Raw genomic sequence first — 144,179 nt, forward strand, 5'->3', positions numbered from 1 at the left:
CCTTTGTGGACATGATGATAAATAAGCTCTCTCTTTTACTCAATGCAGACCATACAGCAATGGGATTTGCCTAGAATGTGTGCGCTAATAGGTTGAACATAATTGGACCCTTACATGTCATAGTAATAACTAATACTGTATACCAGTTATGTAATTGCTGTGACTGTCCCTTGAGTAAGAGAACCATTCCAGCTATCATTATGTATTTATGAAATATCATTAACAATTTCAAATAGTTAATAGTCCCCACTCCGCCTCTTAAATGAATTGTTTTGGTGAGCCTATCAGAAAAGCAAATGAATGAGACTAACACAGAATATTTAAAGACTATTCCTAGCTTTTCACAGCTAAATTAATTACCTTAAACTTCTAGTATTATTCTGGATTGAAGCATCAATTAAATAACAAGACATAAGAATGATTAGCAAGTAAAACATGTTTATAAATCTGTTTACTTCCTTCTGATAAAATATGTATCTAGAGACACGAGTAAATAGGCTAGGCAATTTTCAAGACATGTTGAATTTGTATTGTAAATGAATAGCTTTGGATAATTACTGACATAGTTCCAGATGCTTCAAGTAAACAAATGCTATCAGAATGATTCTCGCCAAGATTAGTTAAGTACTATAGTAGAAAGTGTCTAAGTTTAACGCAAACATCCACTTTCTCATAAGCTAATCAATGCTTGAAGTTTTCAATTAGTCTCAGCCCAGTAAGTGCACCTGGGAATTAACTTCAATTACAGTGGATCTCATGCTTTGAAGACACCTGGAGTGTTGCAGTAATCACCATGATTTACCTGTGCTTTGTACTACTTATAGATGCACATGCAGGCTCTCTTCATGTAGCAGACATGACCTCCTAAACAGGACATGTGCTTTACAGCTTTATAATGCTGGGTTTGTAGAGAAGGAAGCCTTGGCCTGATAGAGTAAAAGGTAGGGCTTTTTTTCAGCGGGAACATGGGGGAACGTAGTTCCAGCACCTCCAGCACTGAATGTATATGCCAAGGGTGCTGTGATGTGCTAGGAGATCTATTAATGTTGGCTGCTGGGGACTCCATTGTCGTTAGGGGGATCCATTTTTGCTGGGGAGCTCTATTGCTGCTGGTGTGGGGGGGTATCTATTGTTTCTGGGGGGTCAATTGTTGATGGGAGTGATCTACTGTTGAGGGAAGGGGCTATTGTTGCTTGCTGCTGGAGAGTCTATTAAAGCTGGATACCGGGAGATCTATTGTTGCTGGGGTGCATCTATTGTTGCTAGGGGTATTTTTTGTGGAGGATCTATTGTTGCTGGGGGAATCTATTGTTGCTGGGGAGATTTATTGTTGCTGTGAGGGTTCTATTGTTGCTGGCTGCAGGGAACCTATTTTACTGCCTATCATTACCAAAATTAATACCAACTACTTTGCATGAAAAAAATATACTTTTCTGTATTCTCTAGGTAAAGGGTGGAACCAAAAAAAGGTGCTCAGAGGTGGGTAGGGGGAGGATACATGGGGTGACTCATAAAAGGGCGTACCTGCACCTATTCTCAGAGAAGAAAAGCCCTTGTAATAGGTATGTTGAAGTCATACCTACATGAAGTAGGCTTTGTTTCTCAATGTGTTCAAAATGCAGAGGTTCACTTTGACAAAATACATTTGGAGTAGATGTTACACACAGTACACCATATCATATATATATATATATATATATATATCATTTGATTGCTTTTTTTTGCAACTGGTCAGAGATTGATGTTCAGGCCAATATCTAACACTCTAAAAAATGGTATGTCTAGTTGTTTGGTAAGATTCACCAGAAGGATAGTCACAATCAAAATCAGTAAACAGTGAATAAGTACAGATGTCCACCCCTTATTAATTCACTCAGGCCTCTGCTTTTTGAGTGTGTGTAATCCAGCAGGGACCTTGCTTTAAATGAGTTAGATGGGCGCAGGAAATTGTGAAGTAGGATTACCCAACCATCATATAGGATATTATATATGGATTCACCGCTGTATAATGTATTGCCCTAAAATGTAGTATTGTACTTCAATAACCCAAATGCAAGAAATGGCACCAAGTTCTATTGACTATTAAGACATGCCACAGAACCAAAGGCCTCAAAAGGCCATTCTTCTCACCCAGAATAGGATAGCATAAGCCATACTACCTCTTGCAGCATAAGAGTATTAACATTTTATTATTCTATGAAGCATGTAACATATGCCAAAATCAGCTCCTCTCCTTTACCTTACCAGTCCGCAGAAAGGATTAGTTCACTCAGTGGAGCAAATGAGCAGGGCATCTGTTCACTGTGAATTGCCTTGATTCACTGTGAATTTGGGGTTGGGTACATTGGTTTAATCATTTCAAGTTATATTTGTACCAACACCTACACATATAGAGGAGTTTCCAGTTTCTAATTGCCTTTAAATTCAGCAATACAGCATTGTGCTACATAAAGAGTTATTTCTAACAAGAATTGTATCACTGATTCATTTGCAGTTTATTTTCATCTTATTTTTTACCTTATCTTGCTCTTTTTGAATAAAATTTAGAGTAAATATATACACATTTCATTCAGGGTCCCTCCATGCCTCAATGTGTGTCCATGCTGGCCTATCTATTAAGAAGGTACAACAGTAGTTCTGCAATTGTTGACTGCTCTGGCAGTATGAAGATCTAGTCAGCTCTACTTGAAAAGAAGGGGATTGTGCACCATTATCAGTCATCAGCTGATTAATTTGGCTGCATGTGTACAAAAAAGACTGAAAAATATTGCTATTACATTTTTGCCAACATTTTGCCATCAAAAACATTTTTTATGCAATATTTTTTATTTACCTTAACCACTTCCCATCTGACTGCTATATTTAAATTGCTTTAAAATCACTTTATGTAAGTGCAGCCAGCCATTGTCTGCTTTAACCCCTTGGACCCCACACAAGTGCCATCATTTACTTTATTGGGTCCCAACAGGGGGTATAATTCCTGCCATGGCTGTGAAGCAAAGCATTGTAACTGCAGCATGTGTAAACCCCTAGTTGTTGCCTCTGTGGCTAAAGGGGGTAACAGTTAGGGAAGGGGGAAAACCACAACTTAACCACACAGTTTTAACCCCCCTCACATGTAAATGAGCCCTAACAGTGCAGCCAATCAGTATCTCTGATCACCACCACACCAGTCACAGTGTTGCCAGATCAATGTAGCTAGAAACAATGTTCCTAATTGCTGCAAATTGCTGCAACACATAACCATTGCAGCAAGCAACAGTTTTCCTGATCACCACCATGCCAATCCCAATGTCACCAGAGCAGTGTATGCCAGCAACAGTGTTTCTTATCACCACCACACGCAGTATCACCAGACCTGTGTATGTCAGCAGCAGTGTTCTTGATCGCCGCCACTTAAGTCTCAGTGTCACCAGACTAGTGTAAAGCAGCAACAGTGTTCCTGATTTGTACCACACTAGTGCCAGTGTCATCAGGCTAGTGTAAGTCAGCAACAGCATCCCTGATTGCTGGCACACTAGTCCCTAGTGTCGCCTGGCCTGTGCATGCCAGCAACAGTGTTCCCGATCACTGCTACACAAGTCCTAAGGATGCAAGACCAGAGCCACAAACAATGTTCCTGATTGATGCCACATCAGTGCCACTGTCACCAGACCAATGTAACCCAGCAACAGTGTTCCTGATTGCTTCCACACAGTCCCCAGTGTCGCCAGATCAGTGTATGCCAGCAAGAGTATTCCTAATCACTGCCACATCAGTCCTATTTTCCCAGACCAGTGTATACCAGCAACAGTGTTTCTGAATGCTGCTGCACAAGTCCTATTGCTGCAATAGACTGGTAAATGCCAGCAACAGTATTCCTGATTGCTGCCACACCAGTCCCAGTGTCACCAGAGCCAGTGCAGCCAAAACAGTGTTCCTGATTGCCACCACATCTGTCCCACTGTCACCAGACCAGTGGAGCCAACAACAGTGTTTCTGATCACCAGTGCAGTGTTGCCTCTGCCTGCCTCCTGTACTGACCCTGGCCTATTTATTAACCACAATTTTTCCTGCTGCCTGGACCCTTTGTTTGCCTGTTTGCTGACCATGTCTCTGCCTGCCACCTGAACTGAGCATCAGCACATCCCACTGTTGACTGACACATTGATGTTCCAGTGTGACATCAGTCCCAGCTAAGCTCTGCGGACAACTGCACTCGTAGAACCCCAATAACTCTTTTGTTCTTCCTTTCTTCAACCTCCTGTATTTCCTATCCAGTGACCAGTAAATGTAACATTCTTCAGGGCAGCGACGTATCAGTAGGCTTGGCTCATAGAAAAAGGGCCATGGACTGCTATAGGTGACTTTATACATAGCTACTGTTTATTCCCTGATGTACAGAGATGACCATTACAGAATGTTGTTTTTGATAATTGATTGTCCTGTACATGTTTAGTCCAAACATTGAAAAAGTCTCACACATGTGATATTACCATACTCAGGAGGAGTAGCAAAGTGTGTTTTGCGGTGAAATTCTAAGGATGCCTATGCTTTGTTTGAAAAATATCTTATTAAATTGACGAGTTGTATTAAAAAAATTGGATTTAATTTTTCTTTCCATTTTTTCCAAAAACTTGTGGCAAAAAATGAAGTCTCAGCATGCCTCTTAAAAAATAACTTTGGGTTTTTATGCTCTAAAATGTGGTCATATTGTGGGTGTTTTCACTGTCCTGGTGTTGCTACCTATCATAAAAAAGGTAGTCAGGAAATTAGATGTGTAATTTATGCCCCTCCTTGGATTTGGGCCCTTATGTGGCTATTCTGTGAAAAAGTCTCACACATGGGGTATCCCCATATTCAGGAGGAGCAGCAGAATGTCTTTAATTCTAAGTATGCTAGAAATATCATATTAATTGACAACTTTGTGTAAAAAATACATTTTCATTTTTTTTTGCTGCATTTTACAAAAACTTGTGGCAAAAACATTTTCAAAAGACTCACTTTGCCTTTCAGAAAAAAACCTAGGGGAGTTTGCTTTCCAAAACGTGGTCATTTTGTTGGTTTTTCTCCTGTCCTGGCACTTCAAATACTAATGATAGATACTCTGGAAAATTAGATATGTATTTTATTCTCCTTAATAGCCCTAGGCTGTGAAAAGTCTCACAAATGTGGTATTCCCATACTCAGAAGGAGTAGCAGAATGTGTTTTAGGTTTTAATTGTAAGTATACCTATGTTGTGTGAGAAATAACTAGTCAAATTTTGTGGAAAACAAAAACACATTTTTTTTCTAAATTTTTCAAATAAAATGTGAAAAAATTACAACTTCAAAAAAACTCACCATGCAAACCATGAAATACTTTGGACTGTCTTTCCAAAATGGGTCATTTTTGGAGTATTCGTACTGTCCTGGCATTTTAGGTCATTTAGAAATGCTGTCTATTTTCTCCACTGCAGGTGGCGCTCATCTGCAGTGGCAATGCAGGTGGAGCAGGAAGTTGAGAGGAACCTTGTTCCTCTATGATCTCCTCGGTTACAGAGAGGCAGCATTTAACTAGGTGCTGACCTCCCATGTGACTTTGGTGGCCATCTTGCCTCAGGCAGAGTCTATTTAACCACTTCAGCCCTGGAAGGTTTTACCCCCTTAATGACTGGGCCATATTTTGTGATACGGCACTGCTTTATTTTAACTGACAATTGCGCAGTTGTGCAATGCTATACCCAAATAAAATTGATGTTCTTTTCTTCCCCACAAATAGTGCTTTCTTTTTGTGGTATTTGATCACCTCTGCGGTTTTTATTTTTTGCGCTATAAACTAAAAAAGGTGACAATTTTGAAACAAAAAAAAAATATTTTTTTTTCTGCTATAAAACATATCCAATAAAAAATGTAAAAAATCTAATTTCTTCATAAATTTAGGCCATTATGTATTCTGCTACATACGTTTGATAAAAAAAAATCCATATAAACGTATATTGATTGGTTTGCGCAAAAGTTATCACGTCTACAAACTAACTATGGGATATTTTTTATGGCATTTTTCTTTCATTTTTTTTTTTTTTTACTAGTAATGGCTGCGATCAGTGATTTTTTTGCGGGACTGTGACATGGTGGCGGACCAATCAGACACCTAACTGACACTTTTTTTGGAACCAGTGATATTATTACAGTGATCAGTGCTAAAAATATGCACTGTTACTGTACCAATGACACTGTAAGGTAAGGGGTTAACATAACATCAGGGGCGATCAAAGGGTTAACTGTGTGCCTAGTTGGTGCTTGCTAACTGTGTGAGGGTTGCTTTGACTTGATGAAGACAGAGATCGGTCTTCCTGTGTAGCAGGAACACAAGATCCCCATCTTCTCCCCTGCCAGAACAGCGATCTGCCTTGTTTACATAGGCAGAGCGTCGTTCTGCTTCTCTGGGAAATGATTACGGGTGTCATGCGGACATCAGGTCCTCCGGACCTACTGATTGGCATTCCCTGTGTCTAATCAGCGCACGGTTGCGCCTCTGGAGGAGCGCATGTACCCCCCTAGTGTATATTGCACAAAATGACATACAGGTATATTGTTTTGCACAAGAGAGCCGACCTCCTGCAGTTAAAGTGCAGTAGGTGGTCAGCAAGAGGTTAAGACCCTGGCTCCTGGATTTGGAGCACATTTCACATGTGGATAGAGATATGTCACCCATCTGTCACGGATAGTGCTCAGTGGCTGGGAGAGGTTCTGAAACCTACTGCTAACTCATCGCTGTACATCCTGTGAGTGTGACTGGTTGGGTTGTCTTCCCACTGGACTAGTTGTATTTTACTGAACTCCAATTTCAATACTGATCTATTTCTACAACTGGACTGGGGTGTTTACTGCCATTGCACCACACGGCACCTCCCCACAAGTGCATCTTGATTGATCAGTTTTCAGATATGTGTGTATATATATATATATATATATATATATGCATATATACATATATATATATATATATATATATATATATATATATATATATATACACCATAGTTTTTAGACTCTATAACTTTCACACAGGCTAAATATAATATACACTGATTTGTTTTGTTTTTTTTCCACCAAAAACATGTTGCAGAATACCTTTTGGCAAATTTATGAAGAAATTTCTTTTTTTTCTTTATATTGAAAAAAAACTAAAAAAGCCCGGTAGTGTTAAATATCACCAAAAGAAAGCTCTGTTCTGTCTCAAGAAACAATACAAAAGTCAATTAGGTACAGTTTTGCATGACATATTTAAGTTTGCATCTGCTGAATATATAAAGTCATACTTACCAAGTCCAATAATGTTTCTATGGGTAGTTATAAAATCTAATTGCACCTCTGTTTTATGAGTAGACCAGGACATAAAAAAATAAAACAATAGAAAATAATATCATAATTTAAAATAATAGCTCAACATCCTAGTAAGAGGAAAATGTGTAAACTTGACCTTTCAGAGGGTCTGCTTCCAGTCATTTTTAACGAACTCAAGAGTTCAACTACCCTCTGGCAGTTAAGAGCAGAAAAAACAACAAATTTCATTTTACAAAGTTGTGATACTTCTTGTTGCTTTTTGTTGCCATAGGACCTTAACTTCTGGATGTAGCTTAAACTGACATACTTAAAATAAGTACGTATTTTAGCTTAGGGCCCAGCTATATCTATCTGTCGCAGTAATATACAGTAAAATGCATGGTTTTTCATGCTTTACTGTTACAGAAACATGCAAACCACAATGATGTACATTTCAGCATCCTAATGCACTATTATGGTAGCACACAGCACACCCACATGATTTGCATTGTGGTGCGCTATATTTTTTTTAAAAAAAGGATCAAAGACTTAGGGTTAATGTAGAACTATTGGCAAAACTTTTTTTTAGATTTGGATAGAGTAAGGGAAGGTTATTTTTCGCCACCAGTGTCCCATTTCAGAGATTTCCCTTCACTTCCTGCCCCATATCCAAACAGGAAGTGAGAAGAAATGTCTGCAAATTAAGGGAATTCCTTGGGGACCCCCCAGATCATCAAAACTAGTGTCCCCATTGAAAGATTTCACATCTATTACTTTAGCTGGGAATACCCAAAATTTGGGATTTTCTTTACTTTCACTATCAATGATAATAGTAAACAGGACAAATAGGGAAGGGGGATCTCCCTAACAGGGACACAGACGGCAATGAAAACTGACAGCATTCTAATTCCTCTCTACTCTATCCAAAACTAAAAGAAAAAAATAAAGCTGCTGTTTTGTTTTAAAAATAGATTGTATTACAGTTTATCCAGCCCTGAGATTTACATAGCTCTGCCACACAGCACAGCCCTGTCTGGCAGAGGAGGAGCCTTGATTTTTTTTTCTGTCACAGTTAGATAACAGATCTTGCCCTTCCTCCAGCCTGCGAATGGACAGTGAAATGTAAATCTCCTAATGAGTTTATCTTTCCATCATTCTGCTCTATCCTCCGTTAAACATGCTCCTTGCACTGTGGCACAACTGACTGGCTCCTTGAGCTGCTTTTCCCTTTCTAAATTTAAAGGGTAACTCCACTTTCGTGGGGAAAAAAAATTTGCAAACAAAGGAAAAACAATATAGCGTATACAAATCATAATGTAATTGAATGTTATTAAAATTACCTTTCCTTTTCAATCTGCAGCTGTTGTAATTTTCTGAAATTGCAATGCAATATAGCCGCCTGGAGCTGTTCTGTACACAGAATGTGTACTGACCACACCCCAGAAACATGTCCTGCTTATGTGATTGGCTCACCAATTTTGACAGAAGTCTGCTTAACCTTCCTGGTGGTCTGATTATGTCAGGATTTCTGTGAAAAAAGCGGTACATTGTTTTGCATAGAAATGTTGTTTTACATTTTAAAACTCACCTTCCCCTGCGATCCCTCACTGTCCTCCCCTGCCGTCCTTCCGCTGTCCTCCCCCGCTGTCCTCCCCTGCCGTCCTTCCGCTGTGTGCTCGGCCGATGCCGGCACCTGTCTTCCAGTTCCCTTCCCTGTGAGCATTGTGACACAGGGGGGAGAAACCGGCGGCAAATTCAAAAGTGTAAATACACAAATGACATGACACAAAGCTGTGATGCTAACAGATTACACTGTATCATGCCATTTCAGCACAGGATTGTGCCTGGTGACTTTTCCAGTGCCCTGCCTGTGCTTTTCCAGTGCTTTGTGCCTGGAAAACAGAAAACGACCATGGCGTCCAAAAAGCATTCTTTTTGAGCAAAAGAGCTTTTAGATGAACTGGAAAACAGCGACAGTGAAACAGAGTTACTTGAAGAACTGAGCGATAGCGATTTGTGGCAAAATTCTTCATCAGGTATGGAAAGTGACGACAGGGACGATTCTGATGTCTCTTTCTGGCACATAGCTTGTGGAATTTGGGAAGTATACCAAATGATTCTTCAGAATTTCCAATGGAGCTATAAGCCAGAAAGAGACATCAGAATCGTCGTCACTTTCCGTACCTGATGACGAAGAATTTTCCCACGAATCGCTATCAGTTCTTCAAGTAACTCTGTTTTGCTGTCGCTGTTTTCCAATTTGTCTAAAAGCACTATTGCGCAAAAAAAAAAAAGCTTTTTTTGGACGCCATGGTTGCTCAAAATTTTCCAGGCACAAAGCACTGGAAAAGCACAGGCAGGGCACTGGAAGAGTCACCAGGTGCAATCCTGTGCTGAAATGGCATGATACAGTGTAATCCATTAGGATCACAGCTTTGTATCATGTCATTTGTGTATTTACACTTTTGAATTTGCCGCCGGTTCCACCCCCCCCGCGTCGCAACGCTCGCAGGGAGGGAACTGGAAGGCAAGTGCCGGCAATCGGCCGTGCACAGAATGGGGAAAGACTGTAAGGAGGACGGCGGGGAGGATGGCAGGGGAGCACAAGGAAGGTGAGAAACATTGCAGGGTAATCCCGAGTGTGGCTCGGGGTTACCGCTTTTGGTACTGAAAGTTAACCCCAAGCCACACTTGGGAATACCGCCAGGGAGGTTAAGATACAAGTCAGATTTCTGGCATCCCCTGCAATAAAAAAGTGTCATTTTTGGTGATATACTCCCAATAGAAACACGTCTAAAGGGATGCAGGCCCATCAGCTTTTCTCATTAGAGCCCTGCAGCTGCTACAGCTGATAGATAATTATGAAACCACTCCCATTAGACCCACTTAGCACAGGGGCACAGAGGAACAAACAATGATTTAGACCATCAGAATAACAAAAGGAAGGAATCTGCAACAAAGTTTGTTAAAATCCTTGCAATGTACAGAGATCACCCAGAGAGGAATGTTTTTTTCTCAACAAAAGTAGAGTTATGCTTTAAGCTCTGCTGTACGGGGTCAGCAATAGGCTGACTCCAAAATAAATTGGGTAACTTAGTTTGCTTGTGTTTAGAAAAATACACTTAAGGGTGTATTATTGAATATAGCGCTCCATTAATATGTGCCTTTTAAATCTGCCTGGAGTTCAGCTTTACCTATCATATACATAAATTGCATGCTACTGTAGCGACTACCTTATTTTGCATTCCATGATATTTTTGTTCAGCTTTTCTAGCTGGTAGTATGAGAAGTGCTGAACACAAAATGACTCCTTGGTACTTATAAATTTCAGATGAGAACATCGCAGAGAAAGTACAGTCACCATTTGCATTCACAGCCTAATGACTCCTTGACTCTGCAGCTGGGCAGACTTCCAAAGGTGTAACAGGAACACTAGTTCAAAAGCAGTTGAAGTTGCTTAACTTCCTCCTATTCTGCTTAGTTAACTTTGTAACAGGGGCAGTGATTACATTAACTTCACTCAGCAAGTTACAGCATTGTGCTTTAATTCTGTTCACCTCATTATGGACCTTGATGGGAAGCAACTTTTGAAGTGGACAAGTCGCACAACTAGGTAACGAAATTCAAGCTACTTTTAATGAGAGAAAAGTACCATTAGATACACAGTAGAAAGCTAATCAGTGACTGTTCTGCTTCAGTGTCAGGCTCTCTGCTCATGTATTGAACTGAAGGTTCTATTCATCAGTTAAACACATTGAGAATAGTATTGCAATTGGTCGAACAAGTACAAAATATTTCACTGGTAGCAATATATATGCAAAATGTATTATCTTCTAACACAGTGTGTAAATTAAAAACATAAATTGCAGTAAAAAAAATGACATTAGTAGATATTAGATACACACTAGTTACTGCACTGTGTGCTGAATATATTAGGATATCCCTGTCAAAAAATAAAACAGCATATCATTTAGTATGTACATAGTAAAGGGGCCTCTTTACCATAATTGTATATCTGTTTTAATAGAGCTTTTTATTATACTAGCAAAAGTTTGCCTGCTTGCTTAACTGCAGAAAAGTTGAAGTTGTCTTGCAGTACTGTGAGGGCTCGTTCATTCTACACATTGCGTGTTATTGTGTGCTTAACGTGTGTGTGATGGAGTGTGGTGTGAATGTGCATACAGTGTGCTGCAAGCATTGTTAAAATGCATTGAAGTGCTATTATTTTTCTTTAAAAAAAAAAAAAAAAACTTCTATGTAATTATTATTTTTTTTTTCTATCTATTCAATTTTTATTAGAAGATTCAATTAAAATGCATTGAAATGCTATTATTTTTCTTTAAAAAAAAACTTCTATGTAATTATTATTTTTTTTTTTTTTATCTATTCAATTTTTATTAGAAAATTCAATTTGCCAGGTCAACAACATAAACACACTTCATTCTCTGTTTTCATCTAAATCCTAACAATGTTCTACAATAGAAAATTACACATACATAGCAAATGTATTCATACAAAAAGACAATATTAAGAAAAAAATTAGGCAAAAAAAAGGGTGTTGGGGAATTACATACTTCTATGCAATTCTATGGCTGGCCATACATGTTACATTTTTTTGTACAATTTTCCTTTACATTTACCTTAAACTATGTAGTGCAAGGACCTGTGTAATAGCATACAATTGAAAGGTGTTTAGTTTGGACCTCATATTATATAGTTTTTGGTAAATCTAAAGGAAATTGTACAAGAGGATTGAATGAGTATGGCCAGCCCATGTGCTGCCGTGAATCGTGATGCATTAAAGAGTGTTAGAACAAGCTATGAAAAAATGCAACTAGTCCCATTTTTTTTTAGCACACACTGAAGCCATCGGACATTAATTATATTGCCTTGTTCTTGTGCTGGGATTGTATTAGTCAATGCTGTCCAACACAACCCATTGCTGCTTGTGTGAACAAAATCTAATAGTACCTTCTTTCATTGTCTGAAATGGACAGCAAACTCGCTTAGAGGTTGATTAAAGGGTAACTCCACTTTTGTGGGAATAAAAATAGCAAATAAGGAAAAAACAAAATAGCGTATACAAATGCGACACAAGTCATATTGCAATTGAATGTTAATAAAGTCTTCCTTTCCTTTTCAATCTGCAGCTCTGTAATTTTCTGAAAATGCAATGCAATATGGCTAGCTGCAGTTGTTCTGTACACAGAATGTGTATTGACCACAACCCAGAAACATAAATTCCTGCTTGTGTGATTGGCTCACCGATTTTCCCAGAAGTCTGCCTAAGATACAAGTCAGATTTCTGGCATCCCCTGCAACAAAAATGACATTTTTTGGTGAGATACTCCCAATAGGAAATCATGTCTAAAGGGATGAAGGCGCTGCAGCTTTCCTCACTAGAGCCCTGCATGTGCAGCAATTGATTGATAAATATGAAACCACTCCCATTAGATTCACTTTCCCACATGGATACAGACAAAAACACACAGGGATTTCTTCAGAATAACAAAAGGTAGGACTCTGCAACAAAGTTTGTGAAAACCCTTTTAATGTACATAGATCACCCAGAGGGGAATTTTTTTTTTTTTTTTTTATCAACAAAAGTGGAGTTACGCTTTAACAGCACAGTCTTGCATTGCTTTGGTTCATTTATAGTGGACAGTATAGATTTATGTGGCATCCACCAATTCCACATTGTTGCTGAATTATTATTATTATTATTATTGTTATTATTATCCTTATGATGTCTTTAAATATTGTGCACTGCTATATAGGGGACACTAAAGTATTCATATCAGCCACAAAACACATTATTATTATTATTATTATTAGTGTTGTTATTATTATCATTATTATTATTATTAATAAAATATACCTATAGTTAAATAAATATATATATATATATATATATATATATATATATATATATATATACATATATATATATATATATATATATATATATATATATATATATATATATATATATATATATATATATATATATATATATATATATATACAGTGGGTACGGAAAGTATTCAGACCCCCTTAAAGTTTTCACTCTTTGTTATATTGCAGCCATTTGCTAAAATCATTTAGGTTCATTCTTCTTCCTCATGAATGTACACATAGCACCCCATACTGACAGAAAAACACAGAATTGTTGACATTGTTGCAGATTTATTAAAAAAGAAAAACTGAAATATCACATGGTCCTAAGTATTCAGACCCTTTGCTGTGACACTCATATATTTAACTCAGGTGCTTTCCATTTCTTCTGATCATCCTTGAGATGGTTCTACGCCTTCATTTGAGTCCAGCTGTGTTTGATTATACTGATTGGACTTGATTAGGAAAGCCACACACCTGTCTATATAAGACCTTCCAGATCACAATGCATGTCAGAGCAAATGAGAATCATGAGGTCAAAGGAACTGCCTGAAGAGCTCAGAGACAGAATTGTGGCAAGGCACAGATCTGGCCAAGGTTACAAAAAGATTTCTGCTGCACTTAAGGTTCCTACGAGCACAGTGGCCTCCATAATCCTCAAATGGAAGACGTTTGGGACGACCAGAACCCTTCCTAGAGCTGGCCGTCCGGCCAAACTGAGCTATCGGGGGAGAAGAGCCTTGGTGAGAGAGGTAAAGAAGAACCCAAAGATCACTGTGGCTGAGCTCCAGAGATGCAGTCAGGAGATGGGAGAAAGTTGTAGAAAGTCAACCATCACTGCAGCCCTCCACCAGTCGGGGCTTTATGGCAGAGTGGCCCGACGGAAGCCTCTCCTCAGTGTAAGACACATGAAAGCCCGCATGGAGTTTGCTAAAAAATACCTGAAGGACTCCAAGATGGTGAGAAATAAGATTCTCTGGTCTGATGAGACCAAAATAGAACTTTTTGGCCTTAATTCTAAGCAGTATGTGTGGAGAAAACCAGGCACTGCTCATCACCTGTCCAATACAGTCCCAACAGTGAAGCATGGTGGTGGCAGCATCATGCTGTGGGGGTGTTTTTCAGCTGCAGGGACAGGACGACTGGTTGCAATCGAGGGAAAGATGAATGCGGCCAAGTACAGGGATATCCTGGACAAAAACCTTCTCCAGAGTGCTCTGGACCTCAGACTGGGCCGAAGGTTTACCTTCCAACAAGACAATGACCCTAAGCGCACAGCTAAAATAACGAAGGAGTGGCTTCACAACAACTCCGTGACTGTTCTTGAATGGCCCAGCCAGAGCCCTGACTTAAACCCAATTGAGCATCTCTGGAGAGACCTAAAAATGGCTGTCCACCAACGTTTACCATCCAACCTGACAGAATTGGAGAGGATCTGCAAGGAGGAATGGCAGAGGATCCCCAAATCCAGGTGTGAAAGACTTGTTGCATCTTTCCCAAAAAGACTCCTGGCTGTATTAGATCAAAAGGGGGCTTCTACTAAATACTGAGCAAAGGGTCTGAATACTTAGGACCATGTGATATTTCAGTTTTTCTTTTTTAATAAATCTGCAACAATGTCAACAATTCTGTGTTTTTCTGTCAGTATGGGGTGCTATGTGTACATTCATGAGGAAGAAGAATGAACCTAAATGATTTTAGCAAATGGCTGCAATATAACAAAGAGTGAAAAATTTAAGGGGGTCTGAATACTTTCCGTACCCACTGTATATATATATATATATATATATATATATATATATATATATATATATATATATATATACATATATATATATATATATATATATATATACATATATATATATATATATATATATATATATATATATATATATATATATATATATATATATACATATATACATATATATATATATATATATACATATATATATATATGTATATATATACATATATATATATATATATATATATATATTTTTTTTTTTTTTTTTTTTTTTTTGGTCCCCTACTCCCTAGTGCTGTTGCCACTAAATAAAAGGTGGGAAAGTACCAATGAGGCATCAGCTTGTCAGATCTTGAGAGCTCTTGCTAAAAGAGATAAAATGTTTTCTGTAATCTAGCTGCTTTGTTAAAATGAAAGTGAACCTGTGCCCAGACTATACACACTAAAGTATTTATATATTCTGAACAGAAGGACTATACAAACACCTTTGTAATTATAGCCATTGTGGAAAAATCTGTAATCAAAAATCAGAACGAAGGCACTCAAATTATAGTTTTTTAACTTTATTAGTTTCTTTTGAGCGACAGCAAAAACAGGGACATGGTGCAAAACTGGAAAATACACAGTGCATCTAAGCAGTGGATGCTACATATGAGTGTTTAGGGAAGGTAGTGTTTAGGTGGAGGTTAGAGCTTTGTTGAGTTGAATAATGATACTATTAATATGAAAATGTGTCTTGGTTAGTATATTTAGTTTTCTGTAAGTTTTTTTTTTTTTCTAGCGAAAAAACAGTTTTCTGTTTCTATGCTGATGTAAGCTGTTTTTGTTTATATATATTTTTATTTATTTTGTTTATATGTACATATGTTTTTATTATGATTGTAAGATTTTTAATAAAAAAAATGGACATATTAATAGGAAGTAATAAGACACAGCAGTGCTGTTGTGCAGTGGATAGTGCGTATGATGAAAAAAATGATGAAATACTACAGTTACAGGGTCATGGTGCTGCAATAAGTCTATGCATGAGAATTGAAGGTGACAAAAATCAGCAGTGAATAGTAAATGTAAACAGGAAATTAGGAGAGATAATGGTAACAGTGACATGGTACCACTGAGCAGTGGATGTTATATTTAAAGAAAGTGATGAAAGACAGCAAAGATATGGAGATGGATCTGCTGAGCAATGGGTGTTATAAAGTATATGTACAGAAATAGATTTATTAAAGCATTGGAAGAGAGATTGTGCTAGTAAGTGGTCAGAGTTTTGTGTGTGGGGATAGAGTGTTATAAAGATCCTACCCTCCAAAGGCACCATCCCTTGAAAAACAAATATTGAAGTACAGAAATGTCTGGGATTTTGCATGTACCTCCTCGGGTATAATAAACACGAATTAATTAATTGTAAAAATATAACAATTTTATTTAATATATCACAACATCTTAAAAAGATATTTTTAAGATTTTGTGATATCTTAGAAAAAATTGTTAGATTTTTATAATTGATTGGTTAGTGTTTATTATACCCGAGGAGGTACATGCAAAATCCCAGACATTTCTGTACTTCTATATTTGTGCTTGTAAGTAGTGAGTGTTATAAATAAACAGGAGTGGTTTGGTGACAGGTCAGTACCAGTGATCTATAGAATCTCCTATGAATGGATCAAATGATGACAAAAATGTTGATTTTGTTAAAACAGAGTTCCACCCAAAAGGGGAAGCTCTGCTTATCTGCTTCTTCCCTCCTTCTGGTGCCATATTTGGTACCTTTCAGGGGGGAGGGAGGAACGGGTACCTGTTTATGACAGTTCCGCATCCCCACTTCCATGGAACTCCACCGAGGCAAAGTCTCTCGGAATTTTGGCCCCCCTTCTCCTTCCTCCGCCGCTGGGCCAGTTAGAAAGCACAGCGCGCTTCGCACATGTGCAGTAGGGAACCAGCTGTGAAGCTGAAAAGGCTTCACTGCCAGTTTCCCTTATCACAAATGACGACGGTGAAGGCCTGGCTCGCAGTCCCCACTCTAATTCATTCTAACTACATCGGTTGAGGCGCAGGCCAGTCAAGATTCTCCACCCCAAACTCGCTCATGTCTTTATGGACTTTGCTTTATGCACTGGTGCACAGTAATATTGGAACAAGAAAGGGCCATCCCCAAACTGTTCCCACAAAGTTGGGAGCATGAAATTGTCCAAAATGTCTTGGTATGCTGACGCCTTAAGAGTTCCCTTCACTGGAACTATGGAGCCAAGCACAACCCCTGAAAAACAACCCCACACCATAATCCCCCCTCCATCAAACGATTTGGACCAGTGCATAAAGCAAGGTTCATAAAGACATGGATAAGTGAGCTTGGAGTGGAGGAACTTGACTGGCCTGTACAGAGTCCTGACCTCAACCCAAAAGAACACCTTTTGGATGAATTAGAGCGAGACTACAAGCCAGGCCTTTTCGAGCAACATCAGTGCTTGACTTAAAAAATGCGCTTCTGGAAGAATGAGCAAAAATTTCCATAGACACACTCCTAAACCACGTGGACAGCCTTCCCAGAAGAGTTGAAGCTGTTATAGCTGCAAAGGGTGGGTCAACTCAATATTGAACTGTACGGACTAAGACTGGGATGCCAGTAAGTTCATGTGCGTGTAAAGGCAGGCGATCCAATACTTTCGACAATATAGTGTATGTCTATAACTAGAAGTAGGATGACAGACTTCATAAATATATAAAATACAGACTTTTTAGAAAAATGTGTTCTTTTGTTAAAATATTAATTCAAAGATTTAACATGTATTGCTTGAAAAAATTGAAAGTATATAGAGGCACTTAGAGGAGCAACATGATAAATGCCACTGTGGCTCAAACTTGTCCAACCAGTAAGGACAGCATTCTCTAAAAGAAGAAAGGATTATTCTACAATATAAAGAATGTGTACGAATGAGATTGTGTAAGTCAAATAAATGTGCCACTCACAATAACAAAAGCTTCTAGAGCACAGAAAAGTTGTTTCAAGTATTACTACAATCACACATTAAAAGCTACATTTACTGGCTACTAATAACAACTGAGTAAAGTATTTATTTTGTAAAGCTGTGTGAACCTTGAGTGTGAAAATTTCATACATAATAAATGATTACACAAAGATAAATTCTCGGCAACAGTTGAGCTACTTATGCTATCCCACAAGTTCATGTAATTTACCATTTTTCTAAGTCCCCTGTTATTTACTGCAACAAGAATCCATATTGTATCTCATAGAGGCACTGGGAAAATCTATCTTAGGCCTAGTATACACTATTCGTTTCTTTTTGGTTCAACCCAGCAGGCTGAAAGAAAAAAACCAGAAGAGCTCGGGAGGAGTTGCTGTAGTAACTATGCAATGTTAGTAGAGTGATCTCCCCACTGAACAATTACGTTCTGACAGGGGGACCCCCATCCCCCCCATTAGGCCTCGTCAGTCAGCGCTTTCAGCTATTGGCTGACAGTGCTGATTGGATGCCGATCGGCAGACCTTTTTCTGTCATGCCCCTTTAACAAAAGCCGACAGAATGTGAGTATACACCAAAAATACTGACTGGCAACTCAGATTGTTTTTGTATTTGTTTTTTACTGATGAATACCAAGTGCATGTCTACAAGCCTGTGTGTTCAGCCACATTGAAAAGGATGAGCTGCATTTGGATTAGTAAAAAAAAAATGTATGCCTAAAAACTGAGTGTTTTTTGGCAGCAGTGTACATGAACGTATCTCTGTTTCCTGTTATCCTTAATCAAATTCATGTAAATAAGCACTGCCTGAAGAAGGAAATAAACAAGAAAAAAGCTTTATCCAGTGTGGTCCGTAGAATCCCCTCTTCTCCACCTCTTTATGCCCCTCATGTATGTGATGGTCACCATTTTGGCTCATTAAATGTAGGTCCTGCTTCCTGAATTGCACTGCTACAAAATATTTCTGCTTTACTTTTTACAGTGCAAGTCTTTAACTCATCCAAGACATTAAAAAAACACACTCCATGTATGGCTGATATCTTATATTAGAGGTTTCTGAGAAAGACAGAATAATTGTGCTAAATCCTGACACATTGAGAACTCCTTCTAGTTGTTAAAGTAGTTGTAAAGGCTGAAGGTTTGTTACCTTTATGCATTCTATACATTAAGGAAAAAAATCTTCCATGTGCTGCTGACCCCACAACCCCCTCAAATACTTACCTGAGCCCCTCTTGATCCAATGATATACATGGGAGCCTTGGCTGTCCTGGGTCTCTCTCTACTGTCAATCACAGAGCCAGTGAGCCATCGAGGAGGGAGCAAGGGGGGGGCTGAGGTGGGGCTCTATGTGTCTTATGGACGCATACAGCAGGGCTTGGGATTGAGCATGCACTAGTGCCCCCATAGCAAGCGGCATGGTCAAGGGGGAGGACCATGTGCAGACCATTGCAAAGAGCAGGTAAGCATAACATGTTTGTTATTAAATAAAAAAAATAAAAAAACTTTATTATCACTTTATTGTACAGCTCTTTATATTTAACAAGAATAAAATATGTAATCCTAAAAAAAAAAAAATGAATGGACAGCTATTGAAAACCAAATTTTTAGAACACATAAAGGCAACCACGGGTTGCAGGAAAGAAAATAGCTTGATTCCCTCATCAACACAGTCAGTGTTGATGGAGGAATCCCTCCTGCAGAGCTATTGTTTTCTCTTTGTGGGGAGGGGGGGGGGGATGGGTATTCGTTCCTGCCAGGAGAAAACAGGGGTTGATTTACTAAAACTGGAGGGTGAAAACTCTGGTGCAGCTGTGCATGGTAGCCAATCAGCTTCTAACTTCAGCTCGTTCAAGTAACCACTTGCCAACTGCGCTATAGTTGAATGATGGCTACAGCACGGCCGACTAGTTCGCAGGCCGCGCGTTCTGTGATCGTAGTGTCCTCCGGAAACTTTTGATCACAGATTGAGGTAAACAGCTAATCAGCAGCTATTTAACACATGATCAGATGTGTCCAATTGATCATAGATGTAAACAAAGTCGGTTATCGGCACTCCTTTCCTCACGCTGACAGTGTGAAAAGAGGAGGAGAGAGCTGATAACTGGTTTGCGCAAAAGGGACATGTACACTGATAATCAGGGCACTGATTATTAGTGCAGTCCCAACAGTGCCCACCAGTCCTGCCAATCTGTGTCCACCTGTGTTGCCAATCAATGCTTACCAGTGCTGCCAATCAGTGCCCATCAGTGCCTCCTCATCAGTGTCCCCTATCAGTGCCGCCTACCAATGCCCATCAGTGCCACCTATCAGTGCCCATCAGTGCCACCTATCAGTGCCCACCAGTGCTGCCAATCAGTGCCCACCAGTGTTGCCAATCAGTGTCAATCAGTGCTGCCAATCAGTGCCCATCAATGCCTCCTCATCAATGTCACCTATCAGTGCCACCTATCAGTGCCCATCAGTGCTGCCTATAAATGCAGCCTCATCAATGCCAACCAGTGCTGCCTCATCAGTGTGCATCAGTGCAGCCATTTAGTGCCAATAAATGGCCATCAGCCATCATTGCAGCCTCATCAGTGTTTATTAGTGCCCATCAGTGCAGCCTCATCAGCACACATCAGTGAAGGAGAAAAATTACCTGTTTGCAAAATTTTATAACGAACTATGAAAACATTTTTTTTTTTAAATGTTCGGTCTTTATTTTTTTATTATGCAAAAAAAAAAGCCAGTGGTGATTAAAGAGTACCAAAAGAAAGCTCTATTTGTGTGAAAAAAAATTATAAAAATTGTGTTTGGGTACAGTGTTGCATGACCGCCCAATTGTCCTTCAAAGTGACACAGCGCTGAAAGATGAAAATTATCCTGGACAGGAAGGCAGTAAAAGTGCCCAGTAGGCAAGCAGTTATGCTTTGACAATAAAACCTGGAAGCTTGTTGGTTTCTGAGCAGAGCTGCACCAGATTTTGCACTTTCTGGTTTTAGTAACTCACCCCTACAGTGATTATTGCTAGCAGTTATAGACACTGGCAATAATCACATGTACAAATACAAATGCTGGTTGTACCCAAGTCGCTCAATGGATCAACTTGGGTGCAATCAAAGAGGGTTTGAATCCTGGCCGGTCCTTGCTTTACCAGCCGAGATTTGAAGCATGTGTTTGTTACCTGTAACAATTAAATTATTTAATCCATGTTTTATCTGTTAAAAAAAAAAAAAACATTTAAAAAACATTAAAAGCTTTTTGTTATCTGTCCAATAAGTGGAAAAGAAAACTCTTTTGATGTTCTCATGGAGTCCTCCTAGTTATTTTCTTACACTACAGGACAATTAGCATGGGCGGGGTTAGTTTAGCAATAACTTGTCAGGGCTAACACCAAGTAATTTAACATTTTTACAAGAGAAAATTAGAAGGTGAGTGCTTTTTTGGCAGATTAACAGTATTTTCCTTACTTGCAGCATCTTTTAAAGAAAAAAGCACAGGAAATGTGCATGTATTACAGAGGTGTACTGAGTGTGTGTGTTCTGTGTGTGTGTGTATGTATTTATAGTTTAAAGCTAAACTCCAGGCATAAGTCTAATTGCATACTTACATTGGTTCAGCTTGGACCAATATACATACAGTATGCTAATGTCTAATACCAGAGGGACTACTGTGGAAGTTGACAATCACGGTGATCACTGAGATCTTCTTTTACAAAAGGTTTTAGTAATATTCAGTCAGTCAAATAGAGCCAACAGTTAGATAGTAACAATGCATAATAATCAGATACAAAGCAAAGAGTCGTACATGTTTGAGGGCTCGGTGCCTCACAATATTTAGAATTATGAAATGAATAGCCAAGATGACTCTGGGTTCATGCCATAGTGTAGGAATTAGCATTACAGAAGCATCCGACCATATAGCTGAATGTGGCTTGTTAAAGACCCTCAAGTGTTAAACCAAGGGCTTGCTGTATAAACAAAATCAACAGAAAATAAAACTAAAATATGAAAAAAGGGGTGCAAACATCTTAACCATCCAAACAAAGACAATACCTGGTGGCCAGATAGACAAGTAAAATAGGCAGAAATAGTCATGCAGAAAGGACAGAAAGGTAAAGGGAGAGGGAAAAGGACAAAGATAAAGAGGGAGAAGGAGATAAAAGGAGAGCCCCATGGGGTTTTCAGTCGGAGGATCAATAGATCAATAGAAGGGTGTTATTAAATCGAGAGGGTTGGGCATGGGCAATCCAGGGTTGCCATACCCAAAGGAATTTTTCATGGGTGTCTGATAATGTCGTTCATACAGTTTTTGACAGCTTCACAATAGTTAGCTTAGTTGCAATAAAATATGCAGGGCCGGTTGTCGTTCCGGACGAAGTAGTTCTGCAATCTGTTTACAGGGAAGAGCTTAATTTGGGTGTCTTTTGAGGTCAGTGTGAAATAAAATGCATAGACCCTGACCCATAGTCTGCACACCTTTGGGCAACACCACCAGATGTGTGTCATTGTGCCTACCTGTGGACATCCTTGGAAGCAGAGCAGAGAATAAACTGGAATGAAATGAGCCAGCGATTAGTACCATCTGTATAATGTTTTATAGGCATTCTCCAATATAAGAAAATTTTTAATGCTTCTTAGAAAGTATCAAGGTCATGATCTTCCAATCCTCTGGGGATCACTGAGATCTTCTGGGTCCTGTGTGTACTAATCACAGGGGGTTGGTTGGTTGCTCAGCGCTGCCGCCATTCACAGAGCACATTTTTTCTCAGTGAACACAATGAATTCTATGGTTAAGGTGGAGATGATGGCTGGTCCTGTCATGATCTCCACCTCCTCCCATTAGAGAACATCTTGTAATCATTGAAAAAAAATGAATGTTGGCAGTGTCAAGTGAGCAACCCCCTCAGTCAGTGTGCAGTGGGGCAGGGGCTCAGCACAGGACCTGAAAGTTCTCTACCTTCACCGTAGAATTGGCAGCTACTGCAGTCTCAATACTACTACTTGTCAAATTCCACAGCGGCCACTCAGGTATGGGATATAGATACATTGGTTCCATTTGGACTAGTGTAATTATGCAAAAAAGATTGTACCTAGAGTGCTGCTTTAAGCTTTTTACATATAAAAATCACTTTAGAAAGGTACAGTTATCCTTTAACCAGGGCTTTTTTTCTCAGAGAATAGGTGCAGGAACTCCCTCTTTTGGACTTACCCCTTGTCTCCGCCCCTACCTACTTCTGTGAACCTTTCCTTGGTTCCACCCACTACCCACCTCCTAGTACCATCCCTTTTAGAAAATACAGAACAAAGTAACATTTGTGGTACTAAGTCATTTGTATGGAATTTGTTAATGATAACAAAAAAGCAGTAAAATAGATCCCATGCAGCGAACAAAAATAGATCTCCCTGCAACAATAGATCCAGCCAGAAACAATGGGCCCTCAGCAGCAACAACAGATCTCCCAGCAGCCAGCATCAATAGACTGCTGCCTAAACTGTATATCCCTCCCAGCAACAACTGACCCCTCAGCAACATAAGACCCACCCCAGCAACAATAGATCCCCCTGCAAAACTAGATCTCTTCCAGAGACAATAGATCCCCCAGCAGCCACATTAGATATTCCCAGCAGCAATAAATCCTCCTACAGGAATAGATCCCCTCGAGCAACAATAGGTTCCTCAGCAGCCAGCATCAATAGACAGTGTAGCACAACCCAGCACTCCTTGCCATTACATACATTCAGGGCTGAAGGTGCCGGAACTGCGTTCCCCCGCGTTCCCGCTGAAAAAAAGCCCTGCCTTTAACCAATGCTATTGAACCCTATTTGCATCTATACTGGCCCCCTAACATAAATTTATAGCAGATTCTGAAAATAAAGCAACCCTTTTGTGCTAAATATTGAGTACCCTTGCTTGGTAATTCAAACACGAGGACCTGTTTGTGACCACATCTGTTCCTCTTCATAGCATAGAGCAGTAGGCTTCAACCAAGAAAAAAGAGCTTTGTTCTCATGATACAATATAAGCATCCTTTGAAGCTGTGCTGTCAATCAATGTGATTTACTGGAAGGGGTAGAGAAGACAAATTTGTTCGTGTCATCAGTGCTTGGACTATATTGAAGTCTTTCTTAGCAGAAGAAACAAAGGTAAAACTCGTAATTGGCTCTATTTAGGGATTTCAATAGCTACTTGCTTTTAACCAATATTCTGCTTTTTCATTCTTCTTGAAGATAGATCAGGTTTTTTTCCCTTTGACCTGTTTAAATTTAATTCCAAATAAAACTGTGGGATTATATTTTCTAAGGCAAGAAATATGCATTAGAGCACCAGAGAATCAGTTTCTTTTCCAAATGTTACAGCTGGCCTGTGAACTTCTTGTTCTTTAAATAACGACACCTTCTCAAGAAACAATTTCTGGGTAAAAAAAGGGAATAACTGATTTTCTTTATCACGGTGTCAGGGAAAATGACATCAGCGGTTTGTGATGCCTGTTTAAAATGTAACACTCCTAAAAATGATCGCTAGTAAGAAAATGATATGCCTTTCATACAGAGCTGAACATGCTTAGTGATCTTGGCAACAAAAGGAAAGGCATTATGAAAGTATGAGGAAGTACAATAATACATTAATAAAGTAAATAAACTTCAATTCCTTCGCAGACTTTTCTCCAAAGTTAAAATACACAAAATAAAAATGATTTATTCATAGTTTTTATTAGATAGCTCCATGCAGTTTGAAAAATTGGTTCCTGCCTTAAGCAAATTTATTCAGTTTCTTTTCTTCTATGGATCAAGTATTTTCCTACGCAGTAAATTGATTTAATGAAAAAGCAAAGTGTCCATTGGTATAAAAAGACTCTCAATGCATTAACATATTGTTAAAAACTCCAAATTTTTAAATTCCAGTTTAAGTTAAAGGGGAACTATGGTTACAATAAAAAATGACATGTATGATGCAGTCTGTCAATAGTAATAAAAAGCAGTCTGTCTTTCTGAGGTCCCCATAATCAAGTTTTATTATCTGTTTATTCTGCCAGAAAGTCTGTTATATTCCAGATTTTTTGACAGGCCTAAAAAGGACAGTTAGAAAGTTGAGACGAACCATTACAGGGGTATGACAGGGGTTCATACAATAATCAGCTTTTATTTAGTTGAAACCTTTATCCTTAAAAGAAAAAAAAAACTGTCACTGTTTAAAAATATTAGCTGAAGTTAGGCATCAATCTGCTATTCAATCATGTAAAAGTCAATTTAAATCTAACATTACCTTCTCCACAGCTGGAAAATCTTGCTGTCCAAGGGTGGCTATACTCCACTTGCATCGATATAATGGAAGTGATTGAGACAGTTGTGATATCAGCCGGATAACCAGGAAAAAATTAGAAAAGAGGTCATAAAATACAGTCACTACATCTAAGTATCAGTAAACTACATTTTTCTATTTTGTTTTATTTTAGGGTCTAAAAATAATTTCAATAGATTAACCACGTAACCTTTGGAAGATTTACCCCCCTTCATAACCAGGCCCTTTTTTGTGATATGGCACTGCGTTATTTTAACTGACAATCGCATGGTTGTGTGACGCTGTACCTGAACAACATTTATGTCCTTTTTTCCCCCATAAATAGAGCTTTCTTTTGGTGGTATTTGATCACCTCTGAGGTTTTTATTTTTTTATGCTATAAACAAAAGAAGGCTGACAAATTTAAATATTTTTTATTTTTTGCTATAAAAACATATCAAATAAAAAAAATGAAAAAATCAAATTTATTGATAAATTTAGACCAATACATATTCTGCTACATATTTTTTTTGGTAAAAAAAAAAAAATCCCATTAAGCGTATATTGATTGGTTTGCACAAAAGTTATAGCATCTACAAACTATGGGATATTGTTATTTATTTATGTTTTTTACTAGTAATGGCGGCAATCAGTGACTTATAGCAGGACTGCTGTATTGCGGTGGACAGTCGGCACACTGACTGACACTTTTTGGGGACCAGTGACGCTAATACAGTGATCAGTGCTAAAAAATATGCACTGTAACTGTACTAATGACAATGGCTGGGAAGGTGTTAACATCAGGGGGATCAAAGATTTAAATGTGTGCTTTGCTACTGTGGGGTAAATGCTTGTACTAGGGGAAGGCATGGATTGGTGCCCCTGCTTATCATTTTGTACTGCCTGAACAGCAATCTAACTTGTTTACATAGGCAGACCGCCATTCTGCCTGTGTACAGAAGCATCGGTGGGTGCCGTCACACATAGATTCCACTGTATCATTTCTAATCACAACGGAAGCAGGCTGCCGCTGGCATGTGCCCCAGACCTGGAAGTGCAAGTTCACCTACTAGGTACGTGATTCTGCGCAGCAGAGCCGTCTTGCCGGCAAGCGGTTGGCAAGCAGTTAAAAAATTATATATTAGAGTTGATTATAAAAACGGGATCAAAGTAAAATGGGAGACAGATCATATAAGGTCAAACAAGTCAGAAACAAATGGAACTCATATTATCTAGTGATTCTAGACACAGCATCTATAAATTAAATATTAGTGAAAAGAACTTCAAATTGTAAAGTCAGACAGTCTTCTTACATTGTATTACCTGCTGTGGTCAAAAGTGCCTCAAGATTTGTGTACTTTTTACATAGAGAACAAAACTCCAAATGTTTACTATATATACGCTTTTTTGTGGGTAGCTGTAGTGAAGTTAGGCATTGACCACATGCCAATTTTAACACCTTCCTGCCCAGCATATAGCAGAATGACGGCCAACTGGTAGCTTTCCCATCCTGACTGGACATCATATGACGTCCTGTCAGAAAGTACCGCTCATGTGGCCTCGGGGCCACGCAGCTGCGCGATCTGTCACCAGCTGTATCCACAGGACACAGCCGATGTGTACTGGCTCACTGCCGGTACCATGTGACAACTGTGAACAGTCACAGAAGGTCACAAGACAGTTGTACACAATGCATGGCTTCCTTTCATGCCATCCATTTTGTGAAATTCTGTTGCTAGCTGTAATTGGTTGATTTGATCACATGGTACAGACAGGACTAACAAGGCCCATCAGTACCATGTGATTAGCTTTGACCAATCACAGCTGATCACCAAAAAACAAACTGAATGAATCAGTTTTATTAAGTAAAATGCTTGCTTATAGCAATGTAATTCACTGCTATAAGCAAACGTAATGAGTAAAAGCTTCCCCAGAGCAGTACAATGTTACTATGATAACATTATAATGCTCTAGTCACTGTGTGAAAAAAATAAACTTTTCAAATAAAAGAAAAAAAATGTAGTATTTTTTTTTAAAATTATTATTTATTTATTTTTTTCGTACTGTCACCAGTCAATGTCCTTGATCTCCGCCACACTAGTTATATGATGATGCTGAACTGCACTAGTGACATTATGTAAAAAAAAAAAAAAAAAAGTGAATTTTTTTTTTATTTTCCATAAAATTACAACTTCGGAAAAACCGCCTCTTACTAAATACCTTGGACTGTATAGTTTCCAAAAAGGGGTAATGTGAGGGATATTTGTACCGCCCTGGCATTTTAGGGCCTCAAGAAATTAGGCCATCAGTACTAGGGATGGGCTCTGTGTTTGAGTTGAACGTAAGTTGGAATCTAACATCAGCTGTTTGTATGTTCACTAATCACACATATAATTGGGGTGCTTGGCGGGAATTTTACCCGCCGATGAGAGCCCCATAATGCACTGTGATCTTGCAGTGCATTGATTGCTGATGATTGGTCCAAGCAGGCACCTGACCTGTATGCTTTGGCTAATCACAGCACAATGTCCCGTCAGAGCCATGATTGGCCAACGGCAGAGTGCCTTTGGCCAATTATGGCTCAGGGGCTAACTCCACGCCCCACACTATATAAGGCTGCTGCTTACACAGCAGCCGTGTATAGTGTGTTACAATAGAGATTAGGCAGGTAGTTAGTAGATAGTGTGTTCAGTCAGGTTAGTGCAGTCAGTGTATTGTACAGGCATACCCCACTTTTAAAATGTATGGATTTGTTGTAGCCCTGGGTCCCCTTTCAGTGCTCCCCAAGTTTGGTGTCCCTAGTTCGGGAACAGTGCCATGTCAGGCTGACCAAGATTTCTCATACATGCCAATGTTAAAGACTGGGAGTAGTGCCATATGAAGCTGACCAAGATTTCCTATAGACGCCAATTTTAAAGACCGGGAGCAGTGCCATGTCAAGCTGACCAAGATTCCCCATAGACGCCAATGTTAAGGAAGCAGTGCCATGTCAAGCTAAACAAGATTTCCCTTAGATGCCAATGAGCACTGAAAGCTAAAAATTGGTCTGGGCAGGAAGGGGGAAAGTGCTCTGTATTTAAGTGGTTAAGGGGAACCCTATGACAGAATTAAAAAAAAAAAAATGGTGTGGGGTCCCCAACAAAATCTATACCTGGCCCTTTGGGTCTAGTATGGATTTCAAGGGTAACTCCATGCCAAAATAAAAACAAACAAAAAAAAAACGGCATAGGGCCCCCCCAAAATCCAAACCAGGCCCTTTGCGTCTGGTATAGATATTAAAGGGAGCTCCACGCCAAAATTAAAAAGTAAAACGGCATAGGGTCCCCCCAAAATCCATTCGAGACCCTTATCCAGACATGCAGCCTGGCAGGCCAGGAAAGGGGGGGATGAGTTAGCGCCCCCTCTTCCTGAACCATACAAGGCCCCTTGCCCTCAACATGGGGAGGGGGCTTTGGGGTGACTCCCAAACACCTTGTCCCCATGTTGATGGGGACAAGGGCCTCTTCCCGATAACCCTGGGCTGTGGTTGTGGGAGTCTTGGGGCTTATCAGAATCTGGAAGCCCCCAGATCCCAGATCCAGGCCTCCCCTTATGTGAATTCGTATCGGGTATATAGTAACCCTACCCATTCACCAAAAAAGTGTCAAAAAGTAAGAACCACAGGAAACAGTCCTTTATTAAAAAAAAATAAAAAATAGTGTCCCTCGATGTAAATCCATCGTCAAGCACGACCAGCCAGAGCCAGAAAAAAATAATACGCTTCCGCTTCTTGGGAGGCGTCCCTTCCCTCCGCTTTGACAGCTTTTATATAGGCAAGGAGCGGGCCACCCGGCTACATCACTCGGTGGCGCCGCCCCTTCTGATGTCACATGACATCACGTGACATCACAACGGTGCCACCGGGTGATGTAGTTCACATCTGAACATGCATGTTCATGCATGTGTGGTTTTTCACGTTCCTGCACAGCTCGTTTTTGACAGCCCATTTATTTTAATAGCTGCCACACTCTTGGGAACATGCAAAAAGTAATACAGGCGTGATTTTCAAAATCGCACCACCCCAAACTGCATGGTATGCCTATCGTGTGGTTTGGTGGCTGTAATAGCGTGGGTCTCCTATAAATGTTTGGGGTGCTATTAACAATTAACCAATTGACCTCTGGACTATTTACCCCCCTTCATGACCAGGCCATGTTTTGTGATATGGCACTGTGTTATTTTAACTGACAATTGTGCGGTCATGCAACACTGTACACCAGCAAAATGTATATAATTATTTTCCCCACAAATATAGTTTTCTTGGGGTTATATTTGATCACCACTGGGTTTTTTAATTTTTTGCGCTTTAAAAAAAAGGTTGAAAATTTTAAAAAGCAAACAATCATTTTTACTTTCTGCTATAAAACATATCCAATAAAAAGAAATAATAAAATCAAATTTCTTGATAAATTTAGGCCAATATGTATTCTGCTACATGTTTTTGGTAAAAAAAATCCCAATAAGGGTATATTATATGGTTTACACAAATGTTAGCTAGGGCAATCAAAGGGTTAACTGTGTGCCTAGCCAGTGTTTTTGTGTACTGTATGTGCTGCTTTTACTAGGGGAAGTGATAGATTTTATTCTCTGCAAAGGAAAATCCATCCCTCCACCCCTGTCAGAATGGAGATCTGCCTTGTTTATATAATCTTTATTTAATTCAAAGTTTTTACAAAACAATGGCATAGAAAGAAAAGTACACATGGTAAATGTCCAATCAATATCCAGGTAAGCAAGTTAACGGGGTAGATTGCATATCAACAGATTTTGCCCCTGGGCTAAACAGAGTATATCACTTATCTAAGTCTAACCTGCAAACTGGTTCAGCATACCCAGAAATAGGACATCATTCTTATTCAGGGAGTCGTCAGCATATACAAAGGTGTAAAATGTTGGTCAAGCACCACTAAATTATAAATATTAACAAGAGGAAAGAAAAAGAGAAAAGAAGGAAAGTCAGGGAACAAATACCTCGAAGTGAAAACATTATAAAAGCAAAGTCAGTTATAGTCTAGAAGAGTCAAGCATGCTACCATTATATCTAACACTGCGTACGGGTCTCTAGTGTCAACTGGGACTAGAGTGGGGGCCTAAGAGGGTAGCTACCAATCTTGGGCAGGTATATTAAGGCATCAGGGATCTCTTCGGAGTAAAAAAATCCACCTCGACCAAATATCACGGAAACTGTCCAACTGGTCCTTAACAGTAAACCCCCAATGTTCAGCCTCCATGATGTGGTTCACTTCTCTCTTCCATTCAGCTAGTGTGGGACAAGCGACTTGTTTCCAATATCTTGGGATCAGGCATTTGGCAGCGTTCAATAAATAGGGAGTCACAATTTTTTTGTATCACTTGACCGAGGACCTAACATTAGGGTTGAGCGAACCCGAACTGTATTGTTCGGGTTCGTACAGGACTTTTGGGTTTTCGGTACCCGGACCCGAACCCGAACATTTCACTGTATGTTCGGGTACTGTCCGTTGTTCGCTAATGTTATTTGATGTTTTGGCACGGTTTTAATGGCGCGGTTTCAACAGGTGCAAGGCAGCCAATCAGCAAGCGTTTAACTAGTGTGCCCTAGAAGCCATCACAGCCATGCCTACTAATGGCATGGCTGTGATTGGTCAGTGCAGTATGTGACCCAGAGTCTATATAAGCTGGAGTCACATAGCGCCACACGTCACTCTGCTATAACTATACTAGGGAGAGGTTCCTGCTGCTTTTGCTGAGGGAGAGATAGGAGATTACTGTAGGGTCAGGCTGGAGTTTGCTTTGAGGGAAAGCATAGGAACAATCTTCTTTAATCAGACAGCAATCTACATTGATTGTATTGTGTGGGGGTGCAGTGCAAGATCTTTATGCCCTGACCTGAGCCCAGTGAGGAGGAGAAAGAAGAAAAAAAAAACTTTTATCAGTCTGTTAGGTGGGCGGCGTGCGGTGCTGCACATTTAATGCAAGCTCAGTGCATATGTGTCTGCTTAATCTGCATTTAAAAAAGAAAACAAGTGTTTTCCTTTATATTTAACTTTGACATACAGTGTTTAGACAGACACTGCTTTTCTAACCTGCTCTTCAAAGAGCACCAATGTAAGGGGAAAATAATTATTTTTCAGTATTTAATTTTTCATTCAAATGTTTTTTTTTTTTTATTCAATAATGGAATAGAATAACAACAGTATCCAACCTGTTAGACGTGCGGTGTGTAGCGGCCATTTCCTGCAAGCTCAGTGCATATGTGTCTGCTTAATCTGCATTTAAAAAGAAAAAACTTTTTTCCTTCATATTTTACTGTGACTTACAGCGTTTAGACACTGCATTTCAAATCTGCTATTCAACAAGCACCTATTAAGGGGACAATTTTTTATCAGATTTTCATTCATACGTTACAGTGCGATACACCCATTGCATACTGTTGTTGTATTCCGCTTTGCAATAAAAACCCATTTAGGGGAAAAAAAAAGTTAATTGCGGCTTAGTCTGCATATGGTACAGTGAGATACAACCATTGCATACTGTTGTATTGCGCATTGCAATAAAAACCCATTTAGGGGAAAAAAAAGTTAATTGCAGCCTAGGCTGCATATGTTACAGTCAGGGCCGCTGCCAGGATTTTTGTGTACATAGGCAAAGGTGCATTTTGGTGCCCCCCACCACCCGAACCCCAGACAGCAGCTCTGCCAGGAGGATGGGAACCTGTCTGAATGAGCCCCTTCATCAGAACCCACAGAATTCCCCTTTATACTGTAATGGGAAACTCTGATGTAAAGAGGCTCTGGGCACCCTGTTTTAAGGGGGAACACTGGCAACTCCGATAAAAGGGGTCTCTGATGACAAAGCCCCCCTTAAATCAGGGTTCCTCTTTGCACCAGAGTTTGGAGAGTTCCCCTTACAATATATCAGTGTCCCGAATACATAAACACGAAAACATTTTGCTATAAAAAAAATTAGGTGCACTGTTCCTTTAAATTATTTTCAATGCTATCAAAGTGTTTTCAAATTTCAAAAAAATTGCAGTAATACAAAATATCTTACATAAGCAAACAGAGCCAAAGAAAAAACATCCATCATATAAGTATGAACCACAATAAAGTGCAATGTGATTATCAAGAATAATATATGTGCAAAGTGCTAGTGCAATAAATAATATGCATAAAAAATACATTTCATCTAAAAAGTCTAACAAAATTGTGCTGTGATAAACGTGTGCAGATCCACTGCAAGCTGTCTGCACCAACTTCAGTGTAACATCATCAAGGCAAATCACATACCATGGACTTACCAAAAAATTTGACTTCATAAACTTTTGAGGTCGTATGTGCTTGTCATCTGCCGGATATTTGCAGCCACTTCATGCAAAAAGCAACAATGCAGGCATGATGGCTTTCTCCAAAAAGCGGCCTTTCACCACTCCATCCAGTCCAGTGCCAACCACAGGAAACTATAAAGCACTCTATAGTGCATTAGCAGGACAAACTGCTGCTTTATAAAAGCAATGTACTTACAGCAAACTTTACAAGGATAAAGAGACAAATTGTTTAGTTGGCTTGGTAATGCACTATGGCGTGCTTTATTCTTTGCATATACAGAGTTTCCTGTGGTTATTACTGGACTGGATGGAGTGGTAAAAGGCCGCTTTTGGGAGAAACCCATCATACCTGCATTGTTGCTTTTTGAGTGAAGTGGGTGCAAATATCCAGCAGATGACAAGCACACATGACCTCATGATTTTAAGAGGACACAATTTTTGGTAAGCAAATGGTGTGTGCTTTGTCTTGGTGATGTTACACTGAAGTTGGTGCAAATAGCTTGCATTGGATCTCACAAGTTTATCATGACACTATTTCATTGGACTTTTTGTATGAAACGTATTTACTGCACTAGCCCTTTGCAACGTACATATATTAATTATTCTCTATGTATCGATCACATTGCACTTTTAAATGAGCAATCTAATTGGATCCACCTGTCTGTTTTTCAGGGGGACCCAATTAGACCCTCTATTCTCTTGGAGCAGCGGGTGTAATCGCCAATCTAATCTGCTTTACTAAAAACAATCGGAAAAGGATCTGTTCCCCTCCATCTGGGTGAATTGGATCAAATTGCAGGTTGGTGTAAACGGTGAGCAAAGTCTGTTTACACCTGACTGCCCATAGAGCAGGGTGGGCTCTGTCCCTCTGTGCCCAGCGGGGATCCGCTCACAGATCCCCCACTGAGCAAAGCAGAGCCCCCACTGCCCCCATCACTCTTTCTCCCTTGTTCTATCTCACCTTATCTGTCCTCTTTTCCCCATGTGTTCACCCTATAGAGGGTCCCCATGTACATGCAGTAGGTTGTATAATAAAAGTACACAGTCAGGCATTACCAGACATTTAATCTATGCCCTACCTTCCCCCCCAAGGATCGTCATCTGTACCATAGCAGCTCCTGTGCCTGCTGGCAACGCCCCCTGGTCTCAGAGGAGGAGGGGCCAGGAGAGGAGATGGAAAAGTGTGGAGGCAGCTCTTAAGTTCACAGTGCCGGGGCTGTGCTGCCTGTTACTGTGTGCTGCTGTTCTGAGCAAGGAAATCATGCGAGCAGGGGCAGTGGAAGCATTAGCATTCCTTAAGAGAAGCCCCGGCTTTAGCACCCTCCCTCTCCTTGCGCCCCCAGGCGGCCGCCTTGGCTGCCTTATGCCTAGCGCCGGCCCTGGTTACAGTGAGATACACCCATTGCATACTGTTGTATTGCGCATTGTAATAAAAACCCATTTGGGGAAAAAAAAGTTAATTGCGGCCCTGTCTGCATATGTTACAGTGAGATACACTCATTGCATACTGTTGTATTGCACATTGCAATAAAAAACCCATTTAGGGGGAAAAAGTTAATTGCGGCCCTGTCTGCATATGTTAGAGTGAGATACACCCATTACATACTGTTGTATTGCGCATTGCAATAAAAACCCATTTAGGGGAAAAAAAGAGTTAATTGCGGCCTAGGCTGCATATGTTACTGTGAGATACACCCATTGCATACTGTTGTATTGCGCATTTCAATAAAAACCCATTTAGGGGGAAAAAAAGTTAATTGCGACCCTGTCTGCATATGTTACAGTGAGATACACCCATTGCATACTGTTGTATTGCGCATTGCAATAAAAACCCATTTAGGGGGAAAAAAAGTTAATTGCGGTCCTGTCTGCATATGTTACAGTGAGATACACCCATTGCATACTGTTGTATTGCGCATTAAAATAAAAAAACCCATTTAGGGGAAAAAAAGTTAATTGTGGCTCTGTCTGCATATGTTACAGTGAGATACACCCATTGCATACTGTTGTATTGCGCATTGCAATAAAAAACCCATTTAGAGGGAAAAAAAGTTAATTGCGGCCTAGGCTGCATATGTTACAGTGAGATACACCCATTGCATACTGTTATATTCCGCTTATCAATAAAAACCCATTCCGGGGAAGATCCAAAATTCGATAAATATGAGGAGAAGGTCAAATAAGGAATGTGGCCTGGGTCGTGGTGTTGCTGGTGGAGCTCCTGTTGCAAGGAGAGGAGGTGGTCGATCTGTGCCAGCTACAAGCACAGGTGAAACACGTTTCTCAGCTGCAAGCAGGCGACAAAACCTGCAGCAGTATTTGGCAGGGCCTAATATGCCTCTACAAATGTTGAGGCCAGAACAAGTACAGGCTATAGTAGATTGGGTTACTGACAGTGCCTCCAGTTCCTTCACATTGCCTCCCACCCAGTCTTCTGCTGAAAGGTCAGAGTTGGCACCTGCAGCCGATGTACATCAGTCTTTCACCTCACCGCCTTGCAAATCAGCCAAGCAGTCTGAGCCCCAAGTCATGCAGCAGTCTCTTCTTCTTTTTGATGACTCTGTTAGCATGGTATCCCAGGGCCATCCACCTAGCTCTGCCCCAGAAGTGGAAGAGATTGAGTGCACAACCACTTATGTCTCCAGATGAGTACATGGGAGGACCATCGCAGCACGTCTCGGATGATGACAGAACACAGGTCCCAACTGCTGCGGAATTCCGAATTGTGGAGACCGTCAAGGAGGGCAGGGGTGAAGACTGGGTGGAAAACGATGTAAAGGACAATGCAGTCCTCGACCCCACATGGAATAAACATCATGCAGGTGACCTGAGTAGTTTGGAGGAAGAGGTGGTGGTCGCACAGAGCCACCAGCACAGCAGAAGAGGGAGCAGGGTGCAAAAGCAGAGCGGCCATGCCCTAGACACTACGCCTGCTACTGCCCAACACAGCAAGGGACCGAGCACACCAAAGCCAGCTCACAGGAGTTCCCTAGCATGGCAGTTCTTCAGACAATGTGATGATGACAGGACACGAGTGGTTTGCACGCTGTGCAATCAGAGCCTGAAGCGAGGCATAAATGTTCTCAACCTGAGCACAACCTGCATGAGCAGACATCTAATTGCAAAGCACGAGCTGCAGTGGAGTGCACACCTCAAAAACCAAAAAAAGGTCTCTGGCTCCTCCTGCTTCCTCTTCTGCTGCTGCAGTCTCGGCCTCTTCATCCACCTCTGTAGTGACAGTGGCACCTGCCACCCCTCAAACAGAGGATCCACCAGCAACACCACCACATGAGTCACCAACAACCATCTCCACAACGTCCCGTGGAAACGTTCAGCTTTCTATCTCCCAAACACTGGAGCGGAAGAGGAAGTACCCCCCTACTACCCCCCCCCGCGACCTAACTACGGATACGTAGACCAGTAAGCACGGTCAGGGATGTTATATCTCCCTAACAGCACACTGGGTAAATGCAGTGGCGGCTGGGCCTGCGGCGGATAGCAGTTTGGCGCATGTCCTTCCACCACCGAGGATTGCAGGGCACTTCAGTTTGCCTCCTGTTCCTCCTACTCCACTTCCTCATCCTCTACCGCCTCCTCTTCCGGTCAGTGTAATACCTTCAACACCAACTTCAGCACAGCCAGGGGTAAACGACAGCAGGCAGTTTTAAAACGTGCCTGTTTGGATGAAAAACCACACACCGCGCAAGAGTTTTGGAGGGGCATTGAACAGCAGACCGATGAGTGGTTGCTGCCAGTGAGCCTCAAGCCCAGCCTGGTGGTGTGTGATAACGGGCAAAATCTAGTAGCAGCTCTGGGCCTAGCCGGTTTGACACACATCCCATGCCTGGCGCATGTGCTGAATTTGGTAATTTCCTTAGAAATTACCCCGATATGTCAGAGCTGCTGCAGAAAGTGGGGGCCGTCTGTGCGCACTTTCGGTGTTCTCACCCTGCTGCTGCTCGCCTGTCATCGCTGCAGCGTAACTTCGGCCTTCCCGCTCACCCCCTCATATGTGACGTACCCACAAGGTGGAACTCCACCTTGCACATGCCATCCAGACTGTGCGAGCAGCAGCAGGCCATAGTGGAGTTTCAGCTGCAGCACGCACGCGTGAGTCGCTCTGTGGAACAGCACCACTTCACCACCAATAACTGGGCCACCATGCGAGACCTGTGTGCCTTGTTGCGCTGTTTCGAGTACTCCACCAACATGGCCAGTGCCGATGACACCGTTCTCAGCTTAATTATCCCACTTCTATGCCTTCTTGAAAATACACTTCAGGCGATGATGAAAGAGGATTTGGCACAGGATGAGGAGGAGGATGAAGAGGTATCATTTCCAAGGCTTTCAGGGCAGTCATTCGCAAGTGGCTCAGAGGGTGGGTTCCTGCACCCACAAACGCCAGGGACACAATTGTCCAGCAGGGGCACAGTTCTGGAGGATGATGAGGATGAGGAGATGGAAGAGGATATGGAACCATGTTCACAGCAGGGTGGCACCCAGGCCAGCTCATGGCCATCACTGGTGCGTGGCTGGTGGAATATGGAGGACACAGAGGATACACCTCCCACAGAGGACTGCTTTTTATTGCCTCTGGGCAGCCTGGCACACATGAGCGATTACATGCTGCAGTGTTTCCGCAATGACCGCCGAGTTTCCCACATAGTAACTTCTGCTGATTACTGGGTGGCCACCCTGCTGGATCCCCGTTTCAAGGACAATGTACCATCCTTAATTCCCTCACTGGAGCGTGATCGGAAGATGCACGAGTACAAGCGCACACTGGTAGACGCGCTGCTTGTGGCATTCCCACCTGACAGCGGGGCCACAGTGGAAGCACAAGGCCAAGGCAAGGGAGGAGGAGGAAGAGGTCGTCAATGCTGCCAGGGCACTGCCAGCACCTCAGAAGGCAGGGTTAGCATGGCCGAAATGTGGAAAAGCTTTGTCAGCACGCCACAACAAGCAGCAGCACCAGCAGCTGATATGGAACGTCTTAGCAGGAGGCAGCATTTCACTAAAATGGTGGAACAGTATGTGTGCACACGCCTAGACGTACTGAATGACGGGTCTGCCCCCTTCAACTTCCAGGTCTCCAAGTTGGGCACCTTGGAGGTGCTGGCGTGCCCTGCAGCCAGTGTATTATCTGAACGGGTATTTACAGTAACATGGCTGGGGGCGTTCTCATAGACAAGCGCAGCCGCCTGTCCAGAGCCAATGTGGACAAGCTCACGTTCATTAAAATGAACCAGGAATGGATCCCACAGGACTTGTTCGTACCTTGTGTAGAATAGACATGTATACCGGCCTTACCCAGCCATTGTTGGATTTGATCTTTCTTACTCTTTTGGGGTGTACCCGAATTTAAAATAAAATGTAATTAAAAATCAAAACCAGTGTTGGCTACCTCGTCCTCCTCCTCCTCTGCCGCTGCTGCTTCCACCTACACCACCATATCCACCGCCATATCCACCGCCACCTCAACCTCCTACTCCATATGGGCCTCGTCCTCCTAGATCAAGATGATTATTTTTTATTTTTATGTTTTTTATGTTATTTTAAGTTATTTCCTTATCCACATTTGTTTGCAGAGCACTTGCCACGCTCTTAAGATGAGTTTGCTGCCATTTGCAGCCCTCTAGCCCTCTCCATGTTTGTTTTAGAGCCATTTTAGTGCTCAAAAGTTTGGGTCTCTATTGACTTCAATGGGGTTCGGGATCGGGGTAAAGTTCGGGTTAAGTCCGGTTCACGAACCCGGACATTTTTTTCAAGTTCGGCCGGACCCGCCGAACCCGGACATCCAAGTGTTCACTCAACTCTACCTAACATCATGGAGGAGAAACTGAAGCGGTGCATACTTAACTGGCCGTATGGATGTTTTCTGAATCTAAAGAATTATTGAGTCCCAAAAAGCCCTAATCCTTGAACAATCCCACCAGAGATGAAGGAATGTACTACGCTGGGTGCAGCCGCGCCAGCAGTTGGGGGTCATATCCTGTTCTATACCACCTGGTCAGAAACTTGTATGAGGATTCTTGAATGCGAGTACTGATGGAGGAAACGTGGGCCAGATGCACAATTTTCTGAATTTGTCAAGGAAAAAATTCAGTCCCCAACTCCCTCTCCCACTCTTTAATATAATATGGAGTCATCTGTGAATGCGCCCCAAGCACCAATTTGTACATGTGGGTTGGCAAATGCTTGGAGTCTAAGGGCCATAGACATCAGTTGTCTTTACCTCCACGATGACATCGGAAAGTCACCGTAGAGGGATTACAGGGTGTCTGCGGTCAATATTTGCCCATCAAGGGTGAATTTAGCACATGATGTTTTCCCATCTACCACCCAAGAACAAAAAAAACGGATATCCATCCTGGAGAAAACCACGGGAAGCCTCTGAGAGGAGTTAGAGGGGAAGTCCTGGCGGCATACCCACCATGAGTATTTAATCTGTCCCACACCGTGAGAATTGCCTAGTCAAGTGACAAGGTTTTTTTTTTGTCTTTTTTTTTTTTGTGTGATGATACTTAGTATATTACGACAGTACGCCTAATTGTGGTTTTACTGGGTGGACGGGAATATTGTTGTAGGATGTCATTGTTAAAGGAGAAGATTTGTACAAAGGATTTGCATAAATGACTTGTATAAATGGCTGGTATAAATTGTACAGATCGGAAATTGTTCGAACTTTATTTTTAGAATGGGAATATGTATAAACCGTATAATGATTATAAAACAATAAAAAGATGTTGGAAAGAGCTTTATAGTACAAAAAAACACCCTCAATCCTGTCCCGCCATCCCTTTTGTGCCTCCGCAACACGTCATATGCGAGTCTAGGTTGATTACCATGCCATACGAACTTCAAGAAGGATCTTTTTAAGCGTTTAAAAAAGGCTTGTGCTAGTTGGATTAGTATAGTATGCAGCAAATATATGATCCAGAATCTGCCTTGTTTACATAAGTGGAACTCCGTACTGAGTCAGGCGATCGATGGGTGCCAGTGGACATCTAGTGCCCGGCACCCGCATATCAGCTTCTGCTGTGATAAATCACAGCAGAAGTGGCCCGCTAACAGAGTGCACACACCCCTGTAGGTGGAAGTGCAGAATCACGTATATATACATGATTCTACACAGGAGAGCTGCCCTGTAGCAGCAAAATCTACTATGGGGCGGTCCAGAAATGGTTAATGGCACCTGCGCACCTCTAACAAGGAAACATGCATTCATGTGCGGTGTGAGAAATGCAGACGGAAACACACGTTTCTCAGATCGCAATTGGTGTGAACAGGCACTTACTGTAAAACATTACATCCTTTTAAAAAAGTTATATAAATATTGGAATGTGTTGTAACAAAGTCAAGATGCAGAAATACTAACATCTGTATATTTCCTCCAATTTACACTGGCTATTTGTCTAAACAGATTTGTCCTACTAACTGAGCCAAATTTATGAAAATTGTAATTATGTTGCCTGGGCTTGAATTTGTGACAAGAACAGAGATTATTGCAACCCCTCTGCCCAAAGGGACGTTGTCATTGTCACATCACCAACCCAGAAGCAGCAGAAAAGTTGGCACTACGAGGGATCATAAATCTGTGTACATTACAGATAACCTCTAAGCTGACAGGTTATTTGTAATAATAGTTACCCAGCACTCTGAAAATAGATGCCTATGCTATTCTGTAAAATAGTGTCCATTCATATCCAAGTGACAAATGCAGCTCTATGGGATAATGATAAGTTTAGTGCTTTAATAAAATGTGCCTTTTCCCAAAATGTATCAATCTCAGGAATGACCCATTGCAAAAGCCAGATGTATGTTGTGACAAAATCTGAGTTTTGCCTGTAAGGGAGAGGGTTAGTTTTCAAGAATGTCTCTCCAAGTTGCTCTGTAAAACCTGTGGCCAGTTGCCATAAAGTCTGTAACTACTAAATAATTAAAGACATGCTGAGATGTGTACAGATACTAATGTCATCAGTTCAACCCTCTGTCTTTCATGAGCTTGAGTACGGCCTTCTGCAAGTTAATTGGCTCAGGTTGATTGAGCCATTGTCATCTGTTAAGAATGCTGTTTGTGGTCGTTATTCCTTAGAAATGCTAATGAACTCACATTGGTGTGGTCATTCAACCCCTGACCTGTGTGTAGTAATTTGATGAGGAGGGGGATGGGCTCATGTGTGTATAAATTGAGTGTGTGTCTTTTTAATAAACAGTTTTGTTTTATCCCATCATGAAGTCTGGACTCATGTGTGGGGGAATGGGGAGCTATTTTCACTTCTTGATGGTATTGTCACTGGGATTTCAGGAGAAGCTGCACGGATCTCTATCATAGAGACTATAGGATCCGTTACACTGGTGGCAAGCGGTGGGATTTTTCTCCCGAATGGATATCCCGAACTGAAAGAGGTGGAAAATGGCGCATATATACGAACGGCTGAAACGAACGACGCTTAAGGAACTGCAGGAAGCTCGAGGCTTAGGGGCGAGCAACAAGCCAAAAGCCACGATAATAGCCGAACTACTGGAGAGCGACCGAACCAGCAACCTGCAAATGGCAAACACAGAGGAAACAGAGTTCCAAAGGGATGTAAGATGGAGACTAAGTATGTTGGGACCTAACCCCTCACAAGAAATTGTGGTGCAAATCATGGCACAAGCTACGGAAGCACACAGTGTCCGGGAAGCTCGGGAGGCCAAAGCCAGATCACTACAAGGGGATATGTTTTCGCTACCTGGATCTACAATAGGACGGCCGCGTAAGATCAACTATGCTGCATTTAAAAGCTTCACAGAGGGTGAGATGGATATTGATAATTATTTGCAGGACTTTGAGAGACAGTATGTATTAGAGGACCTGGAAAGAGCTAACTGGGCTACGATATTGAGCAGCAAGTTATCAGGCAGAGCAGCAGAAGCCTTTAGAGCAGTGCCTGATGAGGACATTCAGAATTATGAGAAAGTAAAAGAAATTTTGTTGGCTCGTTATGCTGTTACACCAGAGGCACACAGAAGAAAATTCCGGGCCCTCAGGAGACAGGGCAAAGAGTCATATACAGAGTGGGCATTCCGCATGCACCGCGCTGCCAGCAATTGGATGCAGGGATGCCAGGCGACTACATTAGCGGATGCCATACAGTTGCTATTGCTGGAACAATTCTTCGACTACGCTTTAACAAATGTCAGAAACTGGGTCAAAGACAGGAAACCTCAGACAGTGGAGGAGGCAGCCAGGCTGGCGGATGAATTCTATGAGAACAGGCGGGTCGACCTTCACAGAGGATCATCAGGATTATGTCCCCAGTACTATCCTCAAGCACCAGCACCACAACAATCAGGACTAATCCCTAACACCCCGGCAAATCGATATCATAGGCACAATGGAGTGCAGTGCCATTTGTGCAAGAAATTTGGGCACTATCAGAGAGACTGCACTCAAAAACGGAACCACGCTTCATGGATTCGAACAGGGCCACCTTCCCCAGCGCAAGCAGCAGTTCACTACTACCACACGCACAGGCAGACACCCAGATACCGGTCCCACAGTGGGGTACAGTGCCACAGGTGCAAGCAGTTTGGGCACTATCAACGAGACTGTACCCAGAGCAGGAACCAAGCTGCATGGATCCGACCAGGGTCACCCCCTTCAGCACAGACAATGGTCCACTACTATGCCACAGAGGTTTCCCCAGTTGTACCCAGGTTTGAACCCACTGAGGAGCAATTGGGTACCCTTCACGAGGCTAACCCAGTGCAAGCAGCTGAGGACAACAGGGCTCACCACAGACAGACGGTGAGACTAAATGGACAAGAAGCCAGGGGACTGAGAGACACTGGAGCCACCATAACCCTGGTACAACCGCACAGGGTTAAACCCTCACAGCACACTGGGCGTGCTGTGGCTGTAAGGGTGGCAGGGGGAGCCATCCACAAGCTACCCACCGCCAGGGTGCATATTGATTGGGGCTAAGTCAGTGGAAGTGGGCATCATGCCATATTTACCAGCTGAGGTCTTGTTGGGGAATGACTTTGGGTATTTAACCTCACAATTTATAACCCAGACTTCGGAAGGAGCTGTTTAAGCCAGGTTGGGAAGGATGGCATGGAGCCTCTGGTGGCATATCTGAGCAGAAAACTTCTACCCAGGGAGGTCAGTTATGCCACCATTGAAAAGTGTTTGGCCCTAGTTTGGGCGCTCAAGAAACTGCAGCCATATTTGTATGGACATTCTTTTACAGTAATGACGGACCATAACCCACTTATTTGGCCCAACTGAGTAGCCGGAGATAAGCCAGGACTGTTGAGATGGAGCTTGGCACTGCAGCCCTACAACACCATGCAATACCGGCCAGGAAAGCAGAACACCAATGCTGATGGGTTATCCCGGCAGACAGAACTAGAGAAATAGATTTTACTAACCGGACATCCCCAAGCCGACCCGTTAGGGTCTAGGCGGGTATGCCGTCCCATGGAACTAAGGGGGAGCTATGTGACAAAATCTGAGTTTTGCCTGTAAGGGAGAGGGTTAGTTTTCAAGAATGTCTCTCCAAGTTGCTCTGTGAGACCTGTGGCCAGTTGCCATAAAGTCTGTAACTACTAAATAATTAAAGACATGCTGAGATGTGTACAGATACTAATGTCATCAGTTCAACCCTCTGTCTTTCATGAGCTTGAGTACGGCCGTCTGCAAGTTAATTGGCTCAGGTTGATTGAGCTATTGTCATCTGTTAAGAATGCTGTTTGTGGTCGTTATTCCTTAGAAATGCTAATGAACTCACATTGGTGTGGTCATTCAACCCCTGACCTGTGTGTAGTAATTTGATGAGGAGGGGGATGGGCTCATGTGTGTATAAATTGAGTGTGTGTCTTTTTAATAAACAGTTTTGTTTTATCCCATCATGAAGTCTGGATTTCGGGAGAACCTGCACGGATCTCTCTCATAGAGACTATAGGATGTGTATGTGTACTAATGTTATTGATGCTCACTTGGTATTGCTTCCATTTATTACTGGTATATTGTACAAAATTATATTACTAGATTTATTTTATAGTATACTGTGCATAAGCTACACATGCCAAATGCAAACATGCTACATTTTTCAATATATGCTTATATGGCAAATAATATTTTTTAAAAGAGTAACCCATAACACCTAATCATCATTTCCTCAGTGGCCTATTTGCAATATAGAGAAGCCTGACTATACCTGCAGTGTGCATGCCCTTTCATATATATCAAAACAATTTAAAGTGTATTTCCACCTTTGCAGTGAAATTTGAAAAACCTCTATTATAGGTGTGTTCACATTTACACAGCATACCTAAAAATAATTTAAAAGAATACATTATTCTTACATTTCTAATTATTGCTTTGAAGCAAGTTGATACATAGGCATTTTGAAATTGCTAAGAATAGCTTGCAAGTTCAAATCAAGGGACAGATAGAGTGACAGATTTTCTTAAATGTAGTAACATGCAATGTGCCACCCAAGTCCTGAGATCCTCAACCCTTTGTTAACGCCGTGGTAAAGCCACCTGAGTGATTTTTACCTACAGGTAAGTCTATAATTAGTCTATAATTAGGTTTACCTGCAGGTACAGTAAATATCTCATAAACCTGCACCATCACTGGCACATGCACATTAAGCTCTCAATGGACGGTGCCATCTGTTTAGGGCTCTATACCACGGGCTGTGACTCCCGTGTCCATGCCCATGCCCATGCCCAGGCAGTTACATCACAAAGCTCAGTCTTTCAAACAACTGGAGCCCACAAACCCAGAAAAGACCAGGTAAAGATGGAAGCCCTGCCAACCGTAACAGGACGCCGTTGGAGGGCTTAATTTTAAGCTAAGGCAGTCATAATGTGCTAGTATACCATCCATACTAGCACATTGTGACATTATCACTCAAGGGCCATTTGTTTCACAGCTTACTACCGCTTTAAGACACACATTGTGCACAACTAGCTTACAACTGATTTATCATTACATAGAAGAGGAAAGCTAAGTACGTTTTTCAGCAAGTAAAAAGGTAGGCAGCACAATTTTAATAATTAAAAGTTACGCTATGTGAATGTAGACATGTAACAAATATAAAGTAGGTGCTGTCCCAATTTGGCTGCAAAAACCTGAATACGGTTTAAGTTTAAAGACTACATAATCCTATTTGTCATTTCAGTGCTTTACTTTTAGCTGGATTTGCAACAAATGGTTGACTGTTGGTTTCACTGTAGAAAAAGGTATTGCTATATCCACCACGTTCATTAGTTCAAAGTTTAAAAGTTTTGTTAGAGATGAATACAAGACAAACCTTGGCACTAGTAGCTTATAAAACATTTCATGTGTCTTATTTTTCTCACACCCAAAACATGTCTGTAGTTGTCAGATTTAAATGTATCCTGCATTTGTTCTGAGGTTACATTGTGCTTTTTTAGGATATGGATACAACGAAAATAAACGACTACAAAGAACATAGAAAATATAGCACTACTCCTGCAGGAGCCACTTGGTAGATTGGGTTCTCTGTTCTTTTGCCTCTACTCTGTGAACATCCTTGGCCCCTCTGACACACCTGGTTGAACAAAGGTTACTGCAAACCCTTATAGGAACTCCAGTATGCATATTGCACCCAGGCGCAATTCAGTATCAGAAAATAAACATCTCACTGGTTAATAGTAAATGAATAGGTCATCCACAGTTCACTAAACAATAGGATCACAAAGGCACATGTGTGGCAGCTTCCGAGATGGCCCTCTAACTTGGGAGCTCTGACACGCTCTGACCGAATAGAGGTCCCCTCGCCAGCATACACAGGCAGCCCTTCGCCTCTTCACCTGCCCGAACAATAGACACACCGGAGCACCTGCTCGCATGCCCGGAGATCAGCCCAAGCGGGAGGTAAATCATCAACTCAGCTTTGACACAGGCATCGGAGCCTTCCAAGATGGCAACCACGGCTCCTCCATGTGGAAACACAGGAGACATGGATGCCATAGCGGATCCTCTTTCAACATCCTAGGCCCCTTTCGGCCTTCCTGCAACTCCAGTGAGTTCCCACCCTTGCCACGCTGCCTCCCCGGCCTCCACCTAGTCCCTCCTGGGCAGGACCAGAATAATTCCTTAGCACCACTCTGAAAAATAGCCCTGCGAGCATTGCTGAGCTACAACAAGCCTCCCCACCATTCCTAAGCCACCTCCCTGACATGGTTCATATCCTCAGTAAATTTTCTAAACTGCTTACAACTGGCCTGGCTCAAAATGCAGCCCAAATAACATCTACGATTAAGGCAGACTTGCAAAGTCTGGGCTCATGTATAGATGCCATTGAACAGGCTGTGGACCATACTGTGGCGCGGGCTAACCAAAATACAGCAAGCATTCAATCATTACAAAACCAAATAGACACTGTACTCTACAAAATGTATGATTTAGAAAACAGGAGCAGACGCTATAATTTTCGTATCGGGGGATTACCCAAATCGATCTTGGATGTCCAAGGGACTGTCAAATCCTTTATCAAGGAAATCATTCCAGACATTTCTGATCATATGCTCGAGCTACACAGAGCCCATAGAGCCTTTCAACACTCCTGTCAGGATGGGCTTCCCAGATACATTGTGGTTAAACCACATTTTTATGCAGTGAAGGAGGAGATAATGAGAAGGTCCCCTGACTCTGAGAACCTTTCCATGTAAGGACACTCTGTCCAAATATTTGCAGAATTATCTCCCACTACAATTCAGTGGAGGAGATCCCTAAAACCTCTTCTGGCGGCCCTGTCCCAAAAGTCGGTAAAGTAGTGGTGGTCCTTCCCTTTCCGCTTACAATTTCAGTATCAGAATAAATCATATGTTTTTACAAACCTCCAGGACAGAGAACACCTACTCCTTCAACTAGGGTTCATCTCTAGAGAACCGTTGTCTCCTTCTTTGCCTAATCATTACAGCTCCTCCAAGAGGCCTCCTCCAGTCAGCCCCCTGACGTCGATTTGGAACAAACAAAAACCAAAGAGGCAACGAGACTCTAACCCCCCTTGATGGCTTTATACACCGATGGCCCCGCCGAAGGTCTTTTCAGGACCCCTGTTGATTGGAAGAACTTCTTATCCTGTTTGCGGTTCTTTAATGAATCCCCCCGAATCTGGACTTGCCCATCTGGCAATTTGTTCTCTAGGGGAATTTCCCTGCACTGTATGCTTAAACTAGTTTACTATGATACCTAGGGCTCTTACTACAATGTTACCTCATCAAGCTTGTCGTCCTCAGTTATGCAGCTGTGATGGGTAGTATTACTTGGTAATCTCACCTAGGCATTTATTTTCTAGGGGAGACATCTAGCACATGGCCATGTTTCCCAGGCATGTGCTAATTCCCTCCCCCATAGTGTTATTGTTTGGCTTCACTATATACCTATTGAACGTTTATTGGTTTCATTTTATGTATTCTAACGTTCACCATTTTTTGATTACCCAAGGTCCTCTTAATTCATTTAATTTTTTTAGGCCTTGGGGACCTTTCGTTTGGAGCGGCTTAACTTGCTCCTCCTCCTGCTGTAACTCAGAGGTACTGTAATCCTCTGGTGACATCAGGATAGCAAACTATACCACAGGTTGCCCAAACATTTTACCCCTCAATTTTTGGGGTCATATGCAGGACTAGGCTGGTCCAGTCCTGTACCCAGGGAACACAGAACAGTTCTAGTTCTATGCTCCATATTTTTCTTCTCTCTTTGGCTTACTTTCTAACCATTTTTTCTATTCCCCTTCCTTCAGATACCTATGCGGAAATCTCAACTACTCCTGAACGATTGGGTTCTAGTGCCTCTCCACAATAACAGTCTCAGGGAACTCTAAATGGCATTTGGGTATGTGCTCACTATACAATGACGTTTTCCTTACCTCCTGTCTATGACTAACTCTGCTCCCACAAATGTTACCCTCCGAGTGACTTCTTACAATACACAAGGCCTGAACTCTCTGATAAAGAGAGACAAGGCATTCCAGTATTACAATTCCCAGGGTATTGATGTCCTTCTGCTTCAGGAGACTCATTTTCCTGGGAACTATAATCCTTTGTTTCTTCACAATTCCTGATTCTATACCTTGCTAATGCAAACGTTAAGAAAAGGGGGGGTAGCCATTCTTTTTTCTAAAAAAGTTTCATTCACTCACTCAGACCATTAGGGATTGAGAGGGTCGATACATTTTAGTCAAAGGTCATATTAACAAAACTCTTTATACCATTATTTCTTACTATGCCCCTAACCAGGGTCAAGCCTCCTGCTTTTCATCAATGCTCAATTCACTTGCCCCATTTTGAGGGGCGAGTAGTAATGGGGGGAGATTATAACATAACTTTTGATCAACTCTTAGATAAATCAGCAGAAGGGATTTCTTGCCTCAAAAGGCCACTTAAACAGAGCCTACGCATTGCCTGGTCCCTTCATTCTTTAGGGCTGATAGAGATATGGAGGGAACTAAACCCCTCATCAAGAGACTACATACGCTTCTCAGCTCCTCACAGGACATATGCTAGAACCAATTACATCTTTATCCCAACTTCAGAGATACGTTCCGCATCTCAGGCCTCCATTTGTGATATCTCCTGGTCGGACCACTCTTTTGTACTCCTTAAACTAAGCAATACCACTTCCTCCTCGTGTCCCCACCCTTGACGCCTCAATTAGTCCCTATTGAGTGACCCAGTCAGATACACTTTACTGGAGAAAGAGCTCCGAGAGTTATTTCTCTTAAATTATGTAGATGATATCTCACTGTGTTCCTTATGGGGAGCACATAAGGCAATGATAAGAGGAAAGCTTATTCAAATAGTTTCCCAACTAAAACCGGAACACTGGGCTGATATAGTAAAACTTGAAAAATAATTTAAATCACTCAGCAAAATTCACAAGCGTAACCCTACAACCGACTCCTTAGCTAAACTTGACACTGCTAAACTGGCTCTAAATCTGGCCCTTACATCAGCTGCTTAAAAACACTTAAGATGGACGAGGGCCATTTTTACCTCAGAAGAGATAAAATAGGCCCGCTACTAGCATACAAATTATCCCCTAAATACTGGATTCTCTCCCTCCCTAAGATTAAATGTTTGACACATTCTCTCTCTCACAACCCTAAATTTATTATGGAGGCCTTCCACTCATTCCTCTCTAAACTCTATTCTCAGGAATACTATGCTCATAGAATGGTAGCCTTCCTGGAGGAGATATCCCTCTCTAAACTTAAAGATAACCAATGTTCTACCCTCAAACTTCCTTTTTCAGAGATCCAGGTCCTAAATATTATTAAAGCTCTACGAACTGGTTCAGCCCCGGGTCCTGATGGCTTCTACACCTGTTATTACAAGACGTTTGCCAGCACTCTCTCCCCTTATCTGGTCCGGTTCTTCAAATCACTAAGGAGCGGAAAACTCTTACTGCATCTAATCTTGCATATATCTCAGTGATTCCCAAGCCAGATAAAGATCCTAGTGAAGTCAGAAATTATAGACCAATCTCTTTGATCAATATTGACCTAAAAATTATTTCAAAAATTATATCGAACCGGCTGGCATCCTTTATTGGAACATATCTACTGTACATAAAGACCATGTAGATTTTATCACGGGTAGGCAGGGTCTGGACCAGATAAGAAGAGTGATTGATGTTATCTCTCGTATGAAATTGGGTTGGGATTGGGGTCCCCCCCAGAAAGGATTTTTACTGTCAATAGACCTTCAAAAGGCATTTGACTCTGTCTCCTGGTCTTATCTTTTTGCTATTCTTAAAAAATTGGGTTTTGGCCCTAACTTTATAAGACTCCTGGAAGCTTTCTCCTATTGTCCCTCTGCACAAGTTAGAATGCAGGGACACTATTTGGATCCTTTCCCTATATCTAAAGGTACGAGACAGGGTTGTCCCCTCTCCCCACTTAGTTTCACTGACGCTGATTTCCTGACATTCATGGAGTTCTCTGTGGACCATCCGTCCATAAGTGCACTCTATTTCCTGATGATATTCTCCTCTTCGTAACTTCACCTCTTATCTCTACTCCCAATATTTTCTGATTACTGCACAATTTTCGTCATGTTTCAGGCCTTCACTTCAATATGTATAAATCTGTGGCTCTCAATGTGTCGACCCCCATGACCTTAGTGGAAAACTTAAAGGATTATTTCTCCTTTCCCTAACTAGGTATCAACTTAGCCACTTAAATTGACAACCTCTACCAAATTCTCAGTCCTTGCACGGGCTGTCCTGGTTAGGTAGAGTGAATGCGGTCAAAATGACACTACTGTCCCTTCCTATACCCCTGATTAAGCCACACCTAGCTAAACTGCAATCCGCTATAGTTCACGGGACATTGTTTCTCTGAACATATTTTATACAGCTCCAGACTTAGAGGGGGGTGAGGACTACCTAATCTTTGGTGGTATTATCAAGTGGCTCAGCTGGCCAAAATTTCTATTATCTACTCCAGGGGACTAAAACCTGATTGGGTAGCTATGGAAAGACAGGCGGTTTCACAATTCACCTTAGATTTCCTTATTTGGAGCCCCCATAAATCATGCCATACAATATTCTCCCCCACTTTATCCCGCTCAGTTATCTTGTGTGATTCTTTACACAAGCCCTCCAAAATAGCGTCAGTATGGCAACCGCTTTCTCATATTTTCCATAATTCTAAATTAGCTCTCCAGGGAAAGATATTAAAGCCTTTCAATGGTGGTTAAACAAAGAATTATTGCGGGTTGGACAATTTTTTGACTCAAACGGGCCCCTCACATTTAGCCATTTTATTAGTAAATTGGAGATGCCCCTCAAGGAAAGATTTTGCTTTAATCAAATATCCCATTTCCTACATTCTATTTGGTATGGTAATCCTAACCCTTTATCAGTCACTCCTTATGAACAGTGGTGTTCTAAGGTCATGGACATCAGGGGAGGAATCTCCCTGATCTACTCGGCTTTAGCCGAGTGCTCTGAGAAAATATCATATGTTGGACTGGGAGCAGGACTTTGAGATAGATCGGGACATGAATACCTGGCACCAGTGCTTTTCACGTTCATTTAATGGGATTAACAATGTCTCTTTGATCTAAGCTAACCCTAAGGTCATGTCTCGCTGGTACCTGGTTCCCACTCGCCTAGCCAAATTATACCCAGAAGTTTCTCCTCTATGCTTCCATGGCTGCGGGCATATAGGCTCGCTGCTCCACACCCTCTGGCAATGCCCCAGAATAAGGGGGTTCTGGTATCAAATCTTTCATCTGATTGATAAAATTACTGGGATTTTTATGATCCAGTACCCAATAATTGCACTGCTAAATCAATGCATTCCTAAGATTCCCAAATGCTTCCAGGCCCTAATTTTCTACATACTACTGGGGGCTAAATAACCATTACTTGAGCTTAGAAGAACGCTTCAGTCTCTTTCCACCTGGCCAAGCGCAAAATTTCCTGAATCATGTCGCAGGAGAAGATTACTAGAATAATCCTGAATACTAGTAAAAAGTTTGAAATGACCTGGGAAACATGGGCTCAATAATTCGGAGTTTCTCTATAACCTCAACAATACCCTTTCCTCTTTCATTTGCAATTCTATAGTGATGGTTTCCTGCATGGGTTATCTCTGCATATTCCTCCTCACTTTCACTCTTTCCTTTCTTTCTGTAAACCTGGCTCTTTATTTTCTAATGAATTCTATACCTTCCCCTTCTTCGTAGTTTGGCTTAATTGGCCTCCACTCATGCTTTTCCAGTCTAATAGTTTGAGTTATATCCTTACCTGGAATGGGCTTCCAACTGGGCCTTTAGGTCCTCTCCCAGAAGGTTTGGGTTTATGGACTCCCCAGGAACAGGACCTTCCATAACTGAAAATTGGTGGTATGACCTCTTCTACGGTCACCATGTTTATATTCTAGGACTATATATTTGCACTTTATTTTTCTGTTTTAGCATGGATTCCTAATGTTATTCTCACCCCCTCGCAGATGTCCTTTCTATAGACTTCAGGCTTTTAACTGGGGAAAGCCACATTTTTGTTGATTCAGATTCTCTATGTGAAGCACTACCTTATCTTTAGAGACCCTGAGGGTTTGACTTTTATTAAACCTAGTCAACATGAACCCTGTTTATCCCAAGGTCATGTTGATATCATTATAAACTACCTCTCTTCTTAGAGGGGAGCCTATATCACCGAAGTTCTATTCATTCTGGGGTACCCTTCCGACAATTTCGTTTCTGCTCAGCTTAATTGCCCTTGTGGTATCATTTGTATATTTCTCAGATACTGTTATGTCTGTATATCTCTTTATTAATCTTTTTCAATAAAAACATTGAAACATAAACAATAGGATCACTAGGTTATAGCAGTTTAGAATAGAATTCTATGTGGATTCATTTTTCAGTACTCGATAATCTATAAATCAACAATAAACAATGGTATAGATAACAGTAATGACAATGGTGATCAACACTGCAATACCTTTTCAGCATTTAGAAGGCTATGTTTCTTAAAGTACACTCTGTATAAATTGTTATTCTAACACCCAGACTTTCCTACAGAGAAACCTCTTACTCTAGACAACAAATAAAGTTCTTACAGAACAGCTATCTGAGGACAGGCATTTAACCTAGTTCTTCAGCCAGCTAACATCGGGCCCTGTCTTTTTGGTGGTGCACATAAGCACAGTCCCAGTAAAGTCTTCATGCTGTGAAATAGGACTGCTAGTTAGATGGCCAGTCCCTATGTATTTAGTCTCTGCTAAGAAGGATACATAAATGCCAGCATTGCCCTCTCACCAGTCCCAGCAACTTTGGTCCCGTTGTTCAGATGTCAGCTCACTTCTGGACCTGCCAAAGCAACTCCAGTCCTCAGAACATAGGTTTACCAGTGCTCAGATTTCTTTCTCAGGCTGCAGGCTTGTAGCAGATGAGTGCGCACTCGAGAATAGCAATGTGTACACTCTGGTCCCCTCACAACAAGAGGAAGTTCCCTGTCTAAAGTTCAGGAGAAAAGCTGCTCCTTTCCCCACCTGTTTAAAGTGCATATCTGGGAGTTGAAGTCCATACTCAATTTACAAGACCCCCTTCCCAGACTACACTTCCCAGAGTTTAGTGCAGCCTGCATGAAAGTCTTTCAAGTCCTTTATGCCAGCCAGCTCCCTGTGCTAGAAAGATGCTGAATGGCACTTAAAGGCAGCATAAGAGTCTTGTATAGGCACACAAAACAGCTGCAGAAAAATGTCTTTATAGTAGCTTTTTCTCCATCCAAGCACCTGGCTACAAAAATATAACATAGAATAGAACATCAAAAATAACAACCTGGAACTTTCAGCCTTCAAAAAATTAAAGACAAAATATGTAAAGGTCAAATATTGTTTTAAGAACAGCCCTAAAATGTTTTAAACCTAAGATGTTAGGCCATCCTTAATTGTCAACAGCTACAGGTTTTTTTTTTAGTAAAAGAGCTAATCACCATGCAAGATATAAGGGTGCTAACAAAGGTCGACTATTTGCCTGGCTCCATCTGAATGTCACTTTTTAATAATTCCAATATTACTACCCTCTGCATGGCCATTAGAGGCAATACAAACCCAACACAACTTTAACCCTTCTCCACTTTATCTATACTTTAATAAAAAAAGTTTTGACTGTTGATCTTTAAATGAAATGCACCTGGATATTATAAATCATTTACAATATTGGGCATGTTGCAAAATAAAATGACCACTTAAATATTTTTCTATTTGCACAATATTTAAATAGTTTTAGGAAGCCAGTAGTGAAAGAATATGGGGGATGCCATTGGTGATATCTTATTCTAAAAATGCTCACATTTTGCTGTCTTACTGATTCTATTGTATCAATACTCCTAAGCCACTGACCAGCAACACCTTGTTCTAAATCAGGAACCATATTAGGAAAGTATTGCAGTCATTGGAACAGCAGGACAGCCATTGAACTAGCATTTTTAAAAGTAAATCAGTAGACAACCTTTATACTCTTAGTATTTATTTCCAATAAAGTTAAAATGCATATGTTTGTTTCAAGAAAACAGTGAGGTAGATCTACTAAAACAGAAGCACTCAGAATCTGGTACAGCTGTGCATGGTAGCCAATCAGCTTCTAACTTCAGCTTGTTCAGTTAAGCTTTGGCAATAAAACCTGGAAGCTGATTGGCTTTTATTCTGAGCTGCACCAGATTTTGCACTCTCAAGTTATAATAAATAAACCCCACTGCCCTGCAAGAAGAAAATAAGGAACATTGTCAACATTTTTGTTTACAGTTCTGAATGTATTTAGGTGTGTGGGAAGTGTGATATTAAACCATGCCTCTAGTAGTAACTAAGTTACTCACATAGACTCCACAATCTTAAGAGAAATGCATAGTAGTTGTTCTTGACTATCGGAAGTTACCTAAATTTGAAATATTCATTATAAAAAATATATATTATTTCCACAGATAGTGTGTTCTAAAAGCATTCAAGTATCCAGATATCACATAACAGGTTATAGACTTACTCCTGTGATTTCATCATTTTGCCACATTCCTTTATATAGCCACCTCCATCACCATCTGGAAGAAAACCAAAAGTTCCTCTCAACCACACTACACTGACTGAATGCATGTAGGGCATAAGAAGGCATGGCAGAGTAGAGCACAGTGCAATTGCATCTTGTGAACTCTACATGGCAAAATAAGGCTATCCCAGAGCTTAAAACACTGAATTCCTGGTGGCTCTCACTATTTGTATCAAAGCATGCATTAATGTAATACTATATTGGCTGTCCTGGTTGCCTCCTTTTGTGTACAGTTTAAAAAGTCGAATGTAATGCTATTGGCCCAGGGTCTATTTATTTTGTCTCTTGTGTGGTTGAAACATATAAATAAAAACATGATTTTGCATGTTTGCTATGTGCTTGTAAATATCAGTTTTACCTTCTGCATGTTTGACAGCTCATTTATTACTTTGAGCACAATTTTATGACCTTGTCCTGAGTAGCTAGAACACTTAGCTCTGATTGCACAAGCAATAGTATTGAGTTTTCCTGTATGAACAAATTTGATTAAATATACTACGCTACACTCACAAAATCATGTAACTTATTTTATTATACTGAAAAAAGTATGCATCAGTATAGTTTTATCTTAGAAGCAATCCCACATTTGGGTATTATGCTGTTCTTAGTAGCTAATAAAAGCAATTTAACAAAGATAATATTTTTTTCAAAAGTACTTGCCAATTGTTACTGTTTGTACAGTATATGGCTAAACAGCACTGCAAGTCAGGCTAGATTCAACCAAAACATTTAGTGACACTTCTACTGAAGTACCCAAAGAACAGTAACAGTGAGTGAGTAAATATAAACCAGGCACATCAATCTTTATCTGGCTTAAGTCTACCTTCACAAACAAAAAGCACCTGTTAAAAAATGTCTGTCATTATTAACTGATTGAAATACAGGAACTCCCTTTTAATTCAGAAGAGAATGATCCAATTTAATTGTGATCAAAGAACTATATGAGTCATGTTTTTTTCTTTCTCTATATTCTGGATGTGGTGCCATGTGAAACAAGCACTGGCAGTGCCCAGCAGTATACCGTCTGTGGTATGAACTTTTGTGAATTGTGTGCTTTATTTAATTCACAGATTGCGTGCATAAAATACAACTTAAGTTTGTCTTTACTTATGATTGAATACCTCAATTCAATATGACTCAATAACTGTAGTGCAAGTAAATATATATTTTAAAATGTCAACCTTGATGAAAAGTATATTAAACAGAAAGAGAAGATAGACAGATACAGCAACAGAATTTTTTTTTTTTTAAATGAGTACTCCATAATTTTAACTTTAAAGGGCATCCATGCGGAGAGACACGGCATCTTCCAACTTCATTTTGTTCATAGGTTCTCTTTAAATACAGGCAGTCCCCGGGTTACAAACAAGATAGGGTCTGCAGGTTTGTTCTTTAGTTGAATTTGTTTGTAAGTCGGAACAGGTACAATTTTTAAGTGTAGCTCCAGCCAAAAAATATTCTTTACGTTTTTTCGATAGCATAGGGAAGGGTTAACATCCCTGTAACATTTGTTTTGCTGTCTGTGCCCCTGTTCAGACGATTTCCCCTCACTTTCTGTCCCTATGACAATTACATTTTGAACATTTTAGAAACAAGGATTGGTGGTAAGGCTTCAGTTAAGACATCTTTTTCCCATGATAACTCTTCCAGGAGTGAATTTTCCTTCCTAGGGGTAGATTTGCCCTCTCTCATGGGGTCTCCCTTCGGGGGAGCCCCACTTAGTACTCGGTGGGGGCTGTTTCGGCAGTCCCCCTGAAGAACGGGGTCAGTCTGGTTCCGGCCAGACAGACCATGAGTACCTCAAATCCCTGTCAGGAGTCTTGCGCCCCGGGGGATCGAGGTTCGGGTCCTACCTCTTCGGAGGGAAGACCACTTTGTTCGCACACCCTGTGCACTTTTTGTGTTCCTCACGTTTGTGTGTGTGCACTTTTTTATGCACCGGGTGAAGTCTTTTGAGTGTGTTTCACACGCTACGGGCTTAAAAAAAAAAAAAACAGAGACTTCTTTATCCTAAAATGGTGACAGGGCATAATATAACTTATGTTTATGTAAGTATTTGTTTTGAGTGGACTTAACTATTTAAATGTTACCATTCCAGATAATCAAATGAAAACATGGAACCTGGAGCTGAGCATATTGCAGTATGGGTCGGCCAAGAAGAAAAAATAATTTATGGACTAACAAAACATACAACCAGCATGGATGTTGTGCAAGCTCTTCTTGAGGAACAACAAGCTGCAATGAGAAAAAGACATGTGCCATTGGGAAATTCTAAAGAGTATTTTATCATGGAAAAATGGAAGGAATTCCAATGCACAGTGCCACCTACCACAAAAATGTTAAAACTTTGGAAGGCATGGGGTGCAGAACAAGTTAACGTAAGCTTTTATCTAGTAAAATCAGAGCTCATGCAGCCTTGTTTATTACGGAATACTGCTGAATATCTAAAGCACATAAACTATCCGCGTCACAGTACAGCATCTGCTATTAAATCTTTTCCATCGCATAAACAGAAGAGCATTGTAAGGAAGGCATTTCGAAAATTAGCAGAGATGAAAAAGGGCACGGATTCTCAGGAAAAAAACAGCATAAAAAAACTTATACAACGAATTGCTTCTCAGGATCTCACAATTAAAAAACAAATAATCAGAATGCGAGAGCTGGATGAACAGATTGAGGAATGCATAACATACCTACACCAGGACAAAGAAGGCAAGGATGAACATGCAGATAACTGTAACCACTTGAAAGAAGGTGAATTTAAACAGCAGAGATGCAAATTTTTAGAAGACACAGATAGCAATGGAGAACTATTATCTATTACAGATGAAGCAAATTGTCCTTATATGCATACTGAGACATTATTTCATGAAATTAAAGAAAAACCCCACTCAATGCCCACATGTGAAGACTTGCTTTCTGATCAGGAAAACATAAAGGAACATTGGGAAATGGGTATGCTGCAATGTCTTAGGCAAGCAGTTGCTGAAAGCCTACAGCTGGAGGTAAAATTACATTCGCTCATTAGCTGTATGCAAAAGGAAATCCACTATCAAGATTCTGTTCTACTCAGACAGAAAAGAGAATATGATGTTTTAAAACAAGAGCTGAGATTATTAAATGAACCAAACAATTTAGTGACTTATGAATTTGCCCAGCCATACAGCATATCTTTAAGTGCTGGCAGTGAAGAGCTAAATAATATTACTGTAGCTTTGTCTATTACAAATATGCAAAGTGATACAGATTCTGATACAGGAATTAGTTCTATTCATAGCCTAAACTCTGATCCTGTTCCTTGACATACATGTGGCTACCTTCGAAAAATTAACATAATGTTCTGTTAAAAAAATCACACTTTAATCAAATATTAATTAACAGTAGATGTTAGTAGCAAGTAGACTGAAGAAGTATCTTTTTTTTTTTTTTTTTGAAAGTACAACATTTGATATTCACTTGATGTTCACTGTTGTTTTTTTCCTATCCACTCCTGTTGTTGTGATACTGTAGAAAATAAGAAACCCCTGAAAAAACACTAAAACAATGTGTACACACTGTGCTTGTCCTGTCATTTATTTATCTCCAGCTATTATTTATTTAGTAAAGCTGCCATACACTAGTATATTTTCAAAAGAGCATTCGTACAAACATTCATACAAAAATGTGTATGAAAATTATAATTACCTTTGTTCAAAAGTACTTTGTATATTTTGTTTGCCTTTTACATTTGATTTTGGAGCAAATTGACTTTCCCCAACAGTTAGAAATTAATTTGTTTGAGAAAAATATTCCATCCTGCTCCTTTTCCCATCCCTGTGGTCAAAAAAAAAAGTAGATTTGACCTCATAACGATTGGAAAATTGAATCTATGTTAGTCTTCCTTTTTAGCAGCCTGGGTGGCTCCAGATCACTTATGCTGACAATAAAATGATGGGAGCAATAGGGCAGATTTAATTTTTGAATAGGTAACATACGCTTAAGCTAACAGTATTTGCCAGGGCAGCAAACTAAGTTACTTATAGACATTAGATACCAGGTGGATGATATAATTTATATGAGAGACTGCCGGAACTATCAAAAATGCCTATACCTGGGGAAGACGTTTTGGAAAACCTTCCCTAAATATTACTCTTATTCTTGAGATAAGTGATGCCAGTAATTTCTAACAGAAGACACAACCCAGTTTTTTGGGAGCTGTCTGCTTACCTTCTTTTCCTTCTCCTCATAGTGTTTTGGGTTAAATCAATACTATGCCTTTATAAATGTTATATAATCACCCTTGAGCTAAGGGGTCCATATTCTATCGTGGTGGGGTGAGAGCAGGGAGTGTCATCGCCCCCCCCTTTTGACACAGTTTGCGCCCAACTGGGGTGTCAGATGATGTCAGATTACTTCTTCACCTCATTAACAATGCTTTACGGCTCCCAACGCCCATGAGAGTTAGATATGCTGTTAGTTTGGTGGGATTTAACATGTTGCCTAACATTGTTGCCTTATAATGTTCCTCATTCTTGGCTCTCTCTTTTCTATATCTTTTATTTGTATCATTTTGTATTATGTAAAATCTTCAATAAAAATATTGAAAGAAAAAAAAAACTGTGCTGCTGGCCAGTTTTACACCGCTTTATCATTTTCTGTCTCTTCATTAATGAGAGGTTGGTAGGCTAGTGGCAGGGCAGTCTCAGCAAACCACTGGCAAATTTATATCTGCTGGTAAAAAAAGGCCTATTACCAGTTGAGGAAAAAGCATGTGTTGGTACAAAAACTATCTGAAAAAAGTCCTATTTAAACCTATATTACCATTAATCATATTGGATTGCTGTTATTTGTAGGCCAAACTTTTTTAAGCAAATCTACAGCCAAATATGTGATGGCAGATGACAGATGCTGTCACTAACGCTGTCCATAAAATACTTGTTCTGTTCTAAAACACCACATATAGCTTTTAGGCATCCAGGCATATAATTCAAAAAACTTGTTTAGGATGTTTCCCTTGAAGCTGCATGCATAGAATGCACTCCCTTCTGTATGGTACTTTTATGTATTTATTTATTTATTTTGCATTAGTACAAGTCCTCCAAGCAGTGTCAAGCTTTCCATGCATTTTCTTTTTTACAATAGCTTGCCTATAAGACCTAAAAATGGCTAGTTTTTAAACAGGAGTTTGAACCTGCAGCAAATTTGGCCTAGGGAGATTTGCTTATCCCTAAATATAATCATTACATGTACTATTCACATACTGGCATGATAGTCTTCCTTCATCTTTAATGTGTAAAATATTTAAAATATGTGTAATAGACAAAAATGCTCTATGGTTATCAAGATGAAAATCATGATGAAAACACAAACGGAAAATGTTCACAGAGAAGCAAAACTTAGCAATGACATTTTAAATTACAGGGCAGAGATATAATGGTAAAGAAATGGTAACCGAAGAACCTACTTGAGAATACAGAATTCAGCACATTCCTAAGATGAGAGTTGAGATGCTTTTCCTCAAACTACTGCAAAATTATTTGCTGGAACTAGATTTCAAGTACAATAGTATACTAAGATACCAGATTCATTTTGCCCCAGTGCTTTTAGATTGTTTTTTATGTTTTGTTTTATTTTTATATATCACATATTAAAATTAAATGAGGACAATTAAAAGCTGTGTCGCAGTAAGCATTTATTTATAAACACAATATAATCATTAACATTTACAAGAAAAGGAAGAAAAAAAAAAGTTGCAAAAACGATGGATATTGTGACAAAATAACAAGCTGTAGGCAACAAAGGGCAGCTAGTAATTGGTGCATAACTAAAGCAGCTCGTCTTAATAACAATTACAAGCTTTGTTACATATGATACAGGGGAATGTCATTCATAAGTGACCTTGATAAAAGAAGATTCCTTTCTGATGTGTTGAATGCATTTAATTTAAAACATGATTAAAGGTTACATAGGTTTTTTCAATAAACGATTATTTTAATGTTTAAAACCTTTGTACATAGACCTTTGACTATGTAAATAAACATTTAAGAGCAAGAATTTTCTTTTGTATGCACAAATGTCTTATACATTGTGTGTTATTAATTCAATGCTTTCGTTTTGGACCAGTTTAATATGGAAAATGTAATGCATCGCAAATGTAGTGACTCCTAATAAAGAGGAGAAATGCCCATTGGATGGGTTACATTTGCTATTTTATAAATAACACATCCCTCTGCTTTTCAAGACTAGTGTCTTGGAATGTTGCAATGTTCAGTTAAAGTGGACTTGTAGACTATGGTAAAAAATGTTTTTATTTTAGCAAGCATAAAATGAGATTTAAAACAAACCCTCACTCACCTCTCTAGCTGCTTTTATTGTTAAGTAATCCATTCTCAAAGATCCTCAAAGATCACAACAAAGACCGGAAGATGAAAACATCTGCTGATATTTTACTTTAAGAGATTGATTGTTCTAATCTCTGTCAATGACACTCCTCCAATTTGGGGACCAGAATTGAGTCTAGTAAATGGTCAAGGTCGGACTGAGACAAGTTTGTGCCTGGATTGTAAACTTTTTGGTAAAATTCATTAAAGGTTTACAAGACTCTCTTTAGATTTTGGTATAATGTGCCTCCTGCTATTTTGATTTTAGGTAAGATATGAGAGCTAATTTGCCTGCTAGCATAGTCCCCGATTTGTCTCTTTGACAATAAAACCGTGCCTTAGCCCAACGCAAACATTTTTCTGCTCTGGAAGTGAGTACTAAGTTGAGAGCCGCCCGACCCGCGGATCGATTGTCTCTGTGGAGACTGATTTGGGGCCCCATTTATGTGATTTGCATAGTGACAAGAAGTCCCTCTCTAGCTTATCGTCTACAGCTCGGTTAGCCCGGCGGATCTGAGAAGCAATTTGGATGAGTTTTCCCCTAATTGTGCCATTCTGGGCTGAGCTTTCTGGGGGGAGATCTCTTGTTTATCATTGAGGTGAAAATACTGTTGAATGGCCTTCTCAATTTCAAGTGTTCTTATGGGGCCACTAAGGATAGAGTAATTAAATCTCCATTTGAAGTCTCCTCCTTGACCAGAGGGACGTTGGAAGGTCCAAAAGACTGAGGAGTGGTCAGACCAAGCCGAGTCTCTTATATAAGATTTAGAGGCCAGGGGTTCATGCATTGCGGAGGTAAGGATGTGATCGATCCTTGGGATCAGGATTGATGGGGATGGGGGAAAAGGGTGAAGTCACGTAGCGTAGGATTGATTTCTCTCCCAAAGCCCTGTTGGGAAACCAGTTTGACGATACATAAACTCTGTTTAGAGGGATGCATGAGGTGCTTCCTAAGAGGTCTTTTTTTGTCCAAACCTTGGTCAAAGGCAACATTTGAATCTCCTCCAAAGATTAGAACACCTTCCAGCAGGGGGAAAACATTTTAAAAATGGTTTAAAAGAATTGTGCCTGACCCCGATTCGGCACATAGTAAGAAATAAACAAGAAGATTTGACCCTGAATCGCCCCTCTGTAAGAATAAATCTCCCCCCTGGCTCTTTGTATTCAGCTAAAGAGAATTTCCAATTTCATTGGAATAAGATCACCACCCCTGTTTTTTCTTCTGCACTGGCCAAGAAAATGTAGGGGATTTAGTGTGAAAAATAAAGGGCAAAACTGTTTAGGGAAATTAGTCTCTTGAAGTAATAATACATCCATTTTGTGAGAATGAAAATGCTGTAAAACCTTCCTTCTTTTAATTGGTGAATTCAGGCCTAGAGTGTTGTGGGACACTACCCTTAAAGGGGACGTGGGTTGTTTGGTGTTAGCCATGGAGCATGGGGGATAGAAAACCAGGACAAAACAGATACTCACCATGATCTTGATCAATGCGTGCGCGGCAAGTCATGATACTTAGGCTAATCATAGGGTAAAAATAGTTAAAAGAGGCTTGTTCATCCAAGCTGGTCTCTATGGGAGAAAAAATAGAGTTAGGAACGTAAGAGAGAACTAGGAACATAAGTATTAAGAAAAAATAAATTCACAGCTTCCTAGGCCTTCTTTGGAAAAAACAAAAACTTCCTCTGGTATATAGGAGGTGATTCTTTTTTGGAAAGTCAGAGGATCCAAGTTTCCAATACAGGAGGAGGGGTATGAGTGCCCCCCAGCTGCTTAGATTCCTATAAAGAAGATGAACTTAGAGTAGGCTGTAAGCCTAAGTAGAGCTAAGGGAACCCCAACATTGTACATAATAGAATATATAAGCGAAAAACAACAGAGTAAAAAAAAAAATGGGGGGGGAGGAAAAAAGCAGGTATTAAAATGTAGCTAAATAGGTGTGGGACCAAAGCAGGTAGAAATATACTAGCCCGACTTTCCAGACTTAAAGATCATCCCCTTAATAGTGCAAGGGATGATGTTTAATGAGGACAGGGGCTATGTTCACTTATAGGATCATTGGAAGCCATTAAACATTGAGATAAAACAGGATTAACCAAAGGATGAACTAGAAATCGCCAGAAAATCAGACAGTAGTCATGAGAATGAGGGTTCAGAATCTATGAGAATGTGTCCGAAAAGAGTCAGTGAAAAAAAGGAGACTTCCAAATTGGAAGGGATTAGCAAAGCAACAGAGTTCTGAGGAATTCCCACCAGAGAGGGCGACTGTGCTTAGGTTTCTTGGTTTTAGATTTTTGCAACAGAGGGGACAATGGGCTGGAGATAAGTTGGCGCTTGGAGGTTCCCGAAGCTGAGCCATGAGATGGAGAGGAGGGTTCCTGCAAGATTAACTTTAATTTCAGCAGTAAATTCTCGCCCTCTTTAAATGTGGCAAAAGTGTAGGATTTCTGTTTATATTTGAATTTCAAGCTGAAGGGGAAGAGCCACCAATATTTTATTTTCTTCAGGTTAAGTGCTGTCAGCAATGGTGTGAAGGATCTCCATCTCTGGATTGTAGAAGGTGACAGGTCAGTGAAGATTTGGACAGGATGACCTTGGATGTATATATGAGGCAATTAATGGGCTCTCCTCATTACCTCTTCCTTGACTGCATAATAGTGTGGTTTAATAATCACATCCCGAGGTAGGCCATCCATGCGTGGGGGTTTAAGAGCTCTATGTGCATGATCCAGCCCCAGCCTGTGAGGTTGAACGTCTGGGATAAGTTCCTTGATAAATGATTGGACAGCATCAGTGACATCATGAATAATTCTGATTCTGAAATTATATCTCCTACTTCTATTTTCAAGATCATCGATTTTCAATAGGGCAGTGTCCAGTTGTGTCTGGAGATCTTGTATGCGGTCTGAATTTTGATTGGTTCTAGCTACAGTATGCTCAAATTTCTGCTCGATAGCTTCTATGTAGGACCCTACATTGTGTAGGTCCCCTTTGATGTTGATTGTAATTCTAGAGGCAGTATTAGTTAGGCCTTGTTCTTGTAGTTCAGCAAATTTAGTTAACATCACTGAGACAGGGACTTGGTTGCCAGGGGAGAATCCTGCTTATTGGAGTCATAGAGTCATAGTGTGGGACTGGAAAGCACCTGATTCCATAGGGGAGCATGTTAAATTGTCCAATATGAGCCCAATGAGTTACTCAGTGGAGACAGGGCCCTCACGGAAGATGCAGGGAGTACTCACGGAAGATGCAGGTGCCAGACTCGTCGTGGTAGACATCATCTGTAGAGGCTGTAGAAGAGCCTGTGCATGTGGCTGTATGTTGTCCGCCATTTTGGGCTGCTGTTGTCACCTATTTTGAGGGGTTCTTTCAGTCACGGGAGGCTTCAGCGTGTCGGGGCAGGACGGAGCTCCTGCATCAAGCAGCCATATCAGGAGCCGCCACGCATGCGCCTGCAGCAGCACAGTTTTAATGAGTATGACTGGGATGTAATGTACTAGAAACACAGGCAGGTGTTTTACTAAAAGGATAAAAAGACCACAGACAAAGCAGTAGCAAAATTAGCAAGCAGTAGTGCAGTTTTAATGGGCAACACTAGGCTGAAATGTACTATGTATGAGACAAAGAGCCAGGCATATTTTTAACCCGAGAGTTAAAAGACTACAGATGATAGAGCACTGTAAAATTGACCTGCAGTAGGACAGTTTTTTTCAAGCAACACTAGGTCCAGATGTACTAGAAACACCAGACACAGACTGGCACTTTACAACAAGAATTAACCATTAAGGACCATTAAGGACCAGGCCTATTTTTTATACATTTGCTGTTTACAAGTTAACCACTTTACCACTGGAGGATTTTGCTGTCTTACATCTGGGCCACTTTTTGCGATTCGGCTCTGCAACTTTAACTGACAATTGCGCGGTCGTGCGATGCCGTACCCAAACGAAATTTACGTCCTTTTTTTCCCACAAACAGAGCTTTCTTTTGGTGGTATTTGATCACCTGTGCAATTTTTACTTTTTGCGCTATAAACAAAAAAAGAGCATTTATTTTGAAAAAATAACAATATTTTTAACATTTTTTTATATGAAATTTCCCCCCAAAAAATGTAAAAATCAATTTTTTTTTACATTTTTGGTCAATTTGTTTTCTGCTACCTATGTTTGGTAAAAAAAATCACAATAAGCATATTTTGATTGGTTTGCGCAAAAGTTATTGCGTTTACTAAGAAAGGGAAATATTTCTGTCATTTTTGGTGTTTTTTTTAACGCGTAATGGCGGCGATCTGCAATTTTTTTTGCGGGACTGCGACATTGCGGCGGACAGATCGGACCCTTGACTGACATTTTTGACACTTTGGGGGTACCAGTGACGTTACTGCAGTAATCAGTGCTATATATATGCACTGTTACTGTAAAAATGACAGGGGTTAATTTTATTGGAGAGTGAGGGTTTAATGTATGCCTGGTGCTTAATAACGTGTGGGGGGGGGGGGGAGGTGACTGAGTGACACAAGGACAGATCGCATGTTCAGCTATGCTGAACACTGCAATCTGTCACTCCTTGTCACTTAGGAGATCCGCCCGCTCTGTTTACACAAGCGGGCGGATCTCCAAACTAGATTCCCCGACGATCGGGGAAGAGCAACGGCGATCGCCGCCGCTCCTCCCCTGGCCCGACTCCCGCTGTGACTGAAAACAGCGGGAGCCGCCCAGAAGGGGAGGAGTCCAGCGACTTAGTACTACGTCGCTGGACGATAACGAGCCACATTGCGGCAGTAGCAGCAATGTGAGCAGACGTAAAGTGGTTAAAATCAGTATTTTTTGCTAGAAAATTACTTAGAACCCCCAAACATTATAGATTTTTTTTTTATAGCAGAGACCCTAGAGCAGGGGTGGGGAACCTGTGGCCCACACAATCATTGCGTCCGCCCCCCCACCCCGTGCCGCTGAGCCTGTGTATGCCAGCGGAGCTGTCAGAAGTAGCCGATGGCTCCGTCCTGACAGTGTGAATCTCAGAGAAGAGTGGACCCGGGGCGCAGAGCAGTGCACCCAAAGCCCACCCATTTGTGTGACAATAGCGAATGAAAATTCGCTATTGTCACATGGATCCTCCTCCTGGCCAATCAGGAAGCAGGTCCGAGACCATGCCATTGGTCGAGGAGGAGGTGGGAGGACTCGAGGAGAAGCCGCCGCTGCAGGTAAGTGCACTGGCTTTCTGCATTGAAAGGGGGCACGCTGTGGTCAGTCTGCATTGAAAGGGGGCACGCAGTGGTCACTCTGCATTGAAAGGGGGCACGCAGTGGTCAGTCTGCATTGAAAGGGGGCACGCTGTGGTCAGTCTGCATTGAAAGGGGGCACGGTGTGGTCTCTCTGCATTGAAAGGGGGCATGCAGTGGTCAGTCTGCATTGAAAGGGGGCATGCTATGGTCAGTCTGCATTGAAAGGGGGCACGCAGTGGTCAGTCTGGATTGAAAGGGGGCACGCTGTGGTCAGTCTGCATTGAAAGGGGGCACGCAGTGGTCAGTCTGCATTGAAAGGGGGCACGCAGTTGTCAGTCTGCATTGAAAGGGGGCACGCTGTGGTCAGTCTGCATTGAAAGGGGGCACGCAGTGGTCAGTCTGCATTGAAAGGGGGCACGCTGTGGTCAGTCTGCATTTAAATGGGGCACGCAGTGGTCAGTCTGCATTGAAAGGGGGCACACAGTGGTCAGTCTGCATTGAAAGGGGGCACGCAGTGGTCAGTCTGCATTGAAAGGGGGCACTCTGTGGTCAGTCTGCATTGAAAGGGAGCACGCTGTGGTCAGTCTGCATTGATGGGGGCACGCTGTGGTCAGTCTGCCTTGAAAGGGGGCACGCAGTGGTCAGTCTGCATTGAAAGGGGGCATGCTGTGGTCAGTCTGCATTGAAAGGGGACACGCTGTGGTAACTCTGCATTGAAAGGGGGCATGCTGTGGTCTCTCGGCATTGAAAGGGGGCATGCTGTGGTAACTCTGCATTAAAAGGGGGCACACTATACCTTGATTACTGAAGGCCCCTTTCACACTTTTGTGACCTCAAAGTCAGGCAATTTTTTTTAGAGCGCTTTTTGCCGCAAAGCAATGCCTATTACATTTATGCATACATTTTGTATGGCCCCCGAATGATGTTACAAAAATCCAAAAGGATATAATGACATATACAGGTCCCTCTCAAAAAATTTGCATGTTGTGATAAAGTTCATTATTTTCTGTAATGTACTGATAAACATTAGACTTTCATATATTTTAGATTCATTACACACAACTGAAGTAGTGCAAGCCTTTTATTGTTTTAATATTGATGATTTTGGCATACAGCTCATTAAAAAAATTAGCATATCACGAAAAGGTTCTCTAAACGAGCTATTAACCTAATCATCTGAATCAACTAATTAACTCTAAACACCTGCAAAAGATTCCTGAGGCTTTTAAAAACTCCCAGCCTGGTTCATTACTCAAAACCGCAATCATGGGTAAGACTGCCGACCTGACTGCTGTCCAGAAGGCCATCATTGACACCCTCAAGCAAGAGGGTAAGACACAGAAAGAAATTTCTGAACGAATAGGCTGTTCCCAGAGTGCTGTATCAAGGCACCTCAGTGGGAAGTCTGTGGGAAGGAAAAAGTGTGGCAGAAAACGCTGCACAACGAGAAGAGGTGACCGGACCCTGAGGAAGATTGTGGAGAAGGACCGATTCCAGACCTTGGGGGACCTGCGGAAGCAGTGGACTGAGTCTGGAGTAGAAACATCTAGAGCCACCGTGTAAAGGCGTGTGTAGGAAATGGGCTACAGGTGCCGCATTCCCCAGGTCAAGCCACTTTTGAACCAGAAACAGCGGCAGAAGCGCCTGACCTGGGCTATAGAGAAGCAGCACTGGACTGTTGCTCAGTAGTCCAAAGTCCTTTTTTCGGATGAAAGCAAATTTTGCATGTCATTCGGAAATCAAGGTGCCAGAGTCTGGAGGAAGACTGGGGAGAGGGAAATGCCAAAATGCCTGAAGTCCAGTGTCAAGTACCCACAGTCAGTGATGGTCTGGGGTGCCATGTCAGCTGCTGGTGTTGGTCCACTGTGTTTTATCAAGGGCAGGGTCAATGCAGCTAGCTATCAGGAGATTTTGGAGCACTTCATGCTTCCATCTGCTGAAAAGCTTTATGGAGATGAAGATTTCATTTTTCAGCACGACCTGGCACCTGCTCACAGTGCCAAAACCACTGGTAAATGGTTTACTGACCATGGTATTACTGTGCTCAATTGGCCTGCCAACTCTCCTGACCTGAACCCCATAGAGAATCTGTGGGATGTTGTGAAGAGAAAGTTGAGAGACGCAAGACCCAACACTCTGGATGAGCTCAAGGCCGCTATCGAAGCATCCTGGGCCTCCATAACACCTCAGCAGTGCCACAGGCTGATTGCCTCCATGCCACGCCGCATTGAAGCAGTCATTTCTGCAAAAGGATTCCCGACCAAGTATTGAGTGCATAACTGAACATAATTATTTGAAGGTTGACTTTTTTTGTATTAAAAACACTTTTTTTTTATTGGTCGGATGAAATATGCTAATTTTTTGAGATAGGAATTTTGGTTTTTCATGAGCTGTATGCCAAAATCATCAATATTAAAACAATAAAAGGCTTGCACTACTTCAGTTGTGTGTAATGAATCCAAAATATATGAAAGTCTAATGTTTATCAGTACATTACAGAAAATAATGAACTTTATCACAATATGCTAATTTTTTGAGAGGGACCTGTATACACAATGGGTGGTCCTGAAGTGGTTAAGGGACTACAGATTAGTAAAATTGGCAGGCAGCAGGGCATTTTAAATAAGCAAGAGTAGATGGAAATGAGACAGAGAACAGATGGGTATTTTTAAAATAAAAGAATTAGAGCCGGTTCACACTGGGGCGACTTGTCAGGTGACCTGGTCGCCTGACAAGTCGCCTGACATAGATTAGCACAGGACCCGTTCTAATAGGAGCGACACAAGTTGCTCCGACTTAGAAAAAGGGTCCTGTACTACTTTGGGCGACCTGGAGCGACCTGCATTGACTTCAATGATATGAAGTCCGTGCATGCCGCTCCGAGGTTGCGGTAAGTCAGGTCGCGCCTATGTGAACTGGCTCTTAAGAGACTGCATTTGATAAAGTAGAATAAAATTGTCCAGCACCAGGAAAGTTTTAATCACACATAATAGGTACTAATTAGGTACTAATTGTACTATGAGAATGGGGTGGGGGGAGGGATGAATGTGAATACTATAATGTAGGGTGGTATAGATTTACTGTTTTTACACTATCCCCAAACTAAATTGATTAACTCTATACTTTTTGTGAGGCCATTACCATGCTTTTCCATGCACCCTGGTGGTGGGTCTTAGAAATTGGGTGAGCTGGAATATTTTCTCTAGATGAACAACAAGAAAATACTGTACTTTCACAAGCAAAGAAGGTGACTGCTTTCAGCTAGCAGTCAGAAGTCAAGAACAGTTTTTGAATTGACCCCAATATCTCCCTGTACAGTTTGTCAGCTTTCCATATCATCTCCCTACAGCAGCTTCAAATACTGTGGCTGTTGTGATCTCCCCACTTTTTTACTAAAGGGGGACTTGATTATCTAAAGCTAATTTCATGCCTTTCTAAGCCTGCTGTTCATGGTGCAAAGGTCAAATAGTGCATTATAGTGTAAAAAACAATTGCACACAAATTCACTAGGACTGCAAATCTCAGTCCTGCAGAATTTGCAGCAAACCGAAGAAAGTAGTCAATCCGAACCTCGTCCCTAATACAATTCAAATCGTAAACCTGCAATAGAATCATGCTTTTTATTTTCATATTCGATTTTGCATGTTGTTGTTGTGCATTTTCTTACAGGAAATCAGGCCATTTGTATTCCAACACTTAAGTATTCATAACTAGTAATGAGCAAAGTTCAGTTCCCCTGAACATTCACCTAAAACTTGACAAAGTCTACAAACCTTACTGAAGTCTATGGGAGTCAAATTATGCATTTTTCTCTGGCCTTTCTCAAAGCAAATGTGGAAGCTTTTGGTAATTAATCGTAGGTAGCATAGGTGACATATATAAAAAAGAAATTCCAATCTCCAGACTGCCTCTGTAAACAAATTGGCCAGGGGATCCTGGGTGATGCCCTTACCCACTACAAACTTGTAGGTAATGATGTCAGCCAGAATCCTTGGACAGTTTGTTGGCATTAAAGAAGTTGTAAGAGCAGAAGGTTTTTTTTTTTATCCTTATGCATTAAGATAAAAAAAAAAACCTTCTGTGTGCAACAGCCCCCCTAATACTTACCTTAGGTCACTCTTCATTCAGCAATGTCCACGAAAGCAGCAGCACCATTGGCTCCCTCTGCTGTCAATCAAAGTTGGTTAGCCAATGAGGAGAGAAGGGGAAGGGCCAAGCCATGGCTCTGTGTCTGAACTCGGTTTGGGTGTCCCATAGCACGCTGCTTGCTGTGGGGGCACTCAACAGGAGGGAGAGGCTAGGAGCATCGAAGAGGGACCCGAGAAGAGGTGGATTCAGGCTGCTCTGTGCAAAACCAACTGCACAGAGCAGGTAAGTATAACATGTTTGTTATTTTTATAGAAAAAAAACAAGACTTTACAAGCACTTTAAGCTGCTGGCCAGGGAGCTGTCATTTTCAGTGAGAGAGGATCATTGTCAGGGATCAGCAGGGCAAAGATCATTGTTATTGTCAATGGATCTACAGTACTGTATGATGTGATTGATGTTGCATCTACGGCATGGGACCTTTTTTTGTAAAATACTTTTCCTACTGTGTCTGTTTATTGACTGTAGTTTTTATTTGAATAAGTAACAACTGTTTTACGTGGTAGGGAGCCCCTTATCATAATGGGGGCTTCCAGATTATGATAAATCCTCCCCCCCCCGCAGACCCCTACATCTACTGAGCCAGGAATTCTTGCAGCTGACACGAACACGGACTGGAAGTGATATTATGCAGAAGCGAGGACCAGGAATTTTGTAACACAGCGCTTTTTAATTATTTTTAATGTAGGTGCATTTGTATTTTAATAAATTAAATTTCACCATAATACTGCACCATAAGAGACTCTTTTTGATATTCCCCTGACATATGAGCTTGGCATTTTGGCAGCATGAATACAGACCCTTCTTAAAGGTATAGCGTCCACAAGCATTGGAAGCCATAGGAGGTTCCAATAAAGAGCCCCCTAGAGGTTAGGAGGAGGAAGTGGAGGAGACCACCAACACTATCTAGGAGGATAATCATATATCTGCTATATGACACCTATATGGAGATGAGCAGCTAGAGAGCACAGAGCACAAGGGTGGCACTAGACCAGGGGTGTCCAAACATTGGCATTGTAAATCTCTGACATCCACAGACATGACTAGGCATGATGGGAATTGTAGTTCCTGAACAACTGGAGGGCCATAGTTTGGACTTCTGCACTAGACCTATGAAGTCACATAACACTCCCTGAGGAAAGTTGTGTTACACCTACTCACGGAACTGTATTTTCATCACTATGTTCCTCATATTCATGGGAATACCAGGATCACCTAAATCACCTAAAAATCCATGCAAAATTGAGAAAAAAACAGCGCAAGTTATTTCCCAAAAATCAATAACAGTCCTGTAGTCCTGAACCATATCAGCTTTCCCTCAAAAAACGGGGATGTACCTTGCCAAGAGGGTATGGTCTAAATTTAGAGAAAAAGGGCCTCTTTCCCACATCCCTGTCCTGGTGGTTGTAGAGGTCTGCAGACAGGGAACTTCTGTAAGCCCCCTTTAACAATAAATGAATAAGTGTTACCCATTTTCGATTGCAGACAAATTGTAAGCATTAAAAAAAAAAAAAAAAAAACACACAGTTTTTGACAAGTCCTTTAAAAAAAAAAAAAGTCATATGATATAAATCCACTATCAACTACATTGTCCATTAATGCAGATTCACGCAATCCACAAAGCTTGGCCCTAACTGATCCACACAAAAAAAAAAAAAATACCAGCTCACGCTTGTCCTGTTGTTTCAGTCCCACTGAATGGCAAGTCTGGTGGATGACAGCTGACATGACCACATATAGTCAATGACATCACTGGAACTGGGGACTGGGACTTTAAACATAACTAAAATCACTGCTCTCAGGGAAAACAAAATTGTAGTTATATATTTTGCTTTTTTCCATAATCCTATGGCAGTGTCCAGCCACCTGCCATTTTTTGACAATTCTTTGCCCATAACACTGTAATGGTCAGAACTGTTTTTTTTTTATCATGTGGCTTCCATTGAATTTGATGGGGTTTAGATTCACCTAAACTTTAGCCATATTCTCTAAATCCTGCTCAAATCAAACCCAAACATGTTTGGGTCATTACAAATTACTACCAACTGCCACAGTTGCTGGCCTGCCACCATTACCAGCTCCGGCAACCTCTGCTAGTCTACACCATCACCATCTCCTGCCACTGCTGTTGGCATGCCACCATTACCTGCTCCTTTCATGTTCCCTGGCCTACTAATTTTACCAGCTCCTGCCACCCCTAATGGGCTACCAATTCCACCATTACCAGCTCCTGCCACCTCTGCTAGTCTACCACCATCATCATCCCCTGCCACTGCTGTTGGCATGCCATCATTACTTGCTCCTTCCCTGTTTCCTGACCTACTACTTTTAATAGCTTCTGCCACCTCTTATGGGCTGCCAATTCCACCATTAATATCTCCTGCCACCTCTGCTGGCCTGCTGCTATTTACAGCTCCTGCCACCTCCGCTGGTCTGCTACTATTACCAGATCATGCCACCTCTCATGACCTGAATACAAAACTTATCAGGGGTCTCATATCACACAGGTGCCACGTCCTCCTATTTTAAAGGATTACACAAAATGAAAAAATGAAAAAATGAATAAATAGACCAAAGCAAACTTTTAAGGCACCCACTAACAAAAATATAATATCAAGTGAATTTTTTTAATGTATTCATTAAAAAGCAATGTATTGGTTAAAAAAAGGCACATATACACATAAAGAACACCAGCCTCATCTGAAAGAGGTAGCACTCCGAGCATTATAAAGTCATATTACTATACATACAGTACACAGTACAGTATAACAGTATAAAATAGAATTATATGACTACAGATGGAAAAATAGATTAAATATCCATAACTGGGGGTGTGACTAGCCCAATCTCAAAGCATTATCCAGATCTGATTTCTGCTGCTTCAGCAGATCAGATGAGAGGTACAGCCAGTAGAAAACATGTAAAAGTGCTGGAAAGTGGGATACTGCAACCACACCACTGTCCACTGGGTGGATGCCAGGGCCATCTAGTAAACAATGGGGAAGAGCCATGAGGGTATATAGGAATAAGGTTCTCTTAGATGTTACTAACATAGAGGCCAATCTGGTATTTCAGACAGGTAGGTGTATACAATTTCTCACAAAAGTGAGTACACCCTGACATTTTTGTAAATAATTTATTATGTCTTTTCATGTGACACCACTGAGGAAATTACACTTTGCTACAATGTAAAGCAGTGAGTATACAGCATGTATAACAGTGTAAATTTGCTGTGCCCTCAAAATAACTCAACACACAGCCATGAATGTCTAAACCGCTGGCATCAAAAAAGAGTACACCCCTAAGTGAACATGTCCAAATTGAGCCCAATTAGCCGTTTTCCCTCCACAGTGTCATGTGACTCGTTAGTGTTACAAGGTCTCAGGTGTCAATGAAATTTGGTGTTATCGCTCTCACTATCTCATACTAGTCACTGGAAGTTCAACATGGCACCTCATGACAAAGAACTGTCTGAGGATCTGAAAAAAAGCTCTACATAAAGATGGCCTAGGCTATAAGAAGTTTGCCAAGACCCTGAAAGTGCAAATAAATAAAGTGCATAAAATTGCATAAATAATCCAAAACATCCAACTAAGCAAGAACAGAGTCCTTCAAAAGTCTTTGTTTATGTAGTGCCAGAGCTGGTGGTGGTGACATTTTACGGTGGTTCCTATAACTGACACCAATGACCCTGCATTAAAGGCACTGCGTATTGCTCTGGCACTACATAAACAAAGACTTTTGAAGGACTCTGCACTTTATGAAAGGAGGGTAACACCATCCCTGCGCTACTGAAATTCTAAGAAAAATAATCTGTTTTTTTTGTGATGAATTTTAATTTATGTATAGTTGTCACTGAGGCTTTATCAACTGTGCAATGTGAAAATCACCTGCAAGACGCACACTGCTATGCGACCCAAAGTTGTCGCTAAATAAAGCAGATGTTTGTGACGCAGAGTAGCAAAGCCTTTTGTAGTGGACTTAAGCTTACAACAAGAACAGCCGTTAACTTGTCACTGAGGCTTTGGCAACTCTGCACGGTGAAATTCACCTGCAAAACGCACACTGCTATGCAACGCAAAGTTGTCGCTAAATACAGCAGATGTGTGTATTGCTGAAATGTATTTTGCACAATAGCTGACTAGCAAGAACGTATACCTGCTGTAGATATATCATCAGTGCAACGTGCTCACTAGACGGAACCCTGACACTTAAATGTATTCCTACAAAAATTAGATTATTGAATCTAAATATAGTGGTATATAGTACCCTAACTACACTGCATATCCCTTTCCTCACACTAAAAGAACAGCTCCATACAGCAGAAGATAATTTCTAACTGACACTGTCCCTTTAAATTTTTTTTTCTAACTCAAACAGCACAATCTCTGTATTTCTAACTGCACTGACAATCTTTCTGTAAGCTGACTGCTCTTCTGCTGATATGGAGCTTTACAAGCAATCGACAATGCAGCAACGTTATCTAACACAGCAGGAGAAACACAAATCCAAAGCCTCTGTATTACAGTGTTAGAGGTTAGGCGGGGCTATGTTATATACTGGGGGGCGTATTCATTCCTGATTGGCCTCTGGTCCCCGTAGTCACTCCAATCACGTTCCTAGCAGACTCCTGCCCCCTCATTGGCTTTTACTGATGTTTCTGGGTCAATCACGGGCTTTTAAAGCCCACTTCCTGTCCCATTGCATTCTGGGCGGTTCTGGTGACCGAATTCCAAACTTTTACCGCAAAAAGTTCGTAATTCGGCCGAATTTCGAACACCCAATGTTCGGGTCGAATCGATGGTCGACCCGAACCGTTCGATCATCCCTAGTGAGGAGTACAAAGACAAGTGTGTCTTGCCTACAGTCAAGCATGGTGGTGGGAGTGTCATGATGGTCTGGGGTTGCATGGGTGCTGCCGGCACTGGGTAGCTACAGTTCATTGAGGGAACCATGAATTCCATGTCCATGAATGCCAAGATGTACTGTACATACTAAAGCAGAGCATGATCCCCTCCCTTCAGAGACTGGGCAGAAGGGCATTATTCCAACATGATAATGACCCCGAACACACCTCCAAGACGACCACTGCCTTGCTAAAGAAGCTGAGGGTAAAGGTGATGGACTGGCCAAGCATGTCTCCAGACCTGAACCCTCTAGAGCATCTGTAGGGCATCCTCAAATGGAAGGTGGAGGAGTGCAAGGTCTCTAACATCCACCAGCTCTGTGAAGTTGTCATGGAGGAGTGGAAGAGGACTCCAGTGGCAACCTGTGAAGCTCTGGTGAACTCCATGCCCAAGAGGGTTAAGGCAGTCCTGGAAAATAATGGTGACCAACATATTGACACTTTGGGCCCATTTCAGACATTTCCACTTAGGAGTGTACTCACTTTTGTTGCCAGCCGTTTAGACATTAATGGCTGTGTGTTGGGTTATTTTGAGGGGACAGCAAATTTACACTGTTATGCAAGCTGCGCACTCACTACTTTACATTGTAGCAACGTGTCATTTCTTCAGTGTTGTCACATGAAAAGGTATAATAAAATATTTACAAAAATGTGAGGGGTATACTCACTTTTGTGAGATGCTGTATTTACCAACTGGCAAATGAGTAACAAGGAATAATACAGGAAGAGGATCATCATCTAGTTGATGTTGTATGGCCTCTGCTATAATCCTCTGGACCTCTGCCCAGAATGGATTAATGCGGGGACAGTCCCACCAAATACAGTGCCTTGCGAAAGTATTCGGCCCCCTTGAACTTTGCGACCTTTTGCCACATTTCAGGCTTCAAACATAAAGATATAAAACTGTAATTTTCTGTGAAGAATCAACAACAAGTGGGACACAATCATGAAGTAGAACAAAATTTATTGGATATTTCAAACTTTTTTAACAAATAAAAAATTGAAAAATTGGGCGTGCAAAATTATTCAGCCCCCTTAAGTTAATACTTTGTAGCTCCACCTTTTGCTGCGATTACAGCTGTAAGTCGCTTGGGGTATGTCTCTATCAGTTTTGCACATCGAGAGACTGAAATTTTTGCCCATTCCTCCTTGCAAAACAGCTCAAGCTCAGTGAGGTTGGATGGAGAGCATTTGTGAATAGCAGTTTTCAGGATATGTTTATGTTTATTTGCTTTATGTTTTGGATCATTGTCTTGTTGGTAGACAAATCTCTGTCCCAGTATCAGGTCTTTTGCAGACTCCATCAGGTTTTCTTCCAGAATGGTCCTGTATTTGGCTCCATCCATCTTCCCATCAATTTTAACCATCTTCCCTGTCCCTGCTGAAGAAAAGCAGGCCCAAACCATGATGCTGCCACCACCATGTTTGACAGTGGGGATGGTGTGTTCAGGGTGATGAGCTGTGTTGCTTTTACACCAAACATAACGTTTTGCATTGTTGCCAAAAAGTTTGATTTTGGTTTCATCTGACCAGAGCACCTTCTTCCATATGTTTGGTGTGTCTCCCAGGTGGCTTGTGGCAAACTTTAAACAACACTTTTTATGGATATCTTTAAGAAATGACTTTCTTCTTGCCACTCTTCCATAAAGGCCAGATTTGTGCAGTATACGACTGATTGTCGTCTTATAGACAGAGTCTCCCACCTCAGCTGTAGATCTCTGCAGTTCATCCAGAGTCTTCTCCTTGAATGAGCTGAAAGTTTAGAGGGACGGCCAGGTCTTCGTAGATTTGCAGTGGTCTGATACTCCTTCCATTTCAATATTATCGCTTGCACAGTGCTCTCTGGGATGTTTAAAGCTTGGGAAATCTTTTTGTATCCAAATCCGGCTTTAAACTTCTCCATAACAATATCTCGGACCTTCCTGGTGTGTTCCTTGTTCTTCATGATGCTCTCTGCGCTTTAAACGGACCTCTGAGACTATCACAGTGCAGGTGCATTTATACGGAGACTTGATTACACACAGGTGGATTCTATTTATCATCTTTAGTCATTTAGGTCAACATTGGATCATTCAGAGATCCTCACTGAACTTCTGGAGAGAGTTTGCTGCACTGAAAGTAAAGGGGCTGAATAGTTTTGCACGCCCAATTTTTCAGTTTTTTATTTGTTAACAAAGTTTGAAATATCCAATAAATTTTGTTCCACTTCATGATTGTGTCCCATTTGTTGTTGATTCTTCACAAAAAATTACAGTTTTATATCTTTATGTTTGAAGGATGAAATGTGGCAAAAGGTCGCAAAGTTCAAGGGGGCCAAATACTTTCGCAAGGCACTGTATGTAGGAATGTTCCTCTTTGTCCAGATCCCCTCCAACAATGTGAGGACACTGAAGGATAAAAGCGAGACAGTTTGTCTGGGACCCTATACCACCTTGTTAAGAATTTAAAACAATATTCCTGCGTCCTGGAGCAGACTGAGGATCTAAGGGTCAATATGGTAATTTTAGCAATTATATTCCCCAAAAGGCTTCCACCAAGCTCATTCTCTCACTCTCTAATCTAATATGAATATGCCTTAGCAGATAAATCAAGCAATACTTGATAACTGATAACTGATGAAGCTGAGATAACAATCTAGTCAGTCTCAATACAAAAAGCCTCAAAAAAGAAATCAGAGAATCCATGGGCCGTATCCTGCCTCTCAGAGTCTTAAAAATATGCCATAAATTGCAGGTACCTCCAAGAGTCTATTAGGCCTATTGCTTCATTCCTGCCTAAGCTCTACAAGAGATTTCAGTTCAGAGCCAGGCAAGAACTGAAAGCACCTAATCTCTGTGGAGCCCCCAGGGGCCAAAGAAGGCATGACATTCCACTGGTGCAAACCAGGGGAAACCTCCCAAAGGTGAAAGAGGGGAAGGGAACAAATGGCCAAAGTGGAATGCGACATTAGAGATGTGGAATCTGCCAGTCTTCTATGAATGTGGTCCAGCCACTGAGCATTCTGGAGAAGAGCATACAGACATATCAGAAGTATGCAGACTTGCAACCCTATTTTACCTCTTGGCCGTCATACAATTCTTGTACATAATAGGAATTTCCCAAAAATAAAAATCTTGGTTTTGGACCTTATCCATCCGAGCCCCAGAGGGGTTGATTGGAATAAACACCCTTCTCCAGATGGAGATCAGATGGATTCATAATTTAAAAGCTACTCGACCCCCAGGATTAAATGAGGCACTATGCTTTAAACCTTTCTTGGAAGGATTTTTATCAGGTGGGATGGAAAAATAATTTTGCAATGTGGTTTGTTACCATTTTTGCTTCTCTCATTCCTCTCTTTGGTCTAGAAAAAATATTATGAATATACAAACCCAATTCCAAAAAAGTTGGGACACTGAACAAATTGTGAGTAAAAAAGGAATGGACTCATTTACAAATCTCATAAACTTATATTTTATTCACAATATAATATAGATAACATATCAAATGTTGAAAGTGAGACATTTTGAAATGTCATGCCAAATATTGGCTCATTTTGGATTTCATGAGAGCTACACATTCCAAAAAAGTTGGGACAGGTAGCAATAAGAGGCCGGAAAAGTTAAATGTACATATAAGGAATCTTTCCACAGATTCTCGATTGGATTCAGGTCTGGACTTTGACTTGGCCATTCTAACACCTGGATATGTTTATTTGTGAACCATTCCATTGTAGATTTTGCTTTATGTTTTTGATCATTGTCTTGTTGGAAGACAAATCTCCATCCCAGTCTCAGGTCTTTTGCAGACTCCATCAGGTTTTCTTCCAGAATGGTCCTGTATTTGGCTCCATCCATCTTCCCATCAATTTTAACCAGTTCCCTGTCCCTGCTGAAGAAAAGCAGGCCCAAACCCTGATGCTGCCACCACCATGTTTGACAGTGGGGATGGTGTGTTCAGGGTAATGAGCTGTGTTGCTTTTATGCCAAACATAACGTTTTGCATTGTTGCCAAAAAGTTCAATTTGGTTAAATCGGACCAGAGCACCTTCTTCCACATGTTTGGTGTGTCTCCCAGGTGGCTTGTGGCAAACTTTAAACAACACTTTTTATGGATATCTTTAAGAAATGGCTTTCTTCTTGCCACTCTTCCATAAAGGCCAGATTTGTGCAGTATACGACTGATTGTTGTCCTATAAACAGAGTCTCCCACCTCAACTGTAGATCTCTGCAGTTCATCCAGAGTGATCATGGGCCTCTTGGCTGCATCAGTCTTCTCCTTGTATAAGCTGAAAGTTTAAAGGGATGGCCAGGTCTTCATAGATTTGCAGTGGTCTTATACTCCTTCCATTTCAATATTATCACTTTCACAGTGCTCCTTGGGAAATCTTTTTGTATCCAAATCCGGCTTTAAACTTCTCCACAACAGTATCTCGGACCTGCCTGGTGTGTTCCTTGTTCTTCATGATGCTCTCTGCACTTTAAACGGACCTCTGAGACTATCACAGTGCAGGTGCATTTATACGGAGACTTGATTACACACAGGTGGATTCTATTTATCATCATTAGTCATTTAGGTCAACATTGGATCATTCAGAGATCCTCACTGAACCTCTGGAGAGAGTTTGCTGCACTGAAAGTAAAGGGGCCGAATAATTTTGCACGCCCAATTTTTCCACTTCATGATTTTGTCCCACTTGTTGTTGATTCTTCACAAAAAATTACAGTTTTATATCTTTATGTTTGAAGCCTGAAATGTGGCAAAAGGTGACAAAGTTCAAGGGGGCCGAATTCTTTCGCAAGGCACTGTATATATACATAGTTTTTTTACATACATCTACACATATATTTTGCCTTACAGCCTTATTATGCATCTTTAAACATCCAATGTGGGGTCTTTTTTGCAGCACAGTGGGTCTACCATTGCAGGTAGGCAAGACTATTACTTCAACATATTTCTGATATATTTATATACTTTATACACATATGTTAGAATCTTCAGGGTTCATTCAACAGTTTGAATCTGTTTAAATTTCAGGACCTGTCTGCTAGGCCTCAGTGGTTCAGGAATGCCCGGGCTTGATATAGTATCCTCATTATTACTTTTGATTACAATCTACAGTTATAGATAATATAAACTATCTGTATGGCTGGACAGAACTGGCAGAATTTTTGAGACTATGTTTTTAATAATATGTGGAATTGCCTTCTCTTGCACCATTTGAATACTTATAAGTCTGATATGAGGCTAAGAATATTTATATACAATACAAATTTCTATACATTTTTTGACTTATGTATTTATATTGTAGAAAATTGATGCCTCCCACAAGGAGTTGTAAAACCTCTGAAATGCGTCGGATGGAGGATGTCAGTTTTGAGTACTAATTGTGTAATTTCAGTCGTGTATTCTATGTATACTTTGTTTGAAATGTTTTTTATGGATGTAATATAGATAAAATACATTTTATAAAATACACTTGTAATACAGCTGCAAGAAAAAGTATGTGAACCCTTTGGAATGAAATGGATTTCTGCACAAATTAGTCATAAAATGTGATCTGATCATCATCTAAGTCACAGCAATAGACAATCACAGTCTGCTTAAACTAATAACACACAAAGAATGAAATGTTGCCATGTTTTTATTGAACACACCATGTAAACATTCACAGTGCAGGTGGAAAAAGTATGTGAACCCCTAGACTAATGACATCTCCAAGAGCTAATTGGAGTGAGATGTCAGCCAACTGGAGTCCAATCAATGAGATGAGATTGGAGGTGTTGGTTACAGCTGCCCTTCCCTATAAAAAACACACACCGGTTCTGGGTTTGCTTTTCTCAAGAAGCATTGCCTAATGTGAATGATGCCTTGCACAAAAGAGCTCTCAGAAGACCTACCATAAAGAATTGTTGACTTGCATGAAGCTGGAAAGGGTTATAAAAGTATCTCCAAAAGCCTTGCTGTTCATCAGTCCATGGTAAGACAAATTGACTATAAATGGAGAAAGTTCAGCACTGCTGCTACTCTCCCTAGGAGTGGCCGTCCTGTAAATATGACTGCAAGAGCACAGCGCAGACTGCTCAATGAGGTGAAGAAGAATCCTAGAGTGTCAGCTAAAGACTTATAAAAGTCACTGGCAAATGCTAACATCCCTGTTAGCGAATCTACAATATGTAAAACACTAAGCAAGAATTGATTCCATGGGAAGATACCACAGAGGAAGCCACTGCTGTCCAAACAAAACATTGCTGCACGTTTACAGTTTGCACAAGAGCACCTGGATGTTCCACAGCAGTACTGGCAAAATAGTCTGTGGACAGATGAAACCAAAGTTGAGTTGTTTGGAAGAAACACACAACACTATGTGTGGCAAAAAAGAGGCACAGCACACCAACAAGAAAAACCTCATCCCAACTGTGAAGTATGGTGGTGGGGACATCATGGTTTGGGGCTGCTTTGCTGCGTCAGGGCCTGGATGGATTGCTATCATTGAAGGAAAAATGAATTCCCAAGTTTATCAAAACATTTTGCAGGAGAACTTAAGGCCATCTGTCTACCAGCTGAAGCTCAATAGAAGATGGGTGTTGCAACAGGACAATGACCCAAAGCATAGAAGTAAATCAACAACAGAATGGCTTAAACAGTAGAAAATGCGCCTTCTGAAGTGGCCCAGTCAGAGTCCTGACCTCAACCCGATTGAGATGCTGTGGCATGACCTCAAGAAAGGGATTCACACCAGACATCCCAAGAATATTGCTGAACTAAAAACAGTTCTGTAAAGAGGAATGGTCAAGAATTACTCTTGACCGTTGTGCACGTCTGATCTGCAACTACAGGAAACGTTTGGTTGAAGTTATTGCTGCCAAAGGAGGTTCAACCAGTTATTAAATCCAAGGGTTCACATACTTTTTCCACCTGCACTGTGAATGTTTACATGGTGTGTTCAAAAAAAAAAAACAAAACATGGCAACATTTCATTCTTTGTGTGTTATTAGTTTAAGCAGACTGTGATTGTCTATTGTTGTGACTTAAAGATGATCAGATCACATTTTATAACCAATTTGTGCAGAAATACATATCATTTCAAAGGGTTCACATACTTTTTCTTGCAGCTGTATATACTTAGTGCCTAAAAAGTCCCACTATAGGGTAATTTCCGATGTTCAGCCACGGAGCATGAGACAGATTCTGAACTGCCAGCCCTCTATCAAGGGGTACCCAAATTTTATCCAGGACATGTAGTTTCCAGTTGACAATGCTCATCAGTGCATTAGCCTGGTAAAAGGAAAAAAAAATCAGGCAGTCCTAGGCCTCTAGTATGTTTCATGCGACAAAGGAGTCGGATGAAAGACTTGAGTATTCTCACTGAGAGCATTTGAAAAGGTATAAAAACTTAGGGAGAATCATCATCTTCAAAATACTTTTCCAACCTAACCAAGTGATTAGAGTCTTATCCCAGGACTGGCGTTCCTCCTAAAAAGTACACTGTCCATAAAAGCGGTGGAAAATTAAGAGAATAGAGGTCCCCATTACCTAAATAGGTAATCTAATCCGACTGCCACTGGAAAGGAAATAACCTTTCCAGAGGCTTGCGATCTACACAAGTAATATTAACGGGCAGGGTAATGGATTTGCTTGTAAGATTCGAGAATTCCTGAAACTGCTCTAATACTTGCAAAAGGTTGGGCAAGGTCACACAAGGCTTGGTGGTAGAGAAAAGGTCATCATCTGCAATTTCAGAGTGTTTATGCTCTACATTGCCAATCCGTATCCCTGTAATATTACGTTAGTCAGGATAAAAGAAGACAAGTCCATCTGGCTCAACCAATAAAAAACCAAAAACAGTAAAGAACACCCAACCAAACAATCCCATATACACAGAGGAAGGGGAAAAAACCCAGCAAAGCATGATCCAATTTGTTACAACAGTGGAAAATAATTCCTTCCTGATCCCCCTAGAGGCAATCGGCTATTCCCTGGATCAACTTTACCTATAAATATTAGTACCCATTTATATCATGTACACCTCGGAAAGAATCCAGGCATTTTTTAAAGCAATCTAGTGAGCTGGCCAGAACCACCTCTGGAGGGAGTCTATTCCACATTTTCACAGCTTATACGGTGAAGAAACCTTTCCATATTTGGAGACGAAATCTCTTTTCCTCTAGACGTAAAGAGACGTAAAGACGTAAGTAAATAACTCAAAACCAAGTTCACTATATTGACCCCTTATGTATTTATACATGTTGATCATATCCCCCCTTAATTTCCTCTTCTCAAGAGAGAATAAATTCAGTTCCTCTAATCTTTCCTCATAGCTGAGGTCCTCCATGCCTCTTATCAGTTTGGTTGCCCTTCTCTGCACTTTCTCCAGTTCCCCGATATCCTTTTTAAGAACTGGTGCCCAAAACTGAACTGCATATTCCAGATGAGGTCTTACTAATGATATGTACAGGGGCAAAATTATATCTCTCTCTCTGGAGTCCATGGCTCTGGTAATACAAGAAAGGACTTTGCTTGCTTTGGAAACAGCAGCTTGGCATTGCATGCTATTATTAAGCTTATGATCTACCAAAACACCCAGATCCTTCTCCGCTATGGATTCCCCCAGTTCTACTCCACCTAATATGTATGATGCATGCATATTCTTAGCCCCCAAGTGCATAACTTTACATTTATCAACATTAAACCTCATTTGCCACATAGTTGCACAATGAAACAGTGCATTGAGGTCAGCTTGTAAGTTGGAGACATCCTGTAAAGAAGTTATTCCACTGAAAAGCTTAGTGTCATCTGCAAAGCCTGAAATGGTACTTTTAATCCCAGATCCTATATCATTTATAAAGATATTAAAAAGTAAGGGTCCCAACACTGAACCTTGGGGTACACCACTGATAACTTTAGACCATTCAGAGTAAGAATCATTAACCACTACTCTCTAAATTCTATCTTTTAGCCAATTTTCTACTGTGTAAAACGCTTTTGCAAAATCCAAGTAAACTACGTCCACAGCCACCCCTCTGTCCAATGTTTTACTTACCTCCTCATAAAAATAAATCAGGTTTGTTTGACAACTTCTGTCTTTCATGAATCCATGTCTGTTGCTTAAAATATTTTTTTTCAAGCAAGAACTCATCTATGTGGTCTTTTATTAAACTCTCCAATATCTTCCAGACTATAGAAGTTAAACTAACATATCTTGGCTGGTCCCTGCTTAACCGGTCGAAATTGAAACCATCAATGGCTGGCTTTAGTAGTTTTAGCACACCCACAAAGCTACAGTTTGCAAATACTATCAGTCTGCAGGATGTACATCTACCCTCCATCGTCTTTCCTAGTGTGTGCTTATTTCTGGGGGGGAAGGGGGGTCCTGAACCATTATTAAGCTACCTTGCAGTGTGAGAGACAGCCTTTCTGAGTGCTCTTACTGTATGGCATCTAGAGAAATTAGAGAAATTCCCCCAATTGGGGGGAATGTTTTCCCATGAATTAACAGCTCTTATTGTATTACTTTTTCCCTAGAGGTGAACATCTAGTTGGTAGCAGTCCAGAAAATAAAAGCCTAGAGGTGTCCACAACATCACTGATTTCAATTAATGTTTTTTTTTTTTTTAAGTCATAAGTACATATTAATATTCTTAGCAGTCAAAAGTCCATAATATATTTAAAAGTACATACTGTACAATACATTCAGGTAACTAAAATACGGTTTTCTTCCTCTGCTAATTCCATGGTTACTATGGAATTTGGACTTATCAAATTTCTGGCTTTTGTTGTGCCTCTATTTTCCCTTTTTAACTTTCTTTTAATAAGTTCCTTCTTTTGTCACTTTCATTTCTGATCTCGGAAGCTCTGCTGAACATTTAACTAATGAATGTTTTATAAATTACTTTATGTAGCTTGCTTTCATAAGAGACAAGACTTCTTTCTTTCCTAAACAGAGCAGCAGGGTCACATATTCTTTACTCTGTTGTTCAAAATTGGCTCAACAATCTAAAGAGAATCTAAGAATGAAAGAGCTGAAACATGAACAGACATTGAAAGAGATTTGTAGAGGCACAAGAGATCAGCAGGATAGAATGAAAACTTCATCACCATAGGGAGAAGACATGTACTGAACATTTCCTAGGTATTAACACATTTTGTTCCATCTGTTTTCTCATCTAATACCATGGAAGTTAATAGCTAAAGGAGCTGTAAAATGTGAAAATATAACAAATAGACATATAGAGATAAACAGACTTTTTTTTTTATTTTTCCAAACGAAAAAGGGCTAATCTAACATTTCCTTAACTCCCTTAACAATGTGACCAGGATTGGGAATCATTAGTGCAAATGATTATACACATGATGATGTAGATGACACGGATACAATGGGAGTCTGTTGTTATACCCTAGTAGATTTTGGAACAAAAATGTGCATGAAATTTTATTAGAACATTCCCAGCACATTTGAGGGCTTGACTTTACTGCATGAAAACCAGGTGCACTGTTAAAAATATATTCATTCAAGAAAAAATGTCCTTCTCCCCCCTTTGAATTTTCTCCTAAAACCAGTAAAAAATGAATGTGGATTTCACCCCAATAACGATTAGAAAAGGTTGAAAAAAGTTCTTAAAGAGGACATTTTCATTTGAACATCTATTAGTGTATACCCAGCTTAAATGTCTGATTAAAGGCTTACAGTGCCAAAAACTCTTGTGGCAGTTAATTGACTCATCCACTGGATTCTTTTATGCCTTTGGGACTCTGATATTCTTATCGCCACATCCTACTTAAAGGGCTGCAACCAGCCATTGCAGCCATTACTAGGAAGTCTCAATTTCTGTTGGATACAGAAGTTACACCTTAACTATAAAGGCGGGGAGTGGTCAGGAAACAGAAGGGAAGATTTAACTGGTAAAGTCTTCAACAAATATTCAGAGTCATTAGGTGACTCAGCCCACCAACATCTCTGAAATATTTATTTTGTGCCCAGTTCAGTTCATAGAAATATATATTTAGTTAGACAGACATTGTATAAACAGCCTCTACTTTCCTCCTATAGCAGGTTTGCATCTATGATCTCATCCTCAGAACTCAGTCCCAGTAAGGACTCTCGTGATAAAGGGTGCAGCCTATGCTCATCTTTGCTAGCATAATGCAGCATTTCCACTATGAGTAAAAGGTCAAGGCATTTTCAAGCAATAATCATTAAAAAATAAAATCTGTTGGTACAAGACTATAAAAAAGTTAAAAGGTGTTTTACTATAACTGGGCTTTAAAACTTGAAGACTGCTAGTTCTTCCCCAAAAAAAAAAAAATATTATTTAAGGTATCCCTTGTTAGAGGGTTATCATGGAGGCAATGATTTTACAAACATAGACAGATTTCGGCTCTAATGGTTCAGAAATGTGTACATGTATTACAAGTGTAAATTGTTAACCTAATTTAAAAAATCATAATTTTTGAGATAATGAAATCCTGCTTTGGAGTGAGAATTTCTTGGTCAACTTATTCTTACTTATATTGGAGAAAAAAATTATCTGATCCCCTGCAAATTTTGAATTGAAGAAAAGAATTGAAGCATCTATAATTTTTACTTTTAATCTTTTTTATTGAAGATTATCAAAAAGATTCAAACATATATGACAATAAAACAAAAAAGTCAATGAACAGGGAGAAGATAAACAAAAGGTGGTTTTAGAATAGTACAAATGGTTTCCTCTGGCCCAACTACCCTCCCATGGGATGAAAAGTTTTAATATAGAGAACATATCAGACATGGCTATAAGCACAAGTTTTTGCCCAGGCCCTACTGTCTGGGGCAGGGAGGAATTAGAGGAACCATGCACCAAGAATTGGTTGCAAAGCTCCTGTTTCTCTCTAAATTCGCCACAGCAGGACATGTGCTCTGAAAGTAAAGGATCCCTACATAATTCAAGCTCATGCCCTTCAACTCCTCTCTGTGGTAGCCCTGAGAGGGCCAGGTTTAAAATGGATGACCGCTGCAGGAGACAGGAGGTGGGCAATTCTGTCAACTCTGGGGAGGACACAAGGGAGCTCCCTGACTCCATTGAGGAGTTCCCTACCACCAATCAACCTGTGCTTGACACATTCATGTAAGATATGCTTATGTCCCTAAGGAGCTCATTACAAGCTGACATGATGGCATGTATGCACAGGTTTAATACTGAATTGAATGAAGTGGGAGATTTTGCCACTACCATTAATTAATTGGTTGACGCCTTAGAAAGCAAAGATAAGGAGATGAAATGGGGAAAGCAAAACTTGCTGACATAGAAGACAGATCAAGGAAGAATAATCTAAAAATTTGAGTGTACCAGAATCTGTCCATCAAACAGAATTAAGGTCAAATTCCATCGATATGTTTAAAGCAATCCTCCCAGATCTCTCTGACATTGATGTCACGATCAATAGAATCCATTGCCTCCCAAAACCTGATCATCTACCGTCCCATGTTCCTAGGAATCTAATAATGAGGCTTCACTTCTACCATGTTAAAGAAAGACTCATGATTGCCATGCGCAAAAAAGATCATATTCCTCAGCAATGCTTCAAATGTACGCAGATCTTTCTCAATTCACCCTACAAAAAAAGGAGAAACCTTAACACTATCACAAAAGCTCTCATGAATCACAACCTCAACTATAGAAGGGGTTACCCATCCAAGATCTCCATTACAAAAGATGGCTACACTTTTGTTATTGATTCCATAGTAAAAGGACCTTGCTAGGAGATTGGAAGATACTGGAAGAACCTTTTAACCCTTCCTCCTCTAATGTCAACACTAAAAGGGTTCAAACAGAATGGCAAGTGGTGACTGCCAGAAACTCCAGGAAACATAACTGACCCTGGTCAAAAATCATAATAAGCTACCAGACCCCCTGTGAAGTGAAGGACTTTCCACAGGCATAAGGTTACCTGCCAAATAGCCTGAGTGGCAAAGCGCTGCACCCGGGTTTTAAACCCCTCAATGTGCCTTGTTTTCACAACAGAACCTTGTTACCGGTTTAATATAATGGTTTATCATAATGCTTTAATTTCTTATTACTTTGTTTTTGTTCTCATTTTTGCGATACAGTTAAGCCTTCTGAATTCAACTTCACTTCATCCTGAGATTGTTTCACAGAACCTTAATCACCATTTAAAAGACATATGGGTAATCCCTAAACTGTCCACAAGAGGGAGCTTCTTCACCACAGTGAGTAATTATAACAATATCTGCTTCTACTACACATTTCACATACAACAATTTGGGAGTGACTTTACTGTCCATTAATACAAAGGGCCTAAACCACCCTGTGAAACGCAAATTCATGTGGCAAGAAGCACTACATTACAAATGTGACATGTTATGTGCGCAAGAAACGCACTTTAGCAGGCCATGCGCCTCTAAAGTGCACACATAGAAACTGCCCTTTTATCTAAGCAGACACAAAGAAGAGGGGGGGTTTGATTGCAATCAAAGATACTGTCTCATTCACCTTCCACAGAGAAACTCAAGACCCACAAGGCAGATTCTTGATTCTGATCTGTGATATTAACTGCACAATGTTTACATTGGTGAACCTCTACGCTCCCAATAAACATCAAATTTGCTTCTTTCATGGATTAATCCTTATGATTCGTAAACCCCAGCAAGGTTCTTTATTATTGTGTGGAGATTTCAACTTAGTACCCGATCCATCTATGGATTCCACCTTTACCACCAAACGCATCTCACCTTCACTTCACCAATCCATACCTAAACAAGACCTATACGACACACCTCACGGCCTGTATTCACGAATTGATCTATACCTAGTGGCTCCTACCAAGGATCAGCTCTGTAAACATCAACACAATCACATGGTCAGACCATGCATCGGTCAGAATGTCCACTGAGGACTCATCCACAGCTAAATCCATCCCTGTATAAAAAGTAACCCTCAGCTTTCCCAGCAACCTGAAATCAAGTCAGACTTAGAAAAGCTCTTACAAGAATTCTTTGTGGACAACGAAAACTCAGTCCAAGATCCATTCGTTCTGTGGAATGCCCATAAGGTATTTATAGGGGGAATTGTCAGGAAGGTCCTGCCAGAAGACAAGTTGGCCACCGCAGGCAAGTTCCTGCCCCTTGAATCTCCCAAAGAAGAGGTGCACCTAGCAAACGCCAAAGCGTTAGCGTGCGCTAATTGGAGCATTGGCGAACGCAGAAGCCCTGGATGCGAATGTGAGTGCGCATGCACACGCTAATGTGCGCGGCGCACCTCATGACAGTTTAGGCGCCAAAAGGGCTGTTTAAGCTGGATCTGCTCCCAGGATCAGTGCTGTCTCGCCTACAGCGTTCCGTGCCAGTCCTGCTTCCTGTTACCTGTGTTTGTTCCTGAAATCTTGACCCGGCTTGCCTCTGACTACTCCAGTTCTCTGCCTGCACCGACCCCAGCCTGTTCTTTGACCATTCTCCAGTCTTTCCACTTGTACCTGATCTGACCTCTCTGTGTATGACCCGGCTTGTCTGACTCTGCTTACCTTCCAGTATTCCCTGAGGCTTCCAAGTTGCTGCATTGTTCCAACTACTCCCAGGACACCTGCCTCCTTCTGGAACTCTACTCTACCAGCAGTCCTGCAGCCTGCACGTCCACCGGCACTTATGCGACTCTGCACTATGCGCCTCCTGTTTACTCTATCAGGGGCTCTGAGTCAGAGGTGTAAGTGAGGCCTTCCTCCGCACATTTAGGCTCTACCTACCAGGTACATGACAGGAATGCATATAAAACATGGTGCAAAGACAAGGAGGCAGCAGCAGAAACAAACCACTGATCTCACTAATGAAATATTCATTTTAGACACCCAAACTAAAATTAAACCAACACCTACAATATCCAAGAAGCTATTTGCCCTATACCACAAACTTTGTTCCATTTTTGTAGAAAAATTTGAATTTGAGAAAGCATCCAGAAGACTGGGTGATAATAGAGCAGGTAAGCTTTTGGCCCACCACCTGAGAGGATATAGATACAAAACTAAAATACCTTTTATCATACACCCCACCTCTAAAGCAAAACTGTATAATCCACAGGATATAGCGGACGCTTTTAGTCATTACTATAGCTCACTTTACAACCTTAACAAAGACCCTAACACTCCTCAACCAAATAAAAAATGAGGGTCCTTTCACACGGGCGGTCCGTATGTCTGTTTTTCATCCCATTTTTTTGGGGGTAAAAAACAGACATAATGCATGTCAATGGGATTGCAGATGTCAGCGGATGACCATCCGCTGACATCCGATTTGCGTCCTTTACTATCAGTTCAGTTTTTTGGAACGGAAGAGAACCCTATTTTTCTTCTGTTTAAAAAAAACGTAACGGACACAAAAACGGATGTCAGCGGTATCATCCGCTGACATCCGCAATCCCATTGACATGCATTATCTCCGTTTATCATCCGCAAACGGATGGGATGATAAATGGACATACGGACCAGATGACATAAGTGTCATCCGTGTCCGTAAAAAAAAAAAAAAAAAGTGCCGGAGCGGATCAAAAAACGGTCCGCTCCGTGTAAAAGGACCCTTATTAGACAAGTTTTTATAAAAGGTAACACCTCAACTAAATCAGACCCAATTGTAATCCTTAAATTCTTCTTTTACTATAGCAGAAATTCAACAAATTATAGCAACTTTACCTAGCAACAAATCCCCAGGGCTGGATGTCTTCTCAGACGAGTATTTCAAAGCATTCAAAAACATATTAACACCTTATATGATCAGAAAATACAATAAAGCGGCTGCCCTCCTGAAGCCTGGGAAAAAACCCACCACACCCCAAAACTTTAGACCCATATCCTAAACATCGATTTAACCACTTGCTGACTACCACCAGTACATATACTGCGGCAGGTTGGCTCTGTCCCATGAAACGGCATAACTGCACGTCGCTTTGCGGGACCGTGAGTGGGGGCGCACATGCACCCATTCACCACAGGGGAAGCTGATCTGCGGGTACAGGGGGTGCAATTGCTGCCAGGCACCTGCGATCGCTCCCCCTGGAGACAGAACAGCGGTCTCCCATTGTAAACACGGCAAACCACTGTTTTGTCAGCAAAGACAAGGAGGCACAGGAACACAGGCCTACTGCATATCATGCCCCTGCTTATTCACCCAAACCTGTCCAGGTTTACTTATGGTCGTCAAACCTCAGATGCTACTTGCCGGCTGATTATTATCATACACCTGGCAAACCTTCAACTAAATCCTTCTCTGCTACTGGCCTTAGTCGCAGAGAAGGCTTTTGACAGGACCCATTGGGATTATCTGGCCAAGGTCCTATCTGCCTTCGGTTTCTCTGAACCTATATACACTGCCTTAATGGCCCTATATACCAAACCTTCAGCAAGAGTGTACTCCTCAGGGTTACAATCTACCCCTTTCCCAATCACTAATGGCACACGCCAAGGTTGCCCTTTATCACTGTTAATTTTTAATCTACTAATGGAACTGATGGCCTGTTATATTCATTCTCACCCACAAATTACTGGCTTCCACACCCCACCCCAATGAGACACATACCATCAATCTATTTGTGGATGATATAATCCTAATGCTTACAGATGTGGGGAATTCTCTGGCTTTGGTGCATGCAGCTTTAACAATGTTTAACAGAATTTCTAATTTCAAGGTTAATGAAACCAAATCATATATTTTAGACCTTAGTATTCCTCCCGATTTGAAACAAGAACTTGCAGTTTCATTTCCTTATGTATGGAGCCAAGAGGGGATTAAAGATGTAGACATGCACAAAACCTCTTTTTACAGCTAAGTACAATCCATTCCTAGACACTATTCGTTCAAAGCTACATGATCAAAATGTGAATTGTCATAATCAGGCCGCTTAGCGGCTTTTAAGATGATACTTCTACCCCAACTGTTATATTTGATCAGGGCACTACCCATTGTGGTACCTAAAACCTTTTTAAAATCTGCTCAGTCCTTAGTAAACAAATATCTTTGGCAGGGCAAGAGGGCAAGATGCACATTTAGCAAGTTAATAACATCTAGAAGAGCTGGAGGGATTGGACATGTGGTGATTAAAGATAATTATCTAGCCTTGATTCTCACGAACCTAAAAGCTTGGTTCCCCCAACCCTCCAGCAATTTATGGGCACAACTGGAGAGATACCAAATGAAACATAATAACCTAAAAAATTACATAATGGCTAGTTGGTATATTCCAATTTCGACTAATTCTTTAACGCCTACTATAATCGCCTCATTACAAGCCTTGCGAGCTATGCTAGTCATGAATTTTAGCAAATCTAAAAAGTCAACAATCACCCTACTATTATGAGCCTACCCATTATCATTCCAGACCTACACGTAGCACATTGGTCACATAAAGGTCTAAAAGTAATAGATGACATTTAAGTGGGTCCTGCAATTAAAACCTTCAGAGCATTTCAAATTGAGTTTCACCTACCATCCCATGACATACACTATATAGCTAAATGAGAACCAAACATTTTCTCCAACACAGCCCACCCACGAAGATATACCTACCATGGCAAATAGTCCAATTCTACATCTCACCCAACTCCAACACTAAGCGTATCTCCTTATTTTCCAAATTACCTAATAAAGGAAAACATTTTTTCAAGTCTGACCCCATGAATGCATGGGAACATGACTTGGGAAGGTCATACTCCCAAGAGGAATGGCAAAAAGCCTTCTATTTGACCTACACAGCCACAAAAAACATCACCTTATGGGAAATCACTCAAAAGATTCTACTACGCTGGTATTTAACCCCTTATAAAATGTTTATATTTGCAACACAAACCTCACCCCTATGCTGGAGAGGATGTGGAGCATTGGGAACACTACAGCACTTAGTTTGGACTTGCCCTACAATGTCATTCCTTTGGATAGCCTTTTTCCGATTAATAAACCAAATAATATTACCAAACTCAGTGGGAACAGCGTTATTCTCCTTAGATTTAGATTTTCTGCCACAGAAACTCAAAACTCTAGTAATTCATATACTACTTGCAGCGCGATTGTCTCTGGTTAGACATTGGAGAGACCCTCAAACTCCATCCATAAAATAAATAATCCACACATGCTACTTATGAGCTGCTCTTTGCATCCTTCATTGGGAGATACCAGGATGCTAACACTTCTTGGAAACTATGGCTTGACTGGTACGCATCTCATGCATGATTTAAAATTCTGGTTAAATAAACATATGACAACCTTAATCTTTTTACTTTGACTGTATTGACTTAGTGCCGGTTCACACTGATGCGCTTGTACTGCGAATGCGTTGCGTTCTAAAAAGTCTCCAATCGCATGCACTTAAAAAATACATTGCATTCGTGACGGTCGTTCACATCTATGCGTTGCGATCTAGATGCGAATGTGATGCGATGAAAAAAAGGGTCTTGTGCGAGTTTACAGTGCTGCGTTGCGAATTTAGTCTCCATAGACATCAATGTAAATCGCTCTGAACTCGCATGTACAGTTCAGATATGTGCGAATATGTGTATAGTTTGTCCCGACAGCTACACCCCCCTATTTCCTGTCCCGAGCCTGCATGTGACATCCACAAACATCTTCATCAACAAACATGGCACCCAAACGTGTTGGGATCGACAATGAGGAGCTGATCAGGCTTGTCCGTTCCAGGCCATATATATGGAACAGCCGTACTGCAGAGTACAAAAACAACGCTATGAAGAAAAGAGGGTGGGAAGAAATTTGTGCAAGCCTGTATGAGGACTGGAGTGGATTAACAACTCAAGAGCGCAAAAAGAAAGGTATGTGTATATATTCTCCTATGGGGGGGCCATGTTTTAAATGGGGATCTATGTGGGGGGGCCAAGTTTTAAATGGGGATCTATGGGGGGGCCAAGTTTTAAATGGGGATCTATGTGGGGGGGCCATGTTTTAAGGGGATCTATGGGGGGGGCCAAGTTTTAAGGGGATCTTTGGGGGGGGCAAGTTTTAAATGGGGATCTATGTGGGGGGGCCAAGTTTTAAATGGGGATCTATGGGGGGGCCAAGTTTTAAATGGGGATCTATGGGGGGCCCTGTGGAAGACAATGCATGCTCAGTATGTAACCACAGACGAAAAGAAATGCATTACGCAATGTTGAACATTTGAACAATAGTTTATTTATTGAAACAAAGTACAGTAAAAATTAATTAATACTCTTTATTGTATGGAATCAAGCTGCCATGGCACTTGACCAGCAGGACTCATAAAGTAGTCAGTGAAATTCTCCCTGATGTTGGCCCCTCTGTAGTTTCCCCTGGTGTGGATCCACTCTGCGCCTTCCATATCATCCATCAGGGAGTCCTCGAAGAGGTATCCATCTCGCGATCTTACAAAGTTGTGGAGTACACAGGCAGCTTTGACGGCAATTATGGCGTTATCCGTGGTTAGAGTCAGTGGCGTGTGTAGAAAGCGCCACTTATTTGCCAGAATACCAAAACTGCACTCCACAACTCTGCGCGCTCTTGTGAGCCTGTAGTTAAACACTCTCTTTTCAACAGTCAGTGAGCGATTAGCATACGGGCGAAGCAGGTGTTCCGAAAGTGCAAAAGCCTCATCACCAACAAAAACAAATGGGAGGCTTTGCTGAGATGTTCCAGGCAGTGGTCTTTCATGTGGGAGGTCCAGGCTTTTTTCACGCAGCATTTTTCCAAAACTGGAGTGGGAAAAAATACTGGAGTCGAAACTGCTCCCATATGAACCAACATCTATGTAGATGAATGAGTAGTTTGCATCCGCCACTGCCAGCAAAACCAAAGAAAAATATTTTTTGTAATTGAAATATTTGGTGCCGCTACCAACTGGTCTCACAATCCTAATGTGCTTGCCATCTATAGCACCGACACAATTAGGGAAGTTGCAGCGTTGCCAAAAAAGATCAGCTACAGAGATCCACTCCTCTTTGGTTGGTTTTCTCATCACCACATCTCTTAGGACCTCCCAGATGGCAATACAGGTATCACGAACAATTGTGCTCACAGTAGATTTCCCCAATTTGAACTCGTAATGCAGGCTTGCAAAAGAATTACCAGTTCCAAGGTACCTGAAATAAAAAACAGAAAGTTATTATTAGTCATGTTTTTCTCTTACAGAATTACTAATACGAACAAGATGGCGTAGCCTCAAGGATACCCTGCAAAGGTACAAGAGACTAGAACGTGAGGCGAGAAGTGGATCCGGTGCCCCCCCTAAGCGTCCCTATGCCTTTGCCAGATGTCTGGATTTTCTGCTACCGGTTCTAGAAATGCGGAAGTAAGTTTATTGTCAAATTCTCTTTCACTATTAACCCATCCTTCCTTCCCCCTCCCTCTTCACCCCACCCCCAACCCCCTCACCTTCCAATCCCCACCTATCATTCAAATTATATATTGGAGCGGATGATGAAAAGTTGTTTCATGTTTGTCATTGCAGCACACAAGCAAGTTGGGAGGAGGTGGAGAATGTGCAGGAGGAAGGGGAGGAGGAGGAGCATGCAGCTCAAGTTGATGAGGAAGAAGGCGTCGCATTTGCATGTTCGAATAGTAGTTCAAATATTCCTAACGAGTCACAGAGTTTGGATGAGTCAGGATCCGCTCAAGAACCAGAACAGGAGTTTGAGGAAACTGATGTTTCCACACCTTCCACCAGGCCTCAAAGTCGAGGCTCTACATCCCACAGGAGGAGAGTCAGCAGGGCAACTGCTGAGGCGGAAGACGAGCAGACAAAGCACTTAGTGGACATTATGTCAGGCATCAGCCAGCAACTAGATGCACATAAATGTCCTCACACACTATTTGCTCATAGCTTGGTGCCTCTTCTCAAAGAGGTCCCGTCTGAAAGGTATTTCGACATGAGAATGGCGGTACAAAACTGCATACATTCGTTCTCTGTACCACGACAGTTACCGCAAGACACTCCATGGTCCCCTCATTTCACACCCAGTCATTCTGCCATTCCAACAAACCCTTATCCGTCAAGTTTTGACCAATATCGGAGCATCCATGAGACCCCTAGATCCCAAATCCCATATCCTATTCCTTCCCCAATTCCCTCTGTAATCCCCCCCCACACTAGAACACCGGATGTCTCCACTTCTTCCCATTTCCCCCCCTCCAGCAGACCACCACCACCACCATCACAATCTAGTGCATTTTCCCCAAAAATACCTCCACCCTATCCACAATATAGGCCCCCAAGTGGACCGTCACATAGAACTCCATCCCCGCTTGTGCTATGGCTATATCCCAACACCGTGGATCATACACCCTCAGGCTCTTCAACACCACTTGATCTGGAGAGTTCACCAAATTTTTTGGATCTATAGTACACTTGCCACTGTATTGCCACGTTGACCTAAGTTGTCTTTTTTGACCTAATTTTTCTGTATTTTGTTCCTTTGTTCTTGTTACATGCAACAAAAAAAAAAAAAAATAAAAACTTTTTTTGAAGTCAACTTTGCCATCATATCTGTCTGCATTCACTGTATTGCTAACTATGGAGAAAAAAAATACATGACTTTTCACAAAATATATCACACTTACCGTAATGTAACAAGCAATCTTTCAGCAGGCACAACACTGTTCCGGAAGGTGGTGTTCTGACGCTCCAAACGTGAAAAGAGCAGCCCAAGTAATTCGTCAAAACTAAAAAAAAAACACAACACACGTAAGTGGCAAGCAAAAGGGGGGCGTGGGGAGCTTCAGGAATGATTCGGGGGTAGATATAGGTGAAAACAGAGAGAGAGGAAAAAGAGAGATGGGGAAAAAAGAGATATAGAGGGAAGCAGCAAAAAGAGAGAAGAAGAAGGAGAGACTCCCTCTCACATACTAACCTATTAACAGACATCCGAGTATAGTTGAAAAACTTCTCTTCATGTTGCCGGAGATCATGATAGAGGACATTGAACTGACCTCTCTCTTCCCTGTTTGAAATTATGGGATGAACCCAATACCTTCGTCTTCTCATCATCATCATCCTCATCCTTCTCCTCCTCCTGTCCTTATTGATCAAGACTGCAGCAGTGGCAGTAGCAACTGCTGCCATGACCAAAGGCAAATGAAACATAGTGGCAATACACCAAAATACAGCACACTCTCCACAACGTAATCTCCAAACAAAACCACAGCTCACACTCCACGGTGTACTCTCCTCATAAAGACCAGGAAGTCCACCAGAAGTTAACACCCATTTCATTTGGATTGGCTGGAGCAAAAATCGCACCTGAGCTAATTAACATGATTATACGCAATGCGATTCGCATTGCAATCGCGCTGTACTATGGAAAAACGCAAGGTAAACTCTCACCGCAAATTCGCATTACAATCGCAAGCGCATCAGTGTGAACCGGCACTTAAGGTTCAGTTCTGTCTTATTTTGTTTGCTTCCTAGAAAAAAATACTTTTTTCTTTTCTCTTTTCTTGTAAATTTTATATTTAAGTTGTATGTTTTACTCAATATGTGCATTTTGTGATATAAAGTTGCACTACTCTCTCACTTTTATAACACACTGTTAACAATATATATATATGTAAACCTATGTTAATCTTTTACGCCTGTTGACGTAATGTCTGTTGTAAAATCTTCACTATAACTTCAATGAAAATTCATTGAAATAAAAAAAAAAAAAAAACAAGAGAGAATAGTCTTAAATGTTCATCTGGAGCCATCTAGTGCTGGAAAGAGGACCTTTTCAGGGTATAAACCATCTCAGATTCATTTCCTAGAGCCCTTTGTGGGGGTAGGTTATATCCATGAGGGGAACTTACTGTTCCCCTCCAGACCCATGAGGGAAAGTCATCTGGAGGAGAGTAGAGCAGGGAGGCCCATTCAAATTAACTGCCAAGGGGAACCATGTAAAAAAAAAAAAAAAAAGAAACAAGTAAAAAAAAAAAAAAAAACATGAGGAAGAGAGGGAAACAGGGGGAAGAAAGAGGAGAGAGGGATGGAAGAGAGAGGGAAAACAGGGAAGAAAGTCACCATAGAGGGAGATATTGGAGTCCCGTCCTTTGGATATGGTCAAAGGGTGGTGTTCATATATTTCATAGTTACATAGTTAGTCAGGTTGAAAAAAGACACAAGCCCATCTGGCTCAACCAATAAAAAACAAAAAACAGTAAAGAAAACCCAACCATACAATCCTATATACACAATCCTATACCTGCAGTTGATCCAGAGGATGGCGAAAAACTCCAGAAAAGCATGATCCTATTTGCTACAGCAGGGGGAAAAAATTCCTTCCTGATCCGAGAGGCAATTGGATATTCCCTGGATCAACTTTACCTATACATATTCGTACCCATTTATATTATGTTCACCTAAGAAATAATTCAGGCCCTTTTTTAAAGCAATCTAATGAGCTAGCCAGAACAACCTCTGAAGGGAGTCTGTTCCACATTTTCACAGCTCTTCACAGTGAAGAAACCTTTCCATATTTGGAGACAAAATCTCTTTTCCTCTAGACATAAAGAGTGCCCCCTTGTCCTCTGTGTTGACCTTAAAGTGAATAACTCAACACCAAGTTCACTATACGGACCCCTTATGTATTTATACATGTTGATCATATCCCCCTTAATCTCCTATTCTCAAGAGAGAATAAATTCAGTTCCTCTAACCTTTCCTCATAGCTGAGCTCCTCCATGTCTCTTATCAGTTTGGTTGCCCTTCTCTGCACTTTCTCTAGTTCCCCGATATGCTTTTTGAGAACTGGTGCCCAAAACTGAACTGCATATTCCAGATGAGGTCTTACTAATGATTTGTACAGGGGAAAATTATGTCACTCTCTCTTCGGCCAGGGCAGGTGCAACTGAAGTTTTCAGGGCACTAGATTTGGACATATTGACTTGTAAGCCAGATGCAGAGCCAAAGTCCTGTAGCAATTTAAAGATGTTAGGGATGAAAACCAAGGGGGAGGAGACAAATAGGAGAAGGTCTTCTGCGAACAGGGCACATTTATGTTCGATCTCTCCACAGATTACTCCCGAATATCAGGATGGGTTCTGATGGCTATCGCTAAGTTTCCAATTGCTATAGCAATTATTAAAGGCGAGAGAGGACATCCCTGATGCGTGCCTTTCGAAATGTTAAAGGGTTTGGAGTAACAACCTTGTGGGCGTACCTGAGCACTAGGGTTGGAGCAAAACTTCAAATAGGTTTGACCAGGCTACTGTATTAAAAGTCTTTTGTAGGTCAATAGACAACAGAAGACCCTCTTGTGGAGCTCCCCCATCCCAATGAGATCCCAGGATTGAGATGATATCAATGGCTCTCAGTATCTGATCTGGGCCCTGACTCCCTGGGATGAACCCTGCTTGGTCCTTATGGATATATTTAGCTATAAATGCTGACAATCTTTTTGATAAAATTTTAGTTAGGATCTTGATATCATTATTTATCAAAGAGATAGGACTTTAATTACTGATATCACTAGTGTCTTTCCCTGGTTTAGGGATAACCGTTACTAAAGCCAAGTTAGGAGTCCTATCCATGGGGTTACCTTTCCTAAGTGAGTAATAGAACCTGATCAGATATGAGGCTAGAGTGGTAGAGAAAGTTTTGTAATAGCAAACAGAGAAATCATCAGGACCTGGGGCTGAGCCTTTCTAAAGCAATTTGACCACCTCCAGGACCTTCCACTCCGAGATTGTCGATTTCACTGGAGCGATGTTGGAAGGACAATTTCTGGAGGGGGAGATCGTGGATAAAGTTAAAGGCATGAGAAGGGGAAATTGAATTGTCTGCTTCATATAATTTAGAGTAGAAGTCCTGAAAAGATTGCATGATGGTTACTGGATTTTGGGTGAGGGTTCCCGAGGCGGTATGAATTTTAGGGAATGAGAACAAACGCAGTTTAGGAGACAGTCTAGAGGCTAGTTTTAGACCTATTTTGTCCTTTTGAGAATAGAATCATGCACCAGACCACCTGAGACTTTTTTCAGCTTCGGTGGTGAGGGCCAAGTTTAGGGCAAGATCAATTTTATCCAGTTTAACTAGGGAGGCTTTGAAGGGGTGCCTTTTGTGGGATTTGTATAAATTAATATATTCCTTCTCCAGTTTGTCTAACTCAGCCCTCCGCTCCCGCTTGAGTTTGGAGGAAATCTGGATAATTTTCCCTCTGATTACAGCCTTATGGGCAGCCCACAAGATTTCTGAGGAAATGTCTTCAGTATCATTAGTGAGGAAAAAGTCCTAAATTTCTTTTTATAATAGAGTACACTGTATTGGATCACTGAGGAGCATCTCATTGGGTCGCCAACTGAAGGAGCCTGTCTGAAAAGATGGCCTTTTAAGTGTAAGAAGAACTAAAGCAGGGGTCTTCAAACTATGGCCCTCCAGTTGTTTAGGAACTACAATTCCCATCATGCCTAGTCATGTCTGCGACTGTCAGAGTTTTACAATGCCTCGTGAGATATGTAGTTTCACAACAGCTGGAGGGCCGAAGTTTGAAGATCCCTGAACTAAAGCATGGTCTGAGAGGACAGTGACTTTGATGAGAGATTTAGTTGCGAGTAGAGTGACTGAGGCGGGAACAAAGATGTTTGCAAGATTCTTGCATAGGTTTGATGTGGAGCTGAAAAATGGGTGTAGTCTTTAGCTTTCGTGTCAAGTTCTCTCCAGGTATCTACTAATACGATAGAGTGCAGGACTTTAGTAATTCGCAAGCTTTGTTCCAGGGGCGTTTAAGACCTTATTTCTCCCTGCCTGGTTTGTCAAGGTTTTGGTCCAGAGCAACATTAAAGTCACCTCCCAAAACCAAAGTACGGTATTGTTAGGAATGGTAGGTGCTAGATTGGAAAAAAATTAAACCTGACCGCTGTTGGGTGCATAATATGAAAGGAAGGTATAGACTTTACCATCAATGGTACTTGATAGGACAATGTATCTCCCGTTGGAGTCTTTCAAGACCCGAGTCAGGGATAAATTTAGGCGCTTAGAGAAGAAGATGGCTACTCCTCTCGTCTTGTCCTCGGCGTTTGCAAGGTACAATTGAGGATATTTTTGGTGGATGAATGAAGGACTGTAATTGCCAGGAAAATGTGTTTCCTGTAAAATGTCTATATTTTGCAAATGGTAAGTTTGGAACAACTTTGTCCTTTGACTGGGGAATTCAATTTTTGGACTTTGTGTGATGCTATTCAAAAAGGAGGAGTATCAGGGTCAAAGGAAGCCATGGATCAAAAGGGTAGGCATATGCTCTAGATGGTAGAGGAATGAATACAGGAAGTACAGGCCCATGCTCCGATGCAAAAACAGGAAAATCCGGAAGCTGAGAACTGGAGTTTTTCTTTGTGTGAGAGAACCTAGGTGACTTAAATGAAAAAGGAGGGAGAGAGTCAGGCATAGGACAGCCCTAGAGAGAGATAAAGGGAGAAGAGTGAATAACAGGCATGACAATAACAAAAAATGTAACCCACACCCAAACCCAGTTAGGTAGAAGGAGACTGGCCCCTCCCAATAAAACATAGAAATCAAAGAAATGTCCCCAGGGTTTGATGACAATAGTTTACCATGACAGGAGAAAAAATTAATCCTGCAGTGATAAACGGAGGAGAAGGAAACCCGCTTCGGCCTTACACCTGTACAAAGAATTGCATAACAAATCTTGGAAATATTCCCAACGTATACTTGAATAGCCAAAGGCAAATTGTTTCACATTGGGGTCCTAGTTGACCACAATGACCCCAACTTCAGTGGAGCAGTGTGGTCATCCCCTCTGGGTAGAAGAAAAGCTAGGTGAAGGGTCCCTGGGGAGTAGGCCCTCTGGGGGTAAGCCCTAATCACCTTTTGGTCTTAATACTGAAAATATAAAACACATAATGCATTAACAAATGGACCAGTTAGCAACTGTCCCGTCCTCCCTATCATAGCGAGGTGGGAGTCCTTTAAATTGACCAAAACTGGGAAATAAAAATATCTCCATGCGGAGCATGGGTCAACAGATGAAGGTTGGCGACCTTTCAGATATGGAGAAAAGTATGGCATTGACCTCACCGGATCATGATCTTCCTAATCAGGAAGGACGAGAGTCTTTTGATCTCTTTGATTGTTTTTTCTGCCATAGGGGAATGAGCGGGCTTGAAGGTGAGGGCATTTTAGATAAGCTTGAGTTCCAATTAGATGGAGTTGCCGGTGGATCCTGAGAGATCAGGCCCAGCTGAAGCAAAAGACATTCACCATCGGGAAATGAGGAGAAACTGTGGGTTTTCTGCTGGTAGATGAAGCAGAGAGGAAAGGGGAAGGACCACCAGTGTTTGATGTTCTTCTGCGAGCGCACAATCAGAAGGGGTTTGAGGGTTCGTCTCTTTTCAATAGTGGTAGGTGAGATATCTGCAAAGATTTGGACCCGGTGACCTTGGATGGTAAGATGTTCGATATTTCTGGAGAGCTTCATAACTTCCTCTTTGACACAATAAAAGTGGGGTTTGACCACGATATCTCTCGGAAGGCCATCGAGCGGGGGAGGTTGGATTGCTATGTAGGCTCTGTCTACTTCCAGCCGGTGGCTAGAAATGTCAGGCAGAAGATCCTTGATGAATGAGCACACTGCAGAATGGACATTATTAATTGTTTCAGGAAGACCCCTGATCCTGAAGTTGTAACGCCTAGACCTATTTTCCAGGTCATCTATTTTAGAGAGAGTGGAGTCTAGTTGGTCCTGCAGATCCTGAATCCTGGCTGTAATTTGGTTTGTTCTCGAAACTGTTTGCTCTGTCTTTTGTTCAATAGCTTCAATCCGCACCCCCAAATCTTGATGGTCAGCTTGGATTGCTGAGGTAATTTGGGAGACAGTCTAAGACAGGCCTCTAGATAGCAATTTAGAGAAAGTGGCTAGCAGAGTGTTGAGGCCTGTGGGGCTAGCGAGGCCGCTCTGTGGAAGCTCTCCAGCTAGACCTGGGCTGGCTGACAGATCTCCCAAAGGGGAGTGTAAGAGATCCTCCAGGGTCCTCTCTATCAGGGATTCTGTTGAGGCAGGGGAGTACAGCGCTGGTGTATTCACTGCTGGGCTGGCAGGTGGTGCTCCAGTCTGGGCCGCAAGGCTCCGATCCAAAATGTCCTCCTCCTCCTCTTTCATTGCATCCCCGCCATATTAAGCTGTGGCCGCCATCTTGGAGGCCCCGGGCGCCGGCGGTTCAGTGGCTAAAATGCGGGAGAGATCCCTCCTTGCTGATCCCCCGAACATCTGTGAGAGCCTTAGGGTCCCTGGAGCCTCCCCCAGTGTGTAGATCAGGGAAGTGCGCTGATTGGTGGCTGCTATGGGCGATGACAAGCTGGAGCAAACAGAGCTGTCTGCCTAAGTGTCCATGCAGAGCCTCGCGCATGCGCCTGGATCTATAATTTTTAACATAGGTGTATTTAAAATGATAGAGACAGAATATCAACCAAAAATTCAGAAGAAACACATGATACAAATATTATGAATTGAATTGCAATTTAGTGAATAGAAACATAGAAACATAGAATAAAATAAGTATTTGATCCCCAATAAAAACATGACTTAGTATCTGGTAAAGAAACCCTTCTGTGGATTGTTCTCTGCCAGAAGGATTGTGAGAAAGTGCTGTGGTCAGACGGGACCAAACTTAAGCTCTTTGGCATTAACTCAACTCGTGTTTGGAGGAAAAGAAATTCCGACTATGACCCTAAGAACACCATCCCTACAGTCAAGCAAAGATGTGGAAACATGATGCTTTGGGGCTGTTTCTCTGCTAAAAGGTACAGGCCGAATTTGCAGCAATGAAGGGCCAATGCACAGGGCCATGTATTGTAAAATCTTGGATGAGAACCTTCTTCCCTCAGCCAGAACACTGAGGATGCACATGGATGGGTCTTCCACATGATAATGACCCAAACCATACTGCTAAGGCAACAAAGAAGTGGCTCAAGAAGAAGCACGTTAAGGACCTGGAGTGGCCTAGTCAGCCTCCATAGCTTAATTCTATAGAAAATTTATGGAGGCAACAGCCAAGAAAACTTAAGGATTTAGAGAAGATCTGTAAATAAGAGTGGACCAAAATCCCTCCTGAGATGTGTGCAAACCTGGTAGCCATCTACAAGAAAAGTCTTACCTCTGTGATTACCAACAAGGGTTCCTCCACCAAGTACTAAGTCATGTTTTTCTTGGGGATCAAATCCTTATTTTACTCACTGAACTGCAACTTCATTTATAGCATATGTGTTTTTCCTGGATTTTTGGTTGATATTCTGTCTCTATCATTTAAAATACATTTTATATGTTCAATTATAGACCCTTCATTTCTTTGTGAGTGGGCAAACTTGCAAAATCTGCAGGGGCTAAAATAATTATTTTCCCCACTGTATATGTCTAAAGTTCATATAGTGATCTACAAAACATTAATAGTAACTTATGTTAGATGAATGGCACAGGCTTACAGATTACATTTTTCCTTTTAAAAATATCTCAAACAAACGTTCTACATTTACAGCCTTTTCCAAGTTCATTTGCACATGCACCTTTGTTATTATACAGCACTAATTGCTCCCATTGTTCCACTGAAAACCTAGGGGTCTCGTCCTCTCCAATAACTTCCTCCTAAACAGAGTTCTCAGATTTCTGAGTTAGGATACTGTGTGGCATATCTAGGACAGCAAATACAGGTCATTCATATAAATACTGCATATTTCTCTAGACTTTATAATAATAACATAGGCTGAAGTTCTTACCACTTGTTTCAAAAATGGAAATGCCCTCTGGGCACTACATTTTATAGGTTAAAGGTCATTAGAATGGTAATTTTATTTTTTTATAAATAAGTCATTGTAAACTCTCTATAGTGATTTTAAAAATGAAAACCCTATTAAAATGAAACTTGCTTCAAATTTGGATTTAGATCAATACAAACCAAAAATATAAATGACTATGCATATCTTTAAATAAAATGTGTTTATACAAATTTATCAAACAAAACCTCTACTTATCTAAGCCACTAACTAAATCAGGTCAGCTCCTAACTAACAGAGTACTTGCTAATGGATTTCCCAAAACAAACAGGCTGCACTTGTAATTTTTTAGTGTTCTATTAGCACTCAGCCTATTTTGCCCAGCAGAATGCTCCCACAGCGGGGAAACAAGACAAAGAAAGTAAGAGAGCCTCAAGTATGGGTCAGCTAACAAAAAGTCTTGCTGACATCTGAGACTAAAAATGATGTCTAGCTACATCAGAGGATGTAGGATTGGAGGCTTTATCCCTCACAAAGCTCTACAAAGCCTCTGGGTTCAAACACCTAGAACAGAACATATGAAGGGTCAAGGAAAACAAAAAGGCATTACCCTTGAGTCCCTCACCCTGTGTAAAGCTTCTGTCAATTTTTTTTTTTTAACTGTTTATACTTTTTTTGTGAATAAGTACTCATTCACATGGAAAAGGGGGGTTGGGGGAACATCTGGGAGCCTTCTAGGTTGTAAGATTCTGGTACCTCTGGTACCCTTATTTTCCACTTTTCTTTCAAATATGCGTCCCACCTTTCTAATTAAGTGGTACGCATACACCTTTAAGATGGATGACGTCATCGCCGAGTGCCGCAGAGCGGCTATTTCAACCGCCGGCGTTCTCTCTCACATCGTTCGTTCAACCTGCCGTGTGTCCACATGCTTACAAGCTTACCTTGCTACCGGAACCTCCAGCTATTCCCTTTTACTTGGAAACAGACCGGAACCTCGCTACCGATCCCTGTATCTCGCTACTGGATCACTCCCTTACTACTGGACCCTGCTACTACTAACTTTACTAGTGATAAGTACCCCACAGGGGAATCCTTCATAACCTTACTTACACTATCTACCTCTGCACATAAGGACTGTTACTATCTATGCATACTAATTCTATCATCTGCACTGTTACATAGATTGCTAGCTCTTGAGTCTACTACCATCTATCCTTGCACTGGGTTAGTCTATCCTGTATTTGTCATCTGCTGTCCTTACCACCTGTTACCATACTCGATTACTAACCTATCTGCATTCTACCTAAATACCATCTAATACTCTCCTGAACATTTCTATCAAGTGCTTACCATCTCTGTCACTGTTCACACCTGTCCCTTCAGCACATCATCTTCATACTGTTATATACATCCTATCACTCCAGGAACATCTTATTGAGTGTGTATATCTGTATGCTGAAGCTGACAAGCCCACAGTGATGAGTCTGGAGAGTTGGATCTGGTTATTCAACACATCTCTACCTGACTACTGAGTGGAGATTCTGCAGCTGCAAATCCAGCCTACTACAAAAACGCAGGAGCGTTACATAGGTTCTCATAAGCCACTCTCCAACAGACCCCCACAACCACTGGACCAGGTTTGGTATGGATTTTTGGGTGGAACACCCAACTATTTTTGTTGATTTTTGCATAGGGTTTTTTCCGTAAAATCCCTACCAGGCTAAAATGGTCTGATATAGATTTTGGAAGGGGACCTCGTGTCTTTTTTTGTTTGTTTGTTTGTTTTTTTTTGCATAAGGTCCCCTTTAAATTTATATCCAACCTGAAGGACGAAGTATGAATTAAAGAAGAACCCGTACCATTTTTTTCAATGTGTGGGGTCTCTAATTAACATTTATATCAGACCCTCCTCTAGAATAAGGGTCTTATATAGATGAACCCCTAACCACTTTGTTTACTAATTTCAATGTCAATTTGCCAGCAATTTAAACACACTTTTTTCTTTGTAAATGTATTTGTTGCTGTAGTAGGATGTATACATTGCGCAGAGGCAGGGCATCCTCAGGCATGTTTTACCTGCTAGTTGCTACCTGCCATTGCACATAAATGCCCAGCCATGAACTTCCTCGAGGCGATCACATTTGTGAATAAAGGCTGTACTCAGAGTGTAAGAAAAAAAAAGAAACATCTCTTCCTGAGCAGTGCAGTGTCACTTTGTGCTACCGTGTCTATTGATTAGAATCACTGGCTGCTGCACTGGTGACACTGTATGCCAGTGCAGCAGCTAGTGTCTTTGATTGTTAGCCACAGCAGTACAATGTCACCATAGTGACACTGCACTGTTCCGGTGACAGTATGTAAAAAAACAAAACAACAAATATATATGTATAAATATATATATATATATATATATATATATATATATATATATATATATATGTACTACCGTTCAAAAGTTTGGGGTCACTTAGAAATGTCCTTATTTTTTAAAGAAAAGCACTGTTTTTTTTGTTGAAGATAACATTAAATTAAACTGTTGTGCTGACTACAGAAGCTATAAAACTGGCCTTCCTTTGAGCTAGTTGAGTATCTGGAGCATCAGCATTTGTGGGTTCAATTATACTCTCAAAATGGCCAGAAAAAGAGAACTTTCTTCTGAAACTCAACAGTCTATTCTTGTTCTGAGAAATTAAGGCTATTCCATGGGAGAAATTGCCAAAGACACTGAAGATTTCCTACAATGGTGTGTACCACTCCCTTCAGGGAACAGACGAGCTCTAACTAAAATAGAAAGAGAAGTGGGAGGCCCCGGTGCACAACTAAGCAAGAGGACAAGTACATTAGAGTCTCTAGTTTGAGAAATAGACGCCTCACAGGTCCTCAACTGGCAACTTCATTAAATGGTTCCCACAAAATGCCAGTTTCATTGTCCACAGTGAAGAGGCGACTCCGAGATGCTGGCGAGATGAGATTCTAGGCAGAGTGGCAAAGAAAAAGCCATATCTGTGACTGGCCAATAAAAATAAAAGATTAAGATGGGAAAAAGAACACAGACATTGGACAGAGGAAGATTAGAAAAAGTGTTATGAACAGATGAATCTAAGTTTTAGGTGTTTGGCTCACATAGAAGAACATTTGCGAGATGCAGAACAAGTGAACAGATGCTGGAGGAGTGCCTGACACCAGCTGTCAAGCATGGTGGAGGTAATGTGATGGTGTGGTGGTGGTAAAGTGGGAGATTTGTACAAGAGCTGTTGTGGGAGCAGCTTGACCGTATGGTACGTAAAAAGTGCCCATTAAGCCAATCCAAGTTGTGGGAGGTGCTTCAGGAAGTGTGGGGTGAAATTTCTTCAGATTAACTCAACAAATTGACAGCTAGAATGCCAAAGGTCTACAAGGCTGTAATTGCTGCAAATGGAGAATTCTTTGATGAAAGCAAAGTTTGAAGGACAAAAATATTGTTTCAAATAGAAATCATTATATCTAACCTCATCAATGTCTTGACTATATTTTCTATTCATTTTGCAACTCATTTGATGAATAAAAAGTGTGAGTTTTCATGGAAAACATGAAATTGTCTGTGTGACCTAAAACTTTTGAACGGTAGTATATATATATATGAGTAATGTAATGAAGAAGGATGCACTAATTCTTGTGTGAAAAACTGAAAACAAACTAGTGCACTCAAAGTTAAATTATTCATAAACATGCTAATTAGTGAAAAAGTGAAAATAAGAGGTCATAATCAAATCTATTTAACCACATACTGCCCACCCACTGTCAAATGACGGCGGAGCGATGCAACTATTGTTCTGGGGTGCCATCATATGACGGCACACCAGAACGGCCTCTCTCGCGCGCGCGCGTGGGGGCGCACAGTGCGGCGATCGTGGCTGCACCATGTTGCTAGGAAATGGCGTGACCCCGATCTTGGTAAAGAGCCAATGACATGGCTCTTTACTCATGTGATCGGCTGTGTCCAATCACAGCCGGTCACATGTAAATGAGGAAGTGACGTTTATTGGCTCTTCTCGCTTCACACTGTCAGAGTGTGAGGTGAGGAGAGCCGATAAGCGGCTCCTCCTCACAGGGGAGACCAGGACAGGTAATAAGGGCACTGATCATCAGTGCCCTGATTACAGAAAAGAGAAATAGAGTTGCAATCAGTGCCCACCATCAGTGCCCATAGTGCTGCCAGTCTGTGCCCATGAGTGCCTGCTCATCTAGGCACTGATGGGCACTGACTGGCAGCACTATGGGCACTGATTGTGGGCACTGATGGTGCTGCCCATCAGTGTCCATCAGTGCCACCCGTCAGTCCCCATCAGTGCTGCCTCTCAGTGCCCATCAGTGCCACCTCTCAGTGCCCATCAGTGCCGCCTATCAGTGCCACCTATCAGTGCCTATCAGTACGGCATATTAGTACCTCCTCATCAGTGCCATCTCATCATTGCCCATCAGTGCAGCCTATCAGTGCCCATCAGTGCCGCCTCATCAGCGCACATCAGTGAAGGAGAAAAAAAAATGTAATTTAAAAATTTACTCACAGAAAAAAAGAAAAACATTTTTATTTTTTCAAAATTTTCTGTTTTTTTTGCAAGAAATAAAAAACCCAGTGGTGATTAAATACCACCAAAAGAAAGCTCTATTTGTGTGAAAAAATGATAAAAATGTCATATGGGTACAGTGTAGCAAGACCGCGCAATTTTCATTCAAAGTGTGACAGCGCTGAAAGCTGAAAATTGGCCTGGGCAGGAAGGGGGTTAAAGTGCACTGTATGGAAGTAGTTAAATGAAATCCATAAGTGGCAAATGGATTAAGACATTGTGAAAAAGTGAACACTTAAAAAGTGCTAACAAGGTGATATGCAAACAATTACATGCACAAAAGTCTCAGGTGATATTAATATAAATAAAGTCTTCAATATGGAGTTCCACAGACAATTCCTCCCCTCTGGGTGAATTCATAACTCTGCAAAGTTCAATGCTGCATGCAACACCAGGTGGCCAGAATCGGATAGTGAGTGGCTGCTTATTAAAAGGAGATTGTCAGAAAGCCTGTATAGATCCTGCCCTAGTACAGTAACAGTGCATATTTTTAGCACGGATTACTGTGGCATTGTCACTGGTCCCCCCCAAAGTGTCAAAAATATCAGTTAGGTGATTGATCTGTCCGCCGCAATGTCGCAATCCCGCTAAAAATCGCTGATCGCTGCCAATACTAGTAAAAAAAATTAAAATTACATAAATCTTTCTCCTAGATTGTAGATGTGATAACTTTTGAATTGTCTTGAATGTTTTATAGCAGAAAGTAAAAAAACCTATTCCCTGTTGGAATGCAGTGGCCAATACCTCTATTTAGCATGTTCCTAAGCACTCCCATTTTTCCTCCATGTTAGTTTTTCCTAGAATTCTATTGTATTTAATATCGCCTATCAAAGTGCACAGTTTAGGGAAGTTGGTTCTTTTGAAATTTAGTGTCCTTGTATTACCCTTGTGTTTCCTATTTCTGTGATTTATACTGAAACTAATTGACCTGTGGTCACTGTTTCCTAAGTTGCCCCGTATTTCTACATCCTGGATCAGGTCTGTATTATTCGTAATCAGTAGGTCTAGTAGCGCATTGTTTCTTGTTGGTGCGTTCACCATCTGAACCATGAAATTGTCCTGCAAAACCTTTAGAAAATGGCTCCCCCAATCCCCTGTTATAATGACATTTCCCATCCTTACTGCCATTCCAAGCTGTGATGGCAGGTCCACCTCCCCCTCCTCCCCCTGGTTAGGGGGCCTAGAGCATACGCCCAGTCTTACTTTCCCCTTAGTTTCCTCCCTTTGAAGCTCCACCCATAAGGATTCCACCTCCTCCCTAGCTTTATTATTGATATCATCCCTTATATTCCCTTGCACATCACTTTTGATATACAGGCATCCTCCTCCCCCTTTTTTACCCTCCCTATCTCTGTGATAAAAGGAATATCCCTGAATGGTTGCCAGCCAATCATGAGAGCTGTCAAACCAAGTGTCTGAAATTCCCACAAAATCGAAATCCTCTTCATACATTAGCAGCTCCAGTTCTCCAATCTTGTTAGCCAGACTTCTAGCATTGGTATACAAACTTTGTCATTTTGTCCGGACACATACTATATCTTTGTTAAATGCTATGAGGCTGCAATTTGGATTTGTCAAATTACTTACCTTGGGTTTTGGAATTCTGGTCACCCTACCATTAATGCCTACACTATTTCCCACTGAACCTTGCTCCTTGCTGGCTAGCTCTGAATCTAGACCCTCCCCCTCATCATCTAGTTTAAAACTCCCTCTAACTTTTCGGCCAACTTCTCTCCCAGCAGAGCTGCACCTTCCCCATTAAGGTGCAGTCCGTCCCTGCTAAAGAGTTGCTAACCGACTGAGAAGTCAACCCCGTTCTCCAGGAACCTGAGCCCCACCTTTCTACACCAGCTCCTCAGCCACTTGTTAACTTCTCTAATCTCCCACTGCCTCTCTGGTGTGGCTCTAGGTACCAGTAGCATTTCTGAGAATACTACCTTGGAGGTGCTACTCCTAAATTGAGCTCCTAAGTCCCTGAAATCATTTTTTAAGACTCTCCATCTTCCTCTAACTTTGTCAATGGTACCCACTTCATCTTCCTCCAACTTTTTTATTGGTACCCACGTGTACCATGACAGCTGGGTCCTCCCCAGCCCCACTCAATAATCTGTCCATTAATTGTGACAGTGTTGCAGTCAGCAGGTGGTGCTGTTGCATTTGTCAGGAAAGCGGAGCGAGTTCAGTGTGGTGTGTGAGGAGTTTGGGAGTTGCAGTCTGTGACCCCCCCACTTACTGAGACACAGACAGGCCCAGGGAGTGCAAGAGACCACCTTTGTCATTTCAGGTTTCACATACAGTTACATGACAATGAGTCTCGATGGGCACTACACCCACTGAAAGCAACAGGGGGTATAATTTCTGCCACGGCTGCCAAGAAAAGCACCACAGCCACACCCAGGTTAAACCTGGCTGCTGCCTCTGCTGCTAAAGGGGGCAGCAGTTGGGGGGTAGTAAGGCTGCAGTTCAACCTCAAGGTTTTACTACTGTTCAACCTCATGTGTGAATGAGCCCTTATAGTGAAGCCAATTACGGTTTTCTCCAATCACCACCACACCAATAACCATGTCCCCAGAGCAGTGTAGCTAAAAACAGTGTTCCAGACTGCTGCCACACCAGACCAGTGCAGCCAGCAACAGTTTTCCTGAACACTTCCACATCAGTCCCAGTGTCACCAGACAATTATATGCTAGCAGCAGTGTTCCTAATTGCTGCTACACAAGTACCAGTGTCACCAGACCAGTTTAGGCCAGCAACAGTCTTGCTTGATCGCTAGTCACACCAGTCCCAGTGTCACCAGACCAATGTCATCAAGCAAAAGAACTCCTGTTTGCTGCCACACCAGTGCCAGTGTTACCAGACCAGTGTTTGCTTGCAAAATTGCTCCTAATTGCTGCAACACAAGTACCAGTATCACCAGACCTGTGATTAAGCCAGCATCAGTGGTTGTGATTATTGCCACACCAGTGAAAGTGTTACCAGAATAGTATAAGCCAGCACTAATGTTCCTGAATGCTGCCACACTAGTCCCCAGTGTCTCCAGGCCAGTATAAGCCAGCAATAGTGTACCTTATTTTTGCCTCGCAAAGTCCCAGTGTTACCAGACCAGTCTAAGTCTGCAACAGTGTTCTTGATTGCTAGCCACATCAATCCCATTGTCATCAGATCAATGTCATCCAGCAACAGTGTTCCTGTTCACCTCCACACCAGCGCCAGGGTTAACAGACCATGAAAGCCATCAATGTTCCTGATTGCTGCCACACCAGTCTCAGTGTCACCAGATCCAGTGTAATCCGGTGCAAAAAATTAGTTAAAAAACTAGTAATTGGGGCTATAGCGGTGCTGTATGCCCCCGTCCCTGGAGACAAAGGATAGCAAGACAATATTATTATAAAAAATAACTTTATTTCAAATTACAAATATTAAAATGACAACTAACATATAAACATAAATGCAACCCCCAACACATATCAACCAGACCATAAGTGTGGGCCTCTGTAGGTCACCTTACTCACACCCAGCTCCACATATAGATAGAGCTTGCCTATAGTGGTGCAAGGTACGGGTTACCAATGCATTTCGCCTAAAATGGCTTCTTCAGGGCAAAATAGGTGCCAGAGACTCGCAGAGGTTCATGGGGCTGTTTGTAAAATCAACTCAAAATGTTGTCACACAGATGCAAGGGCCAGTGGGGCATCCAAAAACGGTTATAGATTGAATCATCCACAGATGGAGTCCAATTACCTCAGAAGGACTTAATGTATGTTGCCAGAATTATAGTAAATTTAAATCCATGACTGCCCAAAACAGCAAGGGGAAATATAGAGAGATGGCCGGGGTTAGTTAGGTCAAAATGAATTGATCCACAAATAAGGCAGAACCCCAATCCTTCTGAGGACAACAATGTCACTGGAAGGTCCCAGTTCAGACTATCATAGGGTAATGGGATTGCTAGTGTGGATAGGAATGTCCCATGTAACAAGTCATTCCAGCCAGTCCAATAACCAACGACACATAAGAGTTTTTAAAGCCTGTCTGGTCCGCTTGCACAGCAATCTCAAATCTTTTGGATGCCCCACTGGCCCTTGCATCTGTGTGACAACATTTTGAGTTGATTTTACAAACAGCCCCATGAACCTCTACGAGTCTCTGGCACCTATTTTGCCCTGAAGAAGCCATTTTAGGCGAAATGCATTGGTAACCCGTACCCTGCACCACTATAGGCAAGCTCTATCTATATGTGGATCTGGGTGTGAGTAAGGTGACCTACAGAGGCCCACACTTATGGTCTGGTTGATATGTGTTGGGGGTTGCATTTATGTTTATATGTTAGTTGTCATTTTAATATTTGTAATTTGAAATAAAGTTATTTTTTATAATAATATTGTCTTGCTATCCTTTGTCTCCAGGGACGGGGGCATACAGCACCGCTATAGCCCCAATTACTAGTTTTTTAACTAATTTTTTGCACTTTCAGTCCAGGGGTGATGGTGCTGTTGGTTGAGTGACTGAACGTTCATTTTTATAATTAGATCCAGTGTAATCCATCAACATTGTTCCTGATCACTGCCACACCAGTAGTGTTTCCTCTGCCTGTCGCCTGTACTGACCGTGACATATTTATTGACCACATTTTAGCCTGCTGCAAAGACCGATCCTTTGACTGTTTGCTGATCATTTCTCTGCCTGCCGCCTGAACTGACCTATCTGCACATCCCATTCCAGTGAGACACTAGTCGAGCTAAACCCTGCAGAAAACTGAACTCCTGTAACCACAGGAACTATTTTGTTTTTCCCTTCTTCAGCCTTTTTTTACTTCCTGGCCAGTAAACCAGGGCATTCCTGGGTGAAGTGACATACCAGTAGTATAGACTTGACTAGCTTGTAGGAACTGGGACTGCTATAGGAGACTCTACACTAAGCTACATTCCCTGACCACTCATACAGAGGTGACCATAGCAGAATGAGTTTCGGGGGGAAATTTTATGTAGGCTCATACTGTGTATGAAAAAATATCTTATAACATTGGTGTAAATTACAAATGTCTTTAAAAAATATATATTTTCATTTTCTTTTTGCTTTTCTAAAAACATTTTGCAAAAAAATGAAATCATCAAAAGACTCACTATGCCTCCTAAAAAGTACCTTGGGGTGTTTATTTTCCAAAATGTGGTCATTTTGTGGATGTTTGTCATGACTCTATCCACAGCAGACACTCATGAGGACCTGGCCTTCCTGACAGTATCCTTCATTTCCGAATGAATGTATGCCGGCACACACAAATGCGTGCTGATGCACAGGTGTGCACACGAATGCACGTTGACACAGTTGGACGGAACTGGCACCAAATGGCCTTTATAAGGGAGCCAGTTCCTCTATGTTATTGCTGGTTGATCTTTGGCTCTCCAGTGTGTTTGTTCCTGTGTTACCTTGCCTCTGTAGATGCCTCTTGATTTGACCTCAGCTTGTTAAACAGACTGTCTTATCTTGGCTACCCTCCTGACCACATTTGCTATTGTCCACATCCAGTACCTGACCCTGGCTTTGAAATGCTTTCTCTGACTCCTGCTACTTCCCACCTGTGCCATCTGTCTTCAGACACCACCTAGGTGTCTCATCTGAGTACCTGGACACCTCATCTGGCAACACTCCAGAGTATCTCTGCAAGCAATTCCAGCAGGCGACCCATGCTTCTTTGAGCCTGACTCCTTTTCCACCTTCAGGGGAGTCTGGAGATTAGCTGCAAGGGAAGCCCTCTGTCCATTGGCCTCCAGCACCAGGTATGTGATAGTGCTTCTACTGTCCTGGTGTTCCAGAACCTACAAAAATGTGAGATGTAGTCAGGAAATGAGATGCATAAGTTATTCCCCCTAGAGAGTCCAAAAGTGGTCCCTTTATTTTGGCTCTCCCTATGTGGGTATGGTTTGAAAAGATCTTACGCATGCGGTATCACCATACTCAGGAGGAGTAGAAAATGTTTTGGGGTGTAATTGTAAGTATCTTATTAATTGACAATTTTGTGTAAAAATACATTTTAATTTTCATTCTACGTTTTCCACAAACTTGTGGCAAGACTTACTATTTATTTTAGAAGATATTTTGGGGTGTTTACTTTCCAAAAAGTGGTCATTTATGGGTGTTTATACTGTTTCGGTGCTCCAGGGCCTCCAAAAATATGGTTTGTAGTCTGGAAAATCATTTGTAATTTATGCCCCTAGAACAGCTGAAGGTGCTCTTTGGATTTTGGGTCCCCTACGTGGCTAGGCTGTGAAAAAGTCTCAAATGTGGTATTCCCATACTCAAGAGAAGTAGTAGAATGTGTTTTGAGGTGTGTTAGAAATATCCTATTAATTGACAACTTTGTGTAAAAATACATTTTAATTTTCTTTCCTGCATTTTATAAAAATGTGTGACAAAAATTACATTTTCAAAAGACTCCCTATGCCTTTCAGAAAATACCATGGGGTGTTTGCTTTCCAAAATACAGTAATTTTGGCGGTGTTTCTCCTGTCCTGGAATTTCAGGGATGCAAGAAATATGACAAGTATGATAGGTGTAAGAGGCATGATACAAATTAGAAGTCTACTTTATGCTTGTTGAAAGCCCAAAGGTGCTCCCAGGATTTTGGGCACCTCTGGGTGTCTAGACTGTAAAAACATTTCACACATGTGGTATCCCCATACTTGAGAGGAGTAGCAGAATGTGTTTTGGGGTATAATTTTAAGGAAGCCAATTCTGTGTGAGAGAAATAACTTTTTTAAAAGACAACTTTGTGAAAAAAATTCTTCATTCTAAAAAACTATGGAAAAATTAAAACTTCAGTAATTCACCATGCCTCTTACTAAATTTCTGGGATTTCCTACTTTACAAAAAGGGGCAATTTTGGGGCTGTTTGTACTGTTTTGGCATTTTAGGTCCTCAAGAATTGAGTAAGGCAGGCAGTACATCAGGACTGATCAATTTTCAAATATACAGTATATACAGTTTGTAGACTCTATAACTTTCACACAGTTTAAATAATACAACCTTTTTTTTTGTTCTCCAAAAAAATGCAGCATAATGCATTTTGCTCAAATTTATGAAGAAGGTTTATTTATTTGCAAAGTTTTATAAATTAAACTACAAAACTGATTTTTTTTTTTAATCTTTGGTCTTTTCCCCTTTACATAGTAAAAAAAAAACAAAACAAAAAAAGCCAGTGGTGGTCAGATGCTGCCAAAAAAAGCTCTACTGGTATAAAAAAAATTATATAAAATTCCTTTGGATACATTGTTGCATGACTGAGTAACTGTCATTCAAAGTGTTGCAGCACTGAAAAATGCCAAGACTGGAAGGAGGTTTAACATTCTGGTCTTCAAATTTTTTTTTTTTTTTTGCCTTGGTAAATGTTATCCATTGCAGTGCCCATCCCCTTTGCCATTTGTTTGAAAATCTATTGCCTATTAGCCTAGAACATGCCAGCGCTATTTTTTGAAAATTTACTCCTGTTGACTTCAATGCTTCAGATTCGGCACCCAAATTTTAGTCATGTTCATCATACTCTGCTCAAATCGACCCCAGGTGTGTTTTACTTATCACTAATCTTATATAGGGGCCCTTCCACTTTGACAGAAATGTAGGCACCAAAACTAAGACTCTGTCAGACAGGATATATGACCTGCACCTCTTGGGTTTGCAGATGATGTTCCTGAAATATGGTCATTATTGCTGCTATCCTAATATTAAACATGTTTAGATTAATAATTTTGCTGTAATTCATACTAGAATATTTGTTGTATAGGGCTACACCATTTTGTTTATTATTATTATTGTTTAACACACATGAGAGTTTTATAAGGTGGGAACTAAGGTAACAGAAAATTGATGTTTGATTTTATTATAGCAGCGCACAGGTTTTATTTTATACTAAATATTTTTTGATTCCTGCTATGCTATCGTGCACATGAGCAATGTGTTTGGTTACACTTTTGTGAGGCGAGGCTTCTTGCTACCATATTCCCTGGGCTATATCTAGGAGTCCCCTATGGCATCTACCATAAAAAGGTTCAAACAGGAAAAACCCTGTGGAGGACTATGGCAATTCCCTTTCTGAAACTAAAAAGCATGATAACAGAAAATTGCACTCTTTTCCATCCTTATCATCTGCCTTTTTCAGAATACCTATAGGGTTTTATTGAACCGTTCTACCAGCCCATTTGTTAGAGGTGGGACACAGAGGTGAAACCTGTTCAAGTGCTATTTATAGTGAAAGGATTTCTTTCTTGTGAGTCACTCCATAGTGATACAATAAATATAACTGATAACTGATATAGTGATACAACTAATATAACGGGATACTAACATGTATAGATAAAGTTGATCCAGGGAATATCTGACTGCCTCTCAGGTGATCAGGAAGGATTTTTTTCCCCTGCTAGAGCAAATTGGATCATGCTGGGTTTTTTTTTTTTGCCTTCCTATGGGATAACTGTGGGGTATAGCATTGTGTATATGGGATAGTATAATTTTTTCCCCCTTTTAGTGGTTGAACTATATTAAGGTTGTCAGAATTACCTTTTGTTATTGTTTGGTGCAATAGTTGATAGAAGTAACTTGGGGGGGGGGGGGTATTTACTAAAGGCAAATAGACTGTGTACTTTGCAAGTGCAGGTGCTCCAAAGCCTAATAAAAGAGGTGAAGCTTCACTTTGTAAAGAATATCCATTCCCATGCAAGCAAATAAAAAAAAAAAAAACGCGTCTGCGTTTGTACAGTGCGCAGTCTATTTGCCTTAGTATCTGCACTCTAGGACTTACTTTCATTGTTTCTTTGGAGCGATGGAGACATTAAAGATTTTCTGGTGTAGTGATTTAAAATGTCTTGTCAAAATGTCATGGTAAATTATATTACTTGTGCCAGGAAATTCTGAACATATCTCTAAATTTCTCTATACCTGTATTACAGCTGTTGCTAGGATATCTTGTTTGGCCTGCTTTCTAAAGTACTTCAAAACTTGAGTAACAAACCCATTACAAGCATGAAGCATATACCTATATTTTAGAAAATAAATTGTTTTTATTTATACTTGGTACTGATCAGTAATGTGCCTATTTATTTCTCGAATGATAAGTTTGCTTTGCAAGCGTTCCATGGATATCCTATGTGTTCCATAGGCATGACATGCTCTTAATCCCCCACAAACTCATGCCGATAACCGGCAAGTGTGTTTACATTGTGATCAGCTGTGACTGGACACATCTGATCATGTGGTAAAGGGTGGCTATGATTGGCCCTTTACTCCAATCTATGATCAGCTGTGTCTGAAGGACACCGCGATCACAGGATGCGCCTATCAACAGCTGTAATACAGGTATAGAGAAATTCATACTGGCCAATTGGACCTTCTCACAGCTAAAGGGAATTAAAAAAAAAAAACTTATAGAGAGACGAATGCTCCCTTATGAAAGAGGCTGGATTGGAAGAATGCCGTGTTATGTGTGCAGTTACAGCTAGTTTTTTTATTAAAAATTGCTAATTTGATTAGGTATAAACTTCTCTCCGTTCCATTCTTCTTTCTTGCTTAGTGGGAGGAGGGTGTGTGTATGGGGGGGGCCTAGATTTCAGCTTCAATATTTATGCACTTCTTGTAGTTAGAGCAATTTGACCAGAGTCAAATAATTAATTTCAGATTGTTAGGAAAAAATAAGAATCAGAACATATTGGTGAAATGTGTTTATTTTCTCTCTTTTAGAAGAAGACAATTGATTTGATTGGCCTTTATGTAAATTTTATTGCTCGTATTACCCTATTTTTAGAGATGCCATTTTCTTGACTTTTACAAAACATGTAATTGTTTTGAAAGAATTATCTCTGAGTAATAGTTTGCTAGTTTATTTGGCTTGGCTTAGAAATGCAGTTATACTTTATTTCACCAAGTTCACAAATATTGGCCAAATATATGCAAATGATTTAAAATAAAATTTTCAGTTAATATATATGTACCCTTATTAATTTGAAAATTAAGCTCTCTTTGTAAACAATCTGATTTCATACCTCAATATTTTCACACCGTTTTGCACAACATTTGAAGCATGTACTAAATGAAATCAAAATCTGAAATGTGGTATTTGTGAAGCAATGCTTACATAAATTAGCCTAAATTAAGTACTATATTTAAACTGCGACTGTGAGCCATGTCAAAAAATCTCATGATTGATTATTCTGCTGGTTCTGTGCATATATACAGGGATATATTTAGAATTTTTACTCTATATACATTTATGTAGAATCAGTTTGCTTCAAAACTGATTTAACATGGTTACATTTTTATATATTTCTAACTAATTCTAGCCTAGCTGGCTCTTTGGTAAAGTTGTTTTTTTCTGTAACTCCAAAACACTTAACAAAATAAAAAGTTTAAATACTAAATAGCCATTTTTTTTGTATTGAGGTAACAGTATTATGTAGATGGATATAACTAGCTATGCCATAGCAGACAACAGAAGAAAAAAATAATCTTGGACCATTTTACTGTATATCCATTTTTGGCATATATTGCTGTTTTCTGTGTGTAGTATGTGGCCTTAGTAGAATTAATCGCCCTCCCTTCTGATTGAGATTTTGTATGCTAACTGCCAGCTACATAAACTCCAGACATGTATAAAGCAATTGAACACACCCTCAGGAAGGCCTTTAACACATATTCCATTTAGTACATAAGGTGTTAAGAATTTTTGACTGCTCATGGATAGGAATGAGCTCCGAGTTCGAGTCGAATGTAAGTTAGACTCGAACATTGGCTGTTCGCCCATTCATTGAATGATGAACAAATGTGCTTCTTCACAGGAAATTAGAGTGCACATGCAGTGCATTCTGTGATTGGCCAAAGCATGCGCCCTGACCTCCATGCTTTGTCCAATCAAATCATCTCTGCCATGATTGAACAAAGGTAGGCTGCCTTTAGCCAATCATGGCTCAGGGGCTAAGTACACGCCCCAACTGACATTCAGTGCTGCTGGAGGTTTTGTGATGGACAAAAGAGTGTGTCTATCCACAGACTCTGTTGACCAGCTGACTTTTACCAAAATTAATCAGTCCTGGATCAATAGCAGCTATCAAGCCCCTGATGCTGATGTAACTGATTGAATTTGCTAGGGGCCTGCCATCCCTTGAAGACTTCATATGATGCCTATCCTATTCCTCATCCTTGATTCTGCTAGCTTCCAACACTGTTTTGGTTTCGGTCACCACCAACACCCAAGGCCTAATTTTTCTGCCCTGTCCCTGTGCCCTGTGTCCAGCAAGAGTAACTGTGAGGGGTTACGGTGTTCAGGCACCACCAACACCAAAGGCCCAATTTCAGTTTCAGTTCCTGCCAATACTAACCGTCCAGGTCCCCATCACTCCAGCAGGTTTGCATAGCTGACACCCAACCTTGGCCAGGTCAGATGACAGCACAGCACCCCCACTAGATCACTGACAAGAACACATGCAACACTTGATATTTGCCAATTTCAAATTCGTATGGAATTTTTACCAGCAGGGCCCATTCCTGCACCGAGCAAGAGTAACTGTGAGGGGTTACAGTGTTCAGGCACCACCAACACACAAGGCCCAATTATTCTGCACCTGTATAACAAGTACATGCAATTTCAAATTTGTATGGAATTCTTACTAGCAGGGCCTGTTCCTGCACCCAGCAAGAGTAACTGTGAGGGGTTACGGTGTTCAGGCACCACCAAAAACCAAGGCCCAATTTTTCTGCACCTGTATGATAAGTACATGTAATTTTAAATTTGTATGGAATTTTTCCTAGCAGGGCCCGTTCCTGCGCTCAGCAAGAATAAAAGTACATGCAATTTGAAATTTTGTATGTATATTTGTATATGATGTTTTTTCCTTTAGAAATGTCCGTATTGCTGCAGCAGGCTACATACATTGTACAGATGCGCTACTTTACAGGCACATTAAGGGGACCCCCAGACACAATATTTAAAGGAATTTTTCATTTTTATAGTTTCACTTTAAGCCTAATTAAAATCAGTAAATCACTGCTCCTTTAAAAACGATTGTTTTTAATAAAAAAATTTGCATTGGTACATGTTCCTCAGGTCAGCACCCAGACCCCCATACACTTTTTGTTGGGAAATCACTTGCATTTAAGCCTTTAAAATTAGGACTTTTGATTTTTGACGTTCGAGTCCCTTAAACTTCAATGGAGTTAATTTGTTCAAACAAACTTTTCCCCAGTTTGTGGTTTTCTTGTGCGACCTGAACAGGGGGTGTTAGGCTCATCACTACTCATGGATTGCTGGGAGCATAAAGAGAGGATCGGTGGATCCAAGCTGTTCAGAATAGCACTACTATTTTGGGTAAGCTTATCTTAGTGAGTCAGGTGAAACTCTTCAAACACTTCCATCATCCATTCATGTGCATGCAAATTTTCCACTGAATTTTCACCACATTCACTAAGCTAAAGAAAAATTCCCTTACAAAATGATTTTGAAAAGTGAACAGCCCATTTGGATGAATGTACCTGGATTCAGATTGTTGGAGGTTCATCTAAAAAAAACTCGCAGGTTTGTAAGTTATCAATCTGAGCCCCTAAGAAGTCAACAGGAACCAACATTTTAGGATCAATTTTGACCATTTTTAAGGGGTTGCCAAACAAATAACATGGGCAGCTGAGCACTATTAGAGATGTACCGAACGGTTCCCGGCGAACTTCGAACGTTCGCGTTCGCCGCTGCGGTCGAACATATGCGATGTTCGGTCCGCCTCCTATACATCATCATTGAGGCAAACTTTGACCCTGAACATGACAGTCAGCAGACACATTCCAGGCCAATCAGCATACCTCCCTCCCACACCCTCCCACCTCCTATAAATAAGCAAGGGCAGCATCCATTTTAGATCATTTCTGTGTTACTGAGAGCAGGGAAAGTGCTGGTGCTGCTGCTGCTGCTGTTATAGCTGGGGACAGTTCCCGGTCTTGTTAGCCAGTGTTCTTGGTACACTCCTGCTGTAAGGACAGCACCCCAAAAAGCCCTTCCTAGGGCTGGTATTTGAGGTTTTTTTTGGATATATATATATATATATATATTGTCCCCAAAAGCCCTTTTGAGGGCTGGTATTTGTGTAATTTTTTTTGTTCTGTGATATATATATATATATATATATATATATATATTGTCCCCAAAAGCCCTTTTGAGGGCTGGTATTTGTGTAATTTTTTTTGTTCTGTGATATATATATATATATATATATATATATATTGTCCCCAAAAGCCCCTTTGAGGGCTGGTATTTGAGTATTTTTTAATATATATATATATATATATATATATATATATATATATATATATATATATATATATATATGTAGCATGTCCAGAACCAGATAAAAAGATCATATAGGTGTAAAAGGGGTTCCCACTATCCCTGCTCTACTGAAAAATTATCTTTTTTTTCTGGTTCTGGACATGTTACAGAGCTGAAACTTCACAGGTACACTTTTTAGACCCCCTAGACACTAAATCACACAAAAAAGTTCTTAAAAATTGTCATTTTTGATAGAGAGTCAATTATTGGAAAAAAAAAAACTTAACAAAAAAAATTTCTTTGGATTTATTGTTTGGGGGGGTCTAAAAGGTGTACCTGTGAAGTTTCAGCTCTGCAGCATGTCCAGAACCAGGAAAAAAGGATCATATAGGTGTAAAAGGGGTTCCCACCATCCCTGCTCTACTGAAAATTATCTTTTTTTCTGGTTCTGGACATGCTACAGAGCTGAAACTTCACAGGTACACTTTTTAGACCCCCTAGACACTAAATCACACAAAAAAGTTCTTAAAAATTGTCATTTTTGATAGAGAGACAATTATTGGAAAAAAAAAAAAAAAACTTAACAAAAAAAAAATTTCTTTGGATTTATTGTCTGGGGGGTCTAAAAAGTGTACCTGTGAAGTTTCAGCTCTGCAGCATGTCCAGAACCAGGAAAAAAAATCATATAGGTGTAAAAGGGGTTCCCACCATCCCTGCTCTACTGAAAAATTATCTTTTTTTCTGGTTCTGGACATGCTACAGAGCTGAAACTTCACAGGTACACTTTTTAGACCCCCTAGACACTAAATCACACAAAAAAGTTCTTAAAAATTGTCATTTTTGATAGAGAGCCAATTATTGGAAAAAAAAAAAACAACAAAAAAAAATTTATTTGGATTTATTGTCTGGGGGGTCTAAAAAGTGTACCTGTGAAGTTTCAGCTCTGTAGCATGTCCAGAACCAGAAAAAAAAATAGAATCAGGGTTAGGGTTAGGGTTAGGGCTAGGGTTAGGGTCAGGGCTAAGGTTAGGGTTATTTTTAGTACTTAGGGTTAGAGTTAGAGGGGTAGGGGTAGGGCTACTAACTCTAACCCTAAGTATCTCACTGTAACCCTAACCCTAGCCCCTAACACTAAACCTAACCCTAACCCTCTAACCATAACCCTAACCCTCTAACCTTAACCCTAACCCTCTAAGCCTAGCCATAAAAATAACCCTAACCCTAACCCTAACCCTAACCCTAGCCCTAGCCCTAGCCCTAACCCTAGCCCTAGCCCTAGCCCTAGCCCTAGCCCTAGCCCTAACCCTAACCCCAGCCCTAACCCTAATTCGTATTTTTTTCTGGTTCCGGACATGCTACAGAGCTGAAACTTCACAGGTACACTTTTTAGACCCCCCAGATGCTAAATCCAAAGAATTTTTTTATTTTTATTTTTTTTTAATTTTTCCAATAATTGGCTCTCTATCAAAAAATTACAATTTTTAAGAACTTTTTTTGTGTGATCCCTCTCCGGCATGCCACAGTCCAGGTGTTTGTCCCCTTGAAACAACTTTTCCATTACTATTGTGGCCAGAAAGAGTCCCTGTGGGTTTTAAAATTCGCCTGCCTATTAAAGTCTATGGCGGTTCGCAATGTTCGCCGGTTCGCGAACATTCGCCGATGTTCGCGTTCGCCGTTCGCGAACAGCGAATTTTATGTTCGCGACATCACTAAGCACTATTGGTAACGTATCAATAAAAAAATGTTGCTGTGCACTTTTAATAAGGCTTACATTTAAACATGAACAATGCACAATTTCTTTCAAACATGCTTTGAGGATCTACTACAGCATACCTGACAAAAAATATATTGGCATTTCCCAGCAAACTGAATTTCCCTGCCAACTTTGTTTTTCTTCAATGTCATTGGAGCCCCCAGAATATACAGCAGACCCTTAAAGTGTTACTAAACCCATGATCCTGCATTCACAATATCTGGTCTCCCACAGTACACAGAACATAGAAATACAATAGTTTTTGTAAATATGACCTGCTAAATACCTTTTCTCATCAGAAATCTAAAGCAGTCTTATGACTTGTGTCAGTGTCTGGTTAACCACTTAAGGACCAGAAGGTTTTACCCCCTTAATGACCAGGCCATTTTTTGCAATTTGGCACTGCATGCATTTAACTGGTAATTGTGCAGTCAGGAAATGCTGCACCCAAACAAAATTTATGTCCTTTTTTTTCCACAAATAGAGCTTTATTTTGGTGGTCCACTTGGATTTTTATTTTGTGTGATATAAACAAAAAAAAAAACAGAAAATGTTGAGAAAAAAAATAAAAATTTCTACTTACTAAATTTTTGTCATACATTTAGGCCAAAATGTATTTACTGTAGCTCCATGTCTTTAATAAAACCGTAGAAGGCGGCGGGAGGGGTGGGGGGATTAGCCGCTAGGATTTCTTTTACATGAATGCAGACCACCGGCTATAAAAAACGATACCAAGATGATGCCTAAACCTACAGGCATCATCCGGGTATGACCACTCAAAGTCAAGTGACGTACCAGTACATTGCTGGTCCTTGTTTGGCATATATTGTAAGGTTCTTTTTTTTTCATGCAGCCTTCCTTCATTTACATTGATCGATGTGGATGAAGAAATCTCTGCCATAAAGTGTGTGGTATGCCCACCATTAGACCTTCCAGCATCCACCCACTTCTAATGATGGGCATACATGCAATGTTCTTTTCTTTTCGTTCAGCCCGTGGGCTGAATAAAAAAAAAACAACAGCAGATTCCTCCATTCACATCGATCGATGTGGATGAAGAAATCTCTGCCAAGAAAAGTGTAAAAAAACATATATGGCGAAGCATAGGGGAGATCCGCCCTCTGTGTTCACCCCATCCCCTATGCTTCGCCATATATGCTTTTTTTTTAACTGCGGTGGTGAAATCACCTCCTACAGCGCTGCAATCATTGATTTACGTATATGCTAAAAGTAAAATGCTGTTGTTGTCAGGATAAACAAATCTGTGCTGCAGCTGATAAGCTTACCTGCAAAGGAAACTATGGTTAACAATGAAAAACATAGTAATAATAAAACATTACAATATACTAGTATACAGTACAGTAAAACAGTAGAATGACAGTATCTGCAAAACAAACTATGGACAATAAAACATTACAATATAATAGTGTACAGTACAGTACAACAGTAGAATGGCAGTATCTGCAAAGCGAACTATGGTTAACAATGAAAAAACAGTAACAACTAGAAAACAATAGTACAATTTCTGGGGAAATTGTGTGAAGTGTTCTTGCCGTGTGTGTGTGTGTGGGGGGGGGGGGTGTTTGGGGTGTGTGTGTAGTGTGTGTGGTGTGTGTGTGGGGTGTGTGTGTGTGTGTGTGGGGGGGGGTGTGGTGTGTGTGTGTGTGTGGTCTGGTGTGTGTGTGGTGTGTGTGTGGTGTGTGTGTGGTGTGTGTGTGTGTGTGTGTGTGTGTGTGTGGGTGGCAGCAGTTAAGAAATTGGGAAAACTATCAGGACTTTGGCTTAGCAATGGAATTTCTAGTGGCAGCAGGGATAGCTGAACGTTTTGAGATAAGATTTGTGTAGATGTGCTTAAAAATGAGGGAGTGATGGCAGCTAAGAAATCATGTCCTGATATTTCAGCTCACACTCTAGCTTTTGTCACTCTGCTGGCTGCTCACACAACTCACTCTACAGCAAGGGCAGAGAAGAGTGGTTAAAAATAAACTGCTCCAACTTGCTCACTTCACTGGTGGTTGCCATCTTCAAATGGTTGTATTTTAAAAATTATGAATCCTACAGCTTTATATTGTGAGAATCACAAGACCCAGACCTATATTTTTATTCATAGTATGTCTCTGAAATATTAAAATTTTAGGCACAGTCACAGTTTAGAAATTGCCCTTCAAATTAGAGGTGGCTAGAGTGGAGTTTTAATGAATGTCAATGGGCGACATGAGTTGCAAACAAATGGTCATATTGTGAAAACTATCAGGACTATGGCTTAGCCGTGGACATTTTTAGTGGCAACAGGGATAGCTGAATGTTTTGATATGAGATTTGTGTAGGTGGGCTTGAAAATGAGGGAGTGGTGGCAGTTTAGATATCATGTCCTGATTTTTCAGCTCCCACTCTAGCTTTTGTCAGCTCCCACTTAATTTTTGAACATTCCACCATTCATTCCTATGGGACCAATTTTGCCACAAAACCATTCGACGAAACATTCCACAAAGTAATTGCACACCAATCAGGAACAATTAGCACATTTTGGTATATTACTGTCTATGTAGTGTAAAAATTGTGGGAGGAGTTAGGGTGGTAAATTGAATATATACAGTATGTGAGATAACAGTAAGTGGTCTTGCCATACAAGAACACTTGATAAAACATTACAATATAGCAGTATATTATAAAGTACAGTAAAACAGTAAGAACAGAAAATGAACTCAATATAATGACAATTATTTTTGTATTTATTTATTTATTTTGTTTTACACTTTTTTTGGAATTGTAAACAATTTTAAATGTTCCAGGCTAGGTTCTCTCAAAATGGATAGCCATCTAACATGTTTTGAGACCCTGTGTTAAAGTGTGCCCTACACTGTGTCCTGCTGTACCCTATACTAATACTCTACTAGTGTGTAGTAGCGACGGAAACAGTACCCAATGCAGAGACCAGGTTGGCCAGGACAGGAGGGACAAAAATAGTGGGTGTAACCCCTATATCCACATTTTCAACAGACACAACATCTTCTTTGGGGTGCTCTTTGGGTAGAAGTAAAAGGGAGGACATCCAGGGAATGCCTCTCAGGCAGCCGGCTCACTGCCTCTGGATTGTGAATTTGGGCCACAGCACCTTCTGGATACAGAAGGGCTGTGATGATCTCTTTCTGGAATTTTAGGAAAGATCCACTTCTTCCTGACGCTGTTCAGCACATAGGCGTTCAGCAGAGGCAATTGGAATAAGTATACAGACACTTTTTTGTACCAGCGTCTGGTCTTATTGGCAATTAAGTATGGTGCCATCATCTTATCGCTAAAGTCCACCCCTCCCATGTAGTGATGGACGAACATCGGCCGGGGCGGTTTGCGAACGTCAGCCGCAAATTTTCTCAAATGATGGGCCCCATTGACTTTAATGGGAGGCGAACTTTAAAAACCTTTAGGTCATATTTTCAGCCACAAAAGACTTACTAGCTGTGCACAAATAGTCCCACCACATGGACAATGTCATAACAGAAGTATTGCAATTGGAAAAGTTGCCCTAAAAATTTGTATTTATTTTTTTACAGCAAAAAAACTTTTTTTTTTTCATAAATCCGCCAGAACTGACAGCATCCGGTAAATACATGTCAAATACATATAGGGTCCATGCAAACATCTGTAAAATGGGTCCGCATCCATTCCACAATTTGGCGGAACGTTTACAGACCCATTGATTTTCAATTCCAGTCTGAAAAATTAGGCATTCACAGGATAAAGAAGTAAGTGTCGGCCTTCCAGGCCCCAAAAATTAGCCCACATGCGTTTACCTGACTGCTAAGGACGTTTTATTCTGTGGCTGAAGGTACATTAGGCTTTCACAGGATACAGAAGTAAGTGTCGGCCAGTATTGGCCCCAAAAATTAGCCCACATGGGTTTACCTGGCAGCTAAGAATGTTGTATTCCGTGACTGAAGGTACATTAGGCATTCACAGGATAAAGAAGTAAGTGTCGGCCAGTATTGGCCCCAAAAATTAGCCCACATGGGGTTACCTGACAGCTAAGAACATTGTATTCTGTGGCTGAAGGTACATTAGGCATTCACAGGATACAGAAGTAAGTGTCAGCCAGTATTGGCCCCAAAAATTAGCCCACATGGGTTTACCTGACAGCTAAAAAAGTTGTATTCTGTGGCTGAAGGTACATTAGGCATTCACATGATAAAGAAGTAAGTGTCAACCATTCCAGGCCCCAAAAATTAGCCCACATGCATTTACTTTACAGCTAAGAACGTAGTATTCTGTGGCTGAAGGTACATTAGGCATTCACAGGATAAATAAGTAAGTGTCGGCCATGAAAGACCCCAAAAATTAGTCCACAATGGTTTACCTGACAGCTAAGAACGTAGTATTTGGTGGCTGGAGGTACATTAGGCATTCACAGGATAAAGAAGTAAGTGCCGGCCATTCCAGGCCCCAAAAATTAGCCCACATGTGTTTACCTTACAGCTAAGAACGTAGTATTCTGTGGCTGAAGGTACATTAGGCATTCACAGGATACAGAAGTAAGTGTCGGCCAGTATTGGCCCCAAAAATTAGCCCACATGGGTTTACCTGACAGCTAAGAACGTAGTATTTGGTGGCTGGAGGTACATTAGGCATTCACAGGATAAAGAAGTAAGTGTCGGCCTGTATAGGCCCCAAAAATTAGCCCACATGGGGTTACCTGACAGCAAAGAAAGTCGTATTCTGTGGCTGGAGGTACATTAGGCATTCACAGAAAAAATAACTGTCTGGCGGATATTTGTGGCCTGGCATGAGGAATTTCAATGGAACATGGTCTACTGATCACATGTGTTGAATTCCTCAGAGATCCATGCCTCATTCATTTTTTATAAATGTGAGGTAGCCTACACTGTCATGAGCTAACCGAGTGCGCTTATCGGTCATGATCCCCACTGCTGCGCTGAACGTCCTTTCGGACAGGACACTGGACAGGGGGCAAGCCAACATTTCCATTGTAAATTGTGCAAACTCTGACCAGAGGTCAAGCCTGCCCACCCAGTAGTCCAGGGGTTCATCACTCCTCAGAGCGTCCACATCGGCCGTTAACCCGATGTAGTCGGACACCTGTTGGTCTAGGCGTTCCCTGATGCTGGATCCGGAGTACAGCTGTCGATGGTTAGGCTGAAAGAAGGCTCTCATATCTGAAGTGACCAAGACATCTTCAAACCGCCCTCTTCTTGCAGGCGCTGTTGGATTGCTACCCGCAACTGTCTCTCTGTGACTGGAAATTCCTCTGCCAGTGCCCGCAAAAGCAGAATGTAGCATTTCCCGCAGCAAGGCCTGGAAGTGCTGCATTCTGACCGCCCCCTGTTATTGTGGTAACATTTCCGCCATTTCTTGTTTGTACCGGGGGTCTAAGTACGTTGCCACAAAGTACCGGTCCTTGGCCTTTATGCTTTTTATACGGGGTTCCCCCTTAAAACACCGGAGCATGAAGGCCCCCATTCGCACTAAACTGGAAGCGGTGTAGTGGCCTGCTTCCAGCTCATCATCCAGGATAATGTCATCCTCGTTCTCCTCCCCCCATCCACGGATAACACCAGGGATCCCAGAAAGGTTTAAAGTATGCTCTTCTTGCTCCTCCTCATCCCCCCCAGCACCATCCTCCTCTGACTTCTCTTCAGACTCCTGCTGTTGACTTGTCTCACATGGAGTAGCACCCACTGGGAATTTATCCAACATTGCGACTTCCTCATCTTCCTGCTGCTGCTCCTCGATGGCTTGATCAATGACACGATGCAATGCACGCTCCAGAAAGAAGGCGTATGGTACGATGTCACTGAAGGCGCCCTGGCCACGACTGACCAGTTTGGGGATCTCAACGAATGGCCGCAGAAGTCTGCATGTGTCCGGCATGAGCAGCCACTGGCGAGGTGAAAAAAACCCAAGCTCCCCAGAACCTGTCCTGCCGCAGAGTTCGTACAGGTAGTCGTTACCTACACGTTTCTGCTGGAGCAGCCGATCAAGCATATGCAACGTTGAGTTCCATCGCGTCGGGCAGTCACAAATAAGACGCCTGACGGGCAGGTTGTGTCGCCGCTTAATGTCAGCAAGGCAAGCTATGGCTGTGTAAGATCTTCTGAAATGGCCTGAGATTTTCCTGGCCTGCCGCAAGACGTCCTGGACCCCAGGGTATTTGGCAACTAATCTCTGCACCACCAAGTTCAGGATGTGTGCCATGCATGGCACGTGTGTTATTTTGCCCTGTTTCAGCGCGCTCAGCAGATTGGCACCACTTTACCAACTGTCAAATTCAGCGGTGTCAGCCACTGATCTGCCTGTGAACGCAAAGCTGAAAGGAGTGCAGGACCAGTGTGGCTCTTGGCTTCCAGGCACAACAGACGCAGCACATGGCAATGCAACGTCTCACCTGGCATGTGGAATAGGTTCTGGGGATCTTGGGCGGTGCAGCGGAAGAGACGGTAGCAGCGGAAAAGGAGGAGTCAGCCGAGGAGGAGAGGGAGGATGGAGGAGGAGGAGAAGAAGAGGCAGGCCTGCATGCAATCCGTGGCGGTACTACCAAATCTACACGGGTGCCACGGGTTACATGCTTGTCGGCCATCAGAAGGTTCACCCAGTGGGCAGTAAAAGAGATATGTATATTAAAAAAGAATAACGCACACATGCAAAAGAAATTACCAAATTTGAAGACAATTCATAAATAAAAATGGGGATTTGGTCCCACCATATGGCCATATAGTGCTCAAGCCCACCACTACGTCAAAGTACCCCATTATCAGTGGGTCCTACACTATCCATGAAAAAGAGATGAATCCAGCCTTTCTAACCCTTGGAGACAACACTCCTTGCTGGGAAAGATGTGCAAATGCACTACAGGGGACTCCTCCTATATCCACTTGATAGTAGACACTGATGGAGTACAGGTGTGTGTGGGGGGTGGGGTGGGTTGCTCAACCTCGGTAGTCTGGTCAGACCGAATACATAATAAACAAGCAAAAAATTTGGGGGAGCATACCCATGTATTTCTAAAGCTGGTGCAGCTATGAACCAAAAGACATGTATTTTAAAAAAGAATAGCGCGGGGGGCGTGGCCAGCACGGGACCGTGATGGACGTCTGATCCCTCGCTCCGGCTCCAGCATCCGCAATCCAGCGACATCTACCCAGCTACGCTTGGCATCCACCCTCGATCTCCACACCGCTGCATCCCGGGAACACTCCTGCACCGATCGACATGACGGGGAAGCGAAAGGGAGTGAAGGGGCCGCAGAATCTCACAGCCTTCTTCCCCCTGCCATCCCGGAGCGGTCGACAAGATGGCGCCGGCGGCTCGGGCCTTGCCGCTCCGGCGGGGCAGCGGGTACATTACTTCGATCTGCCGGACGAACAGCAGTCCGGTGACCTACAGCGACCAGGTACTGTGTCCCCCTGCACCCCTGAACCCTCTAGCCCGACATGCTCCAGCCCGGCCAAATCCAAGATTAGACTTGACTCCCAGGCCCAGGCCTCGCTGCTAGGCCACACTGCACCCTCTCTGCTTTCTGTGCAATTAGGGGCATCTCCTATAGCAGACTTCCCCACAGTGGGAAAGCCGATCCTGGACACTGCTTTAAAAGACATGATGTTTACTTTTCACACATCCCTGCAATCTGATATCATGGCTTTGGCAAATAGATTTACGGCAGAGGTCCACTCCCTAGGAGAAAGAGTGCACAATGTTGAATCATCTATGACCGACATGGTGGCCACAGTAAATGAACTTGTAGATGCTCATGAGGAAAACTTGTCGGAACGCCAGTGGGTTAAAGCTAAAATAGCTGATCTGGAGGATCGCTCCAGAAGGAACAATTTAAAGATCCGGGGCATCCCTGAATCAGTGACACCGACAGAGCTACACAAATTTGCCCTGGAAGTTTTCACAGCCCTCCTGCCTGAAGCGTCCCCTTTGGATCTAACCATAGATCGCATTCACAGGGTTCCAAAACCTCCCTTTCTGCCTCAACATATTCCTCGTGACACCTTACTGCGTGTACACTTTTACCACATCAAAGAAGCTCTCCTACAGAAATCAAGGGTGTTGGGCCACCTCCCTGAACCGTACGCCAATGTCCAAATTTTTGCGGACCTATCCAAACACACCTTAGATATGAGACGGCAGCTGTCCACGATTACAAAGGCTCTTCGGAACCATAATCTCCCATATAAATGGAAGCATCCCTCAAAAATTGTGGTAGAGAAAAATGGCTCCTTGTTCAGCATCACAACTCTGGAGAGAGGTCTCTCGTTGGTGCAATCTTGGGGCATTATTCCAGAACCTGCTCCTCCGGCTGGAGCAAAGAAATCCCCAAGTCGCATTCCCCAGCAATGGCACACAGTGCAACAGGGCAGCGCCCACAACAATTGAAGTTCTAACCGAGCACTATGCCAACCGCATCACTTGTTACGTTATGCTTTTTTGTGGATGCAGGCTTCATAGGCGGAATGCCTGGAGCCCCTTAGCCCGATTGGCTAATAACTGTTTACCCCTCCTTGGGAGATGGCTACGTTGCCACGAATCTCCATTCTCTTTGCTTGCTCCAGCAGTTTGGTCATGTTTTTCTTCTGCATTTTTCTTTTTTTGCTGTTTTCGTTTTTGTTTTGTCCTCTCCCTCTATGCAGGTTCTTACCCGTCTGCCAAGATGAAAGATTTTCACCATACACCGCAGGGTACCAACTCATCAAGACTGCTCACGCTAAGCAGCGACTCCAGGAACTCTACTACAGCTGTCATCTCCATGCAGTATCCGGAGCACATGGCTGCCATCTAATCTTGTCTAGTCACATCCGAACATAGAGTAGCTACACCACATGCGGCCTTTTAGTCTCCAATGACAGTTAAAATACTGTCACTGAACGCTAATGGTCTGAATCACCCGGCCAAGCGAGCCTCACTTTGGCGTACTGCTCTCAAGCATCATGCGCAAATAGTATGCGTTCAGGAAACACATTTTTTGGACTCTCACGCTCCCACTTGCTCTCACAGGGACTACCCCTTGATATACACAGCCTCTTGTCCCAGGAAAAGGAAAGGAGTAATGATAGCAGTCCACAGAACTCTGGACTTTACACTGTGCTCCTCCACAGCTGATCCCAATGGTCGCTACCTTATACTGAATTGCACCATAGATGGCATGCCCATAACCATAGCCTCAGTTTATGCCCCTAACGTTCATCAGCTAAGATTTCTGAAACGTACACTTTGCACTATCAGGAAAGTCCAAAAAGGCCCCCTGCTCCTATGTGGAGACTACAATCTACCCCCGGAGAGAACTTTGGACTCTTCAACTACCTCTACTAGGCTCCAGCCGTCACTACAGGGCTTTATGAACAAAAATGACTTATATGACATATGGAGGTGCCACCACCCCACTGATAGGATGTATTCGCATCATTCTGCGGTCCACAATTCATATGCTCGTATTGATATTATATTGTCTGATAAAGCGATCCTCCAGAGGTCCGTAGACTCCGAGATAGCCCCGATAACCTGGTCCGATCATGCCCCTGTAAGCGTCACATTTGCGGTATCCCCTAAGGCCCGCTCGGATAAACCCTGGCGAGCGCGAGCAGAAATGCTCAAGCACCCGGCAAATGCTGCTACCCTCAAACAAGAAGTAACAGAGTTTTTCCAGAACAATGCGGGGTCGGTATCGGGGTCTGTGGTCCTCTGGAATGCCCACAAGGCTTTTAGTAGAGGGGTATTGATACAATTGCAACATAAAACGAACAAGCAGCGTTCCAAAGCTATAGATGAGCTGACGAGAGAAATTGCGTCGGTTGATGCCCAAAACCAATCAGCTCCCTCCACGGCCTTTAAGCAGAAATTAACTGTACTCAGGCAGGAACTTAGATCGCACCTTCTTGATTCGTATGAGCGTAATCTCCAAAAATCAAAAGCTAAGTTTTACGCCACAAGTAACAAAGCAGGTAGTAACAAAGCAGGTAGAATGCTCGCCGCCAGGCTGAAAGGTCAAAGGATACAACATAAAATACACTCTATCAAACACCCTGCCACAGGTAATAAGGTACATGACCCCAAAGAAATAGCAGACGCATTCAGTAGCTACTACCACTCACTGTACAATCTCCAAGAGACGCAAACGTCCTCTCCAACCCCGGAGCTTATTAATGGCTTCCTAGACTCCATCGCGCTTCCCACACTGAGCCCACAACAGACAGAATTACTGAATCAACCATTTACAGTTGAGGAGGTAATGTCTGCCATTTCCTCATTGCCATCAGGGAAATCTCCTGGCCCAGATGGCATGATAAATGAATATTACCTTCGACTAAAAGACGTAATTGCACCACATCTCTGCTCGGTTTTCAACGAGGCAGCGTCCTCGTCCTCATTTCCCTCTGAAATGCTTAAGGCAACTATAATCACTCTGCCAAAACCAGGCAAGGGACCCGACACGCCACAAAACTTTCGGCCGATTTCATTACTGAATACGGACGTGAAAATCTAAGCCAAGACGGTAGCCACTAGACTCATGAAATATCTTCCCCTACTCATTCATAGGGACCAGGCAGGCTTTACCAAGGGTAGGCAATCAGCGGACGCAACCAGACGTCTTATCAATATCATCCATGCGGCTCGCACGGACAGAACGCCTTCTCTGCTCCTCTCTTTGGACGCAGAGAAGGCGTTTGATAGAGTGCATTGGGGATATCTGCGTGAGGTCCTCAGGCGCTTTGGCATTGTGGGCAGAATGCATTCTGCAATAATGGCTTTATATGCCGGCCCCTCGGCACAGGTGTTAGTGGACGGCACTCTCTCGTCTCCGTTTGTGATTACGAATGGGACAAGGCAGGGCTGCCCATTGTCCCCTCTAGTCTTTAATATGGCAATAGAACCCCTGGCTCAGAAAATTAGGACTGAGCCTAACATTACCGGAATCGACGTAAATTCAATGGAGCATCGAATTAACCTATTCGCGGACGATGGTATTCTCATGGTCTCAAATCCTGCAACGTCGCTACCACGTATCAGACAAATTTTGACCGATTTCGGATCTATATCCCTTTATAAAGTCAACGACGCCAAATCATGCATCCTAGATCTGGGGGTCGATGGCACTACGAGAAATCTTCTCACCCGATCCTTTCCATATAAGTGGTCAGACTCGGGCATAACCTACCTGGGAATTAAACTTACTAACACTGCCAGCAGCCTATTCCAAGCTAATTACATCCCTCTAAAATTCCAACTAGCTACAGAACTTCAATCCCTAGCCAAATTTGAACTTACATGGTCAGGGAGGTTAGCAGCCTTCAAAATGTGCACTCTACCCAAAATCTTATACGTGTTTAGATCGCTACCGATCCCAGTTCCCAAATCATTCATACAATCCCTCCAAGGCATGGTATCCACTTACCTGTGGCAGGGCAAACGCCCTAGATGTGCGAAGAGTATCCTTATGAAATCTAAAGCAGTGGGGGGTGCATCCATGCCGAACCTGATGGACTACTACATAGCCACAATTATATCGCAAATGCGAGCATGGTTCCAGCAGGTCCCGGATACTCTCTGGGGCATGATGGAACGGGCAGTAACCCCGGAACATGATCTGTTCACCTGGGTATGCAGTAGGAGACGAGGGGCTCACCTCCCACGTTATGTGTCACCAACGATCCGAGCGTCAGTGACGGCATGGCTGCACCTTACACACACCAAATGGAAGAACACACCTATAGTAACGATCCCATTTCCAGTGTCGGGTCTGACCCAGATAGTACCCGACATGGACCTCACGGCCTGGCGGCAATCTCCCCCTATCCGTATACAAGACCTATACCAAGCAGAAACCGTGCAACCGTTTCAGACGATAGCAGCCAAATGGCACTTGGGTAGTGGCGAATGGTTCAGATACAACCAAATTGTCTCTTGCATACATCATAACCCACAACTACAGTCCAAAGTTCCTGCCAGGATATGGCAATACCTGTCCCAACCTTTACAACCTGCTAAAGGCATATCCCTGATATACTCTGCACTAGATGAAAAAGGGGTTTTTGCTAAAACTCCCCCCTTGTTAAAATGGGAACAAGACCTAGGGGCTATAGTATATAGAGGGGGATTAACCGCGCTTAAAGAAAATAATATTGAACAGCAGCAACTTCAAGTGTGACCACACCCTGTAGAATATTTGTAAATTAAGTTGCGCTAAGTGTGATAAATGGAGATGTAAAGTCCATAAAGTCCCAATAGTAAATGATGATGACAAAATCCTAGATGTAATCCTGGACCAGACTCCCTTAAGGGTATAGGCTTACCAGATTCAGGTAAGAGAAAAGCAGATGCTCAATGAATCTTGTCACCTTGATAGAAGATCCAGGCCCACGTGAGCGGTAGACTCAATGGTCATTGGATCATGAAAAAAATGTAAAATACGCAATAGCGTAAAACCCAACAAATAGGTAAATATCACCAATGTGACTTGAGAATAACGTGTGTAAAAATTAGACCACCACCAAAGATTCTTATTATCAGTGGGCAAGTGTATATTAAAGAAAATGGTGTGTGTTAAATACCCCTTACCAAATATAAATAAGGGTAGGTGTATATAAACCAATAAATAATTCCAGCTGAAGTTGCCTCTTACCAGACGACTATAATGGATGTGCCAAAGTGAAAAAAACAATGATGAAAGATAGGTGTAGAACCATCACCAGCTAGATGAGCCTCTTACCATGTGAACGAAATCAAAATGTGTAAAATCAGATTCCAATAAGACACCAAGATTCAGTACCGAAAAGGAACCAGTAGGGGTCACCTCTTACCAGATCTTTAGATCAACCACGCTTGTATGATATTAATTGGTTGGGGGTCCGGCAACAGACTCGAGCAACTGATCCTCAGATGTTCCCAATGTTCACCATTCAAAAAGAGAGAGAGAGGCTCCCATAGCGTAAAACAGTAAAATTTATTCCAAAAATAAAAGCAAGAACACTCACAGAAACCAGGATGGAATGAGCAATTGTATACAGCCGCCGGCCGAACGGCTTCGCTCGCCCGCACTCTCTGGTCGCGATCGGATGACGTCAGTACGCCGTGCCCTGACGACGTTTCGTCACAGATGACGTTTTCAAAGGTGCGGACGGCGTACTGACGCCATCTATTTATGCGGGGAGGTAAACAGAGACCGGAAGCGAACGAGCACCGCTCCGCCATCTTGGATGGGGGAAACCAAGAACGGGACGGAAACTCATTCAATATCCAGAGATTGATACCTAAAAAACTATGTATGAAAACAGCATTGAAAGTTTCACATAACCCGCAAATTAATTATACTAAACACATGCTAGTTAACATAATCAAATGTCGAATGGTATACATAAATAACCACATAAATGGATCGAGTATGCCGCCATCTAGAGGTTATGAATAAGTATTGCCAAGCTAAACATCATAGTCACAATATAGCCACAATATCACAATATAGTCACAATAGGACAAGCACTCTTTTTAACCCTCACAATATTATAAAATTATGGAGGGAAAAATTATTGACATTGGTGAGATTTCATCTTATGTCCATTTTTAAGTACAGTAAAACTCAAACATCTGTTGGTTGAAAAACTTAATCTATATGACTATCAATTGGATAAACCAGAACTGTGTAGGGCAATAAAGATACCTCAGATATTAACACTTGCATGCTAATTACATAAATTTGATACTGTTCTCTGACTGTAACAATAAAAAATATTAAAAATATTATAAATAAGAAGGGGAAAAACTAATTAGTTAAAAAAAGGAAAAAGAGAACCCTAATGGAATTGGATTGACTAAGCATTATTTATAAACGCGTTTACCTCAATATCGACATTGAGTCCAAACGGTACATAAGTTTTGACCCGGTGAATCCAGGTCATCTCTAGCTTTGAGATTCCTCTAACTAGAGGTTCACCTCTCCAGTGGGGTACAAATTTATCTATCCCAAGAAATAAGGTATTTCTGGGATTTTTATTGTGGACAAGGGCATAATGTTTGGACACTGAATGCTTAGGAAAACCTTTGAGTATATTTGATATATGTTCATTCAGTCTTACTTGTAGCGGTCTTTTGGTACGTCCTATGTATTGAAGCCCGCATGGGCACTGGAGTAGATAAACAATGCCAGTGCTCATGCAGGAGATAAATGGCTTAATGGCATGAACTCTGCCTGTACTGGTAGATTTGAATTCTTTAACTGTTCTACATTTGTTGGAACTGAAAGAACAGACTCGGCATCTGTTGCATTTGTAGAATCCAGTTAGCTGACTTAAAAAGGTGGGTTTGGGAGCAGGTGGTTCTAAAATATTAGGTGCCACTTTGTCCCTCAAAGTGGGAGCCCCTTTGAATACCACACGTGGTTTGTCAGGCAGGGTACTGCCCAAAATTGGGTCATTGCCAAGAATATGCCAATGACGACCAACTATATTTTTAACACTCATATGTTGGGTTGAGAAAGGGGTAACAAAAGGTAAATCAAATGAGGGGTCTTTGTTATCTACTCTGGACACATTGTTCAATAGTTGCGTTCTATTCAATCTGCTAACCTCCAAAAGGGTTGCATCAAGAAACGTTTTACTATATCCCTTGTCCAGGAACCTTTTAGTGAGAACAAGAGCCTGAGATTGAAACTCCTGAAATTCACTACAATTACGCCTAATACGTAGGTATTGGCCTTTGGGTATAGCCCTCAGCCATGGTGCGTAATGACAGCTATCGACAGGAATATATGAATTCCTGTCGGTTGTTTTAAAATATGTACATGTCGAGAATTGACCATCCTTGATGCTGATGGTGAGGTCAAGGAAATTGACAGAAGACTGGCTACATTCATAATTTAACTGAATACCCCGATCATTAGAGTTTAAGTGTTCCAAAAAAGCTATTAAGTCACTGTGGTGGCCATCCCAGAGGAGGAGCACATCATCTATATACCTAGCCCAAAGCAGTATCTGCGGCCTGCGATGGGAATAGATGACGTGCTCCTCCCACTGGGCCATAAATAAGTTGGCAAGTGACGGGGCATATTTAGCGCCCATGGCCACCCCAGTGACCTGTTGGTAAAATTGCCCATTGTACCAAAAGTAATTATGGTGAGTGGCGAACTCCAGTAGTTCCATAATAAAGGATATCTGAATTGTTGGTAAGTCAGAATCCCTATTAAGGTACATGTTGACTGCATTTAACCCCACATTATGTGGAATAATTGTATAAAGAGAGGAGACATCGGCAGTGACCATCCAAAGATGGTCACTGGGAGTCAAACCCATTAGGAGGCTAATGACGTGTCTCGTATCTTTAATATATGAAGGTGTGGTTTGCACCAATGGCTGCAAATAAGAGTCAATGTACTTCCCCACCCGGGACGTCACAGAGTCGATGCCACTGACAATGGGACGACCCGGGGGGGAAGTCAGACTCTTATGCAATTTAGGTAAGTAATAGATAACCGGAGTGCGAGGGCACTTAGGGATCAAGAATGCTTTTTCTTTTTTGTTTATTATATTTTGATTATATCCTCTCTCCACAATGCCCTCCAAAGTCTTTTTATAAGAAATCTTAGGGTCCTTGGAGAGTGGAACATAAGTTTGATTGTCACCCAAGATACGTTGCATCTCTCGGTTATAATCACTGCGATCAAGTACAACGATCCCACCCCCCTTGTCTGCTGGTCTGATGACCAAATCCTTATTTTCACACAAGGAATCTAATCCTGTTTGTAGGCCAGCAGACAAGGAGGTATTGTGCAGTTTGATCTTGTCAAGATCTCTTAGTACAACATCCCTAAAAACTTTTAATGCTGGAGCTAGGGATCCCGGAGGATTAAATAGTGAAGCATTTGAGAGCCCGGAGTGTTGAATTTCTGAGCTAGTCAAACGATTCTCTTTAATAGGGTTGCTTAATATATATCTTTTAATATTAAGCTTCCTCACAAACTTGTGGACATCCATGTAAGTGTGAAATTTGTCCAGGCGTTTCGGAGGAGCATATTTCAAACCCTTATCTAGTAAAAGTTTTTCAGATTCTGTTAAAACTACCTTACTGAGGTTAAAGACCCCTGCCCCAGCTAAGTTTTTACTTTTTTTAGATTGGATGCGCCTGCCTCCTCTACTTCCTCTTGAGGTTCGGCGGGGCGCTTGGTTCCTTGTGTGGCCCTGGGAAAACCCCAACCTGGATAGCTTTGGCCAGTGGAACTGTGGGGGGTTATGTTATCTGAAACAATCTCCCTAGGGGGCTGAGGTGCACCCTGATTGGGGAGGGGTTGGTTATCATTGGGACCCTCATTGTCTTTTAAAGGGTAAAATCTATTTTGCAATGGGACATTATACTGATAACTGTCCTGTCTAATATCGGATCTGTTTTGCCAGTTAGACTCTCTAATTGGACCCCTACCTCGACCTGCAGGTGGATCATACCAATGCACATCTGATCTGGAAGGGCTATGGTCATACCCGCCATAAGGAGGACGTTGATAACCATAATCCGAACCATGATCCCTATAATGATGAGGAGGTTCTGGGTAGTTATAAGGCCCCCTTCTCCACTGAGGAGTATTGGGGTAACCGGATGGATGGATATAATCTCCTTGATGGTAATTTGGAGTATTACCTTGATTTCGCCCACCATGTTGCCAGTTGGTATTATGACCTTGATTGTTAAACACATTGGTAGGCTTAGGTTGATTATGAGGTTGTTTACCCTTTTTGGGGTTCGGTCCCCTGTGGGGTGATTTGTAAGAAGGGCGTCTAGTATTCTGATGGGGACCCTTCTTTTGTGATTTTTTTGTGTTATTTGCTGTTTGTAAGGGGATAGGTATGGCTCTATTGGTTTGAGCCGTAGAAATCTCCATAACCTCTTCATCAGGATTTAATTCCGCCATCAGCCGTTTTTGCCATTCAAAAACGCTACTCGAGTGATAATCCTGGAGATCCCTATTGAACTTCTTGCGTTTTTTAATTTTCTGATCCCTTTCTTCTTTTTCAAGATTTTTCAAGAGATCAGCTGAGGAAGATTTGTACTCCTCACCTTCCTTATAGGGTGCTAATTTCTCTTTGACTAGTTTGATTTCGTCATCGAGTCTGGAAAGTTTGGCACTCTTTCTACCTGATAGAAAACGCAAGAAGTTCACCCCTGCCTCATTGAAGTATTTATACCAATCCTCCAACTCGACCTCTCCAAGTTGGGGACTTACTTCCCACCTGAGGCTCCTGGGAACCATAGTCTTCTTGATATATGTATCCAAGAAGGCTATGTCCCATTGAGTATGAATTTCTGTTACAAGTAAATTCTTAAGCCTCATGAAGAGCCCACTCACATCTGTTTCCTCAGTAGAGAGGACCTCAAAGACTCCATCTGTATTGAGTGACCTGGAGGCTCGGTATTCAAAAATATCCATTGTTATATGAATATAACTAAAAGCTGCAGTTAAAGGTCAAAAGAAAGAATAGTATATAGAGGGGGATTAACCGCGCTTAAAGAAAATAATATTGAACAGCAGCAACTTCAAGTGTGACCACACCCTGTAGAATATTTGTAAATTAAGTTGCGCTAAGTGTGATAAATGGAGATGTAAAGTCCATAAAGTCCCAATAGTAAATGATGATGACAAAATCCTAGATGTAATCCTGGACCAGACTCCCTTAAGGGTATAGGCTTACCAGATTCAGGTAAGAGAAAAGCAGATGCTCAATGAATCTTGTCACCTTGATAGAAGATCCAGGCCCACGTGAGCGGTAGACTCAATGGTCATTGGATCATGAAAAAAATGTAAAATACGCAATAGCGTAAAACCCAACAAATAGGTAAATATCACCAATGTGACTTGAGAATAACGTGTGTAAAAATTAGACCACCACCAAAGATTCTTATTATCAGTGGGCAAGTGTATATTAAAGAAAATGGTGTGTGTTAAATACCCCTTACCAAATATAAATAAGGGTAGGTGTATATAAACCAATAAATAATTCCAGCTGAAGTTGCCTCTTACCAGACGACTATAATGGATGTGCCAAAGTGAAAAAAACAATGATGAAAGATAGGTGTAGAACCATCACCAGCTAGATGAGCCTCTTACCATGTGAACGAAATCAAAATGTGTAAAATCAGATTCCAATAAGACACCAAGATTCAGTACCGAAAAGGAACCAGTAGGGGTCACCTCTTACCAGATCTTTAGATCAACCACGCTTGTATGATATTAATTGGTTGGGGGTCCGGCAACAGACTCGAGCAACTGATCCTCAGATGTTCCCAATGTTCACCATTCAAAAAGAGAGAGAGAGGCTCCCATAGCGTAAAACAGTAAAATTTATTCCAAAAATAAAAGCAAGAACACTCACAGAAACCAGGATGGAATGAGCAATTGTATACAGCCGCCGGCCGAACGGCTTCGCTCGCCCGCACTCTCTGGTCGCGATCGGATGACGTCAGTACGCCGTGCCCTGACGACGTTTCGTCACAGATGACGTTTTCAAAGGTGCGGACGGCGTACTGACGCCATCTATTTATGCGGGGAGGTAAACAGAGACCGGAAGCGAACGAGCACCGCTCCGCCATCTTGGATGGGGGAAACCAAGAACGGGACGGAAACTCATTCAATATCCAGAGATTGATACCTAAAAAACTATGTATGAAAACAGCATTGAAAGTTTCACATAACCCGCAAATTAATTATACTAAACACATGCTAGTTAACATAATCAAATGTCGAATGGTATACATAAATAACCACATAAATGGATCGAGTATGCCGCCATCTAGAGGTTATGAATAAGTATTGCCAAGCTAAACATCATAGTCACAATATAGCCACAATATCACAATATAGTCACTATAGTCAATATAGTCACAATTAAAAGTCACAATTAAAGTAAAAACTTAGCTGGGGCAGGGGTCTTTAACCTCAGTAAGGTAGTTTTAACAGAATCTGAAAAACTTTTACTAGATAAGGGTTTGAAATATGCTCCTCCGAAACGCCTGGACAAATTTCACACTTACATGGATGTCCACAAGTTTGTGAGGAAGCTTAATATTAAAAGATATATATTAAGCAACCCTATTAAAGAGAATCGTTTGACTAGCTCAGAAATTCAACACTCCGGGCTCTCAAATGCTTCACTATTTAATCCTCCGGGATCCCTAGCTCCAGCATTAAAAGTTTTTAGGGATGTTGTACTAAGAGATCTTGACAAGATCAAACTGCACAATACCTCCTTGTCTGCTGGCCTACAAACAGGATTAGATTCCTTGTGTGAAAATAAGGATTTGGTCATCAGACCAGCAGACAAGGGGGGTGGGATCGTTGTACTTGATCGCAGTGATTATAACCGAGAGATGCAACGTATCTTGGGTGACAATCAAACTTATGTTCCACTCTCCAAGGACCCTAAGATTTCTTATAAAAAGACTTTGGAGGGCATTGTGGAGAGAGGATATAATCAAAATATAATAAACAAAAAAGAAAAAGCATTCTTGATCCCTAAGTGCCCTCGCACTCCGGTTATCTATTACTTACCTAAATTGCATAAGAGTCTGACTTCCCCCCCGGGTCGTCCCATTGTCAGTGGCATCGACTCTGTGACGTCCCGGGTGGGGAAGTACATTGACTCTTATTTGCAGCCATTGGTGCAAACCACACCTTCATATATTAAAGATACGAGACACGTCATTAGCCTCCTAATGGGTTTGACTCCCAGTGACCATCTTTGGATGGTCACTGCCGATGTCTCCTCTCTTTATACAATTATTCCACATAATGTGGGGTTAAATGCAGTCAACATGTACCTTAATAGGGATTCTGACTTACCAACAATTCAGATATCCTTTATTATGGAACTACTGGAGTTCGCCACTCACCATAATTACTTTTGGTACAATGGGCAATTTTACCAACAGGTCACTGGGGTGGCCATGGGCGCTAAATATGCCCCGTCACTTGCCAACTTATTTATGGCCCAGTGGGAGGAGCACGTCATCTATTCCCATCGCAGGCCGCAGATACTGCTTTGGGCTAGGTATATAGATGATGTGCTCCTCCTCTGGGATGGCCACCACAGTGACTTAATAGCTTTTTTGGAACACTTAAACTCTAATGATC

The 144,179-nt window shown here is 41.5% G+C and overlaps 1 protein-coding gene across 1 annotated transcript; it reads left to right on the plus strand.

Moving 5' to 3' along the window:
* The first annotated feature begins 10,794 nt into the window (after positions 1–10,794).
* On the plus strand, positions 10,795–57,431 carry RASSF9 (Ras association domain family member 9). Its single transcript, XM_082255993.1, has 2 exons — positions 10,795–10,900; positions 56,198–57,431. The coding sequence occupies exon 2, from the start codon at positions 56,214–56,216 to the stop codon at positions 57,399–57,401; it is 1,188 nt and encodes a 395-aa protein (XP_082112119.1). The 5' UTR covers positions 10,795–10,900; positions 56,198–56,213; the 3' UTR covers positions 57,402–57,431.
* The last annotated feature ends 86,748 nt before the right edge of the window (positions 57,432–144,179 follow it).

Source organism: Pelophylax lessonae (genome assembly GCF_965119305.1).
Source record: "Pelophylax lessonae genome assembly, chromosome: 4".
NCBI classification, from domain to species: domain Eukaryota; kingdom Metazoa; phylum Chordata; class Amphibia; order Anura; family Ranidae; genus Pelophylax; species Pelophylax lessonae.

Coding starts and splice junctions, on each gene's coding strand:
- RASSF9 (XM_082255993.1), top strand. CDS start 56,214: ATGGAACCTGGAGCTGAGCATATTGCAGTATGGGTCGGCCAAGAAGAA.